This window comes from Aptenodytes patagonicus, chromosome 11 (assembly GCF_965638725.1).
Source record: "Aptenodytes patagonicus chromosome 11, bAptPat1.pri.cur, whole genome shotgun sequence".
NCBI lineage: Eukaryota > Metazoa > Chordata > Aves > Sphenisciformes > Spheniscidae > Aptenodytes > Aptenodytes patagonicus.
The window spans coordinates 20,275,388-20,379,843 of NC_134959.1; the positions used below are offsets into that span (position 1 = coordinate 20,275,388).

General features: G+C 38.3%; 1 protein-coding gene across 2 annotated transcripts; it reads left to right on the plus strand.

The window, feature by feature from the left end:
- Window positions 1-12,356: 12,356 nt before the first annotated feature.
- On the plus strand, window positions 12,357-91,084 carry NFATC3 (nuclear factor of activated T cells 3). Of its 2 annotated transcripts, XM_076349330.1 has the most exons (11): window positions 12,357-12,554; window positions 29,553-30,684; window positions 42,334-42,496; window positions 58,419-58,618; window positions 59,831-60,003; window positions 60,783-60,923; window positions 63,405-63,460; window positions 64,102-64,228; window positions 66,085-67,137; window positions 75,938-76,039; window positions 87,562-91,084. In XM_076349330.1, the coding sequence occupies exons 1-11, from the start codon at window positions 12,455-12,457 to the stop codon at window positions 87,684-87,686; spliced, it is 3,372 nt and encodes a 1,123-aa protein (XP_076205445.1). In that variant the 5' UTR covers window positions 12,357-12,454; the 3' UTR covers window positions 87,687-91,084. The 2 variants fall into 2 exon arrangements, with proteins under 2 accessions (XP_076205445.1, XP_076205446.1); XM_076349331.1 differs by lacking the exon at window positions 75,938-76,039.
- Window positions 91,085-104,456: the final 13,372 nt, after the last annotated feature.

Here is a 104,456-nt window from a genome sequence, read left to right on the forward strand (position 1 = left end):
TTAATCTGTTTAATTTACTAGCTGCCATATTAGTGGAACCTAAAGCTAATTATAGTTTAAGTCACTATTTAGACTGTGAATTATGGGGCTCATATAAAGATGGTTAGCCACTGGCTGTTGGACAGCTGATGGTCCCAGGGGTTCTCTAAGACCTTATATCAAACATGCATGAAACTGAGCTAGCTGAGGTCCCTCCCTTGTGCCACTCACGCTACCATATAATGAGGCAGTTCAGGGAACCGAGACAAAAAGTTGCTTTCTTTGGAGAGCTAGTTTTTAACTGGCTCAAATCCCTGAGCTGACTTACTGCACAGTGCTCACATCAGCACGAATCACTGAGCAGCTGAAGGCAGGGTGGAGGGCCAAGCTATGGCAACTGTAAATTAGGTTGGCTTAAGGTATTATAGAAATACACCCTAAACTGAAGCAGAAAAAATATAAAAACTTCCCTTTAAGAATACTGTTTTTCTTGAGTGATTGAGCCACTACTGAGAAATGCAGAGATATTAAGTACAAAGGAAATTAAAACCTACACAACTCTAATTTAATTTTTAATTTTGAGTCATATTTGGGCCAGTTACATTATAAATATTGAAGTAGATTTCCCAAAAAGGAATTATTCCCACCCTTTTGTTTAAATACCTGTCATTCTGGTGATTTTACGGGTTAATTAGTTCATTTTCTGAAATGTATTTCTGGGATATTTTCCCTTTAACTACTTCAACCCATAACCTCATGTTCTGAGAGTTACTTAACCTTTGGTCTTGTACAGTTTACTGGCAACCATTCCTTTCCTTTTAGGATCTTTCTTATTTGTGCTTCTCTTAGCAATATAAACCACATACAGCTACTATTTCCTAACATGAAGTCTCATACAGTGAATTGATGTTATATTTAATTAAGAGTTTTAGATATTTCACGAAGTTATTGACACCAGGAACACTGTACATTAATACCAAATGTTTGACATCATTTACTGTAATAAGAGATTATAATCCCAGATAAAAATCATATTAAAAAATGGATCAAATTTATTTTCCAACTAAAGGACTGCTACAGGAAAGAGTTAACATTGCTTGGATATACTATATGAAGTTCTATGCCTGAACAAGTTTGGATTTCTTTCAAGTTTTACTCTAACATTTCTTGGCTTACAATTGTTTTCTACTCTAATTTTAAAGCTTAATTTTAAACTTTTACAATCAATTTTATAACAGCCTCGGTATAATTTGTTAGGGCATTCCCAATGAGAAAAAGCCCAAGAAATCCAGTAAGACTGTTTTTAATACTCTGAAGGTATATAAATATCGATGTTGAAACTATTTTTAGTTTGATCTTTTGTCTGATTCACTGGTACATACCAATTGTTTTGTACCAAGCACAGTCAGAGCCTGGTAGCCAGTTGAACTGGGTTTACAACTTTGGAAGCTGCTAGACGAATAACTTTCATGTACTGTCTTGACTGGAAAAGATTCATCTCCAGTTTATGGTCATACTGTAGCAGACACACCCCTCCCTTTGTGATAATAAATATGAAACAGTATTCTGTGATATGGATCTCTAATATATTGACTGTTTTTGGAAGGTGCTACTGCAAAAAATTTGAAAGCATAAAATACACTTTTTCTTAATATAGGGAAAACTTTGAGCGAGCAGTTTCCCATTTGGCGCCTCTGGTGCTTTAGAGGCTTTTCCTTTTAATGTTTCTTGAACAACTGTGTAAACCCAGAGGGTTAGAGTCTGCCTGCAGGAGAGCACCAAGAAGGGCAGCTGTTGTTCTCTTCAGCATTTTTTTGCTGAGCAAAAGCATGTCAAAGCCATCAGGACAGCTTAATGCTACTACATGCTAAAAAAGTCATGCATTATAGTGATTGTGGGTACATACAGTCCTGCTGACTACTTCCTGCTGAATCACTGCCCAGCAGAAACCCCTTCATGGCTGCTTCATTGTTTCTTCTTTTTTTAATTGAGCAAAACTGGGTAAGATGTATATGTTTTAATTCAAATGGAAAACTAAATAGCAGATTCCAGAGATCTCACCTTTTGTTGTCTGTGAGTACATTTAGTGCAGCAAAAGGTTTTAGTAAGTTAAGGAAGACATTTTCATGAAAGTACTAGCACCTCCCTGTATTTTAGAATTTTATGTTAGTTTATAAATATTAAAATATTTTTTCAAAAAAACCCACTTGGTTTCATCCTTTTGTTTAGAAACCTGTCATTTTGGTGGGTTTATGGGTTAATTCATTCCTTTTTTTCAGCTGTATTTATGAGGTATTTTCACTTTAACTGCTTCAGCCCATAACCTCCTGCTCTAAGAGGAACTTAACCAAACGCATATTACTACTACGCACACTATTGCTAAAACACATGTTATTCCTCAGGATCGTCCCCTTGATTAAAAGCTCCTTCTTTACATGTTTCAGAAAACATTTTGGACTGTTCAGTTGCAGACTGAACAAGACTTGGAAAAGAGGCATGTTTGGTTTTATTTAAATAGGAAATAGGCCGATATCATCCCGATATCTATTATCACCAGCTAGTGTGCCATGAACACAGTGGCAGTGTTGCAGTCATATTACTGTAATCTTTTGAAAATGCGTCCTTTGTTGTCCTACCTTGGATTTCAGTCTGGTACCCTCTCCTCCTGCTGTCTCAATGGCTGACCAGGTAAGAGTCTGTATACATGGCACCTGTTGCCATTAGTTTGTTTGCTGTGATTCTGTGCAGGGCACTGTCAGTGGTGCCTACATGTAAGTGTATTTATTCATCTCTTTACATTACTCTCCTCTTACAACATCTTCCTCTTCTAGATGTTTACATTAAAACCCTTATATCTACTGTCTGCCTATTTTCTTTGTTTGTAATAGGATAAAAGTTAGATGCCATATCAGCAGCAGATGTTTTACCTGAAAAAACTATCAATTTTTTTTATAATGTTTTGCTTGGCTTTTAGTCTATAGAAATAGAAACAGTAAAGGGAGACAAAACAGGCAAAGCTTTTTTCAAGCTTTTTTCCCTTGTAATTAGATGAATTCCCAGTTGGAATACCTTTCTTGCTCTTCATTTTTTTTTTTTTCTTTCTCAGATGGTTATCAAACTCTTTCTCTGAATTTTCCCCCACTGTATTATCTTTATCAAAAACGTATCTTTAAAACCTCATTATGTCCCTATGTGCCACGCAGTAGTTCTGACTTTTTTTAGATCTTCAGGGGGTTTGCATTTTTTTTCACCCAGGTATTTGTTTCATAGCAGTCATTGCTAAAACACTGGTTTGTTTTAGTCTTCCATCTGTGGAAAAGGCCTTGAAGATGGTTTGCAGAAATACATGGCATCTATTAATTTTCAGGATATTGGTTGAAGCCGTACCAAATCAGTTCCGACCAGAAGCTGTTTTCAACCAATAGTTTAGCAGTGTTAGTCTGCAGGTGTCGATATAACAAAGGCATCTCCATCTCTGGTATCGTTATTGCAAATGTCAGTCTTCCTACTATGGAGTGAAGATCACTGAAGTGTACTCACTGGAGTTCACAATGTAGGGCACAGGTTCGTTTATAATTTGCTGCCTAAACTGTGGGGTTTGTGCTAATTACTTTTCTTTGGTGTTGTCCACCCAGCATCTTTTACAAACCTTGTCTCCCTCTTGGTTTTGTGTAAGGAACTTAATTTGTCAAGGACAAAACATCATTTTGCTGTGTTTCTGCTACCTTGTGGATGTTACATATATAGTATATAGAGGTCTTCTAGTATATTTTTTGTCTTCCATTCTACTTTCTCCCTAAATAGCTTTTAACTTTCATCTAGTGCCTTTCATTTATGGATATTAAACTACTTGTTACCAAGTAGTAGGTCACCGTTATCATGGAGGTGACCAGTTTCCATTACCTTATATTCTTTGCCTCCCAATTGTTGCTACCATTCTGGATGTAACTACTATGACATTTTTGCCTAACAATGACAGAAACTAGATGTATTTTACAAGATTAGAGAGTAGCCTGCATACTGAGCAATTTTCTAATGATACATTTTGCAATTGTTGGCTGCTTTCTGATCAATCAACAGATTGTGAATCTTGGTATCAGCAAATGCTTTATAAAAAAATCAAACTGAATAAGAATAAAAATGAAGAGAGTTAAATTTTTCACCAGCAACCAATGCAGTCTTGAACACTTTAAATGTAAACTAGATAACATTTTAAGTGATAAAGGCACATAACATATTGTACACATAATCATATCTTCAGTCTGTCAAACCCAAGCAATTTTAATGCCTCAAACGGATATTATGCAATGAAGCACATGAGAAAAAAGATTTTTACCACTCAGAAGTCTGTTTCATGCGTTAGAATGGACTTACTCCTTATTTTAACATGAATCACTGTTAATGTCATGGTTTATACAATTGTTTGAGACAAATTTCATTTTTTAATGGGAGGATCATCTATTTAAGTTTGGTAAGGACCTCATAGAATTATTTACTGATGAAATAATGTCATAATGTTGAATTTAACAAGTTTAGCCTTTTCTCTTACCATTTTTTTAAATCTGAAAATACTTGTTCTGTAGCTTATCATTAGTTACCTCCTTGTGTCTTACTGGTATTACTTCTTCTTAACATATGGGAACACCAGGCTGTGGTCTCCAAAGGAGTAAGCAGCAGGTCAAACATTTTATTTTGCATTCGTAGAGAGATGATTTGTGCATATTCAGACATCTGTGGCCTTTTTGATAATGAAAGCAAAAGGACTGATCATATGATTTGTTTTTCTCGCCGACTAGATGACATGAATCCTTGGGATAAGATTTCTAGTTTGAATACATGTTAAAAATCCATTTTATGTGAGCATTCACTGAAACTCTGTTGTTTTGTTCAATACAAATTAACAGCTAAACCATTCTTTTTACATATCTGATGAATTAATATATAGGAACTGCAAATACAGCAAAAATAAATTAATTTTAAATGGGTGCACCTTTACTGAGTAATATTCTTCCAGAGCTGACTGGGATCAGTTCATTAATTAAATAGCTAATTCTCCAGCTTGGAAGAATACTGAGATAGTATTTAATCAGTGATTGCTTTCTGTGTTTTGTCTTTTCTACTTTCCATAAATTTTTAATATACAGTAGTACCTTTATCCCAATCCAGTCTGACATATAAGGAGCCAGAGGACGCAGCTAAGCCTATTCCTGGGAAGGGGTTAGGGTAGAAAGATAAGGACCGGGACCATCAGCATAATATCAGATGACTGACTGTAGTGAGGATTGATTCTGTGACCGAATCGAATAGTTAAACCTCCCAGCTCTTGCTCTGTCAAAGAAGAATCAACCCTCTTGCATGCAATCTGGACAGCGAGCCAGGCGGAAACTCAATCAACTAAAAAACTGAGAGGCAAGAGCTGCTTATGAAAACTACTGCCACTATTCCAATGCAAAGGAAAAAATAAGTGTAAACCACCTGGCTGGCCTGTTTGACTTCACACTGGGATGGATCACAGCAAAAAAGACACACAAGCACCTGCCACAGCTGGGATATGGCAATCCTGTTCAACACCTGTTGCCTCTCAGCTGAAACCTGATGTACCCAAATTAAGACAGACTCATAGAATCATTAAGATTGGAAGAGACCTCTAAGATCATCAAGTCCAACCGTTGACCCAACACCACCATGCCCACTAAACCATGTCCCTAAGCGCCTCATCTACACATCTTTTAAATACCTCCAGGGATGGTGACTCCACCACTTCCCTGGGCAGCCTCTTCCAATGTTTAACCACTCTTTCAGTAAAGAAATTTTTCCTCGTGTCCAATCTAAACCTCCCCTGGCGCAACTTGAGGCCATTTCCTCTCATCCTAAATGTTGGGTCAGAAAGCTCATTAGGCACAGACTAAGCAAGTGGTGTGAGCGTATGTGATCTAATGACTGCAAAATGGATCCAGTTCCACAAAGAGAAAAGGTAGAAGTCCAAGATCCAAACTACCAGGGAGCCTTTAAAGTTTTCCGCAGCATTAGAACCTATTGTTTTATGTTGGCTTAGTCTGACCTCAGTTAAGGAGTGATTTGCACAAGGCTGACAGTCCTTCTCACTGAAGAGTGAGCCCATCAGGCTTCATACGGAAACCTGGGAATATGCGTATCAAGAAAAGATTAGTAATACATTTATTCTGGTTGCTTATTATGAATTACGGTGAAAGGCTGTAATGAGGGAAAATATTCTTTTGCTACCCCTGAAGACAATTAATATACTGATAAAGAAGCCTTAATTTACTGATAAGCAAAGGCTATGTATCATTTATTAAATTACAATGTATAAGGACGAATGACTTAAGCACATGAGACTGTGGTTATAGCTAAGCTAATCAAAGGACATCAAATGTATATATGGACTACAGAAAAACTGGTGCACCTTAAACTGCACATGCATTACACTTGAACAAGACAGAACCATATCATAGCAGTATCACAGTAGGTACAGATCCTGTAATGGAATAGCTAAAGGCTCAGTGACGGGGGTTCCATTTTGCTATAACAGTTGTGTGATGCTTCTCCTTTACCAGTACAAAAAGAGATATTAGCCCAAATCATCTAGCCAGGCTGCTTGACTGTTGACACACAGTGTATAAGAAATACTCCAGACTTGAGAATCCTTACTCAGAGGCATTTGCAATCTAAGTAAAAAGAGGGACAAAAGAAGTTGTATTACCCTCACCTCAGAGGGAAACTAAGGCAGTGTTTTAAGTGTCTATATAAATAGCAGATTACTTGTGCTGCTTTGAGAAAGTCGGAAAATTGGACTACAAGAAATTGGAAGCTTGGAACAGAACCTGTATTTTTTCTATATCCCAGTCCTGTACAAGAGGACTGTCTGCTGGCTAATGAACAGTCAAAAATGAAAGTTAAAATATGGAAAAGTAAGTAAAATGCCACCTTAGTCTTTGTATCAAGCCTAAGAGCTTTTATGAAACCTCATTTGAGTTTCCACAAATATTTATCTCATGCAAACATCACTGTGCATTAAAGGAGTTTGTTCTTGTTCCGGTAGCAATCTCAGTTGTCGTCTGATTTCACTCACAAAGCACTTTAGGCTTTGTAATAAGACTCTAAGATATCTGTAAAAGCAATCATTTCAGAAGCAAATACTCGTGCCTGGAGTGTCCTTATATATTGATATCAGTAATAATGCAGCTGATAATTTTACTTTGCTTTCACATGGTGATCTGAGAGCAAAATACTATGAATATAAAGTCTGTGAAGAGAGCCACGCAGTTAAGTGCCAGATTTCTAGACCCTCTAGTCTTTTTAACGTGTGTGATGGTAACCTCCAAATGGGAGGATTCCAACCTGCTCCGTAAAACTACAGAAATATGAAGCAGCAGCAAACTTTATGAAGTAATGTCTGCTTTACATGGCAGAATGTTAAACAAACAATAAAGCAAAGCAATGATTCTTTAATGTAAAAATATATTGAAGAAAAATATATTAAAGTGTACTAATATGACTGCAGTAAGTTTAGGGGAGCGATGAAACTTCTTGGGGAAAACTGTAAAATGGTTAAATGAGACTGTGACCTCATTAAGTTTTTATGCGGGTGTGTTTTTGTCAACATACACCTTGTAGGCAATCTTTTTTTTTTTTTAAACTTCGTAATCTTGCTATTACAAATGCCCCATTGATCAAATGCTGAGCATAAGATCTAGATAGGAGTGTTGTAATTAAGTCATGGCATAGGGAGTCTTAAAAGGATGAAAGTGAAAAGCAGATTTTCACTGAAAACGTAAAAATTATCCAAGTTCAGACAAATTACTCCCTTTTACTCTATCTTCTGTTACCATGTATTCTAATGCCTGAATTAGGACAACTCCTAATTTTCCTACAAAACTTTCCAATGCTATGCAATCTACTTTTGTTTTTGTTTTCCTTTTAATTCCCCAATGGCAGAAGTTTCACATTTCACCCAGGCACTGGTAATTAGCCAAGGAAATTATTTAAAATGCCAGATGTCACATATTAAATATAAATAACCTATGACCTTGTGTGCAGAATGCAAGCCCCTTTCCTATATGACTGCTGAATTTAACTTTCTTGAACATAGCCTCTATACAGAAATAGTATCTTTCTCCTACGTAATACCATTCTGCATGCTTAAAAAATGGATGTGCCTTGTTAGCAGCAAGAGACATAAAGGCTGTGATAATTTTGTTTCTATGCCATTTGCAAATGAGTTTAAGTGTGTAAGGATACATTCACACTGGTCAAAAACTTTCCCCTGTTGTACTCGTGCTTTTTTCAATAGTAGCTGTAAAAGGCATAACCACAGATGCAGCCAAGGAACACTATCTGCTGATTCCAGGAGTCTTTCTCTGTGCTTTCTCATCTGCCCTTTCTATGCCACACTGGTGTGTGTGGCTTCTAAACAGGTCCAGATTCAACCACAAACGGGAACGAGATCAAGCACATGAAATACAACCTTATGCGTTATATTCTTAATTCGAGGCTGTTTGGTTTATTGAATCATGCAGAACGAATGCCTGACCACGCTGCTTCCAAAGCCTATTCTGGCTACAATTGCACAGCTGGGTTTGATTTGCTGCCCATAAGAAGGGGGGAGGAATCCCTGTTACTCCAAGACAAATACAGATCTGGGATGTGGCTGCAGATCCAGAATTCCTAGCTATCCAGCATAGGATGATGTGTGGAAAATAAAACACAGTGCAGTGTAGCCCTCAGGTTTTTGGAGCCGAAAGTCACAACACGCCTAGAAAATAGCCCCAGTTTGGAAAGGATTCAAATACCACAGGAAGCGCGTTCCTTCCTTCTCAAGGCACATGCAATAACTCCAGCTTCTGACCAGATCAAGGTGTATCCCCATCTGGATGCAATAACACAGCCTAAAAGCGGCAAGGACAGAAACCACCTATGCATATTAAATAAATGAATAAATAAAAGTACCCCCTCCTCACAAAACCACAAGTGAAATAAAGCTGCCCTCGTTACTGCCACCGTTTCATCTCTCGATAGCCAGCCAAAGCCGAATCGGCCATCCATGCCGTGGACCTCAAGCACAGAGGTTGACATAAGTCCCTGGAAATTGATGTAAGCCCACGTCAGGCATTGTAGGGCTTCTGCCAACTCATTCTCAGTCACGCCCCAATTACTCTTTAGCTGTATAGAAAGGGTTTGAAGGTGGTTTTCTTTTCACAAATTCAAGCACAGAAAGGATGCACATTTTGGTGCAGTAGGACAGAGACAGTAAAATGGAAAATACGATGAAGACAAGACAAAAAGAAAGGATGTTGCTGGCAAGAAATGGAAGTTCTGAACTCAAAGACATATATCTGATTTTGATGTAAAAAGCTTTATAAAGACTACTGTAAATTATTAATTGCTTACAATGCCACTTTACCTTCTACATATTCTGTAAATTCTTATCTTGTTAGCTAGATGGTCATGACATAACCAATTACTATTTTATTTTAGGGTATATAGTCCTTTTTCTTTTTAATTGACAGCTGTAGGTAGGACTAAAAGCACTGCCTCATGACCTGCATGTATCATAGTTTTCTGAATGAATACTGTCTCAAACAGGAGAGAAAAGATTCGTTTTACAGCTAAGGGAAAGGAACAAGACAATAATTTTTTTTTTTTAATTTAGCATACTAATTAGAAATAGACTCTGAGCATCTTATCAAAGAACATGGATCAAATACTTGTTTGTGTTCAAATTTCCCTTTACGGAGAGAACAAGTTTGGTTGTATTTTTCTCTAGGGACACGCATAATGGATAATCTACTGGTATAGGAGTACAGGAAACTGCTGTGGTTACCTCACGTGCTGTAATCTGACACAACAATTATTTAACAGTAAGACAAATTCTAATGGATCTGCTTTGAAAATGTGAAAGATCACCCAAAAGTTCTCACACAAAAATTAGCTGCTGAGAGCCATTTTATGTATAGTATATTTTACTGAAGTGTTCATCGTAGACCTGTTTTCGTTCAAGAATGCATGAGGGTTTTTCTTAACCATGGTTAATCCAATTACACATTCTTTTCCAGCTTGTCTTGCTATGTGACCTTGGATTTAGAGGTAAAAAGAGGCTATAGGCCAACTGGGTGTGAGCTTCTTATAAAGGTTTGGGCTTCCTTCAGGAGAAGGAGTTGGCTACCCTAACAAGAGCATCAACCTTTGGTTTAAGTACTGTAGGAACAGTAGCTGTAGTTGCTCATGTATTTTAGGTAAAGAAATAGCTAGTGGTGCGTGGGAAGTGACAATAAAAAGGACGTCGCATTAGAAGATTAAGTAAAAGGTAAACATATAGCCGCTTTGCATTCTGGGCGCTAGAAGCAGCTTTCCGTTTTCACTTGGGCAAACTCCTCCTGTCCCAAGTTCTACATAGCATTTTTTTAATATGATGCTTTCTGTTTTCACTAGAATTGCAAGGTCACAAAGTAGTTTTTCATTTAGGTTTGCTTTCTTCAGCACAGATTACTGATCGTCCTTATGAGCGCACAGACAGGTGGAATGAACTGAACTCTCTTAAAAGCCTGCTGGACTGAGAATTTTGCACTGTAGCCCACTTGTCTTCACGTTAGCTGCCTTTTCTCCCTTTCATTCACAGTCTGTAAAGGGAAGATCTAGATACAAATGCATGCATGGGATTACGTTATGCCTGTTTGGACCCATCTAAACAGCAACAAACACAAAAAGACCCTGCGCATAGAAACAGTTTGAATTAGTTAATTATGAATCAAACAATATGGTTAATAAGGTATTAACAGATAAACCTATAATTTCCACTCGGCCATAGAGTCATGACTCACCAACTCTAATCCAGTTAATATTTCAACTAAGTAATGAAACCTGGTCCTTTAATGTTTAAAGGATACAGCAATGGTATTTCTGGTTAATACGAGTTTCAGAGTCCATAACGTCAATAGAACTGTAAATATCACATAACTATCAATAAGCAAACGTAACTGGCTGTGAGTAGGAGTTTAATTCTCATCAATGCCCAAGTTTCAGCACAAACCTAAAATCTTCCTAGATCACATATTGAGGATTCATCTTTTACTGATTCCGCAGCACCCAGAGACGGTTTCATTAAGTTGCTCTAGGATTTCTTAGACTGCAAATTCCAAACACATCAGGCCAATTATGGTTTCTACGCTGCCATCCGCTGCTGGGAACAGATGCTCCTGCTGGAAGAACGACTTAAATTCCACGTTTTCTTTTGCCCTTTTGTTTGTCTTGCAACCTTAATGCAAGGCAAAACAATAGGTGACGGTATATTGTTCCGCAGGCAGAGTACTCTGAAATTTCTGTGCTCCTCCGAATGACTACTTGGCTCCCTTTGCTAACGGCATACATTGCTAAAAAGTATTTTAATTAGTCTCCTTGCGATTGCTTTACCTCCAAGGAGCCTGGAAGGTAAGTAGCTAACAGCTTAGAGTCCTCCAGCCAGCATTTGTTATCCAAGCTACATTCCTCAGCTTACGCCAACCTACCTAATTACCCGAGTCGTTAATTGGTGCCAAGAACACCACCTATTTACATGCCACTTTTCAGGAGGCTCTAACATGAAACCCGCATCCGCCAAAGGATTTTGCTCCTTTGCTCTCGCTATGCGGCACCTTGCGCCTTGCAGGAGGGTTCACACACGGACTCCCGAAGCAGACGCGGCGCGTCCCGGCTCTGGCGGGCATTCCCGGCCGCCCGCGGCAGCCGCCTCGCCGAGAAGGCGCCCCGCGGAGCCCGGGCACGGCGGCCCCTGCTCGGCGGCGGCGGCGGGGCGACACGTGGCACCCGCACCCCGCGGGGCTGCCCCGCCCCTTTGCGCTCAGCTGGCTCCATCGGATTGGGCGCCCGCTCCGAGCCGACCAACCAACTACAACCCCCGGCAGACCTCGCGGCGCGGGGGGGGGGCGGGGCGAGGCAGAGTCTCCGCGCTACGTGAGCTGCCGCGAGGCGCCCCTCCTCCCTCAGCGGCATGGGTGCGGGTCACGAGGCGCCGTCGGTGTTGCCGACGTCACCGCGTGAGAGAGACCAACTGTGGGAAACGCCGGCGAGGGGCGGGGCAGCCCGGCGGGGCGGGGCGGGGCGGGGCGGGGCGGGGGGGGGGGGGGCTGCCCGGGGGCACGGCGAGGGGGCGGGGCCGGAGGGCGCGCGGGGCCGGGGCGGTGCGGGGGCGGGGCCAGCCGCGGCCCGTAGTAGGCGCCCTACCCCCCTGAGTGACAGAAGGCGCCCGGGCACGGGAGCTCGCGCTGGGGCCGGAGCCGCCGCTCGCGCCGCCGCCTCCCTGCGCGCTCCCCTCCCCCGCCCGCCCCCTCCCCTCCGGCCGCGGCGCCATCCGGTGTTATGAGGCGGCCCTGAAGGGCGGCGGCGGGGAGCGCGGCCCGGCAGGAGCCCGGCGCGGCCCGGCAGGGTGACGGGGTCTCGCTTCGCCTCGCCGGCCAAACCCATGACTACGGCAAACTGCGGCGCCACCGACGAGTTCGACTTCAGGCTGATCTTCGGGGAGGACGGGCAGCCCGGCCCCGGGCCGCCGCTGGGGCCTGCAGGTGCGCTCCTCCGCAGCCGGGTCGCGGCCACTCCCCTCCCGCCGGGCCGGGGCCGGGGCCGGGGCCGGGGGGGGTCGGCTTCCTGTTTTCCTCCGAGTAAGGCGAGAGCGGGGAGGGGGGGGCGCCGCCTGCCCTGCCGCCGCGGGAGACCGGGAGGCGGGGGGGAGCGGCGCCGTCGTCCCTCCTCCCTCAGCCTGCGGCCGCTTCACGGCACCGCTCCCCTCCCCTCCCTCGCGGGACGTGGGGGCTGCGGAGGCGCCCCGGGGGCTGAGGGGGGGCGATGCCGCCGGCGGAGCCGGGCTGGGGCTCTCCGGGCCTCTCGCCGCCGTTACAACTTTCTCTGGGAAAAGAAACCCAAGAACTGGCGTCGCCCGGCAGGACCCTCCCCCGGGGCGCGGTGGCTTTGCGGGGGGAGGCCCCGGCCCTCGCGGAGGCAGGGGGCCGTTTGGATCTGGTGGGCCTGCCCCCCCCTCCCCGGACCGGGGGCGGCCCCGAGTCCCGCTGGCGCAGGTAGCGGCGGGGGGACCCGCGTGCGACCCCCTTCGCTGCCGGCGCCGAGCTCGGGTCGCGTCGCGGGGCTTGGGGGGGGGGGCGATCGGCGGGGGTTCCCGGTGAGGTACAGCGTGCCGTTAAATCTGGCATAGGGCAGCGAGCGACGGAATACTAACGGGGCTGGACCGGAGGCTTGTTTGGGGCTCCTGCGATGAAAACGTTCAGCCTAACTGTTGCCCGTACCTAAAGCATCACAGTTACTCCCGTGTATTCATAGAAACTCTGTGTGCGTGCGTGTATATGCGTGTGGATGGGCAAAACACTGCGCCTTGAGATGCGGTGGCTCTTGGGGTCCATATGTGCAGACGTACACGCACATTTCAGAGTGCTTCCGTTTTATTCTGTTTTGTCGTATCGGAGCCTGAACATGCCGTTGAAAAAAAACTCGTATTTCTTTAAACCGCAGAAAATAAAGTATTCCCTGTAAATTCTGATGTGTGGAATCAATAAGAGCCAGCAGTGTGGTGTGTAGCTGTACCAGAGTCTGATGGCTGCATGCTTTTTTCCTGACCTACTTGAAATAAGTATTAATTGGTAATGCACTGTCTTAAGTCTAGCTGGTTAGGTGATAAGATAGCTCTGAAACATCATTCCGTCCAGGCTAAATGATGCAGCCATGTTGTTTTGTTCTCTGACTCGGTTGTCTGCATAAGTTGATTATAAAAAAAATTGTTTGATACAGTCTGTATATAATCCAGTGTGAACGCTTGGGATTAACTTCTTACAAAATTTCTAACTTTGACGGTAAGATTTAGTTTATCGATTCCTTCAGATAAGAGGAGATTTTCTTTGCCTATTTTCTAACTTTGTGGAATAGCAGATGGCCCTTTTGGGAAGGGGGCCTGAGTTCTGCTAGCCAAATAAATGCGTTACAGTACCATATGAAAACAATGGGGAAATGTTAACAAAGTACAACAAAAATAATTATGAAGGCCCTATTTCTATTCTTTTCACATAAAACTAGTAGTCTAGACTATGCTCCTCCATCAATGATAGATGAGAATGAGAAAACAAGTTGCTCAGAGAACTGGAAATACTAGTGGTACTCAATTCACTTTTATAATATTTGTATTTTGGTAGCATTCCTTAACAAGCAGTTCAGATATTACTCTGAATATAGAGAATTTTCCATGCTTGGTAAATTAAAACTATTCCTGAGGCAAATTTGGAAATGTGATATTCGGACCATGAACTGATTTGTTTGCTGTAGCTTTCAGTAAGAAATTCTGCCTCTGCATCTGTAACTCAGTAATTTCACTGTTTGTGGAATACTGGAGATGATCTCGCCTGCTGTGCACAGATGTGGCCTTGAGGGGAAAGGGTTAGAATAGGTCTCTGCCTTCAAGTATTCTATTAAAAGGATCGCCAGAGTTTAGCTGTTAATTCTGCCCGTGTATTTTACATATGGAGAACTAGATTTCATGTAAGAGAGGACCCATATTGGAAATCTTACATTTTTCCCTTCCCCCTCTTCCAAGTATATTAGATGAACAAAAGTTCTTAGATCTCCCTCAAGCATATATTTCATAATTCCATATCGCTTGCTTCAATGATGTTGTCCGTTGTGCAGCAATGTAAGTATAAAGGTATTTTTTTTTTCTAGTGTATGCTAATAATAAAACATGTAGGTCACAGGGAAAGTTGCTTAATTTGAAATAAATGATATTGAAATTACTAAGTCTTCCATGATCATGGAGAACACTTGAAAACACGTTCTCATGCTTCATGCTGTATCTCTAGAAGTTTGGGACTGGCATCCTTGTGAAAGAAGTGTCTAGTACCAAGTTCTTGTGTAAATAACATGGAGATCTACGTTATTGCTTTCTTTTATGCTGAGACTACTGTAGTGTTGTGAGGATTTTATTCTTTTATATATGTACATACATAAGTATAATGTTTATATATTTTATCTTTAACTGTATGTTTAATGAAAAGCAAGAAAAAGTGAGCTGTCCTCTCATTTCATTTAATATACTTTTGATTTCTGAACTATTAAGAAAATGCTAGTTCCAGGCAGTAGATTATCCTTTTTGTGACATTAAAGGGACAACAAGAGAAATTAAATCAACTGGGATTCTGAGTTATTATACCAAACAATTTCAGTGGATTACAGGATAGTAGAACTAACATAGCTTTGTGCTAAGTGGCAGGAATTGAGACTAATGTTCTGCAGTAGTGCTTGTGTGCTTGATCTGAAAATTGTAGTTCCTGCTGTGGAGGGGAATGCATGAAAGATGGTTTAAAGATGCCTGAAAGTCTGTAGTCTAGTACTGCAATCTTTGCAGCATACTTCACGTGAAATCAAAGGGATAGCCCATTTCATACAGCTTGTGAACTGAAGTAAAAATTTGCTCAGGTGGTTGCTAAATAAGAGATTGTCAAAAGCTCTTCAGATACTTTTAAGTGGAAGTTAGATACTAAGCACCTTCTGCAAAATGTCTCTCTCTTTTTCTCTGATTCCTTAGTGTCCTTGTCCAAAAGAAGAAAGAAATCATCACTTTGATTTTGTAGTGTTCAGCGCTCAAAACAGGTGGTACAGTTCTAGGTACTAATGAGCTTCATCTTTTTCTGACAAGATAATTCAGGCCTCCAGTGCCCAAAGGTAATGCTATAGAGCACTCTGAAGTGAACCAAATCTCTTTGGTATACTCTTTCTTGCGAAACTGTTTGGTTAGTTGCAGTAGCATCTGATTGCATCTTGCCACCTTGTATCATTTGCATTTGAAATGCCTGAGTAGGCATGTGAATTACGGTATCGTTCAGGTCCTGTACAATCTACTAAAATAGATTGTCGTGTAACTGACTATGTCAATTAATGTGTTTGAGGTGTCACCATGTTTTGTCTTTTTAATGAAGAGATTTTTGAGATGTAATATGTGACACTTGAATAATGAGTTTAACTTGAATACTTTTCTTCTGATGCCCCCGTCCCCTTCACCCCCCCAGTTTTGCAATACTATTCAGTATAATTTTGGGAAGTTTGCCTAGAATTTATTAAGCATTAAGCAAATAAACTGCATTAAGGTCTTCATACTACTGTTAAAAACTCTGCTGAGGATGAAGTATACTGTTTAAATGCCAAACTGTGCAAAAGGGGAGCAAATACAAGTTTCTATGACCATTTCTTTAGCTGAATTTTTATTTTAAGGGTTCATCTTCTATTTTAAAGAATGAGTTTTTTACAAGGTAAGGGTCTTTAAAGAAATTGGGGTATGTAGTACTGAGCTGGGAATTCAGTATCTTGTAAGATTCTGTAATATCCAGAATTATTTCTTGTTGGTATGTGAAATGGGGACTGACTTAAAATTAGAGGCTGCAAACTGTTCAAGATCCAGAAAATGAATTATTTAATTACTTAGGAAATTCTGACAGATGAGTTATTGATACTGCTGTTTAGAGTCCTGTCTAAAATGTTTCTGTTACTTCTAATGAAGTCTTCTAAGAGCGAAAGACGGGCTAAGGTTTTGTTACCCAGTAAAACAGAGTAATATGTGGAATTCCACCCTAACACCCACCTTTTTGTTCTTGGATTATGAAGTAGAGGAGGAGAACTTCGTATTATCTTTCAACACAAGTAATCATCCTTTGTTGACTATGTTTATTTGTTTTCTCAAACTATGAGTGCTTTAAAAGTACTGATAAAAGTACCCTCCTTGGACTTTTGGTTCATAGTATCTGTTTTATTTTCTTGGAAACTGTGAAACAAGCTGAAAAGAGGTTCTCTATATTTCCTGTGACTTAATATTTGGTTAAGTAATACTATTTAGTAATCCTGTTACAGATGAATCTCACAATCTCTCTTTCTTTTCTCCTGAAAAGTATGGTATGAAAAGTATGAAAAATATCCCAGTTCTGTGATGAATTTAGTGACAATTCAAAACATCTTTGCGAGCTGGAGCCTCGCTCTGGATAAGGACAGTATATCTGGATTTGGATCTTTAGTTTATTTGAAAACTTCTGTACTCTTGTTTTCCTTTGATTTTTTTTTCCTCTAGCTTAGAGCCATTAGCTTACTGGTTTGAGGCTGTTACTGAACATCAAGATTGAAATACGCATTTTGCCATTGTGACTGTCAAAGTAATACCCGATCTTTTGTTTTGAAGGTTTCTGTCTCTGACCTCCTTTCTCTATGAGCATCTGAGAGCTGCTTGGGCTGCTCAGCGGTTACCTCCTGCCCATGTGTTAAGTGCTCTGAAGCCATGACGGGTGCTGAATTTTTCCTCAGTAGCTAGGCAGAGTTCTCTGTAGCAAAAACTGGCACTATGTATGTGTCATTTAATTTAGATAGGTAATAAAAGTCTTACAGCCAATGATTTGTACTGAAACACCACCACAGTACTAGTCTTTATAGCTTTGCCTTGATCATTAATATGTAAAGTATTATTCTTCACATCTTAAGTGTGTATTCATGACAGGTATTGCTGTCAGGGATTGTTGGTAGGGAGTAGAAAACAGCCTAAGCTGTTTACAGAAGTTTGCAGCGTGCTTGAACTTTTTGTTCTTTTCCCTAAGATGGTGATTAAGGTAAGCAATACTAAGAAAGTCAAGTTGTGGTAGGAAAGAGAGCAGTCTCATAATTAGACTGAGTGGAAAATTACGGTCTGGATGCTGGCAATAATTGTGAACTCGAGGTGTGAGCTGACTTGAGGGTTGCTCTTGGTGAAATTCACTTTTGTGATCACATACTTCTGATCCAGAACTGCTACAAAGTTTGCTTTCCTTAGCTGAGTAAGAGAAACTCTCAAGACGTGATCTTCTGAAGTCTTTTTAAGATACCATCTTGCACACTTGTATGGTTCACCTAAAGTTTTATTCCTTTTTAAAGTCTTTTTATTCTGTTTAGATTTGGTTGCCTATATGAATGGGTAGGAAAGAAAGTCTTTGCGCAAGATGGTAACTCTGTGGTTAGTATGTATAGTTTGAGCCATCCATATAAATACAGCTGTCTGTGCTGGTCTGTAAACATTTGCTATACAAAAGAGAGCTCATGTGGATTAAGAGTAGGATCAACTGGTGCAACTTTAAGAAAGGAATGAATGGATGAGTTGCTTGAGTCCGTTTCTTTTTTTCTCCCTTAGACATAAATGATACTTTTTAACAGAAATGTTTGTTTATTTATTAGATATTGAGCATTAAATGTATTGTGATAGGAACTACCACTTGAGGGAAATTTAGTTACTATCATTTTATTTTACAAGCTAGTGGATGCTGGTATCTGTGCACGTAAAAGATTGACATGCAGGAGGGACACAATGCAAATCAGTCATAGGCTGCAATTCTGTAATCTGCTGATGGAGGGGAGGAGGGAAAACCAAACAGCTGCATCTGACCAAAAATAGAGGGTCTGTGACAAGAACCTTGTGACTTCAAAATAACTTAGAGAGACACTGAGGAAGAACCAAAGGAAAATGTGTATTAAAGTCAAATCTGGTATCAATGGAGTCAGAGTTGCCTGGCCATTAAGAGTAACAGATTAAGATGGTAATCCTGGGAAGCTGACATGTTTGAGTATGTTGTGTTTTTTCACAGTATGCTGCCTAAATGAAGTCTTGCCTTTTTGGATAAAGCTTGACCAGGACGAGACCATTTGGAAAAATACCGAACTCTCTTGTGTGCTGTTGCGAAGCAGTTGTAGTTGCACCTGATCTAATTTCATAAGTTTTATGGTTTGGCATATGGTTCTCGGATCACTACATAGTGCATCGAGAGTCACTATGTAGTGAGTCACTATGTAGTGCAGGGATTTGAAAAAGATCCCTAGTTTGACAAAATGTGTGTGTGTGTGTGAATTCATAGTTGCACCTCACCCTCTGTCCCCTTCCCTCCCATCTGAATTATGGGCACAGTGCAAATGAAAACAAATCCTGAGAGTTGGGGTGTGGGAGATGGGCAGGGTACAAAAGCATTTGTGCTAATGCTTTTATCTTACATATTTCTGAAAATTAGAAATAAGCTCTTTCTTTCTTCAAAGTAAAAAGCAGCCCTCTGCTTAAAACATGATGGCCTTTTTCCTTCTATTTGTGTTGTACAACTGCAAGCAGTTTATCATATCCCACCTGAAGAGTGGCCAAATAAGTAATGTTGCTGTGAATGAGTGAGAAATGAGACTAGATTGCGCCTGGGTCAATAGTAAGCAGCAGTTTGGCTGTTCACAGCAATAATGTAAATACGGGAGTTGTTGCCTAAAGCTGCCCTAGTGGGCCAGGGAAGTAGTGGAGCAGACTTGGCAGTAAGCCCAGCCTGTAAAACAACATCCAAGTCCTTGCATTTGTCCGGGCATGCCATGTGGGGTTCGAATGACAGTGGAATTTAAGATGAGTGAAATGATCAGTAAGGCTAAGTAAAATTGCAAGACAGGAGCAAGCTTATTAACAAGCCAACATTCTCTTCTACCTTTACTACACCCATCTGTGAGTATTCTTGTGAAATACTGGCAAAATAGAACATCAAAAAAAAATGTTGAACTGCTCAAAGTCATTCAGGGAAGATCAGTTTAAATCTGAAGAACTGCAGAACTGGTTGATAAGCAGGCTTTCGGGCTGTGTTGTGGCCTGCACATCTCGTGAGTTAACTGAACAGCTGAACTTAATCATTTACGTGGCTCTTCTGACTAAATGTCTCCGTGGCGTTGAATGTTTATGGTTACTTTTCAGACAAAGGATGATAGGTGTGATAAAAGAGAAGATACTTTTGTCCACTTTCTTTGGGAGGCCCAGTCCTCGTTTTTATGTACCTGGGGGAAGGAGAGAAGAATCAGCTTTCTGGGGATCTGAATACAAACCCATGCTCTTTCAGCAATAAATTCATGAAAATAGAACTCTGTGCTTGGTTTGGGTTTGTGTTGTGTTGTGGTTTTGGTTTTTTTTTTTTAAAGCAGAAACAAAAACTTCATCTGAGGCTGCATAAAAGACATTTGTAGGTAGAAACATGAGCAGGTACTTACAGCTAATTTATTATTCCCAGAAATGTAGAATCATATTATTCATATTAATATTTAGGTTAATAGCAATTGCTTGTTTAAAAAATGGCTTCTCAGACTGCACTTTGAAGATTAGTCATCACTTCTAAAAATAAGAAATATTTTTAATATAGCAAAATTGCTGGATGGAGTTGGGTTTTTCTGTTTGTTTTTTAACAGGTTGTTGGAGAGGGTTATTCTCAAAATCTTGTAAATATTCCTCTTTGGACTTACTCTTAGGTCCTTTCAAACCAAGATCTCTCAATTTTCTTATGTATGAGGTTATTCAAGATTGCAGGAGGCAAATAACTTTAAATTCACTGCTTAATGAGAGTCTGTGTTTTAGTGGCTGCTAACTTTGCTTTTTAGGAACAAATGCTGGGAGAAATGTTTTTTAATCCCAGATTTTAAATTTTTTTAAATTGTTTTGGTAAACAGAAAAAATGGGAAGACCACTTAAACATAAATTCAGTGATAAGCAGCATTTGTACTATGCTGGAGAGGGAATGGAATTGTGACTGATTGTAGTTGGGACAGGGCACAAGCTGTTACCTTCTAACTAAAGTTGTTTTACAGAGTAACCCTTTGTATCTTCATACCCAAAATGAAAGCATACTCTAAAAACAGAATGGCAAGCTGATAACACAGTCAGGGTGCATTTATTAACCGTTAGTGATGATGATTCACTGCTTTTGATGGCTGCATAATGGACTGTAATAATGTCTACAATGATTTATAGCTACTCGTGTATCTTAGATGCTTTCTAGTAGTTGTTCCCTAAATCAAGAACACAGAGGAGATGAGGAGGTGGAGTAACTGTATGATTACAAAAGGCTTTAGTGGTGTCATTTGGGATAACTGTACTCAAGTGACAAGGCCCCAAGAGAATGTGTGGTTTAATCCAAAGAACCACTAAGAAAATCTGTCAACATTTTGTATTTTGCATAGCTTCTTTAAATTAGGTCAGAGTCTCTGTATTTCATCAGTGTAATTTGTCAAATTTAGGCTTTTGAGAGCAAATGCTACTGTCTTTCAAACTGCCTAGCTTTTTTGGCTGGGGGCAGGAGGTCAGGCTGATTAGGTACAGTATGTGGTGAAACCTCCACCCCTGCTGGAATAAACGCAAGCTATTTAGGACTCTGTGAAGAGATGCAAAGTTTCAGGGCTTGCATGTGACACAGTTGTGAGGAATGTTAATATGGTCTCCCTTGTATTTTGGGGGATCATTCTGAAAGTTGCTGAAAAAAATGGCGTTCATGCTCAGCTTCAGCCTCCCCTTTCTCATTTGGCTGTTTGATTCCTGTTACTGCCTCTTATGCTTACTGTGTCAATCTTAGCAAAGTGATTTCAAGGTGTTTCTGATTCTGCATTCATGTGAGCAGCTGGGAAAACAGGAAAGTTTCAGATTATCATTCTGGCTCGTTTCAGTCCTTTGATGTACAGAGCCTTTGAGTTTTGTGCACCTGAAGTCTACTTTAAAGCTATATTATAAAATATATATTGGTGAAAAGCTGTAATGTTAATGATTTGAAATACTGAGTTAACTATATAGTAGGATTGCCTGCTGTGGAATGGTTTGCCCTTTGTCATGTTGTAGGACAGCTGCAGAAGTACAGTGTAATTTTGCTAAGGTGTGAAGAGTTCCCAAACTAGTTTGTTCAGATACTATCAATACCAGTTCTCAGCCCCTGTGTCATGCTCTGTTTGATAAACAGAAAGAGGCATGCCCCCATTTCGGTCTCCCCTCTTACTGTGTAACCTCTCCCCACTCAAACTTCTTGCCTTGGCTTATTGCATTCCTTTTCTACCAATTTTCTCAAAGACCCTAGCCTATGTCACCATACTCTCCTATAAACTAAAATGCCCATTTTCTTACACAATCCTGTCTTGTTTTGTTTGCTGTGGCCCTACTTACACATTCTGATCTTGGAAACTTGGGTTCTGCTCAGTGCTTGGTTCAGGACTGGAGCAGACTGTAAACCTGGAGGTGTCTCTGTATGGAGCAGCAGGTTGCTATCAGCAAGCTCATTGGTGTTAGAAGTTGATCAGTGGTAAAGGCATCCATGTAGGTAGTTAGGTGAGGATTTTGGTTTATAGGTACAGCATAAACCAGAACTTTGAATAACTGAATAGCCTTTTATGGAGTCCATTAGTTTTGCCCCTCCCAAAGGAAGAGTTAGGTTGTGGATGATAAATTGGCCTGCAATATCAAGAATCCAGACAAACCTTTGGCTGGCAACTACAGCACATAATTCCCTTATTCTCTTCGATCAGTATTTGCCTAATGTCCTCAGTTATCTTTACGATCAGTCTTCATGTGCGTCAGGCACAACACACCAGTTTTGGAGTGCTCAGTATTCTCTCAGTTCCCATGTCTACACATACCAGATGCTCTGGGATTGCAGGGCTGCAGTCCTTTCAGAAATTCTAACAACTGATCATATAGAATAACATACTTCATCTTCAGAATAGCAGTGACAAACAGGCTGTTAATACTATGTGTTAGTAACTGCTGCACGGATGTATTGTGTCATTTTAAGAATCTCCCCAAAGGCCATAGTGTATTTCTTAATATCTCTGAACTATTGGGTCGTGTTAAGCTGACTTTCTATCTAACACTGAATGACAATGAGGCTTCATCGAACTGGAGGGCAACAGCTTCCGTTTTGTCTACAAGAGTATTATGCAGTAAAATACTGCGCCCTCTTGAATGACATACCCACAGAGAAAAAAAGGAAGCAAAGAGGAGCCCGTAGAACTTACAGATTTTTTTTTTTTTAAAGCAAAAAGTAAATATTTTTCTTTTTTAACCTGTCATGAGTATTAATGAATAATCCTTAAATACTGAAACACAAGCTTTCCACCAAGTTTTCATTTAAAAGACATGCTTCATAATCAACCAGTAATACCAGGAGAGCTGGAGAGCGCACAGGTACAAACACTGCCTAGCGCTTCCGGCTGCTATTTTCTGTTCTTGTAACTGAACTTAGAATGACTAATTCTTGTTGAACCTTACAGTTAGAAGCTGGATTCTTTACCTGCTTTGTACATCGCTTTTTATCAACGTATCTCAGAGCACTCTGCTATGACAGATTATGAGAACTTACATTTTTTAAAAAAAGGAAAAACCCTCAACTGAGATTAACTCCATTTGCTGCAACAGAAGTACAGAATTTTCTGAAATGTGCTTATGGCTTAAGCAGGTGCATTTGATTTTCCTGTTTATTTAGTCGTTTTTTCTTACATGCCAAATCAAATTTCATGACTGTTATTTCCCTATTTGGAACTTAATTCCGTTACTCCAGGGTGAAGCTGGATGTACACGAAGACTGCTGTTCTAGTTTAAATGCATATCAGGCTATGGCCTAAGGGTTTAGTTGCATGTTACATTTTTATTTGATAGTGAAAACACCTGCAGTTCCTGTCCTAGTTGCTTGTTTCTCCCCATGTCCTAAAGCTTGCCATCCTGTCAGTTGTATATATACAGGCATTTATGTTAGTGCACTGCAAATCTGATTGCCAAAATCATCTGGGTTAAAAATACCTCTCTTCTCATTTCCCCTCTGCTTTTGTGTGTGAGTGTGTGTGGGAGGGTAGTTGGTGCTGAAAAAAACATAACGCGTAGTTACACTCTGAGAGCCAGTATGTTCTTATTTTATTCAATGTCAGTTGTAAACATTTGATATGCTGTATTATTCTCTTGCTTACACTGCCTAAACTAGTGCAGCTTCATTATTCTTCTGCATTTCTACCAAGGATAATGAATTCTCATCCAGACTAGAATTTGGAAAAGACTCATTGACGAGCTCCCACTGTTGAGAAGACTGTTTTTCTTGTACATTGCCAGTATTCTTGCTTAACACAAGAAAACGAGTGAAATTCTGATGGGCATGACAAAGCTGCTTCTAGCGTACATAATTGACAGAAGTAAAAGTTATTTTTATCCTTTTTGAGCAATCTGATATGACCATGAAACAGAGCACAAAATCATTGAAGAGGGAGAACTGCTTTGTAAAATGACAGTTGCAAATCATCTTTTCTGAAAGCTTAAACTTGCACTACTGTTTTGTGTGTTGCTAAACTTTGCCTATAAGGATGTGTCTTCCCCCTGCTTCACCTTGCTACCTTAATTGTTTTCCCAATTTATACTTTTTTAGTACCATATTTGGTGGCTTACTAGTCAGTTATACTCCTTATAAACTAATGCATTGCTGTGTTTTTTTAGGGGGTTTTTGGGTTGTGTTTTTTAAGTTGATGTTTCAGCTTGTAGGAAGTGTCTCTGGAGAACTTACAGCTTGCAATGGAAAACTGGAGTTAAATATCCAATTATAGAGCTTTAGTGTGGTAGTGTACCAACAAGAACTGTGATCAATTGTCTTTTTAAGTGCACAAAAGGAAAACGATGACTGTTGGGTATTTGGGGTTCTTTGTGAATATTAAGACTCCTCCCTCATCCCAAGAAATATATGAACTGCTGCAAATCAGTAGGATAATGAAATTAAAAAATGGAGCTGCATATGCTTTTTTATTCTTATTTACAGATATTTCTGTGGCATTCTTTATAATACCATCATGTTCAGAAAGAGATAATGGTAACTGTCATGACAGAACTGAAAAACAGAAGAGGTTGTCGTTCTTTTTAAAGTTTGGGAGTGGAGACAGGTTATATGACTTGCCTGAGAACACACATGATGTCTGTGGCAATGCTTAAGCCTCTCCTCATAAAGGACTTGATTACTGATCCTGTTTTTGCAGTAGTATTTTTGTAAGACCTAGGTCGTGTTGCACTTTCTTGGTACCTTATAACAACTCCTATTGTCTGAACCTGTTTGTTTATCGGCTTACAAACCTAGAATAATAAAGTGGTTTGGATAATTTTGGCACAGGGCTTGTGTTCAGACATTTGATAGTAATTGACCTTCCTTCTGTGGAGAAATCTGGCTCACTGCACAGCTGCACATATGCATGTGCCAGTACATCGCTGAGGAGTGAACAACTGGTGGGCAAGCATTACTAGTCCTGAATGTGCAGTCTGATATGGTAAATAGTGAGCAAAATGTACTTTAGGAGCAGTTGTTCTGGATATTATTTAATTATATTCTCCAGTTAGACAGCTTATGTTGAAGTGTAGTTAGCAGCTTAGTAAGGGACGAGCCAGCATTGTTTTAATACTGAACAGGAGCTTCTGTAAACTAGTCTGTTTCCAGACGGTAGCAAATGTATATTCAAAATGACAGACCTTCTGGTTCTCATTGATAAAGGATGACACAGATGCCTGATGTAAGATTGCAATGGAAGTCTTCAGCTTTATATATCTTATATGCACTATGTGAATATAGAGCATCTGGTAACTTTTGTGATCCCTCAGCAAGGTGGGGAAGAAGGCTTCACTAAATTTCTAAAGACTCAGTGGCTTCTCCATGCATGGTAGTGTTAAAATAGGTTAAAACAAAGCTGAGTTTCTTTCTATGCTAGCAATCCCAAAGACGACCTCCTTTGGTCGCAAAATAAAATTTGTTTGACGTGGTTTTGTTCTTAGCAAACATTGACTTCTTGTTTCCCTGTCTCCTTTTAAATGCTTGCTGGAACAAATAAACTATTAATACTACTTCTAAAACTGAAGTTAAACTTGTTGGCCCATAATTCTTCAGTACTTTTTAACCTTTTATTTAGTCCAGTTTTCTTCACTCTGCATTGCTATTAACTTTGTTAGCAATTTACTCAGTTGACTTTACTAAAGAAAAAACATTTAACACACCTGCCTTTTCAGGGTCATGGCAGGCTTTTGATGTGAATAGCACTGCTTCTCTTGGTCTCTGTATTTTGCTGTGTCTATCCTATCTAGCATCTTTCACCCATGTGCTTGTGGTAGTTTTTATGCTCTACCTTAGTAACCTGACCTAGTTTCTGTTTCTTGAATGCTTCTTTCTTATATTTTATGGTCAGTGAAGGCCTCATGACTTGGCCAACTTCACTTCTTTACTGTCTTTCCTCCCCCAATAGGATTGTTTGGCTGTAATAGCTCTCCTATTAAGTAAACAGATTTCCATAACTCCATTTTTTGCCTCGGGCTTCTCCATAACTCTTCTTTGCCTTGCACTTGCCTATTGTGAGACTTCCCTGAGTTTGTTTACCCTCTGCTTTCTTGAAGCCCTGAGTTGGATTTTTTGAGCTATTCTCACTCCTTTCCATCTTAAGGGTTGTCAGCTGTCTTTTTTTTTTTTTTTTCTTTTTTTTCCCCATTTCTTTCACTCAAGTTATATTCATCTTTGTATGTTTACTAGTTCCTTCAAATTGGTTAGAGGGCTCTTCCAGATTGGATTCTCTCTACAGTCTTTAATAGGATAGAAATAATTATTGCTAAATAGTCTAGTAGAATTAATGATAGGATTTGTAAAGGTCTTAGTAGTTAGTGTTGTCCTTTGTATGAGCAACTAAGAGGTTATTTTAACACATGACTATAAGGGGGAGGGTTTGTGTGTGCAAACTAAAATAAATCTACCTGTTTATTGATCGTGTCTGAAAATGGTTTGGGTGATTTAGAGTTCAAAATACATTGTTTCCACAGTCTTAAGCATGCTTTTAGGATTTGGTGTTCATTAGATGCATAGTTCTTACTCTAGGTTTCTAGCTTCCTAGTTTATGAGTGTGTGCGTGTATGCTGCTGGGGAGGGGTAATGGGAGAGCACGGTGCCAAACTCATTGGAAGTTGTTTGTCATGGAGAGGGACCGAAGAAGCCCGAGTCAGAAGAGTGCTCTCCTGCCTTCTCCGTCTCTTCTCCAGTTCTTCCCAGCTAGTGTTGATAACTCTGTGCTAGTCTGATCTCTCTACCTCAGCTCCACAAAACTTAAATTTTGAATGTACATCTGCTTTTTGTAAATCCCAGTGACATTGAAAGTGGACAAATTGTCTTAAATATTTTAAGATTTCTTGATTATTGCTGCAAGAGAAATAAGGCTTTTTGCAATGGTGAGAGTTTTAGTACAAACAATGTGCTGCTACTGTTCCTAAAGCCATTAATGACAGTAAATGGTTACGCACAGGACTTGAAGACTTCCAACTGTTGTTTTCCTATAAAGTTTTTGTTATTATTTCAAAGTTTCTGTACCTGTAACTGTTTTATTTCTAAGTTTTGAGTAGCTGGGTAATTGCTTTTATTAAGATTGCCTTTTTCCTCCCTTGACCTATGCTTCTAATACTAATATTGAGTTAGGAAACAAGGACATCTGTGATCTTGCACAGGAATATACTGATAGATGTGGAAAACCTGTAACTAACTACTGTCTGCATTTCGTGTTTTGTGATGGGAAACAAGCAAAAAGAAAGACCCCCAATTAAAGTTTTAAAAAATGTTTGTTATCCTAGTGAAAGGATAGGGAAATGCAGCTTTGACAGTGTTCAATGTAGTGTACTTGTGTTAATTATTTGTATGATACACAAAATAGTCCTTCCTGAGTATCCTGATCCTTTTAGTGTATGTATATTTAGAAATTAACCTATACTGATTTTTTTTTGTGCTCTTAACACATATAATAGTAGTTAATGATATAATTATATAATATGGATAATTGTTATATATTACTATATGTAATATATATAAAATCACACAATGCTTATAAAACTACTTAGTAGTAGTCTTAAATGCAATTTTGTGCCTCCTTTAATAGATGGATTACTAATAGAGCTGCTCCCTGCCCATGAACCTTCAGCCTTTTCTTTTTTTAAGTCTGAGGAACATCGTCCGTTCCTTGGTAACAGTATGCTTTCTCTCCATTTGAAAATGCTTCCCTGTTGTCTCTGAGGAGATGCTGTTTTGTTTTGTTTCTGGTTTAGTTAATTTTAAGCTGATGGCTCTTAGTGAAACTGATAATAGAATGTCTTCATTAACATACTAATTTTTTTCATCATGGAAGGGTCTAAAATACATGGCTTCCTGTCTGGATATTTTATCTGATTATGAGAGAGACTAGTTTTATTTTAAAACAAGTATTAATATTCTACTGATACTCAGGACAAAAAACATTTTTAAAAGAAAAAAAGAGCTAATGCCCAGAGATGCAATTAATGTCATCCAGTCTGGATTTATGGAAAATAATTGTATGAACATGGTGTCTCATTGTCACATTTGACACAGGAGCATTTTAGTTTGCAGAAACATTTGTACTTCTGCATAATATTCCCCTACTACTGAAAAAAATACTTTAAAAAAAAAAAAAAGAGCCAACACGCAAAGCACTAGAAACTGTATAATTTTAATGGTGATGTGAAATGTTAGTGATGGGTCAAAAGCTCTCAAAGTGATTCAGCATTAAAACAAATTACTCAGGTTGTAGAGACAACATTGTTGATAGATTTTGAGACTAGTTTCAGTGTCTAGTGGGGATGGTCCAAGTACATTTAATTTCATCTGCTAGGAGATGATAGACTAGTGAACTACCTGAGGTCTCCTGCATACTTACTTTCTGTAATTACAGAGGGAAGGCTCTATTTTACAAGGGGAAAGAAACAAGAGTGGAAGCATAGTGGTTACAAAATAAGAAAAAACCTGTTTTCTACTCTTGTTTCAGACAAATGTTTCATACTGGCAGTTAATTCAATTTTGAGAAGCGGGGCAAGAAAATCTGCTTCAGTTCTGTGAGACGAAGGTGCTGATTTTGTCAAATGGATTTGCAGTCCCTCTCAATTGCTTGTTTTTCTTTGGAATATTTCCTGTGTTTTGGATAAGTTAGTTTTGATCTGAGAATATTTTGGTTTGCCTTTTTTATGCTGAACAACTTGTGCTCAAACTTTGTGAGACTGCACTTGAAAAATCCTATTCTGTGGGATGGGCACTTGAGAGTTTTCTAAACAACCAAAAAAGATCTTTGGAATAAGATTCTCCATATCATCTTCAATAATATTCTTTGTTAGGCCTCTTTTGATTGAATGTTTTTAGTTGTTTATAATCTTCATTGACCTTTGAGTCGCTGTAAGATGCTTTCTAGTGTTAAAGGAGATAAATACTATATATGCGATATTCCAGTGCTTGTAAGTATTAGTGGGCTTGCAGAAAGTATCATGGTCCTATTCATGTCAAAAAGATTAATTTTTAATGGATTATGATTAAAAATGTTTAATTATGAATGGAATGTAGTTATGAAAGATAGTTTGAATTGAGTGTTCCAGCTTAGATCCTTTCAAGATTTTAAACCCATTTTGTGTGTGTGTTGTATTTTCAACCACTGAAGACGTGTATAAACTGTGGAATCTGGTTGAAAACAAGATTTATGATAGAAAACTATGCTGCAGTCATATTTAGCTGTAAATATGGCTGGGGAAAATTAAAAATGAAGAATGAGCTTTATTTTGTGTGGCTAGCGTAATGGGAAATGTCTAGGATGTTGAAAACAGGCCATACCTGGGAAACAAAGGATTTTGTTTACGGTGTTTTCAAAGTATTGCATTCTGACTCTGTTCCTCTTTTTTTGTTTTTTAATTTTGTTTTCAGATCTTGAGTCAGATGACTGTGCGTCCATATACATCTTTAATGTAGACCAACCATCATCCTCTGTAAATCAGCCAATTTGTATTCCTCGCCATGGATTGCAGTCTCACTCCTCTCCTCTGTCACCACCTACAAGACTTCAGAGTCATAAGAACTATGAAGGAACTTGTGACGTACCAGAATCCAAATATAGCCCACTAGGTGGACCCAAACCCTTTGAGTGCCCTAGTATTCAAATTACATCTATTTCACCTAACTGTCATCAAGGGATTGAAGCCGATGAAGATGAATTGCACACAAATGGTACAGAAAATGAGTATATGGAAAGGCCTTCACGGGACCATCTCTATCTTCCTCTTGAGCCATCATATAGGGAATCATCCCTTAGTCCAAGCCCTGCCAGCAGCATTTCATCCAGAAGTTGGTTTTCAGATGCTTCCTCTTGTGAATCCATTTCCCACGTTTATGATGATGTGGACTCAGAGCTAAATGAAGCAGCTGCTCGATTTACCCTTGGCTCTCCTTTGGCATCTCCTGGTGGTTCTCCGAGAGGTCCCAGTGATGAATCTTGGCAGCAACCTTATGGATTTGGGCATGCCTTGTCACCTAGGCAGTCTCCCTGTCATTCTCCTAGAACTAGTATTACAGATGAAAATTGGCTAAGCCCTAGACCAACATCAAGGCCCTCATCAAGACCTACATCCCCCTGTGGGAAACGACGACACTCCAGTGCTGAGATTTGCTATGCTGGTTCTCTCTCTCCTCACCATTCTCCAACTCCATCACCTGGCCATTCTCCCAGAGGAAGCATAACAGAAGACACGTGGCTAAACACTTCCATCCATAACGTACAAGGCCTTAATTCTGGCCTTTCACCATTTCAGTGTTGTACAGAGACTGATATTCCTCTAAAAACAAGAAAGACTTCAGAGGATCAGACTGCCACTTTATCTGGAAAAATAGATATCTGTCCTGAAGAGCAGGGTAACTTATCGGCATCCCTTGAAACTGCAGTAGATGACTGCTCTGGATCTCAACACACCTTGAAAAAAGATTTGCCCGGAGACCAATTCCTTTCTGTTCCTTCGCACTTTACTTGGAACAAACCAAAGCCTGGTCATACTCCTATATTTCGGTAAGTGATTAGAAAGTTCTTGAGAAGGCTTCCCTCCCATTTTTCCCCTCCTGTGCATTTCAAATAGACATATAAATGTGCTTATGTTTCAGTGATGCATTAAGACTTCTTAAAGAAAACTTCTTGTAGGCAGGTAGATGATATAATTAGGAAAAAACAAGTCAAGACACCAAATACCCATCTTTTTCTTCTTTTAAAAATACAGTAGATGCATTGTAACGTAGGATTAGTTTTATTTAAATAAAGTTTGTTTGCATACATGCACAGAGCCCAGCTGAATCAAATGACTGCAGATTTTGTGCACACTTTGCAGTTCCATCTAATCTGAGCAGTTAACATTTTAATATAGCTAAAGAAACCTGACTTACATGATTTTATAAAACTGTGAGACCACGAAAGAGGTGGGGAGTTTATTTGCTTTTGGTTTTACTTGCTTCTTTGGGCTGATAGAATTCTAGAAATAGAATGGAGAAAATAAATTTGCATGCCATACTGAAAATCATCCAGAAAGAATTGATTTCTGGGCTGTAGTTCCAAGGGTATTTCCACCATCGTGGTGCTGAGTTAACTAGCTCTTTTCCTTTTGTAGTCCTGTCATGTGCTAGCAGGATGATTTGTGGAGGCTCAGAAGAGGGAATTAGTTCAGTTGCGGGAAAAGTTCACGCTCCTTCCCATTCTGTTACTTTTTAGATGGAGCAGTTCTGTGATCTTTCCAACCATATAGCTTCCAGAATCACTTTGCCAGCACAATGCAGTGGTAGAGTAGAAATGAGAACTCCTTGAGAAGCATTGCTGCTGAATGGACAGATACTGTGATTACTCAGCTCAAGTTATCCATTTGATTCCTGAACCTTCTTCTTGCTCTACTAGGTTTTAAAAATAAGTGGTAGGGAGGTACTGGGAGGAAGGAGCTGCAGGCATTAGAAAGGTACATTAGATTAATATCTGTTAAGCACAATTATCCATATAAAAGCCATATTATGTCAGTGCTACCATGCTGGTCTGTATTGATTTTAAAATAACTTTGATTAAAATAGTACCATTCTGTCCACAGGCAATGCTTAAGATTTGTTCTTCAAGGATGTAGTGGATGAAGCAGTTCTGTCTTAGAGTTTGGGGCGGGGCAGGACGGGAAAAGCATAGGGTAGGATTCTCCACATATATGCTTTATTTTGAAAAAGGCAAAGCTTAAATCCTAAAAGTTAATGACAAAATATAGTGTTCTTCTCATTGCAAAGTCATCTTTGCAAAGCACTTGTTTTCACACTCTGTATTTTTAATTTTAGAAAGAATGGCTTAGAAAATATTTATGGCTTTAACATTTTCCTCCCTCCTACCACCTCCTTCCCCAAAGTAAGTGAAGCAAAATAAAGAAAGAAATGTTTCTGACCAATCTTCAGAGATGCCCTATAGGATACTTTTTTTTCCCTGGCTCTCAGAGTTTTAAATTCTTAGCAGAAAACTAGAATTAACTATTGCCCAGTAAGCCAAGCTTACTGAAGAGGTATTCTTTTCGGGCACTTCCCTCAAAAGCACAACTTGTTGAAAAGTGGATGCTGGCTTTCATGGCAACATGCTAGTTTTTATGTAACTCCCCTTTCTAGTGGCTTTTTCTAAATTCAGATATCATTCTTGCATCGTTTTAATGTCTTGATGTATTGTTCATCTGACAAGTCATCAGGAAATAAGCCTGTAGAAAAAATGTTTTAGAATACCTGTTCCCATTCTCTGTTGGGTACATGAATATTCTCAGGCGTGTCTGTCTTGTGGAATATAGAAGCACTTGGTCATCTTTTAAAGCTTGCTACAGCTGACCCTTTCCACGCACGTTTTAGGCAGAGAACTAATGGAGAAAATTCAGCTGTAACTTTTACTATTACCTCAGAAAGAAGTTACGAACACAAATGGGTGAAATATAAACCAGTACTTTCAGGGTACAGTGAAACATCCTTAAAACAAATGGATGATAAGTGAATGATAGCTTTAAGAGCTCCCCAAAGGGTAACTTCTAATGGGTACCATCAAATAGAATTCAGTGTTCATCTGAACAATGAATCAGTTTTACTGCTGAACATATTCCTATGTGTTGATAGATCAGTGTCATGCAGAAGGTTCATTTTTGTTAATACAAAATTTCTGTTAATTTTAAAACTGTTTTATATAAATTCTTTAGAAGTTGTCAACTAGCTTAGATTGTTAATATCTAAATAAATTTAAACAATGCTCATTCAGTCATTTTGTCATTTTTGCATAATTGTATAACCACAGATTTTAATTTCTTCTCTCCTCAGAAAGGTATTGATTTTAGTGAGTAGAAGTGGGGTTTTTTTCCATTTTTTCTTTAATGACCTTCTGCATAACTGTTTATGAATGTGAAGTTTAACAGTAAAGACGCAAAGCTGCTAGCTGGAAAATTCTGTTTTACCAGATCTGAAACTACTGTGTTGACAGATATGTTAACTGTCTTGAAGTTGTGTTTTGTTTGTTTGTTTTTTAAATTCTGTTGCCGTCTGCACATCTGTTAATAAAAGGTGTTCAGTCTGTTACTAGAATCTCTTCATTCTAACTAAAACAACGATAACTATTTTTCCTTGATTGTGTATTTTGGAATTGTATTATATTTATGTAGGATACTCAGCAGCCCTAACTTGGCATTTTTATTAGCTCGTAGGCTAACATAGTTTATAAAAGGTGAGCACTACTGAAAGTTAAAAGCACATGAACATATAGGAGTGTGGCAAGATGGGGTGTGGATCTATGGTTCTTCTGTGGGATGACCAAAATAGTTACAAAAGTAGATACTCAGTTAAACCTGTTTCCTCTTGTAGTGGGGAGAACTGAGCAGAACTGAATAAAAATCAATTTTACTGCTTTCATTAAGAAGTAAAAATATTTTTTTAAATGTCAGAATTTATTTAGAAGCTGGCACTGAAGAACTTCTCTAAATATAAAATGGGCAAACATGCAGAAGACAATAGAGACTACACCTATTCACAAGTAAACTAAATAAAACTATTAAGCTATATACATTTGCTGCCAAAAATCTAGTCTGACTATTGAATTAGTGGAAATGGCTGCATTGGCAGGTGTATCCTCAGTGAAATGTTGAATTACTTAGCAGTTGTAGCCTGTTCCACAGGTGCTATGAGGGTATGCATCTTCAGTATGTTAAAACACTTCATTCTGTCATATAATATTTTTATAATTTTTATGCTTCTAAAGTAGGGGAGCTAAGTTTACTCATATGTTTTACGAATAGAAATGAAATGCAATGTTTCTTAATGAATCCGCTGTTTCTTAAATAGTTTATGACAGTGACCAAAAGTGAGCACCTCAGTTGTCATAAAGAGTTAGAGATTAATTGCAATTTATATCTTTATTACATATTATATAGAGTAATAGATTGATTGTAATATAAATTGCAATATATATTACAGTTAATGTTTTTTAAATGTCTTTATTGTATTGTCAAGTACAAAGTAGTGCAGGAAGTAAACTGGAGTATTGATTCCAAGCACACTCTGACAAGTGTGCACACTCAGCTGCAATAAACTGACCCCTGGCAGAAGTGGGGATAACTTGCCTCACATGTGACATGGTGTGAAATGTGCAGATAGCACCTTCTTCTCTGATGGCCATCTAAAGTTTTGTAAATCTGTAATCTAGTTTATCCATCGAGTCCTGATCATGTCTTCCTTCTTTCTTCTATGTTCAGTAAGTGTGCAATACTTAACAAAATTTAAAAATGTGTAACATGCTTTTGAGCATTTTTAGTCATATTTCAGATGCCATCCAAACAGTTTTGTTAGATGACAGCTTGTTATTTGGTCACAGAAATCCGTAATCTGCCAGTGTGTAGCATATGAAAAATGTGTGTGTATTATGTGCCCCAAGTCACATTTCTGCTTCCTTGTCAAAGATAAGTCTAGACAAGTGACAATGGACAGAACCAGTGCAACAATTAATTTAAAATAGGTAAAAAGGAATGAGGCAGTGTCTTCTGTATCTAGGAATAGTGAAGGTATCTGTTGATGATGTCATTAACCAGGTGCCTCAGCAGATGAGCACTCTTTTGATGGCAGATTAAATTGGTCATTTTACAGAATATTCAGCAAAGAAGTTATGTGATAATTTTATTTATTACATTGTTACTCTTGTTACTGTTATTTAAGATACCTCTTTCTTCTATCCCCCAGCCTCCCCACAGGATTATGGATAAGGAATCGCTTTATCTGTGTGTCTCATGTTTCCCTCCCCTCCACTTGGAAAATCCCTTTCTTTTTGGGATCTTAATGTAGTTATAGTAGATCTGACCTCCCCATTTGCTTATTACTCCAACATTTCATGAAGATGCTGGTTTTATTACTTTTTCTTGCACATCTACTGTTGGGGCTTGAGTTTTACTCACAGAAGAAACACAAGTTTTTTTTCACTGATTCTCTTTAAAAGACCTATTTCTAGGCTTTTGTATAAAATTATTTCAGATTCTTTTATTAATTGGATCCTCTTTTTCTTTCACTCCTTTCCCAAACTCTGTATTGGCTGTGAGAAGGCAAACACAGATGCTTCAGGTTGACTTTCTTATTTAGATAGCCTGTGTCCATATAGGTTATAAATAGTCTAGAAGAATACCAGAGCAAGTGTTTCTTCCTAGAGTCTATTCATATTCAAATATCTAAATTTGATCCTCTTGCTCACACTGAGGCACCATCTGAAAGGGGTTAGTATGGTCATATGAATTATCTTAAGTGTTTCCTTAGGTCTTTGAAACTTTGTGAAATTTCTATTTAGTAAATATTTATGAAACCATGTAATATTGGGAAGCTCTTCCAAGACTGATCCCTTTTATTAAAATTTCTTGCTTAGAATCCAGTCAGCCTCCTTGAGTACAAAGCTGCTGTATTAGAAAGATGAGTAGCAAATACTATTTTGAAGTGATATGTATACTTGTTTTACAGAAATTAATGTTCTCAGTTACAATGTATATGGCTCTTCTGTGTCTGATCCATCTCCCCTGAAACAGCTTCGCAGTTGTAAGATTTCCAGAAAGTGCAAAAAAAAAAAAATTAGTCTGTTTTACAATACTTCTTTTTAAACTTGATCAAGGGAATAAAAATAGTATAGGGATGACCCAGAAACCTCTGCTGAGCAATCAGCATAATATAATATAATATAATATAATACTTTTGGTGAGGACTTGTCACTAAAAGTACAATTCATAAGAGATCAGCAACATTTATGGTGTTAACAACCATTGTTAGTGTTCTGGAGTTAACAACCATCACAGATATGGCCAGCACTGATGTAGGTGACATCGGGTGTTTTGTTAGAAGAGTGGTCAGTGATGATGCAATTGAAAATGGTGGGGGTTCTGTTGTTGTTTGCTTTTAGGTTTGTTGTTATGTTTTCTTTTGCTTTAAACTTAGGACTTCTAACATGAATGGCTAGTGGAACAGTGAGTTTTAGGTTCTGTAAAGTAGATCTTGAGAATCTAATTTGTATCTCAAGCAAACAGGCACTTTGTAGGGTAGTAAACTTAATGAGTCATTCACTTTTTCTTTCTTTCTTTAACCCCTGAAATATTTGATGGGAACAAATGGTGGGTTTGTGTCTGGTAGATAACCAGGCAATATTCATTAATGGGGGCAAAAATCTTGAAGTAAAACCTAGTTTCTTTTACTGTGTCTTCCCTCATGGAATTCTTAGAGACTTAACACGTTGATTTAAAAACTACTTTGTAAACTGGTGTTTGTCTTCCGGCTGCTATGTCACAAATTTAACCTAGAGCACTGAGAAGTGATGGGATATCAAGTAGTTTCTTTGTTCCAGTGGTGATGAACAAACAGGCTTTGATAGATGTATTTACAGTTCAGGAATCTCTTTAGTCATGGATACTTAATGGCAACTTGAGAGTATTTTACCTGCAGTTATCTGGCAGTTACCGCAGGAAACTAGGATTGCTGACAATGTTGCTTACTCTCTCAGAAAAAAAATAGTTTAAATATAGTGGTAGATGGCCAAATACTTGGAAAAGTTGCTTCTCTTGTCTGAATCCTTCTCTTGGAAGTCTGGGGAGTAGAGAGGAGCAGAATTATGTTCTATTTTTAACATAAATATTGGGACTTTGGTCTTAATTTTAAGAAGAATAAATCTTTCAATGTGAGTGGACTATAGGCAAACTTAGTCTGCTAAGTAGTTATCATCTTATTTTGATAAATAGAAATAACACCAGCTATGCTACGTTAGCAAAACTTTAAAATGAAAATATTTGCAAATCGCTGACTTTGAAGATAAGGACACACTTAAGTGAGACAAGCAAGAGAGCTTCGAACCTCTTAGATTTTTAATAAGCTAGGCTATTTCTGTAATGTTTACACACCAATAATGAATCCAGAGAAATTCAGGTAGTGTTTAATATGGGACCTTTGTGCTGTACATGTGATTCAGCCCTCTACTTTGTTCTGAAATGACAGAGTATAGATTTTACTTGGCAGTATACTGTATCAATACTCTGAAAGCATGGTTAACTGTGGGTCTGCTGGTAGTGGAACAGTGATATTTTGAATGTAAATGGTATTTAAAAAGTCTGTTGATAAGCCACTGTGGCAACTGGAATGGCCCCCAAATTCTTAACTCCAAAATTACTCCACCAGGGAAAATGTTGCTTTGTTCTAGGTAGTGAAGAGGAACCACAGCAGTATTTTGGCTCTACAAGGATTCTAGAAAAGGACGCTAGTATTGGATCATAGTTACAACTTGAGATTCTCAGGGGTTTGCTGTGTTGCAACATTGACTTGTCACAGGATACGCTGTTGGTTAATCTCTGCAAAAACTTGGGATGGGGAGAAGATGTGGAATAGCCATTGCATGGTCAGTGAGCTTTTTCCCCACAGTGACAGATTCTGATGTGTTGGAAGGAGCTGTAAGTGGAAAATGTTATTTTTGCTGCAACTAAGAAATAATTTAAAAAATCACTCTAGGAGATCTGTGAATCTCAACCAACAAAGGAAATAAGAACTTTCACAAGCATCTTGAGTTCCTAGTGGATATCTTTAAAAGGTTATTACTAGAATTAGTGACTACAAAGAGGCAGGAACATGTTCGTACAGAGTGGCTAAAATGAGTTCTTGTATCAGTTCCACCTGTGTTCAAAAACTTTCTAAGCAAGGAGTCCAGGAGAGCATTAGACTAAAACTGAGCTAATCACACGTGCTTCAGCTGAGGTACCAGTGTTAGCAGTTGGTCTGCACAGAGCCACAGCTATTTGTCCAATGAATTATCCAAGAAGAGTGCTACAAATGGAAGGTAACTGAAAGTTTTTAACTGGATTATTTTTAGCGGCTGTCATAAGCTTTGTTCTTACTTCTGTCCCACATGTACTGCTGTGGGGCCACAGTCAAATGCAAACAAGTAGTCCTGTTTCTGGGGTTTGTTTCTTCCTGTGCGAGAGAGGCATAGCCAGCCCGTGAGCTGGGTCCTGACTTCTACAGGTCTGAATACTGAAGTCCAGATGGACACATTTGGCTGTCCTTATGCTGAACATTAGGTGTTTCCTTATCAATTTGTGCAGCCTGAATCCGTTCTGGTTTAGAAATAATGGTTGCAGAGGAAGAAGGTATCTGTTAAATTAATACTGATAAAATTGTGACTTCAGTGATAATTTTAAATGCAGTGGCTTCTGCTGAGGATGCTACTGCAAGGTTTCCTTCTTTACTTCTGAGTTTCCTTTAATAGCTGCTGTTCTCTGAAGCCTTTAATCTTGATGTGATAGGAGTATGAGCTTTTGGAGGCTCGTTGCATTAATCAGATTATAAAACTTTCTTGGTATTACTGGAAGAACATTTGTAGATTTACAGATTGGTGCTGTTTCAACAACATGCTAAGATTTGATTTAATGAAAGTTTTAGAATGACTGTCACTCATTATTTCTGTTTCCTGACGTGATTTAGTGCTTTACTAGGAGGTTAGTGCATTGTTAATAAGGTTTTTACTCACCTAAAGAAAAGGAAAAAGTTAGAGAAACTTCTGTAAAAGACTAAGTCACAAGCTATTGTAACAGTAATTTGGCGATGAAGCGGGTAGAATTTTCTGTGGAACATATGGAAGTGTCTACAAATGTATTCCTCCTCCATCAAGTCTGAAAAGCGAGAGATTTTAAATAACAAAGGTTCTTACTTCTTTTAATCTTTTGATCTAAAATGACTTGAAAAAAACCCCAGTCAGCAGCTGATCTGGGTTCTGGGTTCTGAATGCAAAGTTAGGTGGCTTTATCAATAATGCAAATGCTATTGTGCTGTGTGCAAGCTGGGGGAGACAGAAGTCTTTTTGTAACACCAAATTTTTGCTCGTTTCTGAAGTGGCTGAGCTTCTTATTCTTAAACATGTTCCAGGTATTTTAAAGGGTAATGCAGCTAAATTTTGAACTTACATAAGTTCCGAACTATCAGAGCTCATTGGAGTTCAATGCACAATTTACAACTGATAAACAAAGTAACTGTGGTGAGTTAAAAGTCTAGCAGTTTTACTTCTGACCTTCATCTAATAGTGTAGACTGAACAATATTTTCTTGAGAACAGATCCTTAAATGCAGTAAAGCTAGCAGCTTCAGACTCACTTTCCCATATGCAGCATCTGGTACAAAAATAGCATTGCTTCATATTGAAAAGTGTTCAAAATATATGCAAACTTGTTACCTCTTGCCCCTCAAACACTGACATGACTCTTCTGTTTTGATACTTATTTCTACATGGTGTAAAAAAAAAAAAAAAACCACCCAAGAGTTTGTAGACTGTATTCTGATTTTTTTAAAATTTATTTAGTGTCCAAGCTTGTGGGTTCATGTGACTTTCAGAAGGTGACAGTGCTGGCTGGGAAGTTCCCACTCTGCCTCTCTCCCACTAGTTCTGTTTGAAGAAGCTGTATAGACAACTGGGGCTCTGGTAAATTAACAGGATTAAAAACTTTACCTTTCAAAATGAAATAAAGTTAGATCACTGATCCAGGTTAATGTGTATCTCTACAGCATTTGTCTCAGAAATAGTGAAAGGGTGATGTGGAAGCAGAAATAGATTAAACTGATATCCTCGCAGGGCAGAAAGATGCATGACAGTGTACCCTAAGACTTTAAGATTCCACTGCTGCTGAGAAGTTGAGGGTGACGGAGACAGCAAGAAAAATATTCGGAGAGAAACAAAAGTTTGGATATCCAACATCAAACTCCAAAGGGAAGCAGCTGTAACTCTCTAGCCTGCTACATCTAGAAAACATCAGTTTGATGCAGCACAGCCTCAAAGGTTATGTAATTTATTTGGAAAACTGTGTTGAAAGCTTTCCAATTTTTTGATGTTTTAGGCATCTGCGCATGCTTGCTTGCTCTCTCATGCTGATATTTTCTATTTGTTTTCAAAGAATGACAAAATCTTGAGACTTGGTTATTTTCCTGTCTCCGTGTTTGTTCTAGTATTCCAAATATTTTTTCAGGAGATAATGGGAGTATCTGATACAGCTTGTGCCACGTTTTTATTAGTTAATTGCAGAAGGAGTAAACCTCTCTGAGAGGCTATATGGAGAGTGGTCACAAGCAACAAATACTTTTTTCTTGACTGAGTTTATTATTAAACTTTCAGTAATTCCTTCCAGTAATTGGTATATAGTCTGTGGTGTGTGTGTTATACCAAGTTCTTTTAGGGACCGTATCTGTTCACTGTGTATACCAACTATTTTGACATACTTGGTTATACGGGGGGGGGGGAGGTTTCCAGAAAGACTAAAGAAAAATTTCTCGCATGCTACATTTCTTTTTAAACTCTCTTTAGTATCTTCTAATCCTGACGTTTTCTTTCCTTTTTCAGACTGAAGACTTGAGTCCTCTTCTCCTTCAGTAGCTATAAAAGTGAATGGCAAGGTCTAGTTGATAGCCAATAGTAGCATTTAGGCAGTACATCTTGGCCTGTGGTAAGTATCTGGAAGGATTGGGCTTATACTGCATTCCTGTCAGTTTCCTCTTTTATTGCGGACATCACCAGTCCTCTCCTACCCAGTAAATACTATTGCTGTGGAAGGACCAGTCATCAGACCTCCTTACTGGGGGAAGAAGAGTCTCTGCTGTACACCGAATGCTTGTGGCGATGATACATTGCTCACATTTCTTCCTTTCAGTAAGAAGAAAGGGAAATACACTTGTTCCTCCCATTGCTCTCAGAAAGGTGCTTCAGGAGATAAGGCTTATATAATAATGTTAGCTCTCTCCTGAAGTGCACGGTAGAGGTACTCCATGAAGCAGCAGGTCAACAGGCTTGTAGGTTGTTCTCCTGTAGGAGGAGGCCAGCAAGTGGTGCCGTTTCTTCTCCCTCTTTACATGCTTAGTGACAGTGATTTTTGTAGTAAAAGGTAGATGTATGGTGCTGCAGGCTGAGCCCAAGTCCGTCCAGATACTTGCTAAAGACAGAGCTTTCTTTTCTTTTTTGTTCAGTCCAAACATTATCTTCTTTCTCAACTGTGGATGTGTTTTATAGGTCTTAGCTAAATTCTCCAGAAGGTATAACTTATCTTTCTTGGACCTGTGGCTATTCATGTTTGTGGAGATTTGCATGGCCTTGGATTGGTGGTGGGGTTTTTCCTGACTTCCTGTAAAGCAGAAAGAAATGGAATTGAGCTTTCTCAGATGACAATACAAACCAATATTTGTCCATCTCTTTAAAACCTGATTTTCTTTCCCTGTTGGTCAGAGTAAGGTAGTCCAAAACTATTTTAATAGAAGCTTACTTTTATTGTAAATGTTCTTGTTTGGTACAGAATGCTATAAACGTTCACTTTTAAATGTTCATAAATTAATTTGTTCTAGCAGGTAATTACTGACTTGAATCTGACTGTTCATCTTATTAAAATCATAAGTCTATAAATCTATGCAGGTAAAAGGGTAGGTATGAAAACATTGGTGATATCATGTGGCTTGTTTCCCTTTGAGGTTCTTCCATATTGCTTCTATTACTGCATTTTGTTCTTCTTCCCTGGAGTGACTTTTCTACTGTGTGTAAGGGTATATATAATCTGTGGATAAGCTAAGCGTGTACTTTAGTTGTCTTTGTCTGTTGCAGTAAGTCTTCATGCTTAGATAGGAGTACTAGCTTTAAAATTTTGGATCATCATATAGTGTTCATTTTAATGATAGTTAACAAAGTGCAGTGCTTACCAATCTTAGAAAAACAAGAACAACAAGCTGGAAGATAATAATGCAGAGAGTTAAAACTTAACGACTTACACGCTGAACTTAGGCTGTTCCCTCTAAACAATATTTGAACTTGCTTGCTGATATATTTGAGGATAAAAAAATTAATATAAAGGCATTATAGAATGGCACTGGTAATGTGGGGCAAGGGGGTTATACAGTACCTTTCTTTTAATCAGGTATTGGAAGGAAGAAATTCCACTCAAACAACCCCCCAAAAAATACTTAATTGAAGATTTTAATGCACCAGCAAAATTTTGGAATTTTCAAGTAACAGTTTTAGGCTAATAGCTATTCTTAATTGGTCATCATTTGTTAGGAAAGTGACATCATTGTCTGTATTTTACAGTGAAGTTACTTTCTTTGTACTGTGGCCAAATGGCATAGTTCATTTAACCATAGTGTGCTCATCTTGATTGCAGCACATCTTCATTGCCACCTCTTGACTGGCCTTTACCAAGTCACTATGGGCAGTGTGAACTGAAGATAGAAGTCCAGCCTAAAACTCATCACAGAGCTCACTATGAAACAGAAGGAAGCAGAGGAGCAGTAAAAGCATCTACTGGAGGACACCCTGTAGTGAAGGTAGGAAGTCTGGCTTTCTTGAATAGAAGATAATTTTTTACCTACAATTATCGGTATTTACAATGCTGTGAATCGTTACCTCGTGTGAAGCTTACAGTCCTTCCTGGGTAAGATTTTCTCCCTTAAATGTAACTTGTTTGATACAAAAGTTAGTTTTAGATGTTTAAAAATTTACAGTTTGCTACAGTTACAGTGCATGTCACAATTTTATGCTATATGCAGTTTTATGCTTGTAAATGGATTCACAGTGCAATAGTGTATTACTTAACGTATTCAACATGAACTTTAAGGAGGAAGGAGTGTGCATGGGGGCAGCTAAGAAAAGTCACAATAACGGATACACTGAAATATGATATAGCTTCATTTGAATTGGAAATAATTTTTCTTTTGGTGTTGAGACAGCTTCTGAACACTATAAATGCCTCTTTTTCATGTTTTTATTAGGTTATTTTTGTGAAATGGTACCCATAAATTCTGGTAACTTTCACTTAAATGTTTGGAGTAAATTAAACTTGACGCTTCTCTTTCTTCAGCATGAACCAAAGGTTATTACTCACAGTTTAATGGTAGCTATTTCCTTAAAAAGTAAGGCATCACCTAGTTTCATTAGATTTGGACTGGTTATCTGTAAGGGCAAGTAAGACTTCTTTCTTGCTTTCTTTTTTTGACATCATTTCCATTGTCCTAACAGAATCATGCAAGCTTTATTGTCTCTTAGAACAGTTTTGATCAGTTTCAAGAAAATGCAGTAGTGCAGGCAACAGCCCTCATCTGGCTAACAGAGGGTGGTGATATACTGACTGTTTTGATAACTGGTACCTGCCATTAACAGTTGCTTTGGCTGGGTTCTTTAGCTAATACTAAATATTCCAAATGCTAATGGCATTTAAAGTGTATTATTTAAATATTTTGCAAACACCATCCAATTACTGTTGAGGTCAAAATTAGATGTAAGGTCCTGGTAAATTAGGCTTGGCTTTCATAAGAAGGCTTTGCCATCCTATTCTCTTTGAAGGGAAAGATGTGTGGGTTTGGTATTGTGGAGATATAACTGTGTGCACAAGCTGTGATGTGCTCCTCTGTGACTCTCAGAGTACAGGTGTGTACGCAAATATCTTACTCTATGCTGGGAAGACTTCTGGATTAGTTAGGGGTAGTCACTGATGTCTCCTTTAATATCTATGGTTCATGCAGCTTGAAAGGGAACCCACCCTCTCATTCACTGGCTGTGGGGAAGATTGTGCTGAGGAACTGTGGGACTTCTTAAGATGCCTTGATTTATCAATTTGCCACATCCTCGGGTGAAAGCAATGTCTCTTTACTTGTTCACCTCAATCTTGCTTAATGGTTTTTATCTTAATCCCAAGCCGGGTTAAGATAAAATTTAACTGTTCATTTATAAGTCAAATCAGACAACAATTATAAGATCTTTATAAGGCAAATAGGAGAAAAAAAAATTAATCTGATTACATTAAGGTTACAGCAGGGTTTGTCTTTTCCCCCAAATCCAGGATATTTCCTGTTCTTTTCCAGCAAAATGCCAGTCAGGGTTTCAGTCCTCAGTCTTTCACTATAGCAGTCTATACATTAAAAATGTATTTGATATATTTATCCTATTCCAATAGTTGGAAGTAACTCATTACTATTTGAGACCAGATGCAAAGTGCTAGTAGGATTCGCATAATCAGTCCCCATTCTCTTTCTCCTACTCACACTGTAGTACAAACATGTTGTTGCTTTTTCTCCTTATAGTTTATTCCTCCTCTCTAGCAAGCGAATTCTGTCATGCTTTGTAATTACGTCAGTTTTGGAACAGCTTTAATGTTATACCTATGTAAATAAAGATGTAGCAGCAGAATTTAAATGTCTTGGACTATCTGCTCCTTTTTCCTTGCCTAAGCAATCTCCTCCCTCCAAGCTCTTCATCTGAGGAATTTCTTCTTTCAACCTGACTCCTAGTCATATTCTTTGGACTATTTATCAAACTCTTGTTTCTTCTCTGATGGCTTACCTTGAACTCTTTCATTCCTCCTTTTTTCCTCTTAAGACTTTGTATCTTTCCTCTCTCTTCCTCCAAAAAAGGGCTGGTCATCTGCATTCTGTCATCTTTCTTGAATGTCTTTCCTTATCCTTCCAATTCCATTCTTAATCTGAGTTGTTCTTCCAACTTTCATGTTCCCTACAAAGCTGCTCAATGTTCTCCTTCTCATCACAATACCATGGCCTAACCAGCTCCAATTTTCTCCTACTGTCAGACCTGCTAGATTTCTTATTACAGTAGGGGAAAGGGTCAAGTGCTTATCAGGGAAGTCCATGCTGCAAACTAGAGAAAATTGAGGACGCCTGAACTAGGCTGGAATCTGAAAGTCAGCCGGGCACATTTCTTCATGTGGAGTATTGTGTTGCTTTAGTCGATGGAGAACAAGTAAACACAACTTTCACGTGCCAAGGTGCTGGCACTGGAATTTAACATATTGTTAATGAGGACAGAAACTTGAGAGATTTTAGCTGACAAAATAAGTCTCTGCTGAGCTTTTGCAAACTGCATTCAAATTTTTTTTTTTTTTTTTTTTTTTTTTTGCCCCTGGGTGCTTGTGTCTTGCACTAATATTTGCATTAAAGGAACCTGTTTTGTTGATGTTTATAAGATTTGACAAATATATGTAGGTTTTCTTTTGCTTACAGAACTAGATCCTTCTAAGCTGCAGTACTAACAGTAGTTAGTACTAGCTGCAAGTTAGAAAAAACAGATCTGTAATCTATGTGACTTACATCAATGATTTTAAAAGCTATTTATTTGCACTAGAATTGTGAAATACCTTGTTATGACAAGAATGCTGTTTTAAAAATGGGAGTAGTATTTATGTGTCTGACAGTCTCATGCTTAAACACATGGATTGTGCTATTCCTCTCTAAATTAAAATGAATGCAAATGCAAATCAATATTCTGTTTTGCAATTTGGTCTCTTCCAGCTGGATTAGAAATTAATTGTTGTGCTTGATGGGAGAGAGGAAGTTGTTATGAAACAAAACATTGATTTGTATTAACTTTTTACTCACTGCTGGGAAAAACAGTATGCTAAGGGCCAAGTTTGGTGAAAGGCTGTGAAGTAGCTGTGAGCAGATGAAAATTACTTTATTTAAATACAAAAGTGAAATCTTTTCCAGCATTTCTGGAAGCTTATTATGCAAATCCAGTTCACGATATGCATTACTGTTTGTTTCTGACTTAACTTTTCTTTTTGGTGCTCTTAGCTTTACATCAGTCACTTCCATGTGTGTGATCATTGCACTAAAGTACTCGGCATTTTCTTGTGTGAAATAACTGCATGTTAACCCGTGTCAGAGACAAGAAAGGATACGGGTGAATAGAATAGAATATTTCAGTTGGAAGGGACCTACAACGATCATCAAGCCCAACTGCCATATCTTTGGGTGCCTGAAGGCCTGTGTGCTTTTGCTTGCTACACAATTTGTTTTGCTCTTGAACATTATTTTATAGAAAGCTATTTAATTTCCGAACTGTGAAACCTCTGTAGTTCTGCATGTGCAGTTGAAGTATTATTTAAAATAAAGATTTTAGGATAGTACATAGCTTCAAGCCATTAATCTATTGGTGCATGTCATTAATCTATTGCTAATACTGTACCATACCTGTTGCTAGGAGACTAAGCTTCTGACAAATTTGGCATCATCTGTTGTGAGTACGTTTAATCAGCTTATTTCCAAATGTGAGGAAATGAAATGAGTAAAGCATCATGCTTTGCTTTGTAAGTCCATTGACTTTAAGGAAGCAAATTCTGTAATGAAATTCTCTTGTTTTCAGCTTTTTTTTTTTAATGCAAAACATTCTAAATAGAAAATACCTGTCATTTTAATCTCTGCTTTCTCGGGAGTATGTTCCAGCTAATTCATGTCATCTGGAACAATTTATTTTACCTTGGTAGAGAATCTGCAAGATAACGCTGACAATTTTCACAGGGAAGGAATCAATAACTTGGCAGAACGGCTAGCAAGAAGAAAGGTGGCATGTTGAACTTTCATCATCCAAATTACGTGGAAATTTTGTATTGCATTGTCAGAAGACGTAGAAAGCCTCTGAGCACTGTCTACCTTTACCGTTCTAACTCAGTAGGTTAGAGTATGTACTTTACCCATCTATGAAGACTTTTAAACAAATAGCTGCCACATTTCATCTGACACTAAATGAATGATCATCATTGCTTGAATTTCCCACCCTCCCCATAGATCAAATTGTACATAATAAAAATAATGTTTACACTTACAATTTGCTAGAATGAGATTTTACTGTTATCTAAAATGGCTAGGGTTCTTCATGAGACTTCACTTGGATAATGCTTATGATCAAAAACATATAAGCATTTTAGAGCAGGTGGGCACATGATAAGGATCTCTGTGACTTTTTTTTATTTTTGTGTTTTAGCTTTCTGATCTAAAATGAATTTTTTCTTTTTAAAACAAACAAACAAACTTGTATGCTGTGTTCCTGCTATTCATGTCAACTTCTGCAGTTTTCTGAGTTTTCTTAAGTATTTTAAATTTAATGGTATCTTTTGGTAGTAAATTCCATAAGCTGTGTTGTGCTCAACAAGAAGTATTTCCTTTTTATCTTTTGTCCTGTTACTAGTGAAGAAGGTGATCTACATGATACTCTTCTTGATAACCGTACAACGTGATGTACTGAGGGACTGTTGAGCTAGCAGCTACTTGTTAGCACCGTTCTGTATGCAAGAACGAGTATCTGTCCTGTGGCCATTTACCACAGTGGGAATCGGTTCTAGATGTGAACTATGATAAGGGTAATTTATTCTAAAATGGATGATGTATCTGCAACAAACACTGTATAGAATCCATTTGTGTCCCATGCATGCAAGACAAATTTGGGGCAGTGGTAGCTATTAAGAATTTGTCTGTACCAGAAGTGTCTTTTTGCCATAGTACGAAGGGTTTAAGGATAGAATCATTCATTTATTCCTCTGCCGTAAGCGAAATTCTTACTGTAGTTGATTCTGCAGTAACAGAGGAGGGGAAGCATCGTGTAATCCATGTGGACAACTCGGCAGTATTACAGCTGAAGAAAGGTGTAAGATCAAAAATTAAAGAAATTTTAAATAAAAACTAGTTTACTTAAATGGTTATACACTTCTAGTCACTGACAAGCAAACAGTAACCTCCTGTGTGAGATTTAATGGAGACCTGTGAAAGAGGGACTGAATGTCAGCTCTGTTTAAAGTGATTACAGAGCTTGAAGTCATGACTGAAGAGCTGCAATGGAAGAAAAAGTAAATTAATTTTGAACTACTTTGAAAATTCTGAAACAGTAATGTGTCCTCAAAAAGCCTGTCAAACTCTGCCTGAGTTCTGGTAGAAGAAACTGTAACCTACAAGAGAGGATCTAACCGAGCAATGTCAGAGATGATCCAATAAAAATAAATGAATGAAGGATTGTCTAAATGAGTGTATGTTTCCTGGCTTGTAATTCTGTGGCTGTCACCTTTTTGCGGGTGTTCTGTGTGGCCAATTCATGTAACTACTTGAATAACAGGTATATCAGAGTTCTCCCTGTTCTCTAAGCCCCATAAACAGCACGCTTTTTCTGTGTTTCATGACCCTTCCCATTCTTCCTGTCTTTCACTTTTCAATTTCTATTTTTGTCTTGAATTCTTCCCTGTTTCGTACATCACTAGAAGGCAGGCTGTATCTCAGCTCTAATTACCTACTGTTGTTTGGTGATAACAACAATAAATCTAGAAGGCAGAAGGTAAGTCTCAGCCAGTGTGAACCGTGTAGTGGGCTGTATTGGGAAAAACAGTGACCTTTGGATGGGATTCTGAAAATACATATCTTTTAAGAACAGTTTGATGACTATATAGGCATCTTCCGCTCCAGAATCCTCAAAATAGGTAGTTAAAGCCATATTGATGCAACTACTATACGTTTGAATACTCAATCTAGAAAATGCAGTAAATAATGTGAAGAACATTTAAAATGGCACACTGGACGACACAGTCGTCTGCTTTTTGTATCGTATGTTACTAGAATGTGGAAAGGTAGTAATTTTTTTCCAAAGTAAAACCAATTTATGTTTTTTTTCTATAGGTTATGTGGGAATAACCTATTTCTGTCCTGGAAAAGCTTGTCCAAAAACTGTCCATAGCATAATTTGGCATTGGGAGTTGGTATTTCAGGAATAGCACATTTTTTTTCAGGAGTGTAGAGCAAACTGCAAATGGATAGTGTATCGTGATGGCTAGTTAGATGTGACTGGCAATTCTGCACTGTGTGAAGTTGTACTATCAGTCTAACACTATTTTAGCTATGAATTGATCTCCTTTTTTGGGTAGCGTAGAATGGGACAGGACTCCGAGCTAAAACATTCTTCAAAATATGCCTGAAATTAGTATTTATAACACTTTCAATCCTGTCTGCAAGCAGTGAGTGTGTAAGAGTGCGAGATTTCAGAAATAGAAATCCAAGTTTTTAAACCCTGAAGGATGTTCTGTACGTTGTGTGAACATATGGTATCATGACCAACAATGCACTGATATTTGCAACTACTTATTTGCTTTAGTCCTTTGCAGGACCCGTTTGTCTTTGTGATGACCTTTACAATGTTTTTAAAATTGGACTTGTGCCACTATCTAATAGTTTATTAAAGTTTGTTCCTTTTATGTCTCACTATTTTTTTTCAGAATTGCAAAGTTCTGTACTATTTTAAAGTCTTCAAGTCAGTCTACTCGATAAGTTTATTTAGTAAAAGAGGAAAGAGGATGCTTTTTTGATGTGCATGCTTTTCCTTCTCAGTTGATAGAAAGGTACATCAAATAATCAAGTGATAGAAAATAGTACTGCACTTCAGGAAGGGGAAGTAGATGTTGTTTTGGTTTAACATTTCATTTTAAAATCAGAAATTTAACTTTTTGTAACGTTATAAACTTTGCAGAATCAGAATGAAATAAAAAAAAAAAAATTCCCATTTTGGGAAATACCCCAGGTTGGGGTATTGCCTAATAGATCTGAATAGAGTTTTCTTCCATGAATTTCTCCAGTTTCTTTTAAACAGTCCATTGAAGATTATAGGTCAGCACTCACTGCACCTCTGCAAGGCCACAAGGGATGACTGTGGTCAGTCTGACTTTCAGTAACTTCCCTGAACTCTAATTTCTTGGTTTTATTTATATGGTTTGTTTCAAGGTTTTCAAAATGCAACTGTTGATAAATTCATGATGAATTGTACCACTGGTGTTAGTCATTGTGTGTCTTTTGTTTCAAATTATGTTCATCTTCATGCCTTTGGATCTTTGTCATCCCTTGCTTTTATTCCCAGGTCATTATTAATAGGTGTGCTGTTCAGCTTGGCAGAGTAGCCCTTCAGCTTTTAAACCAGCAGTCTTCACAGTTCTTTAGGAAAGTAGCTGCACAGCACTTGGAAGTGAAATTCTTGTGGAGAAATGTCTGAAGAAAAAAGTTTGGTTCTTCAAAGCCATGCACCGGTGCCTCTTTGATATTGTTGTCCAAAAGATTCCGTTGTCTCAGAGGGCAAAACGTTTCAAAGGCGCGGTTTGCCTTTTTTCTTTAAATGAAATTTAAAAAAAAAAAAAAAAAAAATTTACTTTAGAAGTGGACTAAAATTTAATCAGTAAAAGTTCTTTTCCTTTAGGATTGTTTAGGTTTCATGGTGAATTATACCATATCTTTACTCAGACAGTCTTCCAAAGTAAAAGTAAAAATACCTAATTCAAGAGAACAGCTTTGTCTTTCCTTTCACCTCCATGTAATGGGGCCTTCATTCTCCTTTTTTATTTGTCCTCCTCCTTCATTTCTCATCCTTCATTCTCTCCTCCTTACCTTACACCCTTATGCCTTTGGGGGGGGTGTTCTAAGGAATACAGAAGTCACTGAAATGCATCCAGCTGCCCTGAGACTACCAAGGGGGAAATAACTAGTTACAACATGCTTTTCATATCAAGGTGTTGAAAAGCCTAGGAAATCTCCATCTGAAGTAAATGCTTAGTAAGTGCTTATAGTTCTTTACACAGCTGTGTATTTCCTTCCCCGTTCTTCATGTTTGAACTGAGGATTTTTATATGGATACTGGTGCATTTGGTGAAGCTAGAGTTGTTTATAATAGAGTCTTTTTTTTCACTGAAGTTATCCCAAATTTTGCCCCTGATGTGTCTTGTATTTCAAGACTGCCCTATTTTTAGGGAGGCCTATTTGTATGTAAAAGCTTTCTTTTTAAACAGCCTACTTTACCAATCCAGTCATGCTATAAGCAGTGAATTAATTGTGCAAAGGCGAAGGAGCACTAAAGTGTTGATAGAATCTTCATCTTCAATTAGCAAGCAAAGAAAAAGGCACATAAAAGATAAAAAATGAGTATTAAACCCCAGTGAAAGTTTGGTTAAACATGGCAATTTCCTAATAAATGCTGGAAAGTTTTGCAGGAAAACTGCTTTTAAAATACAATCAAATGGGTTTTGGCACTGTCTGAATGTCATTAGTATCGTAGTATTGCTTGATTGCTGAGCATAAAACTTAGCTAATGAAATTATTTTTCTAACCCCCCCCCCCCCCCCCAAGTTTTAGTTTCTTTTTTTTTTCCTTTAGTTTTTAGTCTGCAAGAGTAGGCATGTCAAACCCTGACATGACTTCTGGATTCAGTGACACTGTTAGGTATTGGGTTTTTTGTAAATAAACAAAGGGGGTTTTGGTTCAGAAAAACAGACTACTTCAAAGTATACTAGCATTGTCTGATAAGTACCTGTTTAGTGTGAAGTGTATATTTTCTGTTGGATATTTTTCTCAAGTCTTGTTACAGGTCTTAAGAAATCACATCTTGTGGATAAATAACATTTACATTTGAACAGAGATTGGTAATACTTGGCCTGCAACAATAAATGGAAAACATAGACAGAACCTTCTTAATTTAAAAAAAGGTGGGGAGGGGAGGTAAAACTTCTAAATACTAGAGACTGAAAAAAGTCTTCTCACAAGCTTGTCGAGTGTTGCAAGCTTTCCTTTAGATTAGAGCATGGAATTGATGACATGTGAGCCAGATGTGGCCCCAATACAATCTGCATATAACCTGGAAAAATGCTAACTTCTTTTTTCCAGGTTGATGCCTCTTATTTAATGTGACCTATTTGCTTTACTCGGCAAGAAAAAGGTTCTTGCCACTGCCACAAAATTCCAAGTTTAAATACTGCTGTCTTCAGCAATCAAATTAATCTATATAGTCTCTAGTGTTACACCTTTTTTTAAAGATTTTCCATATGTGCATTAAGAATGTATGAATGTTTTTGTAATATGAAATACAACTTCTTGATGATCCAAAAATTAAAATTCTCTCATTTAATTTACTGTCTTTGTAGTTACTTGGTAAAAATTGTGAACTAGTATTGACATGCATGCATGAGTTTACTGTATGCAGTATTGTAATACGGCTGGAACTGCTTTGGCATGAAGCTCTTGTGGCTTATCCTGTAGTGACCTTCAGTCTTTAGCCTTCCAGCTTTAGTTTAACTTACGCATGCACTGACCTTTGCTATGGAAACGATATAGAAACACAAAAACAACTTGGCCGAGCTTCCTCGGCAAAGCAGTGGGTGGTGTATCAGTATTCTATTACAGAGGAGGGTTTCTAGAGGTCAGTAGTGACAGTGTGCAGTAACTTACTAGTTGTCTACAGTACACGGTTTGCTACTCCTGGGAAAGTGGTATATCTTTTTTTAAAGTAAAATTAGTAACTTTTTGTGGTGTGCAGCTCTAGGATTGCACATTAATAGAGTGAATGCTGGAAGGTATACTTGAAAATATACCTAGTGCTCAACCAGTAGTTTAAGTTACTGTCTTTCTGTAAGTGACCCATGACTGAATCTTGGGAGGCTGATATTGTAGTAATTTATTGTAATGCATCTTCATCGTGGTGCTTCTGCAGCACTTACCAGTAGGTTGTAAAATGCTGTTAATTTAAATACCTATGGTCTGTATAGAGACACTATGTTCTTATTTGTATATATTGTGTATTCTTTACTAAGGTGAACTAAAGATACAGATACCATGGCTTCATTAAAATGTAGTATCTGTTCTTTCAAGTTAATTACGTAGGTATTTTCGTTGAAGAACAATTAGCAATTTTTTTTACTGACTCAAGTGTTTGGGCTGTTCCAACATACAGAATTGTGCATAAAGCAGATGAGGTAATAAGAAAGTGTCACCCCACTGTCAATGAAACAAAGAACAATAAAATTTTTTTAGAATGAGAACAAAACTGTATTTAAAAGAAATGCATTTTAAATTCCAAAATATGCCATTTTTCCTGATTTGAAGTTGATTTGGGGTAGTAAGTCTCCATCGTTATTCACAGGACAGGTATTGCATCAATAATGGCAATTCAGGCTCCAAATGTCATCTTTCTTTTGGGGGAGAGATGACACCATTCCTAGGCGAAGGAAGGTAGTTCAGATTCTGTGATAATTCAGTCTCCAGTGGGGACCAAGTGTGGTGGGCAGAAAGTTCTGCTTTGCTTACTATGTAAAGGTTTTGTGTAGGGAGAGACATCCAAGGCTTACTCTCGCCAGGATTATCCATATAATGGACTTCAGAATACTTGCATACTCTTCAGCAAAGTGCTGAGTGCACCTGCAGTTAAATAAGGTAGGAGTACTTTCAGGTGAGTTAATGGAGTAATCCAGCATTGTCCTCTGTTCTCAGGAATGGTATGACACGGGCCACTTTTAATTATGTGGCGCTAGGCATGGCATGTTGGTTTCACTGGAGGCTTTGAATGATTATGTAATAGAAATTACATGGGATGTGCAGGCATCCTCTCCACAAGCTATCGGATCACTTTCTACCTACCCCTTGGCTCACTCGCCCCCCCAGACTCTTCTCTTTGATTACAGACACTGTAAATTTTCAATTGTACTCTTGCAGAAAAACAGAAAAACTCTAGTCATGCCTAGAGTTGTCAGCTCACTTAGACAAGATTTAAGGGGAGAATGTTAATTCTAAAGCACAAATTTGTATAATAAACGTTGGGGTTTTTTTGTCAGTTGTTTGGGGTTTTTTTATCAAGATGTTGTTTTTGACAATCTCTCCCACTGCCTCAAAGTTTTAGCTAGCGCATAAGGCTGTCTCATTAGCATCCGTAGCCTATTAAACTTACTATCTTTTTTGCTGTAAATACGGCTGTTGGAAACACGAGGACACTATGCAACCTGCTCATTGCTTGCTTTAGACTGTGATACGTTTCCTTCTTATGTGGCCCCTGTTACTGTGATCAGGCCCTGAATTATGCTCTATAATGTGAGAGACAGGGTTATTCTTTTCTTCCCCACCCCCCAGCTTACTTAATTGCCACACTTACTTTCACACATTGGTTATATTTATGGTTTTACATTGTTTTTCTTTTATGCTCTTCTCTTTTTATTTTAAAACCTGAATTCTCTTTCTATTTTAAACCTTGAATAAATGCAATAAATCATCTGTAATGCGAAGTATACATTTATGAAGTCTCTGCTACCTTGCCAATTATGTTACTTCTCTGCCTAACCATATACCATATATATATATATATATTCCAGTACCTTTAACAGGACTTCATTGCAGATCCTTTACAGCAGTTGATTTGAGACAAAGCTATAGTGTAAGCATCCGATTGACATAGTCCGGGGGGGGGGGGCCTTGTTGGCTTGTTTGTTTGTTTTTGAGACTGGTTTACACTAGCATGGCTTTTAAGTATGTATGAAATTTTCAGGGTTTTGTCCTGATGTTATTACAGATCATTTTTAGATATAAGATGTGTTATTTATACATTTCTGTATTATAACATGCATAGGTTTCTTCTAAATTACTAGAAAAGTGTGTTCTGTTGCATGATAACATTTTCCCTTGTAGTTTCCTTGGGGCCTTGGCTTTCTTGTCTGTTTTCATTTAATTTAATATATAAACCAGAAGGAAAGTGACTAAAGGTGGTGCTACTGTGGGGGAGTCTTGTTGGGGGGGGTTTATTACTTCTTCTGAAGCTGTAGTAACATAGTTTCGAATTAGCTATACCAAAGTAGAAATGTACTGTAGTGATGTGAGACAGTCAATAAGCACACAAGCTTGTATCACAAGAGCATCATACAGAAAATGCACTTGATTGATAACCTATTGATATATAACTAATCTGTTGGTGGGGTGGGCATTTTTTGTCAGACTTTCCCACCACCTTCCCCTCCCACAACATGCTTTGCAGAAACCAGGCCCTGTGTGTCTTCCACAATAGCCTATCTGGGCGAACATAGAGGGTGAACTTTGCTCAAGAATAATGGAAGCAAAACTAGTGTTAGACGCGGCTTTGAGCAATTAAAATGTAATATATGGCCATAGAGTCTCATAGGCAATACCATTGCAACTGCTGGCATGGGGTATATTTTGCTACACTAAATTAAGCTCCTGCTCTGTGCAGGCTTCTGTAGGGGACAGTTTCTCCACTGACTGTAGACAGACCAGCTTAGTTTTACGAGTATCCCTCCCCCCCACCCCTCTTTCTCTCTTTCTTATCACTAGTATCTCTAGAACTGTTGTGTACGTGTCCATTGTTAAGGAAGGGGAAGATAGCTTTAATTGGAAATTAGCTTTGTCACAGTGACCCCATTTGGCAGTTAATCAAATTTCTGAATAGGTCTGGCTGGTAATTTATATAATTCCCAGTATTAGAGTGAACGCATTTAACGAACGTCACATTTAGGCTGTATTCCATTGTGTTAAGATTTAATTTTAACTCTGAGGAAAATGGATGGTAGAGTCACAGTGTTGAGAACTCAGGACAAGATGGCTGCTGTAAATGCTAAACTAATATATGTCCTTAAATTTTCTTTAAACTCCTGAAATAATTCAGACTCATAGAAAATATGAAAATACTCATTTGGAATTTAAAAAAAATACATCTTTTGGAAAGATGTTGGAGCCCTGCATCAAGTAGAAAAAGGAACTTAGGCATTTATGTAGTTAATCGATGTAAGAGTCCCTATGCTCCACTGTCAACATGACAATAACTAAGAGTAATGTTTATTGTGGTCCAGTTGTGTTCCTGTAGTTTACGGGTGACTTCTGACAGATGAAGGGAGAGAAACCTGTCAGTAGGCTGATGGTCACAGGAGGTTCTTTGTCTCCACTGTAACACTTGTAAATGCTTGAATGTCACACTTACTCAACGTGGGCAGCAACTCTGATAATCTAGACTGTCTCCACTCAATGGCTGAGGGGTTTTTTTGGTTTGGTTTGTTGGGTGTTTTTTTGCTGGATTTAGCTCTGTTGGTACTGACAGCTCCAGAGAGAACAAAAATATTTTACATGTTTGACAGAACACAAGCCTGCAAATCATAGACATACATATTTAAATGCAAATAAATGAGATCATGTCAGAAATTAGTTGGAACTATGATGTCAATTACAGAACAGGACATTGTATTTGATAAAAGCTGCCATGACTTTTAAAGATTGCTTAGTTTTTTGTGACAGATATTTTTCCATCATTATAATGAGGGTCTGAAGGGGTAAGGATTGTTAAACCCATGAGCAGATGTGACTCTTTGATTTAATGTTTTTAAGTAAGTCCGTTTGTTCCGCTTGCCTGTGCGTGCATGAATTCTCGATGGTAGCTGGAATCAGGTGGGGAGACAGATGAGAATTCATTGAGATTAAGAACAGAAACCAGTCTGCTTTAGCGCAACCTCATTTGCAGTCTATGTACAATGTGGTACAAATGTAGTCTACATTTTATGGTAAAAGTTGAACCGGACTGAGTTCTTAAAGGCACGACAGCTGGGAGATGTTGTACACCTCCCAAGAAAGGTACAAGGAAATTTGAGGTCAACAGAATTCGGAATTCTTTGTCTACAACCATGGAAAGTAGCAGAGCCTCCTTAGTGCAGTAATTGTCTAGAGACCTCCCAGCCCAGAAAAGCAACAGAAGCAGCACTTCTGAACTGTTTCCTTTCTTTCCTCTCCATTCACTTAAAAAAAAAAAAAAAGGGGGGGGGGGGGGGGGGCATTTTTTCTGAGAGCAATCTCATAATGCTGTGATTGTAACAAATAATGTATTCGACCTATCGAGCTTTTGTGTCAGCTGCTCAAGATATGTGTGTTGTTGCTCAATAACAGTTATATGCTGTAGGTCAGCTGTAGATTTTTAGCTGCAGTATGTCTCAGGAATTATTTTAGATTGCATTGCATGTGTGTGCTGGATACAAAGAGGTGAAGAACAAGCCTCGGTGGTTGTGTTGGGTTTATTTGAGTAAGCTCAGTTTTATTTGTCTTAGATGGTCTAGAGTCTGGCTGTTCTGCTTCTCAATAACGTTTAACCTCATCGGGCAAATGGGAAGAACACAAACTAAAATTAATGGAAAGGAAATATGACCATGCTGTTGTATCTAGGTGGATTATCTAGTGAGTATTACATCTTGGACAAAAGCATTCGTGTAAGGCTGAAAGCTTTGAGAATGGCTCTTTAAAGGTCCAGACTTCTGTTGGAAACCAAATTTCTGTTCTTGATTGAGAAAGCTCTAATAAAAGTGACCAGAATGGTAGGTGCTGTCATAGCCGAAACTTGAATATAGAAAACAGGCGTTCATTTGGTGTACATAAAACTTACTGCCAACAGTAGTGCATCAAGATACAAGGAAACTACAGTGGTTCTTCTGATTCCTGGGTGTGGGTGTGCTTTGGTTTTCTGTACTGCTGACTACTGGTGTTAAATTACTCTTGTAAGCAGGTTAAATTGACATGGTTTTGTTTGTTTTTAAGTGTTAGTTCTGTAAAGAGCTTGGATAATATTGTTGTGTGACCAAATATCTCTCCCTAGAGACAAAAATATTGACATGACAAAACCACGTTTAAAGAATGACTCTCTGGCCCTCACTCCAGTTTGAACATAAGTTGATGTCGAAGTCAATGAAATGTAAATTTGTTGCATTGCTTTGTAGAAATTATGTAGCTTGCAGTGTGCATCAATCTGCCAATTGCAGGAAGGTGAAGTAAACTTCATGGATTTATAAGACATATTTTATAGGCTTCAGATTTAAAATTGCAGTGGCTAAAGGAAACTTGCATCTTACTGTTGGTTAAACTTGTTTCCTTAAATCTTCCAGATAATATGTTACCAATGTACTATCATAAAACTAGCTTTTTCTTTTAGAGGTTTGGTTTTTTGTTCCCCCCCCCCATGTTTCAACGTGTTTTGTACCTAGAATTACTACTGTTAGCTCAAGCAACAGGTCGTTTTATGACAACGGAGTGCATTGGTGGTTAGTGTTATATTTAAGAAAAGGAAAGATGCCTGAATTAACATTTATCAAATTTTGGGTTTTAAAACATTTTCTTTGCCAGAAATAAACCCTACTTGATTTTCTAGCTATGAATTAAATTGTCTTTGTCCTAACATAATACACTTGCATTCACAAAACCTCTGAAGTTTAATAAAACTCACTATTGCATTCCATAATAGAAAAACTAAACTTTAAAATATTTTTAGTATTTCTAGAAACTAGGTGTATCTTAGTAAAATTGATAATTTGGCTTTGATTAAAACCAATATCAGAAACGTGCCTATAACATAGCATAGCTTGATGTAGAAATTCTGTAGATAAAAATGATGCTTTTCTCTTTGCAAGATTCAAAGGTAATAAAGATATTTGGGTATCCGTTTGTTCTGGTAAATGTTGTTGCTGATACTTGTATTGGGGGACAGATACCTGTACTCAGTTTTCTGATTTCTGAAGGGACTGAAGTTTGTAATTAAATACTACTCTGACGCTGTCTTCATACTAGTTGTGTATTTATCTTATGCACACACAAATACAGTAAAAGTCAGCTAACATTTTAATATTAATTACATCTACTTTTTCATCAGCTCCTGGGCTACAGCGAAAAGCCAGTAAACCTCCAAATGTTCATCGGAACAGCAGATGATCGCTACTTAAGACCTCATGCGTTCTACCAGGTGCACCGAATCACTGGAAAAACAGTTGCAACAGCTAGTCAAGAGATAATAATTGCCAGCACAAAAGTTTTGGAAATACCACTTCTTCCTGAAAATAATATGTCAGCCAGGTACATCACAGCAGAAATTAGCTGTTTAGTTGCTATGTGTCTTTTTTTTTTTTTTTTCCTCATTTGGGCAAAGGTGAAAGAAAAATCTTGTAGGCTAGCATGTTTTCCACAAATATGGCTCATGATTAAGATAGACCATCTCTTTAACCATGCCAGTGTTTAGGTAGTCAGAAGTAAAGGAGTAGAGAGACAGGGAAACTCATAAGATTGATGGGGAGATAGATGAGTGCTTCTGGGATTATACTTCCCCATACAATCCATACACACACATATATATATGACTCCACATTTGTAAAATTGCATGCGGGTTGCTGGCAGGTAGAGTTTTTGTTTGATTTTACAAAGACATAAGACCTTTTTCTGTGAAAATACAGTCGTACAATTGAGTTGTTTGTTTCTTGATTGAATGTGGTGATTTAACTTCTGGTATCTTGGTAGGCCTTTTCCTTGTTTTGATTATTTTTTTTATTTGTAGCAGTTGCGTTATTCTGACTTTAAAGGTCTTGCCAGATAGGAAGTGCTAAGTAATAGTTTAATGGTTAGTTATAGCAACAATTAAACTGCTCTGTTCTAGCTGGAGGGTCAGAGAACAGAGTAAAGCACAATTATTTGTTTAGGTAGCACATTTATTTATTATGTAGACTTCTGAAGTCAGCTTAAATTTTCCTAGTTGCAGACTTCATGCTAGTTCCATTGAATGCTGTGAACCCACGATGTTGTGCAAGATAACACTCCTCACAAGTTTATGTGTACATGTTACTCGATTAAAGTATGTGTGTCCGATACGAATAATCAATCACTATGTGGAATGGTAGCTGGGATTTGATGGCTATACTTTTGTCATTCCCTAGTCCTTCCTAAGGCAGAACTAAATACCGGTCTCTTGCTCCTTGTAAATGATGTTTACTATGTTAAATAACTTACTTTGAAGGTTAAACAATGTGCAGTAACACGTAATCTTTTAAAGGTTCAAAAAAGCAGCAGCTAGACTTTTACAAGACAAAATGTTTCAACAGAGTACTTGCTGCCATTTTTGACCCTAACAGATCTTTTAATCTCAGACATTTTAAATAACATTTAAAATAGCGTAACAGGGGGAAAAAGTAGAACGCTCTTCATTCTTTAAACAAAAGAAAGGCTTACTTTCGCAATAGTTTGATTCATTTTCTTCCATTTCTCTTCTGATCCATCCGTCCCCTCACCTATCTCCAGTATCGATTGTGCTGGTATTTTGAAACTTCGCAATTCAGATATAGAGCTCCGTAAAGGAGAGACAGATATTGGAAGAAAGAATACCAGAGTGCGACTTGTGTTTCGTGTTCACATCCCACAACCTAGTGGAAAAGTCTTATCTCTGCAGACTGCTTCCATACCTGTTGAATGCTGTAAGATTGCTTTAACTATACCTAATTTATACTCATGTTTTCTGCATGTGTCAGTAGTATTGTCATTCTGACAATATTTATTGTCAGAATTATATGGAACAAGTGTGTGTAAAAAGCATTGTGTGTGAAGAGCTAAATTACCAAAAATTAATATAACTTTAAATAAAGATGGTACTTGCCAAGTGGCAGCCTAAAGGTTTGGAGGAAAAACAATGTTTTAGGCTTTGAACCTAATACTGCAGTCACACAGCTAGCAGCTTCAGTAGTTCCTGTATATGAGCAGAGGCAGCTGATATATCTCAGTGAAAATAAATACTCATTTCAGGAAGAACTAATACCATTTTATTTACAAGAGTCTATACCATTTCTTGTCTTTATACAGTATTATCTAATGAACAGCTGAACTTCTGGAGAGTTCATTTGTTAAGTGCTGGCACTAAGGAATGAAAACATGACAACAATCCAGATTTCTCCTAGAATTTATTTTGTCTATAAGATACTAAAGTAATCTTTAAACCAATATTCCTAAACTAAAAATTTCATTTGCTGTAACAGTAGAGACTGTTGGGATTCGTGACTTCTTGGTGTTTCTTTTCTGTAATTATATAATTTCAACATAATTTTAAAAACAAAGATAAATCATACACAAATATGATTTATATATTTAAATAGATAGTTGTTTTAGTTTCACCCCTGATTCTTGAAGTTAGGATCAGAAAAGAAATGTCATTATGATTAAAATAGTGAATAATAATTTTTCCCTTAAATTTTTTTTAAAGCTCAACGATCTGCTCAAGAGCTTCCTCAGATTGAGAAGTACAGCATCAATAGTTGCTCGGTAAATGGAGGCCATGAAATGGTGGTGACAGGATCCAATTTTCTTCCAGAATCCAAAATTATATTTTTTGAAAAAGGACAAGGTAAATACTATCTTACTTTTTTCTTGAAAACAAAACCAAAAACACTATCTGAGCTTGATTTTAGGAAGTAAGGATGTTTTAAAAAGAAAAAAAAAAAAGTTAAGTCACAAATAGTAATCTGAAACTTCAGTTTGGGCACTGACCTATATGCTGGTTGGCAATTATTAATGAAATAGTACTTCTGATCCAGGAAGACAATTACAGGCTAACTGACTTTGAATGGTGTGCATTTGAAAGATACTGTTGACAGATCATACCATGTATTTTCTCCTTCTTATTATTTAAAGAAAAAAAGAAAAAAAAGAAAGAAAATAGGAACTAATGGAAATGTACTATTTGGCATTGATGTCATGTTACATCTGATTTAATCACTGCATGGGAATTGACTTAATCCTAAGCTAATGAAATAAATATACCTTAGAAAACACTACTGATTTTTTTTTTTTTTCATATATTTGCATAAGATTTTCTGTAGAAGTTACTCTAAGGGATGCATTTCTTAAAAAGTCTCAAGATCTGGCTCAGATTTGGTGTGCTGTGTCTATGCCTAAGTTGCATCTGTAAACAGGCAAGTGTGCATGCATGTAGGTAAAATCCTGGCAATAAGCAGTGGTATGAACAACAGCGGCCTTTTGTATGCATATTAAACATTTGTGTGCTTGACGAGCCAGTCAAGTGTTTAATTGCCAAGAGATCAGAAATGTTATAGTCAGTTGTATTGCATGATTCTTATTCTCTAGAATCCAAGTTCAGTCTTCTAGGCAACACTTAGTTGTGGGTGAGAACTGCAGCAGGCTTACACTTGTATGTTAGCAAAGTAGAGTTAAAAATCAGATTGCAGGCATGCATTTCAGTTAAGGTATACTGAAGACATAGTGTTTCCTTCATGTCGTGAAATCTGTAGAAAAATTTAACTGCTTCCTACTGATCTCATGAAATGAAACAAATTATTCTTTGGGAGGGTAGTAGATTAAATTTTTCAGTCTAAATACATAGGAAATAGAATCTCAAAGTAAGCAAGAAACTTGCAGATTTTGAATGAATATTTCTAAAACATCTTTCTTTAAATGTAAGTACAGGTTTGAAAGCTGCTTTTTTTTCTAAACCCATGTTGTTCCTCTCTTCTATCACTTTCATAATGATGCAACTCCATAAACTAGAGAATTTAACACCAAAAAAAGCCTATCAAATACTTTCTAATTTTAGTCTACTACAACCAGATACAATGAATGTTTTGCAAGTTTTCTTTGGTTTTGTTTTGTATTATACACAGGTGAGCATACTCTCTCTCTCTCTCTCTCTCTCTCTCTCTCTCTCTCTCTCTCTCTCTCTCTCTCTCTCTCAGGTACATACATACATACATGTATTACTCAAAGATGTTCAGTTATGCAGCATTCCTTCCTGGTTCTGTAGCTCTTCTGGATAGATACATCTTGATCTTAATATTTCTTACTTAGACTACAATGCATGAAAAATAGTTGAAAAATTTAGGACTAGCTGTCTTAATACAGAGAGTTCCTTTTCTTCCCTGATTGTCCCTTTAATATAGGCAGCATAAAACTTGAACAACTTAATTTATCATTGCTGTGACTTGAATACCTGATTTGAACTTCTGGGCAAAGAGTAGCAAAAGTAAATCGTTAAAAATAAAAGTTTGCAACCAAGTCCAATTCTTCTACATTGTATTATTTCCTTAAATATTTAAGGAAATGAGTTGGGTTTGGTTTTTTTATTGGCAAATGCAACGTAAGTGGGGGTTTTATGTAATAATGTATTTTTACACACAACTTGAATGCCATTTAAAGAAGTACTGCTGCTAGACAATAGGTTCCCTGACAACCTGTACAAAACCCAATAACGGAGAGAACTGAGTGTTAGATTAAGGGTAACGGGTTATGCTAGGTCAGAGCAGAGAGAGATTCACCAAGGTGATTTACTTCCCTCACACCACAGACAACCTGCCTGGTATTTGAACTACGGGGTCTTTTGGTTCAGGGGAGGGTGTTTGTTTTAAAGGTATAACCTGTGGGTATGTGCACGGAGATATGGCATGTGTTATCTCTCGCATGGTGACTTACAGGTTAAGTCATCAGCATGTTTGTTTGAATAATCACAAGTGTTAGTAGTAATTTAACTACCTTTCAAAAATGTTTTTAGAAAAATGGGGGGGAAATCCCTCTGTACATTTATAGTACACAGCTCCTTTAGAGTTAAATCTAACTGCGTGTAATCAGCAGGTTCCATTAAAATGCAGAATCCTGCACAACAGTCAATTTACAGACAACGTCTGTAGCGTTGAAACTCCTAAAGCATCTCTATACTTTACACTTTGTTTACAATATCTCTGTCAGTTGAATGGCCTCTTTATGACTGAAAATAAATGCAGTTTAATATTATGTATTTAAGTATTTTTAAGATTGAGTATTTAAGTGTTTTAGAAAATGCTTTTTGCTTGAATTATTTGTAAATTTCTCTCAACAGATGGACGACCTCAGTGGGAGGTAGAAGGAAAAATAATTAGGGAAAAGTGTCAAGGGGTGAGAAACAATTTTTCTTACTTTAGAAAGCTTTCTGTTTTAAAATGAGAAACTAGACATCTTCATTGTTGTTCTGAAATTTAGACTTTGTTTAGTAAAGTAAGTAGATCATTGGCTGATTCAGACAGACAACTGGAGACTTCTAAATTGGCTTAATACTATAACATAGCCATTAAGATGGTGCTTTGAAGGAACTGGAAACGGTATGCTTGTTGTGAAAGCAATGAAAAAAGAAATTGAAAATCAAAAAAAGAAAACTGAAGAGAATTTTGCTAAGATGACAAATAATTTCGAGTGCATTAAAATTTTTCTTAAAAGCTTAATGATCCAAAATGCAATTCTTTGACTGCTAGAGGTTTTTTATGCTTTGGCAGATAAACAAGGCATCCTTTAGATGATGTGTCTATTTGATTAAAAGCATTACCTTCAGAACACTTGTGTTTAAAAGAAGAAAAAGCTCTCCAAATAAAAGTTTGCTTATAGTACTGTTTTACTATGCAATATGCATAAACTTGAAGTTTATCAATTTCAAAATATCAGTTTGCTTTAGTTTTGCACTAACTGTTTTAGTTTTTCTGTAATTAAGAGCAGTTTCATTTGCATTTGATATGTAAAACTTTTTTGTTTCAACTTTCATATAGGCAAACATCATACTTGAAGTTCCTCCATACCATAACAAAGCCATTACAGCTGCAGTTCAGGTGCAGTTTTATCTCTGCAATGGCAAGAGGAAAAAAAGCCAGTCTCAACGTTTTACTTATACACCAGGTATTAAATAAAAAATAAAAAAGTTGCATTTTACTTTGTTTTTTAAAGTAGACATTTGAAAGTAATTCAGACAGTCTTGTACCTTTGACAGGTAGATACAACTAGCTTTGAATTGTTTGTGAAACAACTTACTTAAGCTTGTCTAATTAAAAAGTTGACATTTAGAGTAATAAGCTACAGTGCTATGATTACAGCCAGGTATTTCTTCGTTACACTTTTTACAGAATAATTTGCATTCTACTTTTCTTTGAGAATGATGGTGAATCTCAGAAGCTGCTCTTCTAAATAACCCTCGTGATGATTGGAGGATAGTGAGATCATAGACGAACAGGTTTTATGCGCGTACACACACACACACCCCAAATGTCAAAAAAAAAAAAAAAAAGAAAACCCCCAAAACCCAAGTTTTGGATACAGTTCTTTTCCCCCCTCTGGACACACTGCAGCATGTTGAGAGAAAATAGTTTGTAACTTAGCCAGAAGCAAAAACTTTACATGTAGTTAAAACATGTTAATCCCTTCCATTTGGTATGGGGAAGTGGTTACTACTAGATATGCAATGCCTACTCCTTTGCCTGCCCCTTACTTTCTTTTCTTTAAGAAATTCATGCCCATTTAGAGTAGTCAGAATTCGCAAGGTACCAGTGATGGCGCTAGACCCTTTAGTACTGTTCGGAGGCCTTGCAGTCAGGTACCTGAAGGAGTCTTTAAAGTCAGATATGGATATCAATAGAAACTACTTAAAGCTAGTGTGTATGCTGACTATGGCAACTACCGTTAGTTCATACTATCTAAAATAAGTTTTGCTCACTTGTGCTCTAAAATTACCTACTTCCTACCTTCATGCGCAATTTAAGCAATGTTACCTAGGTATTTGGTACACTAAGTATACATTAATTGTGTTATCAGATTTATGTGGTATTTTTCAACTATTCTTAAGAATATCAGCTCCTGAGGTAGTTACAAGACACATCTTAAACTATATTTTCGTTTGATAAGTCCATATTTAAATTATTTACATGGTGCAATGAAGTAATGACACTGCTTAAATAAGAAGCAAGATTAATTATAACTGCAGCTGTTTGTTATTGCACAAACATTTTAAAATGCATTTTTTCTATAAATGTTTCTTTAACAGTGTAGTATTGTATAAAGTAGTAATTGAGCAGTTAAAAGCATTAGCATTTTTCTACTATTTGTACTTAAAATCAGTATCTTTTGATGAGCCTACCAGTAGCTTAAAAAAAAAAAAAAAATCCTGTAACTGAAAGCGTGTCAATTTGTAACTCTCTGTATTATAAGAACAATTGTCGCCATCATTGAAATTGGGGGATATGCTGAAAGAGCTGCTGTAATTAAAACAACATGCACTACTCAAACTAGTTTAACCGCGGTGCCAAAGTTCAGCTGTCATCTTGATGAGAGGCTAAGGAAAGTCTGAAGCTAGCTAAAAATTTCATTCCCCTTTTCCTAGGGCCTGATACTGAACTCTTGTCTGCCTATTTTCAGTGGAGCCCCACCCCCCCCACCCCACCTCTGATGCACCATATCTTTTATATGTACTGGACTTTCTCTGGCTGGGCTGCAACTGTCTTTAAAAACATACATTGCATAGGAGGGTATTTTAGAAGGGAAGATAGCTGCCTTTGAATAAATGCTAGGAGAGTTCTTCTGGCTTTTAAGGGTTAATATAGCAGGCATAAAGTAAAAAAAAAAAAATTAAAGCAGAGCAAAGGAAGGGAAATTAGAGCAAGGACATTAACAATACTGTTGTGGCTGTTAAACAGCCATTAGCGTGTATTTATCACAGGATACAAATGGGTTGGAATTATAATACCATGTTTTACTTTTTCTAGTTATAATGAAGCAAGAGCACAGAGATGAGGTGGATTTGTCTGCTGTTCCATCTTTGGCCCTGCCTCACACAAGCAATGTCCAGGGCCTGCATTCTATCCGAACTCAATTGCCTTCACCAGAGCAAGGGCATCCACATGACAATTTACTGTCTACATCACCCAGGAGCCTTGTGTGTCCAGTTCAACCACCATACACAGCAATGGTGACCTCAGCAGTATCCCACTTGCCACATATGCAAGGTAGAAACCTTAGTCCAAGTGAAGAGTGTCATGTTTTGCCTCCTGCTGTGGTTCAGTCTTTTCAGGTAACATCAGCACCTCCTGTGAGGCCTTCTTACCAGCCTATGCAGTCTAACGATGTATACAATGGACAGTCTGGTCTTCCGATGAACTCTGCCTCCAGCCAAGGATTTGATACTATTTCATTTCAGCAAGACACAGCTGTACCTCATTTGATAAATCTTAGCTGCCAAGCTCTACCACCCATGCAGTTTCATTCTTCAAATCCAGGTTCCGTGTCAACATCAAGTACAGCAGGGCACCCGCTAGCACACCCAGCTCATTCCGGACAGTCATCTTCTCACCTACCATCGATGGGGTACCACTGCCCAAGCGCTGGGCAGGGCTCCATCCCTTCTGCGATGAGTCGGTCCCTTGGGCAGTCTTCTCCCCAGCTGCAGCAAGTCCCATACCATTCTACAAATCCAGCATCCGCTTCATCGCCATCCCCAACAGCTTCCCACCCTTTGGTCCATTCACCGCTGTCTGGACCTTCTTCACCCCAGCTACAACCTATGCCTTATCAATCTCCTAGCTCAGGACCTGCCTCGTCTCCCCCGCCAACCACTGTAAGTCACTCGGGACAGCACTCCCCTCAAGCACATAGTCCAGCATTGGGAGGTCTTAATGCAGCGTCATCCCTAGTACACCATACCGTATGCGATTCATCTCCATTTTCACCAGATGGGGCAGCTATTAACATTAAACCAGAACCTGAAGATCGAGAATTGAATTTTCAAACAATAGGACTACAAGACATCACACTAGATGATGGTAAGTGGATGTAATATTTTAATACTGGGATATAGTCTACAGTAAACTACAAAGCGGGTGTGGGAGGGTTGTTTCGTTTTGTTTAGAACACACTCCTCTTCAGAGAAGTAAATTTGTATCATCAAAATGGAGTCGTTTTTTTGTGTCCAAAGCAACGACTTATTGAAAACTAATGATATCAGCTGTAAATTTGTAGTTACATAGTTCAAGTACTTTAGTCTCATTTGCCCATAGACTTTGTTTTTGTCATAAAACAGGGCTTGAGGCTTAACTCCTACACATTGACACCTTATACACAAGGAATTCATTTGAAGCCTTTTCTGATTGTCTTCTTGGTATGTTTCAGTGAAAGTCATAATAATATACCTAAGTTGCATAAATGTAGTTTGGAGTCTTGTTTCTTGGAGTTGTCCCAGTTTTGAAAGGCAGGCTAGTTTTTTGAAAATATATCACATGCATTTTGGCGCTGTCTTAGTCTCTTCACAGACATGCTGTAGATACGCTGTCATCATTCAGCACCTCTGCTCACAGTAGCTGTTTGCTTTCTCCTTACCACTCTGGCTACCTTTTTGAGACATTCACTTGTCTAACATAAACAGAACAAGGACGTTCTAGTGCTAAAGGCCAGGCTATAAAGTTCTCTAATACTGTCCAAGTATTTAATTTACAAAACTTGTCCAGCCAAGTGAAAAGAGAGAGAGAGATCAGATCCTAAACATCACACTATTTGAGGCATAGATGCAAAGCAATTTAAAGAATATGTCATGTTAATAAGGCTGGAAGAACAGAAGGCCTGGCCTTAAAAGGTGTGTAAAAGGTGTTTGGTATTGATGATGGGAATCTTACTAGTACCTGTTTTCTACAACAGCCTTAGCTGTTGCGGTTTTCTGGGTTTTTTTAAATCATCCCTAGTAATTACTTAATTGCATCAGCAGTAGTGTAAAGACTTACGTGTAGGCCATCTGTGAAATATCTGTGTCAGTCCCAGTTCCTTGCATAAATGGAGCTTTGCTATTGTTACCTCCAGTCAGTAGTAAGAAAATGTAGTAAGGAATGCCTTTAAAGCATACTAGGAAGAAAATGAGAGAAACTGATAGTATAGTTGGGCTTTCAGTTAAATGGCCGTCCTAATTAAACAAAGCTCTCTTTTTAGAAACACTGTTTATCAATCAACTTAACTTTATTTAGAAAGGAAGGAAGAGACTGATTCTATCAAGGACTTGCTGAGGGGAGAAGAACAAGGCTTTACGAAACAGAATGCAACAAAAAAAAAAGCATTTTCTACTTCTGTACTACAGGAGTGAGAAAGAAATCTAATGTTTCAAGAAGTGTCATGTTAGAACCTACCTTTTTCTCATCCTTCTTCCCTCCATACCCACAAAAAAGGTGCAGAAATAACTGAAATACAACTAGACATTATGGTTAAGCTTCTCACGATATAAGCAGAAGTGTTTAGCATTTATGAGCGTCTTGGCAGTTTGTTTATACTTGTTCAGAGATTAAAGTGAATGCACAGTAAAAAGAAAGCCAATTTTCCCCCCCATATCACAAATATTAGTTGCTTTTAGAAATTATTTCCATTGCTTAACACAGTGAAATTACTGAGTTTTTTCTGTGCTGACAAAGACATCGAATCACAGGAAAAGCTGCAAGAGCCACACTTAAAGCGTGCCCACTTGCTAACAGTTTAGAGAAGTGTAGTCAAGATACATATGAGTCAAATGGCCACAGCTTTATTAATTTCTTTTTTTAAATAATGCTTGCTATAGAAGTTCAAAGAAGGTCTCATAACTGGTGATTAAACTATATGCTTCCTATATGGAAAATTGAACACTGTTTTAAATACTCAACCAGCACTTGGCAGCAGCAATACGTTTGCAAGCATAGAGATTACCTTCATTTCAGTTTCGTATTACCGCCATGCGATGATTGCTTGGGGGGGTGGGTTTGATTGGGTTTTTTTCATTTCCAATCTGCAAATACAAATCAGATGTCTCGCCTGAAACCTGCTGTTCCAAAAATCTTGAAGGGCATAGTGACAAGAAACAAGCTGCTCAATTCTCTTAACATGAGTAAAATACTTCCTCTGCTTAATCAGCTTTAAATAAAAAAACATGTTTAGACAGGAACGCTGGTTTTTTTTAAAGGTATCTAACATATTACTGTGGGTTAAAAAAATAATTTCAAACTTTTCCTTTTGTGTATAATTCTATTTGTACGGAAACTAAGATTTGGCTAGACACAAATAGCAAATCAGTTATTCTACGTTAATAGCAATTAAGAAAAAAATCCAAACATAATTGCATACATAAGTGAACGTTGATACAGTATGTTCTCCCAGCTAATATATTAAACCTGAAAGCTGTATTTAGTTGGAAAATAGGTTTTTAAGGGTTACCAATTAAGGCGAATAAACCTCTCAAAATAAAACACTAAGGCAAAGCCAATTGAAAAATTTATAAATCACGTCTGGATTACTGACCTTAAATATTTGTCAGTAGTCTTAAAAAAAGTAAACAAAAAACCCTCAAAAAACCCTGACAGCATAAATAATCTTCTTTCTTTTAAGTAACGTGCACTATTTCAAAATTAGCATAGTAGATACTTTCTTTGCCAAGAAAATAAAATATTTTAAGAAATTTTAACAAAATTTGAGTGTAGTATGGAACTGTTACCTCATGACAAAATTAGTCCTGGAATTACTAAGCCGTTTAGCTTGACAGAGTACGATTTAAAATTCTTTTAAAAAAAAACAAAAACAAACAAAAGAAACCCACAACAAAAAACCCCACCCCACCTACAGAAGTGCCAGTCTTGGATAGTAGTTACATTCAGGCTTTTTCTTCAAAACACACCAAAAAACCCCAGATCTACTACTTAATATGAACTGCAAAGCTGCTTCATCCATTGGTGCTCAAGCCAAGAGCATCTGGATTAGTCTTGATCCAGCATGTCCTGGAAGGTGTAACATATCTGGATTCACCATTTATAGCTTCTCTGCAAAGTCAAACGTGCTCGCCAATGGCCAGAATGGAGTATCTTTCTCAATTTTGTTGTATTCCTTTGTCCTTTACCAGTTAGAGCAAGCTGGGCTCTGGTTGGGCTATGAGTGAAAAAGGATTACGTAATTTAAAGGCAGATCCTCTACCTGGGTGTCTGCATACACTTCCCCCCTCCCCTTTTTTTCCCCCCTACTGGAGTTTGTGTGGCTCTTTGCTTTCTTGTTTTTCAACAGGATCTGATAGACGTCTTTAGGCTTTTCTAATCTCCACCTTGAATTTTCTCTTTTGTTTGGCTTCCCCTCTTCCCATCCTTGCTTCCTACAGGAAATGCTTTCTATTTCACTTGAAGAAACAAGGGATCAAAATGCATGAGGACACCTAGATATGAAATTCAAATGATATTACAGAAAACATTTGAAACATCACACAGTTTCAAAGTAATTTGCCCTGTATGCTACTACTTAAAAGGTGTTCTGAAAAACAGCACTTTTTTCTGCTTAGGTCTTTGCAATAGTCAATCTGCACAAGCTGGTAAACTTTTGGACTGGAACGACGTAAAAGCAGCTTCTTGCTCTTTATTTGTCCCCTCCGCTTTTCCTCCCCTCTCCCCGGTTTGTTGGACCTTCTTTTTCCCTTAATGTCTTCCAGCAAGTCAGTGCTCTGCCCAACTCCCCTGGCTAACATTTCCCTGTATAGACAGCGGAATATTTAGGGCTGCAAATAGGTGTAAACGAGGCAGCTGAAATGATAAGAAGCAGGCAGTTGGTAATTTCTGTCCTTTCCCATATCCATCATCCATACCGTGCTCTGTTGTATACTCATCTGATAAAGGTCCTGTTTCTTCCCCACTTGAAAAAAAAGCTAGTCAAAGTTAGACTCAATCTAGTTACATGATGAGGCCTTGTTAACTTTTTTCCCCCCCACTCTGTTTTTAAAAAGTGCTCCTAGTGTGGTGGTTTACCTATCCCACTGTCAAGCTTTAGATTTAAATCTATTCTAATACTGTTGATCTAAAATTTAATCTCTTGTGGTTTGCAGTTTAGGAGCGAGTTTACCTTGGATTTCACGGCTTTCTACAGTGATGAGATTTCTAACATGTACAACTGTATTTAACCGGTTTTAAGGTATTATGTTAGGCTGTATTCAGCAAATCAGGATGACCTTCTACTAATCCTCTTACATTTTGTTACTCATTGCATCTCCATTACATAAAGCTGGAGATTAGAAAATCCAGTATGTGGATTTACTATAAATCATAACTAGAAATCCTCTAACCGTTTTGTGTACATAAAGTAGTAAGTCTGCTTTGTCAGACACATTCCATGTAGAATTCTAAGCCATTTGCATTCATTCATTTTAATAGTTCTGTGATAACTCCTTAGTTGATAAATTCTCTTGCTGGGAAGCTCAGAGATTATTCTGATCTTTGCTAGAAAATTTGTACATCTTTACAGGTAGCTTTTTACTGTAGCTTCAGCTTAACTTCTGGAGAATCACAGTAGTAACTAATAAGGAAGTATTGGAGAATGACTGTACTTTGTATTTCTCTATATATTTAAAACTTACGCATTAGCAGGTCATTCTTAATTAAGGCAGCGTCCTGCCAAACAGAGCATTGAAGGCCTACAGAAACACAAAAAATACTGAATGCTAGAGTCTAGCTTAGTATGGAGGAGAGCAGCTCAAAACCCTGTCGTCTTGCTGGTGCAACTCAAAGTTGAGATGCTCATCTCAAACTCAAGGGTTTTTTACTGTCTCCTAAGCACAGAACAAAATGTTGCATCTTGCAGCATGCCTGACATGGATTTGTGTGATGAGAACTCTAGCCTACATTATACACGGAACTCTCAGAATATTCCTGTTGATAAAAGGCATTCTGAAAATTATACTAGTATAAATTGTTTAGTAAGGTTGTGTTCAAACTCCTCCTGTCTTAGTATTCTGTATATTAAATATATATTGTCAAGCAGTATGGAGATAGCAATAAAAAGCAGTTTACAATTCTAATTCTTCTCATACGCTTATGGGCTCCTGCAGTGAGCAGGTTGAGGTTGAGTAAGGTGGTAAGGCAGAACCTGAAATGTATTGAAAGAGAATGGGAGTCTACTTTTAGAAATGGGTGTTATGAAGGAAATAGAGAAAGAGCCAGACTGAGCAGTAGGTCAAAAGAAAAAGGTTGGAACAGTGAGGAAAGGCGAAGAGAATGTTAACCATCTGGGGTTGTCAACAGTTAAAGGATGCCATGACTGTATCTTCTAGTGGATTCATTCACTGTGTTCATAAAATACGTGCCAGCAAGGTGTCTATTCAGAAGACCAGTTACAGACTGCTGATGTGTAAAGAACTTCAGATAAATCCTCAGGTATCTATGACCAGCTAATATATGAAACTTCCTATTTGCCTCTGAGAGCCACAGAACACCTTGTAACTAATTCAAAAGTAAGCTCAACGAATTGCACCACTGCAAAAAGATTCCCGTTTAAGAATTAGAAGAGGTTAGAAACTTATTCTGTGGATGCAAGTGGCATGTTTACATCATGGTGCAGGTGCTCGCAACAGTAGCGGAACTGGAAGGAGTTAGGCATGCCCTTGTGACACTGGCAAAAATACGCTTAGACGCTTCTGCACTGCTTTCCACTGCGCAGCACGTGTCCTCCAGCTCCAAGGTTCACGCTTAATACATACTATGTTAGACTCATCTATCTTCTTGCATGCGGGAGAGGGATAAACATATGACTTTAATGAGTTGGTTGCACTATGATACATAAATGCAGAGTGTGACATCATAACCATGACATGAACAGGGATATTTGTTACTGTACCAAATAACTGCAGAGCTTGTGCTGTGACTCTGCAGGCACATTCAGTCTGTCTATATAGCTATAAACATAACATGCACAGGAAAACTATACTACGCCTAACATTTCATATCAGCCTTATTTTATCAGTTAATTAAAAAAAAAAACCCAAAACCGTACTTCTTAGTAAAGTTGGCATTGAACCTGAAATTACTGAAAGTAAGCCTGTCTTATGGCTTGCAATGGTAACTTGAAGGCAACCCACCACATCCTTGACAGCTTGCCATTGCAAACACGGCCTGCCATATGACTGGTTTTGATCACAAACCAACAGAATCAGCTGGCTGCTCCACAGCAGAGAAGACTGAGGGTTAATTATAGCCTGGCTTTTTTTTTTTTTTTTTTTTTTTTTTTTTTTTAGGGAAAGTTGACACTGTACTACTTGCTGGTCATGTGGAGTCAAAACCAGGCTAAATATACTACACCAACCAACATGACGTAGCGGTAGGGATTCTTCACATAAATGCAGCTGAGAGAGTTCTATCTGGAGTTGACAAAAGAAGGCCTATATCTGAGGAAGCGTGTGCTGCAGTCTATCCATAATGTTCTTTGAGGTTTACTGATCCTCATTACCTTTGTAAATACAGCAATTCACTCATCTGTCCTCTAAAACACATGAATTCCTAGGTGGATGCAGCAGTACTACCAAACTTAGACAGTTGATATGATCTGCTATACAATTACATCAAACTTCTTTTTGCAAAGCATATTAAAAAAACCCACTCTGTGCTACTTACTCTAGCGACACTGCAAACAATCATGCGTTCTAGAATATTTTGGGGAATCTACTTTTCTAAAACCAGTACATCTTCTAGTTTAAGTCCCATTGCCCACACATCCTACTTCAGTTCAGCAGTACTAAAGGATACACAGGCTAAACTTTTAATCAGATAGTGCTACAAAAAATGAAATTGCTTGACTCCTGTAGGAAGAGATCCTGAAAACCAAATGGTATAACTCCAGTAGCTTCTTGGTCTGACTGTATCTGTAATAGAACTAATTTTAAGTTGGCTTACTGCTTTGACCCAAATCTGGTGCAGATAATTGAGGGTTTAAAGTTTTCCTTAACTTTTCTTTACTTAAGGGAGGAGCCAAGACAAAAGAGGTGGTTCCTAAAAGTATGAACTTCTGATCAGTTAGATAGATCTACAGGATGTCAGTTTTCTTGATATCTGTTTAAATTTAATAGTTTTCATTTTAGTGTTATATTCTTTGGGTACAAAATACATTTCACAAACAACAAATACTGTGTGCCCGAGACAAGTGCATGCTTCATTCCAGAAGGTGCTGGCTGGAGACATGTTACATGTGCTACACATGACACATTTTGTCAGGGATTTATAAAAGCAAAAATTCAATACTGTCAGCAGCTTTGTTAGGACACGCAAGAACCTCGGAATCCCTCTATGCATGAAATTAATTAGAAAAATTGCTCAGAATCGTATTTCTCTGCTAAAGTGACAGATAATCCTTACTGTATAAGCTATGCAGACTTTACAGTGCAGAGACTGCTGCTTAAAAGAGCTAATTAACTCCACTGTTCTCTCTGGAGGCTTTTTGTCAGTGTGTTTGTTGTCTGCTCCTTTGACCGCCTGAGCTTTAAAGAGAATTGCCCGTAAAAGTTAATTTGTTTCATCCCAAGATAGTTTTCTGCCCATCTCCCTGGATTCATTAGATCTTTATTTAAATGTCACTTTCTTGCTGGTTCTACCATAGTTGGTGGGGAAAATGTTCTTTTCTTAATCTCTTATTATTTGACAAGAATTTGTCCTTCGTCTACTCCTTTCCTTCAAAATGGCAGTGGACATTTTCATTGAAACCCAGATAATGCTTTCCACTTCCTGGTTAAATACATGTAACTTTACGCTTTAAACAATTAAGCGTAAGAAGTCATCCAAAGAAGTAATTTGAACTGCTTGGATTTCAGGAGGAAGCAAGAATAGACTCTTTCATTCTCCCAGGAGTCATCCATAAGTAGGGCTTAGAAATCATGCTGGCAAAGCAAATGTGTGGCTCTATCCAGAAGGCACGAATTAGCCAGTTTCCAGAGTAATTTTGTTAATTGTATTAAAGCCCAATTTACTGAACTTGCAGCTCTGTCTTGGGCAGGAAGAAAAAAACAAACCCAACCCGGTATCCTGTTGTAAGCTCTGCATAGTCAGTAATCACAACTGAATAAACACGCACTTGTTGGTTAAAGTAATGAACACACTATTCTACATTCATTTTTCCTCCGGGAAAAACAGTTCAGTGGAATACAGTTCTCCACTTCCTCCTTGGCTTCTCATGTTGCCTGGGTCTGATAGAGCCACCTATACCAAGATAATACTTTGTTTTCCGACACTTCAAACTGTGTGTGGCCTGACTGCAGATCAGTACCTTGGGCAAAATGCTCAGATAGTCCGACAAGTAAAGGGGAAGCTAACTGCTGTTTACAACAACAGTTTCCTTTGTTTAAAGGATAGGAAAAATAAAACTAAAGGTTTTATTTACTAGTACTCTTTTGCCTACCTTGTTCAGTGGAGGTGCTGTCAAGGGGCATAAGCACTTTTAATTTGACCACAGTAAGTAAAGCAGGTTGAGAAACTTGCAAAAGAATGTTCTAAACTAACACAAATACTAAAATGAAATTTATGTAGTATAAAATTCATGATGATACAACTAGGCAGACATCCAAAAATATTAACCATTACCTTTATGGCTCTGGCTGCTAACTGAAAAGTAACTAAATATACAAGATAAGTGATATTGTTTTTAATAGGCACTCTGATAACTTATAAATAGTTACTTATGTCAACATATGTAGTAGTTGTGAATGACGCTGGGTATTTAAAGTTAGTGCTATTAAAAGAAAACTGAAAGTCACTTCCTGGTTGAGTGAACTGTAACTTTTTGGTTTAGTCCAGTCAGTAGTTATGTCTGTCTTCTTCTCTGACACAGACAGTTTTATCTCTGACCTGGAATACCAGCCATCAGGTTCAACAGAGAAATGGACTCAACATTCAGCACTCATGTCCAACTCCTATGTGGAAAATCTAGAGGGTGAGTCTGCTTACTGAAATGCTTCAATGTTTGAAATTGGAGCATGAAGGAAAGGGGAAAGTGTTTTAATAGTCTTAACATCTACAAGTGAAAAGCGCTATGTAATACTTAAGTATTGCTACAATTGGACACCTGTGTATTCTGAAATAGTTGGAAATTCAGAAGCTGTGAACCAGGTGTACGCTCATTCAGTAAAAACCTCCACTTAAAGGATATATGGCTGCCACAGAACTTCCTGAGTGCTGTAGGATCTAGTAAAACAACAGAAGAGGATATGAAAATCTTAAGCCAAATACAGGCAGGGTTGTAGAGTGGCCAGATCAGTTAACTATGAGAAATTTAGACTGTTTCTCCTTTTTTAAAAAGATGAAGCAATGTCAATTTAAATAGATGGAATACAGTGGCACATGCTACCAATCTTAAGTGTTAGGAGTACAGATTCATAAATAGATTTCTAGTTGAATGTGCACTATAATGGGGAAAGATCTTCTGGATTTATTTTAAGATGCTTTCAGCTTCTTTATTTCACATATAAACAAGATAATGATGCACTATGACTCTTAAATAGTAATGGTATTAGAAATTGACGCATGGTATATTGGTCGTGTTTGTGTTTATACTCATTCTTCTTAAGTGTTTTTCACTTTATTACAAACATGCCTAAAATGCCAAAGAACTATACTGTCCCTTTTCTTTTTCCTATATATATATACACACGCACACGTAACACATTTTACTTTCCCCATAGATTTTTTTTAAAGGGGAAAGCTGTAAGTGTGCAGTAGATTTGGGATTGTTAACAGTAAAGTAACCAAGCTCTGTGTTTAGCCTTAATAAAACTCTCACACAATTAGGGTGTAGACTGATCTTAAGTTTGCCCATGAAACGAAAATAAATCACAATGTTGGTCGTTTACCGTCTTTCAAAAAACTGACTTAGTTCTGCTTTCCTTACATATCAAAGTGTTATTAGTAAGGTAAGTAGCTACTATTCAGAATGGCAAAACTATGGAAAGGACTGTGTACACTAAGTTGACATGTCTATATCTTGAAACAGCAAATTGATTAGTAAAATACCAGTTATGGCTTAGATTATTTCTGTGTTCTAGACTATATCCTGTGCAAATCAGAATCTGGTAGGTACAGAATAATTGTTGAAGAGCACGAGTTCTTGAAAAATGAAAACTCAATTTACTAATTAAATAACCCCCAAATATCAGTATCATCAACTAAAGAGTGACACACAGGTTGGCAAACCCCAAACCTAGAATTAAGAAACGTACGCTGACAGATCCCTTTTAAAAAGGGCACACAAACAGAAAACCAGACCTGGAGAGAAATATGCTTACACACAAATGCTAGCATCTGAGAAATACGATTGAGAAACATGGCGCTTTTTAAAATTAAAATAATGGGTATTTTAGGTATTTGCTGTAAGAAAGATAGTGTTGTACTAACGCAAGAAAGATGTTTACACAGGAAAGTTAGTAGAATGGTTCCGTACCTTGAAGAATGCTTAGTGTCAAATCAGACAAGCTACTGTATTAGCTAGTAGTACAGAATACTTACAGGTTCAACTTTCAGGCTTAAATTAAGAAGAGTATAGCTTCTAAATTATACTGCTGAACAGGAGAGCAACCATAGCTATAGTGTGCTGCAGGAGATCAGACAATCTGCAAAGGCAGGAAATACACTAATGGAATACTTGAGTCATCCTTTATAGAACGGGTAAGTGTGATGACTGCTTCATGGAGCACTAAGTCATGAGAAGAACCCACGAGGGGAAACATCTCTTTATTTGGTCCAAAGGAGCGTACAGGAACTGCTTCAAAAAAAAAAAAAAAAAAAAAATCTTTGTTTTGTAGCAGTTTCAGCATTACAGGCCGTGACAAACTTCAAAAGGGGAACCATAGGAAAACAATAAAACTTACTTAAGAAAAAATAGGTGGTCAAAAGGGTAAAAGAGTTGCAAGCAGTCTGCAAACTATTTATGAAGGTTCAGATTAAGCGTACAAAGACTCTGCAGTGAGTCTACAAGCTGCTTCCAAATGCAGAAAACAGAAAAGAACATGAAAGTTATTAGGTTAAATGTGAAACCTGGCCAACAGATAACAAATCAGGAATTCAGTTAAAATTAGATAAATTAACTTAGAAAGTTTTTTTTTTATTGATGTCCACAGTTGAGGAACTAGAGATTCTCATGCCAAAGTCCTTTGAATAAGGGAAATGTTGCAGGACCTGTCTCAAGTTGAAGTGTCGTTAAAAAGGTTTCAGAACAAACAGATAAACAGTGACAATTCACCTCAACTAGATGACATGCCAGACAACAGCTCTGAAAGAGGAAGCAAGAGTTGAACTATTAACTGTAATGTATAACCTCTTGCTTAAATCTGATTTGGAGCCAGGGGACTGGAAGTTGGTAAATGTGATGCTGCTGCTCAGCTATTCAGAGTAATGAAAACCAAAAACTGTCTAGAAATCTCTATAGGAAGACTTTGTGATTAAAGAAAATTAGTTAGTTAAAGGAGTGGAAATTAGGGTAAGGGAAGGGAGAAAACCCTGCCCTAATTCCATTCATACAGTGACAAGCTCTCTACACTATTCTCATTTAAAGCCATCTTTAATTTAAAACGGACGATTCTATGAAAACTTGCTCAGTAGTGTTAAAAGTAGTCTTAAAAGGGTGAATAAATGCTAGGAATATTTAGGAAACCAGCAGAGAATGAACAAATCCTACTATATAGATCTGTTACGTGCCCACATCTTGTCCCTGATGTCACAAAAGAATTAGATACATCATGTTGTTTTGTAGGGTGTTTCAGTTAAGGACAACTAGCATGACCAAAGATTTGGAACAGCAGTTAAGTTGAATCAGCTAAGACTCTCCAGCCAGAAAAATGAATGATGAAAGTATGCTAAGGATAATAAAATGAATGGGTGGCACGGAAAAGGTAATGGAAAATACTTCTTGGGAGAGCAAATAATAGAAGTGTCCACCAAGTAATCGTGCAGCAAGTTCAACACACATAAAAAGCATTGCTACAGCTATACATAGTTAAGCTTTGGAACTTACTGTCTCAGAATGTTGTGGATGACAGAATTTTGCACGGACCTTAACAGACCCTGGGGAGAAATATCCAAATGGGGCCATTCAGCACAAAAGATTCTGGCTTGGGAATTCACTAGGACAAACGCATCTTGGAGGCTAGTGGAACATCCTGGGGAAGCATCATGATGTGTTTTCCCTAGGTCTCTACTATTGCCCATTACATACCTAATGGTTTGTAATCTGAACTGGTTTGCTTGTAGTTCTCCATGGAGGTTTTCAGGCAGTATTTTTGACCTACAAAAACCTAAAATGCTTGGTAACTGCCGATTAGACAGATTCTCTCGTCCTATAGAAAGTATAGATGCTGATTATAGATTGCCAGCTTCCTGCAAGGGAAAAGAGGTCACTTGCACAATTCCCAGAAAGGCCTTTGGGTTCAAGAATTGCTTATATTTTATTTTGTGCTCCAGTACAAAAATGTTTGTCTCTTAGCATTCACAGAGATAGGGAGAATTAAGTACAGAGCAATTTAGAAGCACGCTAGTATTTGGTTGGCATTTGATTTAAAAAGATAATGCCTTTACTTCTGATGTTAGAACTTCAAACACCTATCTTGGAGATCATGCTACATCTAAATGTGTTTTTATTCTAAATATAAAATATTCAGTAAGGTGGTACAGGTATACAAGTTGACTGACAAATTATGGATCAGTCTCACACTGAGAGAATAAATTAAGGTGACATTGTAGAATTGATTAAACAAACCAGTGGGAAAAAAGCATAAATCTTACAAATGTATCAAAGCACCAGTTCCTCTTTTAAGAACTTTTTACTCTGAATTTGTAAATTTTTTTTTTAATTTATCCAAAACACTCAGCAACTTATTATTAAAAGCACCAGCTTTCATGATGTTGTCATGCTTCATAACACAAGAGCTTTGTTCTGTTCAAATCAGCTAACATGGATAACTTTCTGTAGGTGAGAATTTCTCCTGAGAGGTTGGTCAGTACTGCTCACAGGATGCATCTCTATTGGAACAGCTGATGAGATTACTACCCCTAGCTGTACGTGTCACTCACTGCACAAATGGCTGAGCTGTTCAACCTAATTTTAGTTTATCTTGAAACTCTGGATTGCAAATTGCAATGGTTTTAAGAGATCTTCATGAACAGTCTGGCTGTTCATGCAGCAAACAGCTGGAGCAATAACTTTATCAGCTGTCCCAATGCAAGGCTTCAGTGACCAAGAGGCAAAACCCTCCGCCTAAAAGATAAGGGCAGCAGGAGGGGGAAGAGGCCTCCGAGGAGCTGTGGCCCAGTTTTCTGTCAATCTTGGTGGCTTGGCTGTCTTTCATGTGTGCAGTCAGCAGGGACTTAAAAAAGCAAACAGAACACTATGTGAAATCAAAACAGTGGGAACAACCCAGTAAAACAGAGTATGTGGTTGCTCTTGTTTTACAAGCTTGACAGGAGATCCAAAAGTCAGAGCTAGTTATCTTCTACTCTGTTCTGCTGCTATTGATGTTGGTGTGCTGCTTAGTTTTTCCGAAAGGTTATAGGGGCTTGAGCCTCCAGATGACTTTCAGTGTTTTTTCGATGCAGCACAGAGGCGGGGGAACAAAACCAAAACAAACACAAAAAACTCTGCAGTACAATACTACAGTATCACCAGTATTGACAGGTCCACTCTAAACTGTCTGTAGCAGAAGTTTTTCTCTCCACCATGTTAAATTCTGTTCTGCACAATCTATTTTTAACTATTGGTATAAATTTACCAGCCAGCTTACACTGTGTATAAATACTAGGGAAGAAAAAGGTGAAACTATTGCAAATACAGTAACAGCTGGAATTCTGAAATCTAGGATAACTGCCAAAGAGGTCAATTAAATAGATATAGGAAAGTTGTTAAAATCGTTTCCATTTCACAGCCCGATTTAAAATAAATAAATAAGCTGTACTGCATTTTGATCCATGCTATATCTGACAAGTTTCAAAATGCAGTTACCACTTTTGTAGTGGAGGAATCTGCCACATTTCTATATAGTCTAGTGTGTGCCACCCCTCTCTCTTCTGATCTGATCCAGCCATTATTTCAAGATTAGCAACCTGGATTGTTAGCACAGAAAACAGTTGATAACAATTTGATGTTATCCACTCAACTGACACTGATCATCCAAAACAATTTTAGGTGATCATTAGGTACTAAATGAGTATTAAATACTAGCTAGATCTCTGTAGTTGTGTAGTACGCAAAATATTTCTGGTTCCTCATCTCCTGACAGTAGAGGTCCAGGGTGTGGGATTAGCAGTCAGAACATGTGGCACCAAACATACCAAACAGGCAGTGATTTAATGGAGGCGGGGCGGGGAGGAAGGTAGCAGACTGAAAGAGTCAAGGTCCTACTTGCATAACTGTTCACCTCCATCTTCAGTCTCATGAGATTGGCTCTCTTCAAAGAGGCAACAGAAGTATAAACTACACAACACAAATGAACCTGGCAGACAGACCATAGAGAACCTTAACAACATACTCGAGATCTGTACTACTGAATCCTGAGCAAGCTCTGCAGCCTTCCCCCAGAAACTTTTGCTGAAGAAAGAAAGGAAACTGTATAAAAAATGAGTGCATGTATTAAAAAAACCATGCATCTTGGTTTCCCACTATCTAGTTGCTAACTGGATGGCTTTTAAGGTTAAGCAAAAGGGCATATGAAATCTTTCTAGCTATATTTCTAGGACAGCATAGCCCATGCACCCCATAGTCAAAAATAGGGAAGGTGGGATAAAGTGTTCTGGAAGTACAGAAGTTTTCTTTTGTTTGTAAGGCATCATCAGTACAGCCGGAGCTCTGTCCTTTCTCAGGGCTGTTGGAATTGACTTCCTCTCCCAATTTGTCGCCTAAGAACTTGAATTTTGCTAGACAACATTACAGAAGACCTGTGTTTATGCTCATGAATTAAGTTTTCAGTTTTAATCACAGACCACTAAACGTTCTGTGATTGGCCCTGTGTGGAGGAAGGTAATGTGTCATGCATTCAAATACTAACCTTTGCATTTCTATTTTAGTCTTTAAACAAATACGATTTTCTCCATCAAAAAAATCAGTACAAAAAGGAAAACGCCATATGATTTCACCTTCAGTCTTGTACATTTCTATGCAGGATTTTAACTCTTCTTACTGACTGTGTGATTTACATTTTAAACTTCTCTAATTTATACCACTCCACCTTCATATAAAGCCAAATGCTTCCCAGTTTAGACATATGCAGGCATCTTGTTATTTGCCGCCTTACAGCTAAGTTGCACATCTCTTCAGTGAGCTGCTCCAAAGCACTTCCAGGCTGCCTAATTTTGGTTAATATTCATTATGGCTTCTTGACAATGTTTTTTTTCTGGCTTTAAATGACCAGCCTTCTCTAGAAAAGCTGCTTTCCTGGTTTAAATGCCCATTCATAGAATCACAGAATAGTTTGGGTTGGAAGGGACCTCTAAAGGCCATCTAGTCCAACCCCCCTGCCGTGGGCAGGGACATCTTCAACTAGATCAGGTTGCTCAGAGCCCCGTCCAACCTGACCTGGAATGTTTCCAGGGATGGGGCATCCACCACCTCTCTGGGCAACCTGGGCCAGTGTTTCACCACCCTCAGTGTAAAACATTTCTTCCCTATATCTAGTCTAAATCTACCCCCCTTTAGTTTAAAGCCATTCCCCCTTGTCCTGTCGCAACAGGCCCTGCTAAAAAGTTTGCTGCCATCTTTTTTTTATAAGCCCCCTTTAAGTACTGACAGGCTGCAATAAGGTGTCCCCGAAGCCTTCTCTTCTCCAGGCTGAACAACCCCAACTCTCTCAGCCTTTCTTCATAGCAGAGGCGTTCCATCCCCCTGATCATTTTTGTGGCCTGCTCCAACAGGTCTGTGTCTTTCTTATGCTGAGGGCTCCAGAGCAGACACAGTACTGCAGGTGGGGTCTCACCAGAGCAGAGCAGAGAGGCAGAATCACCTCCCTTGACCTGCTGGCCACATTTCTTTTGATGCGGCCCAGGATACGATTGGCCTCCTGGGCTGCGAGTGCACATTGTCCAGCTCATGTCCAGCTTTTCATCCACCAGTACCCCCAAGTCCTTCTCGGCAGGGCTGCTCTCCATCCCTTCATCCCCCAGCCTGGATTGATACCAGGGGTTGCCCCGACCCAGGTGCAGGACCTTGCACTTGGCCTTGTTAAACCTCATGAGGTTCACAGGGGCCCACTTCTCCAGCTTGTCCAGGTCCCTCTGGATGGCATCCCGTCCCTCTGGCGTGTTGACCGCACCACTCAGCTTGGTGTCATCTGCAAACTTGCTGAGGGTGCGCTCGATCCCACTGTCTATGTCATTGATGAAGATATTAAACAGTACCGGTCCCAATACGGACCCCTGCGGGACGCCACTCGTCACCAGTCTCCATCTGGACATTGAGCCGTTGACCACTACCCTCTGGATGGGACCATCTAACCAATTCCTCACCCACCGGACAGTCCACCCATCAAATCCATACCTCTCCAGTTTAGAGAGAAGGATGTTGTGGGGGACCGTGTCAAAGGCCTTACAGAGGTCCAGATGGATGACATCTGTAGCCCTTCCCGTGTCCACTGATGTAGTCACTCCATCACAGAAGGCCACTAGGTTGGTCAGGCAGCACTTTCCCTTGGTGAAGCCACGCTGGCTGTCTTGAATCACCTCCCTGCCCTCCACGTGCCTTAGCATAGCTTCCAGGAGGATCTGCTCCATGATCTTCCCAGGCACAGAGGTGAGACTGACTGGCCTGTAGTCCCCCGGGGGTTCCTTTTTTCCCTTTTGAAAAATGGGGGTTATGTTTCCCCTTTTCCAGTCAGCGGGAACTTCTCCGGACTGCCATGACTTCTCAAATACAATGGATAGAGGCTTAGCAACTTCATCCACCAGTTCCTTCAGGACCCGCGGATGGATGTCATCGGGTCCCATGGACTTGTGCACCTTCAGGTGCCTTAGATGATCATGAACCTGGTGTTCTCCCACAGTGGGCGGCTCTTCATTCTCCCAGTCCCTGCCTTTGCCTTCTGCAGCTTGGGCAGTGAGGCTCAAGCACTTGCCGGTGAAGACTGAGGCAAAAAAGTCACTGAGTACCTCATCCTTCTCCGTATCCTGGGTAACCAGGTCTCCTGTTTCGTTCCTCCAGCTGCTAGCCTGCATGCTGGATCGGTGCTCCCCACTGTCCCCACTCATCCCTTCCACCGCTCACAAGCATGTCGGGCACAGCCAGTCAGGCAGCAGGCCGGTGCCTCACTTAGCCTGTTACCGCATCACTCCGGATACCGCCCTGCCCAGTTGTCTCAAACCTGGCAGCCAGACTATTGCACCGCAAAAGGTTAGAGCACTTTGATCTCAGCTGCTGGCTTCTGCAGGCTGCGCTTTCTTTGAAGCATTTCTACCACCATCTGTACATAATCTAAATCAACATATAGTCTTCCGGAGTCTGCAGGCTTCCCCTATCCATTTGTTGCTTACAAATTACCAGACAGCTGAAATGGGCACTCTTGGAAAGTATAAAATGGAAAGATGTGTTAGTCAGAAGGCTATGATCTGTGAAAAAGTGAAAAGACACCTTTGCCAGACACAGCAGAAAAAGGATTCTGGCCTTTTATTTAGGCCTGCATGGTGCTCTGACAAAACACCGCTTTAGATACTTCTTATTTAAACAAATGGGGAAAAAAAAACCCCAAAAAAACCCACCCACACTCACTTGAATACTGGTTGGGTTTAAAAATTAGCAATCCTAACAAAATCACTGTGGCAAGTAAAACAACTCCACTAGCATTTTCTGTTGGGAAGATGACAAGGTTCTGCATTTCCCTTAGAAATGGTAGATGTTTCTAATGTAAATCCATATAAACCAGATAAATCTGTACTGGCCACATGCTAAAAAACGTTACCAAAAGAAGTTCTCCAACAGCAAAATGAAAGGTATGACAGAGTTATCGCACCGAGCTATAAAACAGCTTCTTGTAAACAAATTGATGATTATTTTAAAAAACCAAAACAACACAAACTAACCTGTAATGTTAATTTAATACTCTACATAATGAATTATGCAGAACTTTGGCAAATAAAAGACCACGTGACCAGCTATTGTATTCACAGTGTAATGTGATTTAAGGAAAATTTTATGCCACGTGGCTACATGCTGTTCAGTTAAACACCTCTGCCTGTGGGAACTACAAAACGTTGCAACACTATAGACCAGTCTGTTCGGATGTTGCCAGTACAGTTACGTATCATCTATCAAAACTTAAAGTAACCGTCTAATAATTTCAAATTATAAAAGGTATTTAGCTATGTTGCTTTTTATTGTACCGCTCATCAAAGTTTTAGTAGTACTGAACAGCTGCAATATTTGATTTGCACAAAGCAACTGTTCAGTAGCATACAGTAGATAATAGCTGTTAGAGGCCCTGTAGTTAGAGCAAGCTAATGAGTGCCCTGACAGAAACTGATGGAGCGTAGTTCTTCTAAGTGAACGTCTAAATTTTGTTAAAAAAAGAGTCATTTTTTAACAGCTGTTTACTTATGCATTGTGTTAGCATAATAAAAATACTTGAAAAAAGTATCCTACCTGCAGTCACACAATTTTCAGTGTCATAGTGCCAGCTAAGTTCATTGAACAAAAGATTTTTTTTTGAAGCCCAGTAAATTGCAGGTCTTGAAATGCTCGAGGGAATTGGTGACTACATAGCTCATCTGAACTGTTTTAACCTTTGGGCTGCCACAGTGTGTATTTTTAACAAGCTGTCCTTGCATTCATGCAAGAGAATACCATTGCCATTGACTGACTTTTGGATAACAAATACCTCCTCCATGGTTACATATGGGTATATGACATAAGGTGATTTTAAAGCTTTCCTAAGTAAACTAAAAGAATATATATATAGACAAAACTTGTTTTCAGAGCTGGATTTTATATACATTATACATATTTCAGAGCATTCACAATATTACTACATTTTTTTTCAGACCCACTTATGCTACTGCTGCAGCAAAAGGCAATGCTTAGACTGTTGAACACTCTATAAACATAAAGAGCAATTTACACTACCTGTAGATTGATTTTGTTACGCTTCTACCAGACAGGAATGGTTAGTAGGAAGCTAAATCCTGCTATGGAAAATTAAGGAAGCATTGAGAAGGGTGGTGGAGTATATCAATATTGTTCTGCAAGTTACTCAATAGAGAACAAAAGAGCAAAAGCCTAGGTTCCGAATCTGTTAAGATTTTCAATAGAAGCAGCTCACTAGCAAAACAAAAAGTTCTTATTTTTACTAGGAATGGTCCTTACTCAACAAAAGGATCCCATTAAATGCCTGTTTATAGAAGGTCCAAACTCACGTCAGAGGCTTTTCTGTTATTACTATAATTCAGCATATTCAAAGTCTTGCTGAATAAGATACACTGTATACCTGCTGCCACTCAATCATGGAAAACAACACGACTGACTGCCTCTTCTAACTATTAAATAATAATTTATATTTTGGTTATCATCTAATATTTATCTAAAATTTGTCATTACTATTTAATGTGATTTTTTCATCTCCGCTTAGAATATTACTCAGTTTTCTTAGTTAAACTTACCATTGCCTATTTTGTAAAATGGACATTTTTATCACTGCATTTACACTCAAATAATTATTTTTGTCATCCTCCAAACTCCATTGTACTGCAAGCAATTATCTAGGCTTTAGAGTAATACTCCAAAATTGTCATTTGTTGATAACTCCAGTGCTACTTTGTCATATTCACAGCGGTGTCCCTCACTTGTAAATAGTAATAGTTGACTAACCTTTGCTGAATTTGACACACACACACAGACACACAAACTGATGTGACCTGCATATTAGACTGATAACTAAGGAAGATTTTGTTACTGCAGTTTCAGAAATGCAAGTATTCAGAAAACTGGCCGATTAAATAGGTATATAGTATTAAAAAGAATATTCTGTTAACCCAAATCCAAGTTCTGAGGAAGTTCTGTAAGTAGCTTGAAAGAGCCAAGAGTTATTAGAGTTATTTGTTGTGCCTATAACACTCTTGAACAGAGTAAGTTCTGTGGGGAAATCTGTACTAAACTGACCGATGCTGTGCCTTTCTGTTACCTGGTTGTCATGAATATGTATGTGCTTATTTTCTTCAAGTGTTTTAGGGATTCTCCAACATGGAGTATGGTAAGTACAAAGTGTAATACTAAGAGAAACTAGGACTTCCCTCACCCCACCCCGCACCCTCGCTCAACTGTTACTGAAGTTAGGTCCCTCATTCATCCTCTGTTACTTAATTGCAGCAAGGCTTAGCACTGAAATATTTCTTTCTAAAGAGGGATGCACTGATGAGTTCTGCCTTTTGGAAAGCATAAGTAGTCACTTTTTAATTTTTTTTATTTGGTTTGTTGTTTGTTGTTTTTTTTTTTTGTAGTGAATGAGATCATAGGAAGAGATATGTCACAGATCTCAGTGTCACATGGAACAACAGTGGCCAACCAGTCTGCACGTACATGTCCTGGATCTCTGGAGACAAGAATATCTGATGGAATCCAGTAACGGATAAGCTTACAACTAAACATCCATGAAAACTTAACAGTTTCTCTGAATATTTCTTCATCCTCTTCCTCTTTAGACTTACTGTGCTTCCAACTCTGTGGCCTTTATGAACTGGAACAGTGGATCCTTGCAAAGCCCTTTTAGTGGGTTACATTTTTGATGTAGAGACAGAGCGTTTTAATTATAGTTCCTCAGATGCTGTAAAGAGACTTCTTAAAATGGACACACAGAATCTACACCAGATATTTTAACTGTTTTAAAGTTACAAACAAGCTTTGCTTTTTGCATTTAAATAGAATACTTTTATATTTTAAGTGCTTCAGATGTGTGGAGATGTTAGTTTGCTCTTATAATATTCACAATACTGAATGTGGAAAAAGATTTAATACACATCTTCAGTGTGCTGCTTTCCCTTAGAGATAGTATAGTTTGTGACTGATGATTTGTAACACCTTTTGGTCATTTTGGAAAGCCTTTAAAGCTTCTATTGTTTAATTTTTTTTTTAATACGATATTCCAGTGGCAAATCATACCTGTCATCTGAAGCCAATGCCATGGAAGCCGTTGTGTGTACAAATACCGTAGTGTTTTCTTTCTTAGATTCATAGGAAGCAAAGCCAAATGTAGATCTGCACTTGTTTATAAACTGAAAATGTTACTTGATAGGCTGCAAAAAGACCATTCCATCATGAAAGTGTTGGGATAGAAATGACATTCCAAATTTTAACTTTTATAACTTTGTGGATAATCTTCCTGTTCTTTATTAGCACAGGCTCCTTCTTTAAATAGCTTTTTCTTAGAAAGTTACATTTGTAATCAAATTTGAGCAGTAGGATTTTAGATTAAAGAACAGCAACATCAAAGCCATGTTAGATACAGGAGAAGTTTTGATATTTGCTGAGGATCTAAGTGTTCCTGTTATCCCTACAGAATATGGTTTTGAAATCACCAGTTCAGTGGCATTCAAGTTTTCCACGCAATAAACCATTTGATCACATCTGTATCTTTTATATGCTGTATGCCTGACCATGCCACTTGGAAGTCCGAAGGAGATGACAATTACAGTTCCTTAAATTTAAGCTGTTTATAAACGTCAGTTTGCTAAAAAGTAATTTACTGTGAATTAGTGATTAGGTAGTATAATTTGCCCATGTTTAATTGTAAACGTGTGAAGCAGAAGCTACCAAAGAAATACACAAGATTCATAGCAGCAGTAAACTTTGTGCTGTGCTCAGAGGATGCATTTCCCTTACCCACGTAATATGACACATTTGAAACAATCTGATTACATAGATATGAAAAATCTCAGGCCTCTATGATTAGAAACCTAGGAGAGGATCTGAAACCGCCTGCTTAGGCCAGAAACATTTCCCTTCCCCAGAAGACACTGTCGTTTACAAAGCTTTCTGGTATGGAACGTACAGGGTACAACAGTCACGGCAAAGTAAGACCAGAAATATACTGAACCTCAAAAACATTTAAGATGTTAGTTTTAGTTCCTCGTTTGGGTGAGCCGTGATGCTCTAATGAAAATTAAGAGCGAATAAATACACTCAAAAATTCTGAAATATAGAAAGTGTATTTGCATTGAAACTAGTCCAGACAATCGTGGACGTTTTTAGTGGTTTAACACATGTGGAGCACATGCCTCTTTCTGTAGAAAATTACTATAGACTCTTAAAATTACAGCGAAATGGTACCATTACTGAATTATAATACCTGTAAAAGTAAACACAGATTCTACTGATGTTGCATTTTGGCAGACAGTCATGGGGAAGACTTTCCATTGCGCCTTTTGCAGGCAAAACATCACACCTAAATTTAAGTCAGCGCCCAAGCAACACCATTAAAGTAGCTATAATCGCATCTTTGTAATAGCTGAATCATGAACTTTTAAAAAGACCATACATTAAGCGGGTGAAATTATAACTCTTTATCATGTACTTCCTTTTAAGAGCGCAGCTTAAGGTTACTATCTTGACGTTTCGTAGTTATTTCAAACAACTTAATGCAAGGCCACTGTGTGCGTGCTGGCAATCTTAGCATCCTTTTTGTGAATGTATTGTTCAATGGTGCAAATCTTTAAATCTGCAGAAAGAAATTGGCAGGGCTGTAATCTGAAAAGTGTGATGTTGTAATTGTCCCTCAGCGATGGTGCTTTACTCTGTCCTCTACTCATTTACGTTAAAGATCCTAGAAAAGGATTCACATGCTCAGAAATACATCTACTTACATTTTTAACACCTTAAAAAAACCAAACAAAAAACACACAACACTGTAAACTATGTAATTGTCTTCAGACTGTGTGCTGGTGGCAAGGCATGTTCCAGTTTTCATTCATGTATTGTGTCTTTTGCATTAACCATTGTTTGTAGGAGAATTCTAACTTAAAAGCTTTTCATGCTGTATGGGATTTACGCTCCTTTATCCTACTGGTACAGCCTCTCCTTGCAAGTTCTCCAAGTAGCTGGAATTCACACTGTACCTAAAATATAGGAGTCCAAACAATCCGGAGTTGCTATGCACTAAATTTTCTGATGCCTTTAAATACCTTGATGCCTGTAGACATAGAGACGCTTTCCTATTTAAAAATGAAATAAAAAAAAAATATAGCTTTGGATACTAAAGCAGTTTTGTATTTGCCTTGTAAAAGCTTCAATACAAGGGTCTTAATTTTATTTTAGCTTGTGTGATAACGTAGGTAAAGACTGTTAATCTTGTATAATTTTAGTGATATAAAAAGCACACAATCTCTATTGGACTATGCAAATTTAATTAAACAACAGAACCCGGCAACTGTTGATCTTCTGTTGGCATCCACTTCCTTGCCCTTAAGTCCTTTCTTCTCCCCAAGTACTCTTCCAAAACTTTTTAATAATTTAGGTAATCCTGAAGGAAAGCCTTAATGATGAGGTAGCTTTTCTATAAGGAGGGTCAAAGATCAATGTTAAAAACAAAAAATTAAGGGGTAGTATATTAATCGGGGGGGAGGAGGGGACGATTTCTGAAATTACCATAAACTAGCAATCTGAATTTCTGTAGTAAAACTTTCATGTTATCAGGGGAACTGCCATCCTTTTTAAACCAAAGAATGAAAACAACATGACAGTTTTGTTCTGATACAAACAAAGCTTCAAAACTCTATTTTTGATACTCATAATGGATGTCATTCCTTGAGGTTCGGAAATCGTTCAAATTGAAGTTTTATATTTAAAAATGTGGGACAATAAAGATTAAGTTCTAGATGTTTACAGAGCCTTGTATTGTAATTTCATGTACATTTTGTATTTTAAACATTTTTGTAAGTTATGATTGCAGTGCTACTTGCAGAAATAAAGGGAAAAACTTGCATTTAGGCTCTTAAATCATAGTGTTCAAATAAATAAAAAGAATGCAAATGTGTTGTCATTTATTTAAAATGCAGACCCAAATGCAGAGTGGGAAGAAACTCCCTATTTGCGATGCAGTGGTAAACAGCTATGCTTAGTTGTGACATATTAAGTGAGGGACATTTAATATTCCCCCTAGAAAAAGTGGCGATTTCGAAGCAATATGATAAGAGTTTGGGGCTCAACTGAGAGCCAGCAACAGTGTGCCTATGCATATGTAATGAACGGTCATCAGTGCTGACAGAGTATCAGTTTGCACCGTAACCAGTGATTTCTTATTTGCATGTATCGTTGCAATTAGACGGTCACAAGATCATTTTGACAAATTATTCCAGAAATTATTATGATACACTCCCTGAGTAAACACTAATTTCCATTCCTGGAAGGATATTATCACAGGCAAGATGCAGTTAAACTGTTTCAGAAATAGATGTAAAATTCCTACAAAGGCTAAATTATTTGCCAAATCTTGGCTGATCAAGCAGTACTGAGGACGTGCCTTTGGGAATGGTACAGTAGATTCAGGCCTTAAAATCTACATCTCTACTAGTGATACTAGTGCTACTGGAGAGATTTTTATCTCCCTCGAAGTTTTGTTACAGGGTCTTTTCCTTACCTGTGGAATCCCTAGGTGTATTAAGGTATGCAGGGGTTCCAAATTGAACGTTGAGCAAAAGCTCTGGCCTTTGGTTCACAATGCACACCTGCCTGAGAGAGAAAAGGAGCAGCGATCACACAGTGATCTCCAACTCACATTGCACGGTCAGAACACGGGCCAGTTTAGGCTTAGCCTCTTATTTAGAGTGCATGTCCTGACTGATTACCTTCACCAATGTTTTTTATCTATAAATATAGCAGAAAGGGGTAGCTACAGTGCCAGTAACTGAATGCAAAGTAATTATATCTGTGTTTTACTAAAAATAGTGCAAGGAGTTCAAAAGCTGTTCCACATGTTTTCTAGTATGATTACCCAGTATATAATTAGCATATACCAACACTAGTAATAATCCATGGATTGACTGCGTATACTTTACTGTCAATTCAAGCCATCTTTCAGATGCAATAGGCTGAAGGCTGACTCACTAAGATTGATAGGATAGGAGATGAGAGGATGTGCAGTCACACACCAGGGCATTTAAATCTGAGCATGGCTAACCCTGAGCACTCACTGACACCCATATCTGCTGTATTGCAGAGAGGAGACTTTATTCTAGGCATTGTGAAAACATCATTTCTACCTTGCAAAACACTGCTTCGTAATTTCAGGTAAGCTGAGGGAAGGAACATCTCATTAAAGTCAGTGCCTTTACAAAAGTAATCCGAAGTTTCTGTTCATTTAGGACCCAAACCCAAAGGAAGTGCTGGCAGAAATCAAGGCCTTTTCTCTTATTGTAGCTAGTATTTCCTTACAATATTCCACAGCAATACTTGTGCTGTCTGCTTCCCTCTGCTTGTTTCCAGACTTCTATCCCTCTCCCTGCCTAACTCAAATACCACTGTATGCTTTGAATCCAATGCTTACTCCATTGTAGTGAATTAGGTGAAGATTGAAATATTTTCCAAATGGTCCCCCCACCTTTTTTTTCTTTTCCCCTTGGCTTTAATTAATTTACAAGAATAATATTCAGGAACTAGCCACTGCTGTAGTGATTAAAATATTAAGATGTGTGAAAGGCCATTAAGAGCGTCCCAACACAGAAAAGAAAAACTATTTCTAATACATTTAAATTCATGTACAGTTTTGCATACAGACTTCTCTGGCAATGGAAGTTAACACTGAACTTTATTCTGCCTACTAAAAAGGATAACATTTATCATTCTTAACACACAAAAAGCATTGTCATTTGCCGGCATTCTTTAAGAAACATTATTTTACAATAACCTACTGTTACCTTTGTTACCAGTAACATCTGCTACATGTAAAAGAGAAGGAAAAAAATTAACCAGACTTTAAGCTAAAGAAGCAATAAAAATAGGATACTTGCTTTGCAAAGGCTTGTATGTACCATGAATTTTGTTTTAGAAAAGATTGATCTGCTAGAGAAGTCAAGCTATACAAGTTCTCCGAGCTGTTTCTGCAAATTTAGAGTGAAGTTTTTCTTGGTTTATTAAAGTTTATTATCTTGAAATACTGTCTGGAAACTGAAGAAGAAAAAAAAAAAACAAAAAAAACCCTTATCTCTTCCTTACTGTCATTGTTGTGACATCTGCTGGTAAGAGCTGGAAGGAAGAGTGTGGGTAGCCTGTGCTTGATCCCATTACCAGGGCTCTCCCTCCAAAAAAAAAAAGAAAAGTCATTCTATGACATTTCTCATTTGCCTCCTTTATTCATAAAAATACCTAGTTAAGTGTTGGTGCTATTGATGTATATCACAGAGAAACGCATACAGTTGTAGATACAAGAAAACTTCAATAGCTCATGCCCAAGTAAGCTAAACAGAAGTCCCGTCAAGCTGCCTGTGCATAGTTTAGCCTGTTAGCAAGCTATGTTAACTTCTGTGCACATCTAATACATTAGTCCCAACCTCTTAGTACACTGCAGAAAGAGTTAAACCTTCCGTAAAGAAACACTGGGAACATCCCTCAGAAACCCAATCGCATATACATGGTGATAATGAAACACAAGCATTTAAGAGGAGAATAATAAAACTGGGTGGGCAAATAAGCCAAGAACAAAAAAATCTTAGAGAGTCACTGTTTGTCTTTTCAGCAAGGCTGTGTTTTGGTGCAAGATCATTAATTAACAAACCCAATATTGTTAAAAGTAGTTTTTGTGACATCTAGAAAACACACATATAGAGCTTTCTCAGATGAGCCATTTGATACCTGAGGGCCTCAGCCCTTGCAGATTTATTTCAAAAGACAATGTTGCCATTTAACTTTTCTTACAGAAAGATTCACCATGACAAAGCCAATAAAAAAGACAAATATATTGATGATAAACACTTTTGCATGTAGGAGCTGTGTTATCCCTAAGGATAAAAGGGAACCAATGAAAGTATAAAAAGTTGGGTCTGGAAGAAACCGAAAAGATGTACAGCATGGAAGATTCCTGAAGGTTGGACAGACTGATTGTCTAGGTAAGAGGATGGGGAGCATGGGCTAAAGGGCCTGAAAGCAATGTAGGCAAGACAGTCTGAAAATAATAGAGCGCAGTTCTGATCAGAGAGGTCCTGCCCCTTGCATCTAGAAGTTCAATGCCAACAGCTAACTGCCCGATAGTTCACATTGCAAATAATTGACAGTATTTGAACCCCAGATGCTGTTTCTTGGGTGTTTGCTTTTTGGGTTTTTTTACACCAGTCTTAACCAGACTCTGCTTTTGTTTCTAGTACCAATGCAGTTCCATCCTCCCGTGCACTCATACTCCTTTCTATCCACCTGACCTCTAGTATACGAGAAAAGCTACTGTCAATCTGTTCGTTTCTGTAATGTGTCATAATTTTCAAAGAAAAGTGATGCACCTAAAGAGGACTCAGACATTCATGAAAATATTGCTTGGGAATGCAGTGTTGGATAATCAGTGGTATCACATGAAATAAGTTGGAGGGAAAAGGGAGCAACTACTTTTAGAAGTTCTTGTGTCAGTGGAATGAGAAATGACTGATGACTTGGAAAGGTCCTTCTTCTAATAAAAAGCAGAGAAGACAAGGAAGCAGACTGTTAAAAGTCTTGTCAGCTGGAAAGGCGAGAGTTTCTAAGAACACAGGTAGTTTTAGAAAACAATAAGCACCTCCACACTTTAACAGCTGTAGCATCTAGTACCAAACATACAAGTTCCTAAGCCAAACTTAACATACTAAATCTTCTGCAAGTAGCAAGAGTAAAGCTAGCATAGCTTTTACATGCAATACACAGGCTTTAACACTAGCATCAGCTTTCGGGATTTAATCTGGTATTGAAAATTTTTTTTAGGACAAGGCATGAAAGGTCAGGGTTGCCTTCCTAAATTTAACATAGCTTGGTACAAAAGGTGCGATGGATTCTCTCTGCCAAGGTGGCAGCAACACTGCAAGAAATAGACGCAACAGAATAGCTGAGCATTCTCCCAGTTCTCTTACACACATCATAAATTTTTCCTCATTGTAATAAAAGTATCTGTTTGTAAATACTCCATGAACCCCCTGGTGTATCCACCGGACAAGTCTTTCTTACAATGTGTTGGAAAAGGGCAAGACAAACACTTAGAAGTCAGTATGTCACTGTTTTCAAGTAGGAAATTCTGCAAGTATGATGTAAGAACAGATTTTTCCAGTCTTCTGTCATTTGAACAAGTGCCTTCAAAGCTGCTGCAAAGCCTGCTCCAAAGCACTGGTTTTCTATGATTTAATGAATTATGGTTTAGTTTTAAGGTCTGGCATTGTAAGAAATGCATCATAATAAAGGTGCAACCATTTAGAAATCAGAAACAGCAGCTGTGCAGATTTCCAGTTTAACTGCCATTAATTCAATACGTACACTATGTGCTTTTTATGCAGTGTCTCCGTGCATACTGGCTGCTCATAAGACATTAATCCTTACAACTACCTGTTACTTAGAACAGTTGCTGTTCAGGTCTGTGCTGTGTGATCGTCTTAAGTTCTTGTAGTAATTGTTCCTGTCTCTAGCTGCACTAATTGGCACACTTACTGTTTGGCTGATACATGCATTTGTGCAATTCCACGTTCCCACCGCTTCTTCCCTTACCAGGAATAAAATTTGCTCATAAAATCTTCAACAGAAAGCGAATATGAGAGGTCGAGGAAAACATTATTCAAGTAACAGCAAATACCACCCTGTGACATTTGCCTGGCTGTTGTCACAGTAGCTGGATGAGGAATACAAGTCATCAAGCCAATAGGACAAATAAGGCAATACTGAAACTGAATTAAGTGCTACTATGGGATTATTTTTTCTAAGGATACGAAAAAAAGAAGCTATGCCAAGAATGTCGTCATTGCCATCTGACCTCACCACTGACAGAAATTATAATGGAAAAGTTGCACAAACAATGAAGGAAACAAGCAATCCAACACTGGCCAAATACTGGGCTGAATGACATCGTGGTTTGGAGAGACAGAGAGAGACATACGTACATTTTGTGGCTGTCAGCAGAGTTTCACTGAGAGTCTAAAATGCTGATTTGTCTGAACCTAAATCCTTTGGAACTAATCCAGCTGCTAAAAGGACACTGGAAACCAATAAGGTTTCCTTAGCTAGAAAGAAGAATACAAAACATACAAGAGGAAAAAAAAAAAAATTGGTTACTGAGCAGGTCTGTCTCCAATTGCCATCCTCCACCACTACAAAAGGTTAACCTCAACTCCTACTTCATAGCAGAAAGCAGAAAAATCTCTCGCAAAGTTCTTAGCAATACTTTTTAGACAGCAGTTAAGCTGTGTAAAACACCCTTTAGATAAGCAGGAGTTAAACATACCACTGGCTAAGCAGGGCATGTTCTAGTGTTTATCGTTCAATTTTTCTGTGCCATTTTTGCCCTCCCTCCTGGATCCCCCTACAGGGACTGTGCCTTCTTTGCTTTATATCACTATGTCACTTGCACATATATTACACTATGCTCAAGATTTTTTCCAACATGAACTCTTAGCAGTTCAAACTGGACTAGCTGAGTAAAATGGAATTCTATCAATTGTAATAAAAAATCCCATTTGGTTGGAAGAACACAGCCTAAATACAGTACAATACTGAGTGACATTAAATATTTAAACAGTGACTAAGTCTTGCATAAACAAAGTAGCGAAAATGAAAAAGGCAATTAAAATCTACCTTTCCACTCAGCTTGTAAGATAGTTTTTAAGCTACATTGTGTTTCTTTCATCCAAAATACACTCGGGTAGCTTACACATCACTGAAGGCCATCACGCAGACAGTAGAGATCTGCTGCAGATGGGTCCAAGCAAGCAGAATCAGAACTGAAGATCATGCAACATAAAAAATGCTCAGCAGTGATGTTAAAATAATAATAATAATAAAAAAAAGAAATCACATTCTGGAGATATGTGGAGCTCACTTGTTGAGCTGTTCTGGAAGTGTTTCTCAAGCTCTCAAATTCGTTTACAACAAGCAAGCACCTTCAAATCTTCATTTGGTATTGCTGGCACTCTACTGACTCAGTTATATACCATCCAGTTTTCTACTCTCAACAGCATACTGACTTTTTTAGGTTGGTTGTTGTTGGTTTTTTTAGAAGGCAAACTGCAGCTTAGGGACAGGGGCAGGGTTGCTACAACATTTAATCAATGTAGAGATCCCATCTTTACGCCTGCTGTTCTAATTCCCCCCCAAGAAAAGTCAGGGGTAAGAAAAAAGTTCACAAACAATTAGATACAACTCATCTTTTCACCGAGTTTTCAGGACACTTCTCTGGAGTCTCTTTTGTCTAGCAAATGAGGTGTGAGCACTCACAAAACACAGACCTGAATCCAGCTTATACTTTGTGAGCTTCCCAAAGGCACGCACATTGGGCATAAAGTGAGAAGTTGATGGCACGCCAGCTTTAGCTTTTTATTTGCAACTGAGAGGGAGGTTTAGGATCACATGCAGTTTGAATTATTTCTTCCCATTTGTATATTTTGAGTCACTTTATTCTCAGTATGACTCCCACAAAATAAATGTAAGCAAGCAGGAATAGGAGATGAAATCTCACACGCAGAAAGGTCACTGAGGAAAACAGTTTTGGCCCGCCTGCACTGAACCAAACAGAGCCAGTCAGGAGGTTCACAACTCCGTAGTGTCCCTCTGTACCAAGCTCCAGCGAAGCCACTGCTGCTTCTACTTCTGTTTAACTAAGGGCTGGACTATCTTACACCTTTTTCTGACTATAAACAGTCATAGAAAATAGCCTTTTCCTGGAGACACTAACCAAGATACAATGTCTCCAACTGAAAGCAAAGCCCAAATTTCGGGTACCACTGCTAACATGGCCATCACATATGCTTAATCATAGGGCTGAGGAGAACAAAGCAGAAGAGTTCAGTGGAGACTTGCTTTTAAAATGAGAAAATGCTAGGAGGCCTACAAAGAGGAAAAGGAAAAAGAGGTTGGAAATCTGCTACCCCTGAGTGGTGGGTGGTGTCTGGTCTCTATCAAGAGCCAGTAATAAGCTATGCGTAACTACAGCATGCTGTTTTCAGTGTACAGACTAGTACAGAACGCAGGGCCTCAGTGAAACTGGGTTCTGCAGCAAGGGGCAGTATCCGTCAAAGGGAGAGGAGAGAATTTAACACCTCACTGGGGCAAAACCTAAGCAGTTCAGTAAAAGAACTGATGCTTAATACATGGAAACATTTACACACATATGGAAGGGAAACAGCCTTTATTCTAACTAAGAGGGTGGTCCAACTGTCTCCTACTCAAGAACAGAATAGGATTTGGAAGAAGGGGGGCAGCAGGAGAGATTAAACTGGTATAAATCCTCTAGAAGACTTGAAAGGGAATAATGGCTGTAAAAGCTGAAGATGCCCCACCAAAAAGGTGGAAGATACAAAGGCTAAACCCTTAACTAGCTCTTATCAGAAGAGGAAAGAGCAAAGCTGTTTACTGCACAAAAGGAGAGCTTTCTCACACAGTATAAACACAACTAGGATAAATATGGGGTTGGTTGGTTGGTTGTTTATGTCTTTTATTAAAAAAACAAAACAACAACAAACCTGCTTGCTCTGAGCATTACGATTGAACGCTGTATTCACAATGTAAATCACACTTAACTCACGCTAGTTAAAGCAATCTGGGTAACAGCAAGGCATTCCTTATCCTAACATGCAGTGAATCTATAAACTGAGACCTCAGGGCACTTCAGCAAGTGACCTGGCTACCCAGTACTCCACCCACTCAGTTGAAAGACTAACAGAGCAGGTTCCCAACTCAGAAGGCATGGCTGGAGGAAGAGCTGACAGCACACGTGCCAGACAGGCAAAAATAACTTCTAGTAACTGTTAGCCATACTGGAAGCTCTCTGCTGGGCAATCAGTTATTGGGTACATACTTGAACCTCAAGGCTCACAGGGGGCGGAACATCACAGCATCGAATAAGCTTTGGCAGAATGGACAAAGATATCTTAGGATGTACTAATTCTTCAGTATTACTGTATCATAGACAATTTGTGCTATAATTTCAGTTTTAACTCACTTTCCATTATGAGATATTTCAAATAAATGTAAAAAATTCATGTTAGTCACCAAGGAGACAACCTCCACTCAGCTGGAATGTAGCAAGTGTTTCATATTAATCATAGGAAGCCAAGAAATAAAGAAATATCACAGCTAGCAGAAATACAGATGAGTTTCAAGTAGGTATTACGTAATTATCTGAGTTTGTGCAGGCCAATTCAATCATCATTTGAATTCCATCACGTTATTTTCCACTATGTCCCACAGAGATAACATAAAATCTCTGTTAAGTACTGTGATCCCCAGTTCCCAGAACTTGATATATGTTTTGGTTCACATTTCAGGTCACGTATATAAAGCATTTTAGAGTCTTATTGGTTATGATGTGCACCTTTTAGTCTCTGTATTTGTCAACATACCACATATTGATCATGAGTTGTTCCATCACTGATCTTTCCCGTAACTCAAACTTTTAACCATTCACAGCTTTATCAATTATTTCCCTCCCCACTCCCAGATAGATTTACCATTTAAAGTCAGTCCCAAACCAGGGGAAATTTAAGGTGCTAATGGAAGGATAATTGCTTCTTCCCCCTCCATGCCACTTAGTGAATCTGTATCAGATTCCACTTGGGAGGAGAAGAGAAGGATCAGTGATACAGATCCTCCTAGTCAGGAACCCGAATTCAAAAGCCAGAATTAGACAGGTTCAGATGATGCACTCACAACAGGTCCCCAGCTCTCGCTGTACTCATGAAGGAAGTAAGCTGCTAAGCAGCAAATACGTGGGGCGGGAGACAGGATAGTGCTATTCAAGCGCTTATACTATCTGCAACATACATCTGCAATGGCAGTAATGCCTTCTGCCAGCTCTTTGGTTAGAGCTGTTTGAGTTATCTCACTCCATTCTGTTCCTATTATTTCATATTTACAGTCTTCCTTTTCAGCTCCAAAATTCTGTTGTTACTGAAAGATACTCAGGTTCACCTAATGCCTTATTTATGCCCCAACATCAAATTCACTTAAGTAACAGATGGTGGTTGATGAACCCTAGAAATTTTCAACACATGCTTCCCTTCTCTGTTTCATTAATTTAAAAGTAATCAATAATTTATATATAGACAATTAATTCCGTGTCCCTCTCTTGTTCCTACAACAGTACAGAACCATCCAAACCACATGAAACAATTGCCTCAAACACCAGCCATGCTAAACAACTGCTCAGAAAGTCTTCAGTCTCCCTCTGCCACAAAAGGTACTACCTGAAAGATAGTATTACACAACTGGTTGTTTTCACAAAATAAATGCACAACTAAAGAAAAGGACACATGAAGGTGTACTTATGAAAGGCAGCATTAAATCTTACAGAACAGATTCCTGGTATCCCAAAATTTACCACAGTGCATGTCTCAAAAAAAAAAAAAAAAATTGAGGAAAAAACCCACCTCTACAGCCTTATTTGTCTAAAAAGTATTGCAGAATTTTGCATGGAGAAACCTCCCTTTGTAAGAAACAAGATACTTGGCAAAAGGGGCTGGATTCAGAGGCACGGCCAGCTGGACTGATGATTCAGTGAAGGCTTTCAGGAAGAGAAGCCATTCCAAAAGGAAAAAAACTTGTCCTTCAGGAAAAGGGCTTCCTGCTAAAGTAGGGTTAAGAGGAAATCTTTGTTTGCTCAGTGTTGGGAACATTTAAATTATTTTCTCTAAAAAGTCTGCATAATTAAGGCTGGCCTTGGTTGGCCTTCCAGCAACTAGCCTAGCCGCTCCACTGGCTTCACACAGCTGGAGCAATGTTTACAACAGTTGAAGAGCTGAGCTCTTCTCAGAAGATGGTGGGTGGGCTGGGAACGGTAGGCACAAAGCGGGCTCACACTGCACAGCAGCAAACTGTATTCACCAACTTCAACACCCTCCTCTCTGCTCTGAGCTCTGACTTAAAAGCCAAACCACGCACCTCAGTTTGTCAGACACCCCTTGATACTTCCTCTAAATACCTTCCCATCAGCATGTCCTCCCAGAAATGTCCATTAAATTACTCTTACAGCAGTGCAGAAAGGATTATTTATAAAGCTCCACATTAGCAATCTTTTAGGGAACGCTGCAGTAAGATAAATGCAGAGGCACTTTTTGAAAGGGAGGAATGCTTTCCCATCATGAAGCATTATCAAGAGAACATTATCTTCAATACTTTTATACATTTGAGTCAAAAGGCTATATGTGCGGTTTGACTATTGGTCTGAAATGGACTGCATTTACCGTATTCACCTAGAAAAATAACATTTTTTTAAAGAGTTTGTTCTTTGTGCTTCTAAATGAAAGTCTGAACAATTGGGGGGAAGGAGGGACTAAAAAAAAATAAAATCACAAGTTACTGATCTTATTCAGTGTTGAGATACTATGTGAAAATAGAGCAGGTAAACAAAGATAATTTTAAACTAAATGTTAACAGCATGCTTCAAATATACCCAAAGGTAGCCAAAACTAGATGAGCTCCTTTCACAAACGAAGTCTAGATTTAGGGAATACCAGAGGAAACCTGGGCAGTGATGGCTGTTGCTTTGGGCAGATTGCTGGCCTAGACTACTTGTGCAGTCCATTCAGAGAAAGGTTCAAGAAAATCACACAACAGATAACTCGATATAAAATGCTTGCTATGCAGAGGTTACAAAGTGTCCACCGTACAGAAGTGGGGTATATTCTGAAGAAGGAATACACAAAGAACAGTCCAGAGAAACATGAGACCCTTAGATCTGAAACACAGTCTAGGCTGTGCCACAAAGGCATTCTGGAAACACAATTTGAGGAGCTACTCGTGAGCATCACAAGGTAGGACAAAAGCTTTCCTTTCACACTAATTTTATTGTATCACCCTTGGTATAAATTGCCACTTCCATTTTCATATTAAAAAAACCCAAACAAACCCATCATGCTTTACTCCTTTTAGCACTGTAAAGCCACCGCAGTCACAGGGAGTATTTTGGATTATTTTCCGTGTTATTCATGGTCATCTATTCGCAAACCTTGCCGTTGGTGAAGAAGCAGTGAGGTTGAGTTTCAGATCTTAGATTTTATTTGTCATTCATGAAAAATGTCTTCTTGTAAATCTATCAAATTTGGAGTGACTGAAGGGCAGCAAGCGTGAAACTTTATATAATTTCTAAAGCACATCAGCAGAACCCATTGAAGAGAGAAGAGGGGATAACTGGTATTCTCTCCAACATTGTATCTTCCAGTGAAGCAGACTGTCATACTAGTTACCATCCTGCACAGCACGGCTACTCACTCACAATACTATCTAAACAACATGGATCTGCAAAGCACTGTGTGTTACTTGCATCAAGAAAGGTACTGAAAAACTCATCTCTTAGGTATCAATGTTCCACTGTTGATTTGGGGGACTAAGGATGGAGTGTTTTTAATAAGAAAATTCAAAAAACACCCTATGGTTTATGTGGGTAAAAATTAAAAATGAATGATAAACCACAGAGTCTTATTTTTCCTGGGTACACTGAACAATAGAGAAAAACATTCAAGTGGGGGCAGGGAGGGCAGTGGTTTTGAGCATTCAGGAAAAAATGCAAGTCCTTTTACACAAAGTTTATAGAGTTCAATTTTTAGTGGCATAGTCTGTTAAACAGCACCCATATTTTTCCTGAATACTTCACAAATCTTAAATCTATAGCTAATATGAAACTGAATATTTCTGAAATCGGTAACAATACATAGGAATGAGAAGAATTTCTGAAGAGACGTGCTGTGCTTGCTAAATAGAATTCAAAAGCGACTCACTAATTCAGCAATAGCTTTTTTCTGAAGAATTTCTGACTCAAATGCCAGAGTTACAAATTCAAGGGTTCTAAGATCTAAGGGTGTCTGCTTCATTACCAGCTCCATAATTACTCCTCAAACAAAGTTATGTGCTTTTTACAGTGACATAAATACAAATATTACATGTTCCCTCTTGCTAAGTAAGCCTTGTTTTACAGGAATGAAAACTGAGGTGCTGGCATAAGAAAAGCTGTTCCTTGGCTCTTCCTTCCAATTTCAATTTCCTATTCTATATCTAAAGGCTAAACCTTCATTTATGCTCAGTGACAGATGTGCAACGAACAAACTGCAATTGTATCCAGCAACCTTTCCCCCACTTGCATTTATCTTAATTGTCTCAAAAAAAAAAAAAAATCTAGAGTCTGTCATTTTATAATCACTTGTGACAGCAGCTCATGAGACTCGCAACATGAGCAGAATGACCTCTGTGCTGTTAACTGCATCCCTACTTGTCCAGCTTTTTGACCTAACTACACTCAGTGCTACTGAGGCTGCGTTGCTGGCAGTTCCAGAGCTGCCCAGCTGAAAGCTAGTTTAGTTAAATCTACAAAGTGCTTTGGCTGGTTTTTCTCCTCACTTTCACTGCTCCGTTTCTGGCCTATCCAGAATTATCCCAAGAATAGTCTGCCAGCAGTTATGCTCTTTGCCTCCAGCTCACCCCATCCTATCCACAGTATTGGCTAATGCTGCAGACTGCCTCCTCAGCATATTTCCAACCTGCTTTTCCTGTTCAAAACAGGTCAGAAAATCATACCACCTTCTAAATCCTTAGAAAAGCGATGTTAATCTCTATGCCACTAGCCAAAACAGTCTAGTCATTACAAACCCTCTGAAAGCCACAATATCCAAAGTTGAACTTGCCCTGTAGCTGGAAGGTCTTCAGGCCTACTTCAGTTGTAAGTTACTACACTACAACATCACCATGCTATTTCCTCAGAGTGGCTATATTTAAAAAAGAACAATTGGATGATCTCCTGGTGCCAGTGAACAGAAAAGGGAAAGAAAAAAACACCCACAACAAACCAACCCTCAATATTGCCTTCACTGCATTCACAATTTCCCCTGTTGTTAGCACACATTGCTTTTCAAAAAAGGTAGTCCTGACCTTTTCAAGGACATTTTAAATTCATGCTATTACTGCAATTAATATTCAATGTAGTTTGCGTGGGTTTTCACAGTAAAATTCATGATTGCACAAGGATCGCATTGCATCAAACAGAAGAAACACACACCTATCCAACGGGAACAAGACTCACATTTTCAGAGCATGTTTAAATGAGAATTCATTGGATTAAGTTGTAACAACAAATGTTACGCTCAAGATGAGACTCAAACTGTTCTTTCCCCACTCAGCCTCTCATGCCTTGACTAGAGATGAGGAAGCACCTACTCCTTGCCTGCCTTTCTGCTGTTCAGTTACAGCACACCTTTACTTTTCTCCC

Coding starts and splice junctions, on each gene's coding strand:
- NFATC3 (XM_076349330.1), top strand. CDS start 12,455: ATGACTACGGCAAACTGCGGCGCCACCGACGAGTTCGACTTCAGGCTG. Junction 12,555..29,552: donor GCCGCCGCTGGGGCCTGCAG/GTGCGCTCCTCC, acceptor TTTTGTTTTCAG/ATCTTGAGTCAGATGACTGT. Junction 63,461..64,101: donor TTAGGGAAAAGTGTCAAGGG/GTGAGAAACAAT, acceptor ACTTTCATATAG/GCAAACATCATACTTGAAGT.